Consider the following 144,179-nt stretch of genomic DNA (forward strand, 5'->3'; position numbering starts at 1 on the left):
TCTTCCCTCCCCATTCTTTATTTTACCCAAGAGTCAAGTCACTTAAATAGAATATAAGCAATAAATATGTCTGAAGGGAGTCTGAGTGGTGATTACAAGTGTGCCAAAAAAAAAAAAAAAAAAAGCATCAGTGTGTGCTGTATCAAGGACTTACATAATAAAAACAAAGGCTAAGGAACGAGTTTGTGTATTTTAAAAACATATTTGAATATTATAAAACCATATTTGAACATATAAACATATAAAAACATATTTGAATTTAAAATTCACAATGTTAAATGGAATCAAAATCCTGACTCAGATTAATTGGAAAACATTAAAACTACTGCAAAAAAATCTAATCTTACTACCCTTTTATAGTCAACTTCCTTAAAGTGGGATTTATACTCATTTCTTTTAAGTTAGTTTCTTATCAGAGATTTTGTCATACCTAGTGTTACCATAATTGCAGCTTATGATAGTGCCTCAGTAAAAGTTGAATGGGAGCCTAAGTTATACATTGTTAAATGTTAGTTTTATGAGTGTGGACTTGTGCTTCTGCCTGTGAAAGAGTAACCAGTACAGGACTTGCCATCCTTCCATGTACACTTGAAAAAAATATGTATTCTGTATTTTGGGGTGTAATTCTATCGTGTGTAGATCTGTAATATATAGTGTAGTTCTATAAACAGCAATTAGGTTAGGTTGGTTAATGTTATTGTTCAAATCTTCTGTCTTAACTCATTTTCTATCTACTTTTTCATTAATCACCAAGAGAAGAGGATTGAAATCTCTAGCTGTAAGTATGGATCTGCTCATTTCTCTTTCCAGTTCAGTCAGATTTTGCTTCGTATATTTTGTTCTGCTAGGTCATACACATTTAGGATGTTAGGCCTTCTTGATGAATTGGCTGCTTTATCATTATGAAATGTTCCTATGTCCCTGGTGATACTTCTTGTCTTAAGTCTACTTTATTGGATATTAAAATGCCCACTTCACCTTTCTTATGACTAGTGTGTGCTTGGTCATATTGTTTTCCATTCTTTTACCTTAATCCATCTGTTTATATTAAGGGGGGTCTCTTATAAAGAGCATAGGGTTGGGTCTTTCTTTTTTCATTCAGTGTGATAATCTTTATCCTTTTAAAGGATGTGTTTAGTTCATTTATATACAATGTAGTTATTAATATTTGTTTTCTATCTGTCTCATCTGTTCTTTGTTTCTTACTTCCTCTTTTCTGCCTTCTGTTGGATTGTTTTTTAGTATTCCATTTTATCTTCTCTACTGGCTTTTACCTAGTCTTTTATTTTTTAATGTCTTCTCCAAAGTTTGCAATACTTATCTTTGTTTTAATACTAGTGTCAGATAATGTTATACCAGGATACAAAATTAATATAGAGAAATCTGTTACATTTATATACAATAATAAAGTAGAAAGAGAAATTAAGAAAATAATTGTATTTATAATTGCGCCCAAAATAATAAAATACCTAGGAATAAATTTAACTAAGGAGGTAAAAGACAATACTCTGAAAACTATAAAACATTGTTGAAAGAACTTGAAGATGACACAAATGGAAAGATATTCTATGCTCCTGGATTGGAAGAACAAATATTGTTAAAATGTCCATACTACCCAAAGCAATCTATAGATTAATGAAATCGCTATCAAAATACCAACAATATTTTTCACAGAACTAGAACATATAATACTAAAATTTGTCTGGAACCACAAAAGGCCCCAAATAGCCAAAACAATCTTGAGAAAGAAGAATAAAGCTGGAGGTATCACAATCCCAGATTTCAAGATACACCACAAAGCTGTAATAATCAAAACAGTATGGTACTGGCACAAAAACAGACACAGATCAATAGAACATAATAAAGAGCTGAGAACTAAACCTATGATTACATGGTCAATTAATCTACAATGAAAGAGGCAAGAACATATAATGTGGAAAAGACAGCCTCTTTAACAAATGGTGCAGGGAAAACTAGACAACTACATGCAAAACAATAAAACTGGACCACTTTCTTACACCATACATAACGATAAATTCAAAATAGATTAAGTACTTAAATGTGAGACCTGAAATCAAAAAACTCCTGTAAGAAAACATAGGCAGTAATTTCTTTGACATTGGCTGTAGAAACATTTTTCTAGATATGTCCCCTCAGGCAAGGGAAACAAAAGAAAAATTAAACTATTGAGAATATACCAAAATAAAGACTTTTGCACAGCGAAGGAAACCATCAATAAAACAAAATAATCCAACACCAAAAAGACATAATCCAATTAAAAATGGGCAGAAGACATCTTTCAAAAGAACATACAGATGGCCAACAGACACATGAAAAGATGCTCAGCATCACTAATCATCAAGGAAATTCAAATCAAAATCACAGTGATCACAGTGAGATATCACGTTACACCTGTCAGAACGGCTAAATTAAAAAGACAAGAAATAAGAAGTGTTAGCAAGGATGTGGAGAAAAGGGAACACTCATGCACTGTTGGTGGGAATGCAAATTGTTGCAGTCACTGTGGAAAAGAGTATGGAGGTTCCTCAAAAAATTAAAAATAGAATTACCATATGATCTAGTAATTCTTCTACCAGGTATTTACCCAAAGAAAATGAAAACACTAATTTGAAAAGATACTTGCACCCCTATGTTTAATAAAGCATTATTTGCAATAGTCAAAGTATGGAAGCAACTCAAGTGTTAATAGATGAATGGATAAAGAAAGTGTGGTGTGTGTATGTGTATATTGAATATTACTCACCCATAAAAAAGAATGAGATTTTGCCATTTGCAACAACATTGATGGACCTAGAGGTACAAGTGAAATAAATCAGAGTAAGACAAACACTGTATGATTTAACTCATATGTAGAATTTAAGAAACAAAACAAATAAACAAACAAAAAGAGAAAAAGAGACAAACAAAAAAACAGACTCTTAAATACAGGAAACAAACTGATGGTTGCCAGAGGGGAGGTTGGTGGGGGAAGGGGTGAAATAGATAAAGGGGATTAAGAATACACTTATCCTGATGAGCACTCTATAATGATATATAGAATTGTTGAATCATTATATTGTACACCTGAAACTAATATAACACTGTATGTTAGTTATACTTCAATAAAAAATAGAAGTAATGTTATATGACTTTGTGTATAAGATCCTGTAATATTACAGTTCCACTTTCCCCAGTGATATGTGGATAAACTTTTAATAACCAGATCTTAAAGGTAAAAAAAGGGCCCTGATCTGCATCTTTTGCCAATTCCATGGAGCAAATACTTTTGCTGCAGATGATTTCATGCTACCAAAGTGATGTCAATGAATTCAGAGTTTAGAAGAGATATACACAGTTTTTGTGAGCCAGCATAAGCTTACTGCACTAATCCACTGATTTCCCTCTTTTATCTGTGTGCTCTTATTATCATGTTTTACTTCTACATACATTAGGAACTTGAGGGGCGCCTGGGTGGCGCAGTTGGTTAAGCGTCCAACTTCAGCCAGGTCATGATCTCGCGGTCCGTGAGTTTGAGCCCCGCGTTGGGCTCTGGGCTGATGGCTCAGAGCCTGGAGCCTGTTTCCGATTCTGTGTCTCCCTCTCTCTCTGCCCCTCCCCCGTTCATGCTCTGTCTCTCTCTGTCCCAAAAATAAATAAAAAACATTGAAAAAAAAAAAGAAACTTGACAATAATTTTTATCATATCAAGCATCAATTATCTTTTAATGAAAATTTTAAATGACAAAATATTTAATATTTATCCATATCTTTATTGTTTCTGGCTCTCTTCATACTTTTGTGTAGATTACAGACTCTAGGTGTTTTGTGGGCACATCTTTCTGGTATGCTTTCATTGTCCGTGGACATACAATTTTTTCTTATAATAACTTTATATGATATTTGACCATGGTACTTTCTGTTGTTCAATTTTAGGTGAGATTTGCTTCCCTGAACTTTTAAAATAAGACTATTTTTGGCAAAGCGTTTCTTACTTCACAGAGCTCCCTCTTCTGTCATTTTGTGCATTATTTAAAAACATAGTAGCTTGCTTTCTAGGGGCTTTTCGGTTTTATTCTTGTCTACTTTGATCTAGATTTTCTTGTTCCTTCATCCCTTTTGTCCCTTTTCTGTACAATTTTGATTCTACTTCTAGTTCCAGATTGCTCCGGATCTTTTGGGTCCTTCTTGGTAAAGGTATTTTCACATCTAGTCCTAGGTCATCTCCCTGCAGACTGTCCCCAGGAAGCCACCTGCATGCTCATCCTTTATGTTGGGCTTCCAGGAAGATTCCTAGAGTTTTACCTGCTACAAAGTCCTCAGGTTTTCTTGCCCAAAGCCTCAGGGACTATTGGCTCTGAGAGGCTTGAATTTCTACCGCCACTTTTCTCTACTGGAGAGCCAACCTTGCAGTCTTCAATGGCACAACCTTGAGGCAAGAGCCCAAAGACCATGGTCCAACAGAGACCTTTCGCTGACACTGGGGAAGAGCTGTCAAGTATCCTGCCCCTATTTTCTTTGAATTTTAAGAACTTGAAACGAAGACAGATAATTAATGTTTTACATTTCAATATATTTGGGCTACCAATGGACCACTTTCAGATTTAAAAAAACTTTTTTTATTCTTTATTTATTTTTGACACAGAGAGACAGTGAGACGGAGTGCAAGTGGGGGAGGAACAGAGAGAGAGGGAGATACAGAATCCAAAGCGGGATCCAGGCTCTGAGCTCTCAGTACAGAGCCAGATGCGGGGCTTAAACTTATGAATCGTGAGATTATGACCTGAGCCAAAGTCGGACGTTTAACCGACTGAGCCACCCAGGTGCCCCGGGCCTCTTTCAGATTTAATAAAGTCCTGGTACTTTCACCCCAGTAACACACACACACACACACACACACACACACACACACACACAAGACACACACACACTACTTGGTGTACAATTTTTGTGTATTCCGTAGGTCCAGTCCAGTGATTTTTCTGTGACCTCATGCCACTTTCCTCTGGGGGTGAAAATAGAGGCTAGTTAACCTGTTTTCAGGCAGATGCTACCCCATGGGGCTAATAAGTCTTACTAAATTGCACATATTTGCAAGTTGTACATATTTATGTAAAAGGCCTGTGAGAACATTTAGAACTAAAAGGGTAAAACCATTCAATTGTAGAAACCAACAGGTGACACCAATTGTCTATAGACCTGTATGGGCCAGAGGTTTATTTTGGAACAGCTGAGAAACCAGGTGGACTTTACTCTTCTTTTTCTATGGAGAGCAGGGACATCAAACAGTGGCATTCGCTGTGGAATAGTAGAGGGATCAGTGATCTGTTTGTTTTGCCCCAGGAGTACTAGACTATGCTCAGCTTTAACAGCCACTTTTCATGGGCCCACCTGAAGATCTCAGGACTTGGCTTCTCTTGGTGAAAGAGCAATGGGAAATGAAATCTCTAAATAACCTTGTTAGAAAATATGAGGGACACTCCAGAACAGTGAGTTACAGGATGATGAGGATACCTCAGGATGTTGAGTCCAAAGTAGGTTCTAGCTTTGCCTGCCCTGCTGGGCATTCTACCAAGTTATGTCCTCTGGCTGGGCCTCAGTTTTTCTCTCTGTAAAATGAGGTCATTGTACTAAATGGTCTCACAGGGTATGTTCTGCTGAAGGGCCCATCAGCAATAGACAAAGCTCTTGAGAAATTATGTAGGGTCACTTCACTGAGTCACTGAACATGCTGTTAGCACTTCATCCATACTAGGTGTTTTGTAAAAATGATAGTCATTGCCATGTACTTGCCAACACTTTAATAGCACTCTGAGTAATATTCAAAATGAGCCTAGAAGATAGGTATTCATATTCTTATTACTAATGAGAAAACAGAGTACAGGAATAGACAAGTAACTTGTCTAACATCATGTTGCTTTGTCTAACATCATGTAGCTTCTCTAAGTGGCCTATGATTTAAACCCAGGAATCTCTGACTCCAGTTTCATACTCATTTTATTCCACAGACTGCACATGATAATACTCAGTACCTGCCCTCAAGAATGGACAGGTAAATAAAAGGAGTGCACAGATAACTGATATACAGACAAAATAATGCTGCCAGGCTCTGTGTGGTGTATTGTCTATGATACGTTGTCTAGCACCTAGTGGTCAGCACACTTGTAGGATTCCCTGATGCAATGTGACCTGAGGGGCTGGGCTCACAGTGCTGCATACACAGAACTTAAAGGGGAAAGACACTGGTCATGACACAAATAAAAATAAGAAGGAGAATAATGGGCTGGCTATTGTTCTAGGTGATTTACTTTAATTGTTAATTTAGTTCTCATAACAAGCCCAGGAAGTAGGCATTATTATGCCCATTTTCTAGATGGGAAACTGAGGTACCGAGAGTTAAGTAACTTGACTAATTCACTGAATAACTGAAAGTCTTACTCTATAGAAGTGAATGTAAAGAAGTAAATGACAAAACCACACTAGCTTTAGTGGTGCTGTCCATCAGGAAGAACCAGGGCCATGTCCTTCTCTTGTCCTAATATTTGCATTTGTGAACATTTCTCATGTTTATTTCTATCATGATCTAATGCTACTTTTATTAACACTACATTCCTGCTTTGCACTGGGCAGATGATTTCCAAATACAAATCTGGGAATAAACTCTACTTCTGGGAACAAATTCCTATACCTAGGATCCTTCCCTTATTTTAAAATCCAGATTTCTTGACATTCTGGTGTCCTGGCCCACTTTATACCATGCTCTCTGAATTCCACAACCTTTCTTTCCCCTCTCTATAATCCAAGTTTGTGGTCAGGGAGAAGTCAATTGTCAGAAGGGACTCTGGAGTAGGGACTGAAGCAGCTTCCGTAACGTGTTGCCTGTTTCACAATTTTGCCTGAAAGCAGTTCTGCCATGGAGCTCTAAACTATGCCCCTGGCCCTGACCTCTAACCTTGTTCCCATCTTTGCCAAGCCTGTCCAGGTGTTCTGCAAATGGCATGCCAGAGAAGACCAGCTTCTACTGCATGACTACCTTTGATCAGTGACTTTTGTTCCTTTACACATAGCAGTTTCCAGAGTCTACTCAGCTCCAGGGTCAGTGGCCTCTGCACCTGTTGGCCTAGAGGTCGGGTACAGCTGGGTTAGGTTGAACATTATACTGACAAGGAAAGGGTTTTCTTAGGAGGTTCTTTTGCTTGCAGAATGGATATCTCTAGATTTTGAAATGAGGACAAATAGGCTGTTGTCTTTCCCAGTATATTGTAGAAGAATGACTGAGTTGAGAAAATAAGACCAGAGCTTTGTAACATTGAATGATGCTGACCGTCTCTCCTCAGTTATTCCTCATTCTGTACATCATCCTTCTCTCTGTTCTTCACAGCATACCAGGTGACTGTGGAGACAGATAAAAAGGTTTCCCTTTTACTCTTACTTTTTCCTACCTTGATCTCTTCCCTTCCCTTCCTTTCCCCCCCCCCTTTTATTCAGTTAAAAAACATGTATTTGCTCTCTACCTTTCTTGTTCTTGAGGTGGCTAGGGGCAGTGGAGCCTGAGAGACTTGGGCAAAGAGGCAGCTGGAGGTCAGGAGATTGATTATGTACAGAGGAAGTGAGCAAAGACCTAAAAATATTGAGAATATGGGGATTCAGGTTTCTCACTGTCAGAGAACAAAGCTGCACATATGGGGAGAAAGAAAACTAGGAGATTTGCTGTGATGTTCAACTGGAATTTGAAGAATTAGTATGAACTAATGTAGATGCATGTTATGAATGTGTGTGTCTATGTGTATGTGTGTATATTCTAGCTCTGTTGAAATATTCTAGTATCAATTTCTTTCCAAAGCAGTTATCACACCTAGCATCCAGATTTTGGTTCCTAAATACCATATTCTACTAAAGGATAAAGTTTCTTAGAGAAATTAAATTCCAGAAACAGAGATTCCAGAGGTGATGAAGGGAAAGTACAAAATAGGCCTGAACATCTCATTCTGCCAGAAAGTGAAATGCTTAAAAAATAATTGGGCTTAAAGCAGTGCTATCAACAATAGCCAAATTATGTAAAGAGCCCAAATGTCCATCAACTGATGAAAAAATAAAGATGTGGTGTGTACACACACACACACACACACACACACACACACACACAGAATGGAATATCACTCAGCAATCAAAAAGAATGAAATCTTGTCATTTGCAACAACGTGGATGGAACTAGAGTGTATTATGTTAAGTGAAATAAGTCAGTCAAAGAAAGAAAAATATCATATGATTTCACTCATATGTGGAATTTAAGAAACAAAACAGATGAACATAGGGGACGGGAAGGAAAAATAAGATAAAAACAGAGAGGGAGGCAAACCATAAGAAACTTAAATACAGAGAACAAACTGTGGGTTGCTGGTGAGTGGGGAGATGGGCTAAAAGGGTGATAGGCATTAGGGAGGGCACTTGTTGGGATGAGCACTGGGTGTAATATGCAACTGATGAATCACTGGGTTCTACTCCTGAAACCAATACCAATGTGTATGTTAACTAACTTGAAGTTAAATTAATTAATTAATTAATTAATGAAGCCTGTGAAATATACATAGGAGCAAACTTGAAGGGCCACCCAGTGGCCAAATTTACAATAATCTGAACACCAGAATAAGTAAGGAGGATGATTTTGGGAAGATGGCAGAGTAGGAAGCACCAGGAATTTGTCTCCCCACCCAGATAACTATTGTACTGGTAATATGTATTTGATGCAGTTACTTTGGAATTATGGAGGATACTGAAGGCTTCCAACATCTAAGAGAATTCTTGGAAGGAAGGTAAATTGCCATTAATTTCAGTTTTTAGCTTGGCAGTGACTACTCATTCCCCTCTTCCCACCCTACATCAGGCAGCATTGCACATATTTCAGGAGCACATATTTCAGCACACAGCTGTGGGATCCAGGGTTGGCAATAAGGATTCTGTCATGCAAATATTAGGTATCTGTGTTACGATCACTGACTGCTGCTTCTAAACATGAAGGTGCAGACACAAAGGAGGGAGGCCTTCATTATTGCACCACCCCTCATTATTGCAAGACTTCCCTCCTCAAGTTAACTTCCAAAGAATTTAATGAGCTAACACCTTTTTCCCCTTTCATATTTCTCTTTTTCTCCATTTTCAGACTCATACACTTAAGACTAGGACATTCAAAAGTGATGATATATTCTAGAGAAATTAGAAAGTTACTGCACAAACTGAGGGAAAGCAGGAGGAAAGAAGACCTGAAAAGACCTTAAGTTTTCACTTCAATCTCATCCTTGGTACAGAGATAGCCTACAGAAATAAAAAGCAAAACAGAAAAAAAACTGCAAACACTAGGAAGAAGGAGAATTTGATTTCCAGAGTTACTACATTATAGATTCAAATGTCCAGTTTTCAACAAAAAATCACAAGGCATACTATGAAACAGGAAAGTATGGCCTGTTCAAAGGAAAAAAATAAACCACAGAAACTGTCTTTGTAAAGGACCTGATAATGGATCTACTAGATAAAGACTTTAAAACAACTGTCCTAAAAATGTTCAAAGAACTAAAAGATGTGGAGCAAGTCAAGAAAACTATATAAACAAAATGGAAATATCAATAAAAAGACAGAAAACTTAAAAAGAAACAAAAAGAAATTCTGAAGCTAAAAAGTACAACTGAAATAAAAATTCACTAGAAGGGATTCAAAGGCATATTTGAACAGGCAGAAGAAAGAATCCGTGAACTGAAAGACAGGACAATGGAAGTTATTGATTTTGAGGAACAGGTAAAGAAAAAAAGATGGAAGAAAGTGAACAGAGCCTCAGGGACCTGCTGTAAGACATCAAAATGCAGAACAATATATGCATTGTGGGAGTCACAGAAGAAAGGGAGAAATGAGTAGAGAAAATATTTGAAGAAATAATGGCCAAATTTGATGAAAGACATAAATATCCAAGAAGTTCAAGTAGGGACCCATACCAAGACATAGTATAACCAAACTGTTAAAAGCCCAAGATAAAAAGAGAATCTTGAACACAGCAAGAGGTAAGTGCCTTGTCACATACAAGGGATCTTTGGTAAGATTACTAGCAGATTCATTTTCAAAAAGCTTGGAGGCTAGAAGGCAGTGGGTGGATATATTTAAAGTGCTAAAAGAAAAATATTTCAAATCAAGAATCCTATATCCAAAGCAAAACTGTTCTTCAAAAATGAAGGAGAAATTAAGACTTTCCCAGATAAACAAAACCTGGTGAATTTTGTTACCAGCAGACCTACAAAAATGCTAAATGGAGTCCCACAGGTTGAGATCAAAGGGCACTAGATGATAATATGAAATCTTTTTTTATTTTTTTAAAATTTGCATCCAAATTAGCATATAGTGAAACAATGATTTCAGAAGTAGATTCTTTAATGCTCCTTACCCATTTAACCCATTCCCCTCCTACAACCCCTCCAGTAACCCTCAGTTTGTTCTCCATATTTATGAGTCTCTTCTGTTTTGCCCCCTCCCTGTTTTTATATTATTTTTGTTTCCCTTCCCTTATGTTCATCTGTTTTGTCTCTTAAAGTCCTCATATGAGTGAAGTCATATGATTTTTGTCTTTCTCTGACTGACTAATTTCACTTAGCACAATAGCCTCCAGTTCCATCCATGTAGTAGCAAATGGCAAGATTTCACCCTTTTTGATTGCCAAGTAATACTCTATTGTATATATATACCACGTCTTTTTTTTCCATTCATCCATCGATGGACATTTGGGCTCTTTCCATACTTTGGCTATTGTTGATAGTGCTGCTATAAACATGGGGGTGCATGTGTCCCTTCAAAACAGCACACCTGTATCCTGTGGATAAAGGCCTAGTAGTGCAATTGCTGGGTCATAGGGTAGTTCTATTTTTAGTTTTTTGAGGAACCTCCATACTGTTTTCCAGAGTGGCTGCACCAGCTTGCATTCCCAGATAATATGAAATCTTATGGAGAAATAAATATCACAGTAAAGGAAAATAAGTGTGCAATTATAAAAGCTAGTATTTTATAACTTCCTACTTTGTTTTATACATATATAAATATACACACACATATACATATCAGAAGATAAATGTGGAAATAGAGGACTTGACCACATCATTAAACCATTATATGTATATAATATATGAAAGTAATGCATTAAAAAACCAATTATTTGTTTTTAGACACACAAGGTATAAAGATGTAATTTTATGACATCAACAACTGAAAGGGTTGGGTAATAAAGGTGTAAGAAAGCAGAGTTTTGTATGTTATTTAAGATTATATAAATTCAAATGAGTATTAAAACTTTAGGATGTTAAATGTAATCTCCATGACAACCACAAGGATAACAGCTATAGAATATACCAAGAAGGGAATTGAAATGTTTCACTACCAAAAAAATCAACTACACACAAAAGAAGATAGTAATGCAGGAAATGAGGGACAAAAAAAGCTATAAGGTATATAGAAAACAAATAATACGATGACAGAAGCAAGTCCTTCCTTATCACAGTAATTACTTTCAATGTAAATGGATTAAACTTTCCAGTCAAAAAACAAAAATTAGCAGAGTGTAATTAGCATAGTGTAATCCACTATACACTGGATAAGAGACTTACTTTGATCCAAAGACACAATCAGACTGAAACTGAAAGGATGGGAAAAGATATTCCAAAAGAGAGCAAGGATGGCTATAATAATATCAGATAAAATAGATTTTAAGTCAAAAACGTTTACAAGAGGCAAAAAGGACATTGTATATTAATAAAAAGTTCAATACAGCCAGAATATATAACAATAATAAACATTTACACACCTAACAACAGACCATCAAAATACATGAAGTAAAAATTGACAGACTTGAAGGGAGAAATAGATAGTTCTATAATGATAGTTGGAGAATTCAATACCACACTCTCACTAATGGACAGAACAACCAGACAGAAGGTAAGTGTGGAAACAGAGGACTTAAATCATTAAACCAAACAGACATTTACAGAACACTCTATCCAATAACACAGAGTACAATTTTTCAAGTGTGCATAGGACATTGTCCAGGACAGATCATGTTAAGCCACACAGTAGGTCTCAACAGATTTTAAAGACAGATATGATACAAAATATCTTCTCTGACCACAATAAGATGAAGTTAGAAACCAATAACAAAAGGAGAGGAGCCTGGGTGGTTCAGTCAGTTGAGACTCTGACTCTCGGTTTCAGCTCAGGTCATGATCTCACAGTTTGTGGGATCAAGCCCCATGTAAGGTTCCATGCTGGAGCCTGCTTGGGATTCTCACTCTCTCCCTGTCTCTCTGCCCCTCCCCCACTCATACTCACCCTCTCTTGCTCTCTCTCACTCCCTCTCTCTCAAAATAAATAAAACTTAAAAAAAAAAGAAACCAGTAATAAAAGGAAAACTGGAAAATTCACAAATTTGTGGAAGTTAAACAATACATTGTTAAACAACCAATTGATCAAAGAAAAAAATCACAGGTGAAATTGGAAAATACTTAGATATGAATGAAATGAAAATATAACACAACTTATGGGACACAGCAAAAGCAGTCCTAAGGGGAAATTTATACTATAAACACATTAAAAAAGATGAAAGATCTCAAATCAACAGCCTAATTTCACAACCTAAGGAACTAGAAAAAGAAAAACAAAGTAAACTCACCTGGTAAAAGAAAGGAAATAATAAAAACTAAGGTAGAAGTGAAAGAAATAGGCAATAGGATAGAAAAACTAGAGAAAATTGACCTTGGGAAAGATCAACAAAATTGACAAAAATTTATCTTAACTGACTAGGCAAAACAGAAGACTCAAATAACTAAAATTGAAATGAGAGCAAAGACATTACTGATTTTAGAGAAATAAGGATTATGAGATTACTGTGAACAATAGCATATCAACAAATTGGATAACCTTGATGAGATGGATAAGTTTCTATAAATATAAAACCTATCTAGACTATATCATGAAGAAATAGAACATCTGAATAGACTTTTATTTGGTAAGGAAATAGAGTCAGTATTCAAAAATCTCTCAATATAAAAAACCCCTGGACATGATGGTTTGATTGGTGAATTCTACCAAACATTTAAAGAACCAACACCAATCCTTCTTAAACTTTTCCAAAAAATTTAAAAAGAAGAAACACTTTCTAACTTACTCTGAGGCTTATTATATGATACTATATTTATTTTATGATACTAAATCCGGACAAGGACACTGCAGGAAAAGAAAACTACAGACAAATATCCCTATCAACATTGATTCAGAAACGCTCAACAAAACACTAGCAAACTGAATTCAGCAGCATTTTAAAAGGATTATACACCATGACCAAGAGAGATTTATTTCTAGGATGCAAAGATGGTTCTATATATGAAAAACAATTAATGTAATACATCACATTAACAGAATGAAAAATCCCACATGATCATCTAAATTGATGCAGAAAGGCATTTGACAAAATACAACAATTTTTCATGAAAAAAAAGCACTCAACAAACTAGGAATGGAAGGAAATTACTTCAGTGTATTAAAAGGCATATATGAAAAACCCCAAGGCAGAAATCATATTCAATGGTGAAAGACTGAAAGCTTTTCCTCTAAGATCAGGAACAAGGCAAGGAAGCTCACTTTCACCTCTTTTGTTCAACACAAAAGTTCCATTCAGAGCAAGTAGGCAAGAAATAACAATAAAGGCATCCAAATAGGAAAACATAAAATTATCTCTGTTGGCAGATGGTATGATCTTATATGTAGAACACCCTAATGATTCTACCAAAAATTTTTTGTTAGAACTAATTAACAAATTCGCCAAAGTAGCAGGACACAAAATCAACAAACAGAAATCAGTTGTTCATCTACATACTAACAACGAATAGTCCAAAAAGGAATTTAAGAAAAACAATTCCATTCATGATGGTATCACAGGATGCTTAGAAATGATCTTAACCAAAGAGGTGAAAGACTTGTACAATGAGAACTACAAAATACTGCTGAAAAAAGTTAAAGAAGACACAAATAAATGTGACGATATCCCATGTTTATGGAATAGAAGACTTCATATCACTATAATGTAAATACTACCCCAAACAATCTATAGATTAATTGCTATCAAAATGCCAACAACTTTTTTTTTCATAAATAGAAAAAAAAATCCCAAAATTCATAAGGAACCTCAAGTGATTCTGAATAGCTAAAATCTCTTGGCAGAACAAAGCTGGAGGACTCATACTTCCTGACTTTAAGACTTACCATATGTTACAGCTATCAAGAGTATGGCACTAGCATGAAGACAGACACATAGACCAATGGAATAGAATAGAGAGCCCAGAAATAAACACTTGCATACATGGTTAAATTATTTTCCACAAGGGGCTAAGGGCATTCAGTGGGTTAAAGAGTCTCTTCAACAAACTGTGCGGGGAAAACTGGATATAAACACGTGAAAGAATGAAGTTGGATTCTCATTCAATACCATATACAAAAATTAAGAATTATTCAAAGATCTAAACTTAAGACCTAAAAGTTAAAAACAAACAAACAAATAAAAAAACTCTTAGAAGAAAATATAGGGCAGAAGCTTTATGGCATTAGATTTGGCAATAATTTCTTGGATATGACATGAAGACACAGGCAACAAAAGCAAAAATACACAAGTTGAACTTTATGAGAAATAAAACTGTTGTGCATCAAAAGACACTATGAGCAGAGTGAAAGGCAACCCACAGAATGCAAGACCATATTTGCATATCAGATAATGGATAAGGAGTTAATATTAAAAATATAGAGAGAACTCCTGAAGCCCAACAACAGAAAAACAAACAACCAATTCAAAAATGGACAAATGACTTGAATAGACTTTTCTGAAAAGAAATTATAAAATGGCCAATAGGCATGTGAAAAGATACACACCACAAATCATTAGGGAAATGCAAATCAAATTTATAATGAGATACTATGTCATACCCACTGGAATGGCTACTATTTTTTAGAAAATACCCAGAAAGTAGTCAATGTTGGAGAGGATGTGGAGAAATTAGAGCCCTGTGCACTGTTAGTGGGAATGTACAGTCATTGTAGAAAACAGCATGGAGATTCCTCAAAAAAATTAAACATAGAATTACCATATCATCCATGGTGTTGGGAAAAATGGACAGCAACATGCAAAAGAAATGAAACTGGACCACTTTCGTACACCATACACAAAACTAAATTCAAAATGGATGAAAGACCTAAATGCAAGACTTGAAACCATAACCTAGAAGAGAACACAACCAGTAATCTCTTTGATGTTGGCCATAGCAACTTTTTTCTAGATATGTCTCCTGAGGCAAGGGAAACAAAAGCAGAAACAAACTACTGGGACTTCGTCAAAATAAAAACCTTCTGCAGAGCAAAGGAAACAGTCAACAAAACTAAAAGGCAACTTACGGAATGGGAGAATATATCTGCAAATCACATACTTGATAAAGGGTTAGTATTCAAAATATATAAAGAATTTATAAAACTCAACACCCCAAAACCAAATAATTCAGTTAAAACATAGGAAGAAGACATGAATAGATATTGTTTCAAAGAAGGCATACAGATGGCCAACAGACACATGAAAAGATTCTCAACATCACTGATTATCAGGGACACGCAACTCAAAACTGCAATGAGATATCACTTCTTACCTGTCAGAATGACTAAAATCAACAACAGGAAACAACAGGTGTTGGTGAGGATGTGGAGAAAGGATAACCCTCTTGCACTGTTGGTAGGAAGGCAAACTGGAACAGCCACTGTGGAAAACAGTATGGACCTTCCTCAAAAAGTTAAAAATAGAACTACCCTATGATCCAGCAATTGCACTAGTAGGTATTACCCAAAGTATACAAAAATACTAATTCTAAGGGATACAACACCCTGATGTTTATGGCAGCATTATCTACAATAGCCAAAATGTGGAAACAGCCCAAATGTCCATTGATTGATGAATGGATAAAGAAGATGGATAAAATCAAAACCACAATGAGATACCACCTTACACCTGTCAGAATGGCTAAAATTAACAACTCAGGAAACAACAGATGTTGGTGAGGAAGCAGAGAAAGGGGAACATTTTTGAACTGCTGGTGAGAATGCAAACTGGTGCAGCCACTCTTGGAAACAGTATGGAGGTTCCTCAAAAAATTAAAAATAGAACTACTCTATAACCCAGCAATTGCTCTACTAGATATTTATCCATAGGATACGAAAATGCTTATTCAAAGGGGCACATGCATCCCAGTGTTTATATATCAAGAGTATCAACAAAAGCCAAAGTATGGGAAGAGCCCAAATGTCAATTAACTGATGAATGGAAAAAGAAGATGTGGTATATGTATACACAATGGAATATTACTCAGCAATCAAAAAGAATGAAATCTTGTTATTTGCAGCAACGTGGATGAAAGCAGAGTGCATTATGCTAAGTGAAATAAGTCAGTCAGAGAAAGACAAATATCGTATGATTTCACTCATATGTGGAACTTAAGAAACAAAACAAATGAACATAGGGGATGGGAAGGAAAAATAAGATAAAAGCAGAGACGATGCAAACCATAAGAGAACTTAAATACAGAGAACTTGTTAGAATAAGCAGTAGGTGTTATATGTAAGTGATAGTGAATCACTGGATTCTATTCCTGAAACCAATACTACACTGTATGTTATCTAACTTGAATTTAAATAAAAAAAATTTTTAAAAGAAGATGTGGCATATATACATACTCAGCCAAAAAAAGAATGAAATCTTGTGATTTGCAATGACATGGATGGATCTAGAGAATATAATGCTGAGTAAAATAAGTCAGTCAGGGAAAGACAAATACCATATGATCTCACTCATATGTGGAATTTAAGAAATAAAATGAATGAGCAAAAGGGGAAAAAAGAGAGAGAGGCAAATCACCAAGAAACAGACTTTTTTTTTTTTTTTTTAGGAGAATGAGCATGAGAAGAGCAGAAGGAGGGAGAGGGAGACAGAGAGAATCTTAATCAGGCTCCACGCTCAGCCAGAGCTGGAGACAGAGCTCAATCCCATGACCCTGCGATCATAATATGAGCTGAAATCAAGAGTCGGATGCTCAACCAACTGAACCACCCAGTGCCCCCTCTTTTTTTAAAGATTTTATTTTTAAGTAATCTCTATCTCCAACATGGGGCTTGAACTCACAATCCTGAGATCAATAATTGCATGCTCCACCAACTGAGCCAGCCAGGCACCCTGCAACAGAGTCTTAACTATAGAGAACAAACTGCTGGTTAACAGAATGGAAGTTGATGAGGGGATGGGTAAAAAGGTGAAAGGGATTAAGGAGGGCACTTGCTGTTATGACCACCAGGTGTTGTATGGAAGTGTTGAATCACTATGTTGCATACCTGAAACTAATATTACACTGTATGTTAAGTAACTGAAATTTAAATAAAAACATTAAAAAGATTACCATGTGATCCAGAAATTCCACTTCTGACTACATACGTAGAAGAACTGAAAGCGAGGTCTTGAAGACATTTATACACCATGTTTATAGACATATTTTTTGCGATAGCTAAAGTGTGGAAGCAACCCAAGTGTTCACTGATAGATGAATGGATAAATATAGTACATACCTAGAATGAAATATTATTCAGCCTTAAAAAAAGAAGGAAACTCGACATTTGCTACAACTTGAACTGTGGACATTACGGTAAGTAGAGCAAGCCAATCACAAAAAGACAAATATTGTATGATTCCACTTAAATGCGGTAGAGTGGTCAAAATCATAGAGACAGAAAGTCTCTAAGGTGAGTGGTGGGGTTGGGGGTAGAGTGAAATGAGGAATTTTTACTTACTGGGTATAGAGTTTCAGTTTTGCAAGATAAAAGAAGCTCTAGAAATGGATAGTCACATCATACAACAATATGAATGAACAGGACGCTCAAAAATGGTTAATATGATAAATTGTATGTAGAGTTTATGTTGCCACAATAAAAAATTAAAAAAATGACAGCTAAGGATTATAACCCACTGAGAAAGACAGAACCCTGAGTCCATGCTGGTAAAAACAAATAAAAGAAAATAAATACTTGGAGAATGGGAAGCACTTGTATACTTTAGAATGCCAACCGATAAATGTACAAGGAATGATACAATCAGAAAATCACTATTTGGCAATCAGTACTTGATAATAACTGATCTAGTCAAGAATAATCAATGGATGCCAAAACAAGGGGGTGGAAATCTGGTGAGGAATAAAATATTAAATAGTCTCAATGCATCTTTGCACAAACTACTGATTAACTACAAAGGGAAATTTACAGTGTAGAAACCTGTCAGACACAACCTTAACCAAGCAAACAAAGTTAACAGAATTGATGATGAGACAAATCACTATCGTGCTCCTTCTAACACAATAATCTGTGAAGAAAATGACAGTTTTATTTTTTCCTTTTCAATTCTTCTACATATTATATCTTTTTTGTACCTGACTGCATTGGCAAGGTTCACAAGTAAAATGAATAGAAATGATAATACTAGACGTTCTGATCTTTTTCTTGATCTCAAAGGGAAAGCTTTTATTCACCATTTCACCACTGAGTATGATGATTTCATATATATACAAAACATCTCTTTTATGTATTTATATGTACACACACATACACAATCAGATTAAACACGTTTCCTAGGATAAGTTTACCAAGAGGTTTTAAAAAGTATGGTTGCTGAGTTTAACCAAATGCTGTTCCTGTACCAACTGGCATGATCATATAATTTTTCTCCTTTATTCTGTTAATGTGATCAATTATACTGATTGATTTTTCAAAAGATAACTTGCATTCTTGGAATAAATCTAACTTGGTAATGATTTAGTATTCTTTTTTAGATATTGCTGGGTTCAATTTGCTAATATTTTGTTCAGGATATTTGCATCTGTGTTCATAAAAGGTAGTTTTTAACTTTGTTATGATGTCCTTGATGGTTTTTGCTTTCAAACTATAATTACCAGCCTCAAAAATTAGTCAGGGAATGCTCCTTCTTTTTCTATTACCTGGAAAGTATGTGTAAGATTGTTATAATTCTTTTTAAGTGTTTGGTAGAATTCATTGGTGAAATTGTCTGGCCCTTGACTATTCATGAAAAGGATATTTTTATGGACTCCTGTGGGAAAAGAATGGAAGCCTGAAAATCTTCCCTTGTCCAGGGACTTTAGAGGGGTAGAAGTGAGAGACAGAGAGGTGGTGGTGTATGGCATTTCAAATGGCTTGACATTTTTCTAACATCAAGTGCCCTTGGTTCTCACCTCTTACCACATTCTACCTAAGCCAGTAGGTCTGTGGGACAGTCAGCCTATAAACATCAGTTCTCAGGCTGCCTGATCCCACCTTCCTGAAGACCGAGACTCAGGTTTTCAGAGGAGAAGCCCTGGTGTTGGGCAGAGAGCAATGAGGGGGGGAGGGAAAGAGGGACTAGTTCAACCAGACAGAAGTTCTTTGTTTGCTCTGCTTCTTTGTAAATGAGGCAACATTTGGAAACAACAAATATTGGTTCAGAGAGCCAATGCATTCCTGCCCATCCCTTTAGGTCAGCAACCCAACCCCCCTGCACGTACACACAAGTTCAGCTTTTTCTACAAGAGGGCCAATCTCACTGAAATTTAAGAGTTTTATTCAGTTTATGGTGGAAGATTTGGGTCATGACTTGGCTTGGTCTATAACTGGAAGCTCTCCTCATTCCCCACCCCCCACCCCCGGCACCTTTCTTATGCCCTTCCTTCCCTTCTTCCCTTCCTCTTCTGGATAAGTAAAGAGAAGATAAATATCCAGAAGGCAACTGTGGTCTAGAGAAGGCTGGGACTAAGATTTATGTTCAGGTCCCAGAGCTCTGTGAAGGAGGACCTGTCATTTTAGTGTAGTGTCCATATCTGAAAAGTGGGGAACTGATCTCATCTCTCAAGGTAGTTGGTCAAGATCACAAAGATCTTGACCCAGAACAGTTCCTGGAAAATGGAAGGACTGAAAATGTGATACTTTCCTTCCATCGGGGCAAAAAAAACCCAGTGCATGCCTGAGGTTCTGCGGTTGGGGCACTCAGACCTCTCCCAGGGGGACAAGCCCCTCTGCAAACTGAAGTGTGGGGTCATGTGTCTGTGGAGAAATGGCAGGGCTGGGAGCGCCCTGTCTGTTCCTCTCAGTGTGAGCCCAGATGAACCCCTTGGTCTCTGTATGTACCTGATGGGTATGTGTACTCTGGAATTAGATTGCTTGATTTTGCATCTGACTCACCAGTTGGTTTTGGACAATTTATTAACCCCTCAGGACCTCTTTCCTCATCTCATCTTTAAAATGGGGATTCTAGGGGTGCCTGGGTAGCTCAGTCAGTTGGGCATCCGACTCTTGATTTTGGCTCAGATCATGATCCCAGGGTCCAGGATCTAGCCCAGTGTTGGGCTCCATGCTCAGTGTGGAGATTCTCTCCGTCCCCTCTCTCTAAAATTAAAAAAATAAAAAACGAAATAAAATGGGGATTCTAGTGCACTCGCCAGAGGGTGCTCTCTCTGAGGGTCTCAGGCTTGGCTGTGGGCCTGTCCCTTGAGCTGCCTCAGGAAAGGCTCACTATCTCCTCTGGTATGAGAGTAAGTGCAGTAGGAACCCAGGCGTGAGAATCATGGTCCATCTGCCTTCCATACCCTCCACAGAGCTTCCCAGAGTTTATGGCTTATTCGGCATTGGGCAACTCCCCTTCCTACTTCTGGGCAGACCCTGCAATTTCACTGCAGGGTCCGTGAATGCGGGCATGCTTGCTCTGTACAGTCTTTTCCCAGCCAGCCCTTCCCCTTACTTTCTCCCTCCATCTTCATCTCTGTACCTCAATGTTTTCCACAGGAAGCCAGACCACCCCCTAATGCCTGTTGCAGAGGCAAGTCAGAATATGCCCCTCCCGCCATGATGCTGGGTTTTTCATAGCTTAAGCAGGAGGGCCCAGGATGGGCAGGGAAGGAGGGCAGCAGCAGTCATTCTTCCTCATTGGTGAGGTGGGTGTTTGGCCGGCTAGGCTTGTCTTATGTCTCCAATGTAAATGGAAAGTCCCTGCTATAGCAATGCTCTCTAAAGTGGGGTGTGTGTAACCACTTGTATATGAGACAATCTATTGGGGTGTGAGAGAAGGTAACCTAACTTCCAGTTATGTTCATTCTTAATGCAACAGATTAACAAATGAACATTCACTACTATTTTGTACGAAGATTGGCACTGTCTCCCACTGGTCTGTAGGCCAGGCAGACACATGTCTTGTAGAGCCTCTGAAGTGTCTTGAGGGAAGATCAGGAACACCTCACAAGGAGTGGGCTGTGAAAGGGGGTGCTGGGTGGTTGTAACCCTCTGACCTGGCCTTTGCTTTTGGCTTTTGTGGGGTTCCACATTTCGTGGTTTGCGTGTGCTCAGGAAATTGGATGCACACATTAGGTAATTTGGTTTAACTCACTAAACCTCATCAAATGCACAAGTGCCTTAAAAATATTTTTGTAAAGAAATTAGAATTAGATGATTTTGATAACACAAACACAATTGAACAAAAATAAAATGACAGTACTGATATCTTCTAGGCCTGCTGTAAATTAGTGTAGATAGAGCCCAAAACAACAATTATCTGATCAGACTGGAAAAGAATTAACTTTTAGAGAACCCTAAAATTATCCTGATGACTTTCAGGAGTACTGATATATATCTACTATCAGGAAACTTTCCATTTCCCTAAATGTATGATTTTGCCTTGAGGTATTACTCATTGTATACAAGGCACAATAAACAAAGGAACATTTTAAAATGAGTGTTTCATCTTTGTCTTACTACTTTATAAACTTCTATTGAAATGTGCACAATGTATTAGTTTAAAAAGTACATACACAGAATGTACAATCTCACTATTTTCCTGATAAGGATGTGCAACCAAAGCCAGTTGGAGACTACTTAGCTGGAGGCGGGCAGGGATGACCCAGAGCATTGAGACCAGGCCACATCCTCCCCTGGGTCCCTTGCTTTGTGCTCATGTGACACTTTGTTCTGAGTCTCAAGAGTCTTGGTCACATTCCTGGATAGCTTCCTATGGGAAAGCTCCCTATGTCTCCCCTGTGGCTCTGTTCCTAGGTCAAGGTGTCCAGCAGGTTGCATCATGGGAAGGTTTTCAGTCCAGGAGCCTTAGTTCAGCAGGGCACATGGGGAGAGAGCAGTTCCTCAGTTAGGATGGCCTTTGAAAGCCCAGGGGGCATGGTTTCTGGGGACACCTGGGAACAAGTGAAGGGTGTTGAACTTATCTTTGAGGTCAGCTTTATTCTCCTCTGACACCTTCTCTCAGGAAGGTCTTCGTTATTCTGTGTTTCTAGTCTGGATCTGGGGTAGTTCCTTTCCTCTATTATCTGTGGAATGAATACACAGGACTGGTGCAAGGCCAGCTTTGGTATCCTCAGATTCAGAAGCAGATCTACCCGCCCCCACCAACCCCCTTTCCGCTGCAGCTCTGCTCCTGGCACAGAGAGAGCGCGTATTAACAAAGGGTTGATTTTTCTTTAATTCCCTTACAATCAGCATTTTTGTGCTGGATACCATCCGTGCATCTTTCTAGAGCTCAGGAAATGAGGTGATCGGCCTGGGCAAGGAATGAAAGGGGCGGGATGAGGGGTGATTGGGCAAGCGGGCTGTGCAAACATTGGAGGTCAAAGATTCTGCTTGGCCCGCGGTGCGGGGGATAAAGCCGTGCGGAGGGCTGGGAGGCTGCGCAGAAGCCCATAGGTCTGTGCTCGCTGCTCCAAGCCACAGACTCAGGAAGATGAGGCTCGCCGTCCGCGCCCTGCTGGCCTGCGCGGTCCTGGGTGAGTGTTGGTGCAGGGGAGGCCCACATAGTTGTCAGCCCAGGTGCTCTTTTCACCCCGTACTCCAACATACCGCCCCCTGGGTTCCCTGAGCGTTTCCTTCGCTCTTCCCCACGGCACCCCTGCACCTGCTTCAGGACTGCCTCGAGTTCCCCTCTGTGCCTCTGCTGCCTTTTCGTGTCCCGCTGTGCTTTCTTGCTTCCATTCCTTGCTTTCCTCCTCCTCGTTGTCCAGTAAAACTTACAGTATTAGAATACAACAAATTAGAGCACTTACATCATGGTTTATCAGATCCCTTCTATGAGGCCGCCTGAGTCAAGTCTGAACTGCTGAACATGGTATTCAAGACCTCTGGGATCTGACCCCGCCCTTAACCTTGGCAGTCTGATGTCCCACAGGTGCTCCTGGCACTGATGATGTCCTGCTAAGAAGCAGGGCCACTGAAAGGTTTGGAGCATATTTGAAGCCAGGCTTCTTGTGTTCTCACCAGTGAGAAGGGCAGTACAGCCCCAGCCTGAGAGGGTCAGGTGAGGGTAAATGAGGCCATGGATCCAGGCACTAGCACATCCTTGGTGTGGGGCCTGCCAATGGATGGCCTCTGCCGATGCCCATCACCTCCTGAGATTGCTTGGTTCCCTTTGTCCTTTAACTTTCGTCTGCCACTCCGGTGCATTTGTTACACCTTTGGAGCCTCTGTGTTTAGTTATTTTATTTGTCTCTCCTGGAGAAGTTTACCATTGAGAATTGGCCCTGCATTACTTGCCTTGCCCCTGTGCACCCTCCCTTCCCCCCCCCCCCCCAAAAGCACCTCATAGGACTGTGCAAGGTAAATGCAGGACTCAGGACAAATTCCTGCCTATGAGACTGCAGGTGGGACAGTTTAGAGAGGGTTTGCCACTGAATCTTGATGCCTCCTGTGACTTCTCATGGGCACAGGTAGGGTAAAGTGTGGTTGGGGCAGTAACTTCCCTGTGGCCCCTCTTTATGCATTCTGGAGAACCGCTGCCCTCCCCCTTTCCTGCTTTGTGATTTGTGGATATTCATCAGCTTCCCTGAGTCAGCCTTCTGCTGCTGATCCACAGAAAGTAGAGATGACAGAGGGCTTTGGGAGTAGTGCAACCACATGATTTTAATAGCTACAGACATGGATGGCTTTAGCTTCTTCTAATGGCAGCCCAAAAGACTGATGAAGATTGAAGGAGGGGTCATTGGAAACAGAGAGAACCACTAAAGATGTGGAGTTCTAGTTATTCCTGGAACAGAGGATCATAGAAAAGTATCATAGACAAATTCATTATCTCATTAATCATTTGCCCCTACCTACTGGTGAAACAGATGGAAAATAACTCAGAATATCATCTTCTTTTGTTCCCTGGGTAGAGACCAAAGTCTGGAGACCTGGTATCTAGGCCAGTCTCAGCCACTAACAGGCTGGGTGACCTTGGCTAAAGCATCAGTTTCTGAGCCCAGTTCCATCATCTTTAAAAGATGGTAATTCCTCGTTGTATGTAAGTGATGAGTCATGGGAATCTACTCCCGAAGCCAAGAGCACACTGTATACATTGTATGTTAGCTAACTTGACAATAAATTATATTAAAAACATAAATAAACAAAAGATGCTAATTCCTACCTTGTTAGCTTCCCCAAACTGTAGTTTCAAGCCACTGCCTTCAAGTAGCTGAAAACGCCCTGTCACACCGATAAGGCTTATGTCCCGTGGCAGTCCCAGGATGGTGAGGCAAGGAGGCAGGGAGAACAGAGAGGAGTAGACAGTGGTCTCCACTTGAGAGCTGATGGTCAAGCCCACATCCCTCTGGCTAGCAGAGGGTGGTTAGCAGGTGACTAGGAGGACTCTAGCGTTCCTTTATCTTGTCCCCAGCCTCAGAAGGCAGCAGAATCTGTGCCCTGGGGTGTTAATGGGAGGAGTGGGAGGAGGACAGGATAGAGGGGATGGAGCCTTCAAGACCCTTCAGAGGGTGCTGCTGTCTCTCCCACTAGCACAGGGACCTCTGGCCTCTTTCTCCTAGGGCTGTGTCTGGCTGTCTCCCCTGAGAAAACTGTGAGATGGTGCACTGTCTCAAATCATGAAGCCAGTAAGTGCTCCAGTTTCAGCGAAAATATGAAAACGGTCCTTGAGACTGGTCCCTTTGTCAGCTGTGTGAAGAAAACCTCCTACCTTGAGTGCATCAGGGCCATTTCGGTAAGTCACTGTTGCCTAAAAAGGAGTGGGAGAAAATCTGTACTTTCCTTTCTCTTCTGTTATTTTGGAACAACTCTTTACCCACAGGTAGGAGGCTGGTGTGTGTGACAGTCAACCTCCAATGCTAATAAAAGCACTTCAGAAAGGGAAATTGGAGTGCTCACTTTTAAGGAGTCTTGAAACAAAATCCAATGCTCTGAAAAGGGGGAAATTTTGAGGCACTAAGTTCTCTAAATTCAGGGGAAAAACAAGAATGTTTGCTATCAAAATTATTATACGACATTGTTTTGGAAGTTCTTGACATATCACGGGAAGTTGAATGATGCTCCCAGGGAAGAGAAATACAGTGCGAACTTCAGATGGTTGCTGAACCCTTTGTTTTTCTAGATTTTCCTCAAACTCTTCATTCCTTTGTCTTTGTGCACATCTGAATGTGGGTCAGACCCTGTGCTGGGCAATGGGGCTGCAGTGGTGAATTGAAACACACATGGTCATTAGTCTTGAGCTTACAGTACAGTCAGGAGAAAAGAAAAACATGCAACACATAGACTATAATTTCAAATTGTGTGATGTACAATGAAGGGAAAGAGTAGAATGCTCTGACAGAGACTTTCAGAAGAAACTTGTTTTGGCCTGAGTATCAAGGATAATCTCCCTGAGAGGGAAGCAATGAGCTGAGACCCTAAGGATGAGAATGGGTTAGGCTGCTGGGTGCCATGGGTAGAATACACCAGGTGGTGAACAACAATTTGTGCAAAGAGCCTGAGACAGGAAAGATGGGCTTTTTGAAGCTGCTGTAGGGAAGTCAGGGTGACAGGAATAGAGCAAGCAGGAGACTAGAAGGAGTAATGAGATGGGAGATCAGCCAGATAGAGTATGATTCACTGAAGGAATCAATGATTTGATAAGAACAGCTGGTCTGCTGTGCGTGCGTGTGTGTTTTAATTGGATCTCAGTTGCAATCATAGTTTAATTCTAACCATTGAATTATGACATTTGTTCCATTTTAGTCCATGCATGCCCCTCTTTATTTTTAAATGTTAATAACATAATATTATCCACGAACCTAACACAGGTTCTCAAAACTTCATCACTGCCAATAGCTTACTTCTAGGGCTGCTGTGTGGTAGTACTGGATTTTATGCGAATGGCCCCACTTAGTGTAGTATATCCCACTGACCTTACTTAAAACCACCGATGTGTTTCTCCATCCTGAGCAAACTGAATCCTAAAACTTTCTTGCCTTTTATTTTCATTTTAAGATGTGTATAGGCATATATGAATCACGACACATTTTTGATTTGTGAAAAGTTTCCTAAACGTGACATTACTATGTGTTGTCTTCTCCTACTTGTTTTTTCCTCCTCGATATTATGCTAAGATTCACCCATATCATTGAATATAGCCATTGTTCATTCATTTTCAGAGCTCTACAATAGTCCATTATGTTAGTATACCACAATTTATTTTTTCTTTTCTGGTCATTAGGCATTTGGGCTATTTCCAGCTTTCTATTATTCTAATCAGGGAATGACAAATATTTTTATATAAATCTCTTGGGACACAAGTATCAAGTTTCTCTTGAATATGTGTGTGTGTGTGTGTGTGTGTGTGTGTGTGTGTGTGTGTGTATAGGAGCAGACTTGCTGTGCCGTGAGATATGAATTTGACTTTTTTTTTTTTTAATTTTTTTTTTCAACGTTTATTTATTTTTGGGACAGAGAGAGACAGAGCATGAACGGGGGAGGGGCAGAGAGAGAGGGAGACACAGAATCGGAAACAGGCTCCAGGCTCCGAGCCATCAGCCCAGAGCCCGACGCGGGGCTCGAACTCACGGACCGCGAGATAGTGACCTGGCTGAAGTCGGACGCTTAACCGACTGCGCCACCCAGGCGCCCCTGAATTTGACTTTTAAGACAATGTCAAACGTGTTTGATTTTTAAGCAAATTCAATGTTGTTTCTTTTTCTTTCTTTTTTCTTTTGGGGGTGTAGTTGACAATTAATGTGGTTATTTAAATTTCTACTCCCACCAGGAGTGTATGAGGGAATAATCCTATCATTCTTGGTGAATTTGGTATTTTATCATTATTTAATTATCTCTGGCAGTGCTTTTTGACTAAACTCTATTTTTTTAATATTAACATTCTACACCAACTTTCTTCTGCTCAGTAGTCTTCTTCTATAGCTTTTTGCATTCCTTTATTTTCAACTTTTTGTGTGCTTCTGTTTCAGGTGCATCTTTTGAAAACTGTTTATTGCTGGCTTTTGTTTATTAATGCATTCTGACAATCTCATTTATTTTATGTGGTAAACTAGGCCACTAATAATTGTTATTACTGGTAAATATGGACTTATTTCTGCCATATTACTTTTGATTTCTTAGTTCAGCCTTTCCTCATTTTCTGATTTTTCCTTTTCTGTTTTCAAATACTGAGTTCATACGTGTGTGTTCATTTGTGTTGTTTCCCCTTTTTTCCACTTTATTTATATTCTTTCATGATTTCCTTAAATTCGTACTATATACTTTTAGTTTACCAAAAGTTTATCGGAAGTAAGGTCCTCATCAGGATCTGGTCTTATCCCTTTCAGACAAATGAAGCAGATGCTGTGACATTGGATGCAGGTTTGGTGTTCGAGGCGGGCCTCCACCCCTACAACCTAAAGCCTGTAGTGGCAGAGTTCTATGAGTCACAAGATGGTAAGTTCTTCCTGAGGACCCAGGAGAGAGTTTGTTGCTCTTGTTCTCTCCTGGTAGATGCTGAGTTTGTCTTGTTCAGGCAGGTAATGGGGATTAAAGATGGATGAGCATTCCCCATTGGGTATCAGTGGGGAATGAGAGGTCTTATCAGCTGCTGAAGACACAACTCAAGGCCTTTGGGGCTTTGGGATGGTTGAGGACTGGTGCTCCTGACACTGACATTCTGGGCCAGGAGATGTGCTCCCTGGAGAAACAGAGAAGGCTGTGTACAACCTGACCTGAACCACTGGGGTTGAGAGCTACACAGAGGAGCCCTCCAAGAACCATAGGTGCCACAAACAGGGGAGAGACCACACTGGAGCCTATGCTCAGAGCCCCAACAGCCTTGCATCTCTTCTGAGAGCAACCAGCTGTCCCTGGGCCTGTGTCAGGGGACAGGAAGTACTTAGAATGAATGTGGTCCTTGTGCCACAACTCCAGTTTCCTGGTGGGCTTGGGTTGGTAGGTATAGGCAGACAGACACCCTGCAGGGCCATGGTAGGCAAAAGTATTTGGGCCACATGTGTATGTGGCCTTCTTGCCCCTGTGTTTGCCTGGAGGGTTATTACAAATGTTCTCTCTGTGGTGCCTTCTTTCCCCTGCAAGTCAAGGCAGGTTTTCCTGATCTCTCTCTCTTTATGACCCAACCCAACAGAAATGTGCCCTGTGGATTCCCTTTTTCTACTCAGGAGCCCAGCAGCAAGGAGCAATGTTTCCAACTGTTCCCCAGGCTAAAGGTCTTTCATTCACACTGTCCCTTTGCAGATAAAAAAACCCACTATTATGCTGTGGCTGTGGTGAAAAAGACCAGTGACTTCAATCTGGACCAGCTCCAAGGCAAGAAATCCTGCCACACAGGCCTTGGCAGGTCTGCTGGGTGGAACATCCCCATGGGCTTACTTTATTGGAAGTTGCCTGAGCCACGTGACTCTCTTCTGAGGGGTAAGTGGGCAAGAGGGTGAGTGCTATCAGGCAGGCCTACACAGGCCAAACTGGGGTTGCTCAGACACGATCAGGTGATCATGTGTGATGGGTTTTGGGGGTAGAGGTGGGAGGTATACCAACTTTAAGCTGGTCAGTTCTGCCACATCAGCAGTCCTTGGGAGGGGTCAGCTGTGTTTTTCTTCTCTGAGCTCTTAACATCCAACCAGCGGCTGTCCTGAGGAATGGGGGGGGGGGGAAGGGCATCAAGCCTGACAGAGGGCTTCAGTCAGGACCAAGTTTGCTCGGCCCTACTGTTCACTTCCCTGGGGTTCTTTCCTGTCTGTGGCGGTGTGTTTCCCATTCTGCTGGAGCTTTTCTGGTGGCCATCTGCTGGCCATGAACTTGGCCTGTACCTCTATATGGGGGTCTCCTATCTCTCAGATAGGATTCCTAGAGGAAACCTTTCTCTGAGATGTTCCAGTCTGACAGGCAGAGAGGGGAGCTGACAGCAACCTGAGACAGGCCTGGGTCAATGGCAGGCACAGGCCTAGTTCTTGGGGAGGGAAGTCGGAGGACAAAGGTTAACTTGTCCCTCTTGGAAAACCTTGATCTTGGTCAGTGAACACATATAATGGTGTGCTGGGACTGGGTGTACTGGTTTTCCTTTAGTCACTCTCTGTTCTCTCATGATCCTGGACTGGGAGCTGTGGCTCATGGTGTGTGGCCAGGGTGGCTCATGGCCTGTGTTACATGTCTTATGTTGAGCAGCAGCATCCAATTTCTTCATGGGCAGCTGTGTTCCCTGTGTGGATCGGACAACCTTCCCCCAACTGTGTCAACTGTGTGTGGGAAAAGACACAGAAAAGTGTGCCTGCTCCAACCATGAACCATACTTCGGCTACTCAGGTGCCTTCAAGTGAGTGAGACCAGCTGCTGTTCTATGATGGCCAAAGTGTCCAATGTCCTTAGGCTGTGAGACCCTACCTGGCCCACAGCAGAGCCCAGCCTGCAAAGAGGTGTCCAGGAGGCTTAATTTCTTCACAGTGACTCAGTGATTCAGCTGGGACTCTCCTCCAGGCCAGGCCAGTGCATACACCTTTCGTGTGATATCTGACAGGGAAGCACCTCTCCTGGAGTCCCTTTCTATCTCCCCAGAGCTTTTGATTTCTTAGTCCAGCCCAATGAACTTAGTCTAGCCCAATGAACCTGCCCAATGTGTCCTCTCACTGGGCTAAGCAGAGCCTAAGGGGCAGGCACATCCTTAGTGTCTGGACCATTCTTCTGTGACTGACCCTCTGTTTTCTATTGTAGCAGTGTCTTGTGTTCAATGCACTGGCCTCTCTCCTGTCTTCCCTCACTACCCCTGTGCAGACAGCTCAATGGCTGATTTTTTGCTACATCTTTTGCCTTGGTTATATCCTAAAATTTGATAGCCAGCCAAGGGCACATTTCCTCTCTTAGGAGACTTGATGTATTTATCTTCCATTTCAGAAATTTGAAAACTCTGTTCTATATTAAAATATTTTCAATGATTTTTTTTTTGCTGCTTTGGGAAACATTATGAGGGATTTCTAGTTCCTATAAATTCATCCTCCCATCTTAGTGGCATATCAGTGCCCCATGGCGCTTCCTCAGCTGTGGGTCTGCTCAGAGGCCTTCACCAGGCTCTGCCCTTGTCCCCAAGCTGGATGGTGTGATCAGACAGACCCTTAAGCCTGAGGAGAAGGGCCTACCCTGCAGTAATCCTTTTAATGTATTTCTTTCCCACAGGTGTCTGATGGATGACGCTGGGCAAGTGGCCTTTGTCAAGCACTCCACAGTACTGGGTAAATGACAGGAGAAGAATTTGCATATCTCCTCCAGGCTGTGGGATTTTTTTTTTTTTTCCTCCTTCTGCATTCCTCTTCATGGGCCATAGTTAGATATGAGCATACTGTGTTCCTACTTTATCATTGCTTGGGCTTCTACTTGTGCAGAGTTGTGTACATATGGGGTCCTCACCTGGACTCCTGGGCCTCTTTCCATAATTCAACCTCCTGGACACAGGAACCCTTCTTGCCGGTCAATGTTGCCACAGCAAAGGATTGGGGGCTCGTCTGGCTGACCTCGGCCTGAACTTGGCCCGCTGAGATGAGACCTGTTGTGGGTGTCAGGCAGTCACCCCTGCACTAGGCATCAGAAGCTTCCTTGCCTGTGACTGGTTGTGGGATCTTACGTCAGTTCTCTTATGTGCTCTGGCTTTCATTTGCTCTAGGCATCTCAGCTTGTACATGTTATGATTTATTGGGATTGCAAGGGATAGGGACAGAGACTACAGCTCATGGCTCTGTCCTGGCTACAGTTGGCTCATCCAGGCTTTCTTCCCATAGAGAACCTGCCAAACAAAGCTGACAGGGACCAGTATGAGCTGCTCTGTCGGGACAACTCCCGGAAGTCAGTGGATAGATATGAGGACTGCTACCTGGCCAGGGTTCCTTCCCACGCTGTTGTGGCCCGAAGTGTGGGGGGCAAGGAGGACTTGATCTGGGAGCTTCTCAACCAGGCCCAGGTACTGAATTCACTGTTCTCCCTCCTGCTTAGTGGTTCCTGATTGGATTTGGGACATTTTCCTACATTCCCTTCTGGCCACTATGGAATTCCTTGTTTTCAGGACATAGTGGGAACTGTGCCACATATTATCCACTTGTGTGAAAGTGCCCAGCAGGGACTCAGAGTCACACGGGGTCTAGTCCTGCATTACTGCTTAATTCTATTTCTTTCTATCTAAACCAGGACTTCTAGGCCAAGGGCAAACACCCCCTCCCCCATAAGGCCTTCCATGACATCCCCAGAAGGAAATGATCTCTTTCCCAATGTCCCTCAGCCTGACTACAAGGGTGCTACACATACAGCCAGCTTTATTTCCTTAGAGCAGCAGAATCCCAGCACTGAGCCAACCTCCTCTCATCAAGCCATTCCATCTATCAAGAGTTTAAGTGGTAATCACACAGGGTCAGCCTCTGAAGGAGATCCATTTCTTATACTCAGTGAGCTGTCAACCCAGCCAGGGGGATAGGCCACAGAAACATGTTGCATGACTGTAAGAGGGCTGGGGGTGGGGAAGTTGCTGGGTGGGAAAGAGCAGTCCTTTCTGCCCTCTCTCCTGGAATCTTGAAAATTTCATGGTTTTAATTTCATTTTCTGGGGGGTTTGTTTTTCTTCAGTCTCCTTTTGCAGCATTCCTTGTTGCTGCAGCCATTTACTATTGTCTTTTACTATATACAGGAACATTATGGCAAAGACAAATCTACAGCCTTCCAGCTCTTCAGCTCAACTTTGGGGAAGGACCTGCTGTTTAAGGACTCTGCCCAAGGGCTTTTAAGGATTCCCCCTAAAATGGACACCTGGCTGTACCTGGGATATGAGTATGTCACTGCTCTTCGGAATCTAAGGGAAGATATGCGTAAGTACTAGGGAAGGATCATGTGACCTTAGGAGCTAGAAAACCTGGTAAGGGAAGGGACCAGCAATAGACTCTTTCCAGGTACCAGAAGCCCACCCTGACATTTCTTTATCTGCCCAGCTTTGCCACCCAGTGTCAGACTGATGCTAAATGGTATTGGTCATCATGAGATGAGCCTGGATATCACCAAAAGGCATTGAAGGAAACTTATGCTTAAAATGATTTGGATTGATACTAGTATCATTTCCCTTGTATAAATCAGGGCCACCCTGCCTGGCCACTTTGTGAAACCAATTAGCCTGGCACAAAGTAAGGCAAAAAGAACAAAACTACTACAGACTTGTACATCTGCAGCCATATTATGATCAACATGTGCCATAATGAAGCTGGAGCTCTGGACGGGTTAATCCTGCTCCTGAACTTCCTTGGATCATTGTGGGGTTTGCTTGATCATTCTTTCATCCAACAGACATTTATTGATCATCTAGCCATAAACTGTGCTAGGTGCTGCGCATACAATGGTGAGACCAACATATATAAGATTCCGCTGCCATAAAACTTTCTCACCAGTGGAGAAGACAAATAATGAATAGTCACTCTACTGAATGATTGATTACAAATGATAGATTTGCTCAAAAGAAGGGAAAACAAACACAACAGAACAAAATATCATGGTCTGATGAGACCATGAAAACAAAGAAAAATAGATCCTGGAGCTGTGGGAAAGCTTCCCCGAGGAAGTGACTTGAACTGAACTTGAAAATTGAATAGATGTCCATTTATTCAGCAGACATTTATTGCACTGACCACAAGCCAGGCACTGCCTTTGAATAATGAGGGTGCCTTGGAGAATAAGACAGGCATAGCCCTTGCCCTGGCTGAGCTTATGTTTTCCTGCAGGGAACAGATAATAAACAATGAACAAATAAATAAGAACAACTCAGGATGTGCCTGTGTAGCTCAGTCGGTTAAGTGTCTGATTCTTGATTTTGGCTCAGGTCCTGATCTCATGGTCATGAGATCAAGCCCCACATTGGGCTTGGTGCTAACAGCATGGAGCCTGCTTGGGATTCTCCCTCTGTCTCTCTAAATAAATAAATAAATAAATAAATAAATAAATAAATAACTTAAAAAAATAAAGTATTAGAAAAAAAAAGGAACAACTCAGGTAGTTAAGTGCTATTTCAAAAAGAAGAAAAAAAACCAGGAAGAGCCTGACTGAAGTGATAGAGGGGTTGTGAGTGAAGTTGGCTTCTTAGAAGAAATTATCGTCTAAATGATACAACAAAGAGATTGTTACTGCCTTTGTTTTCTAAGGCTATTAATTCCTTGAATGGGATCTGTTTGTGTATTGCTGGCAAAATCCCAGCACTTTCATGAAGACAGTTAGCAGTATTCGTAGCCAGCAGGAACTTCTGAGGCCTCATCTAAATCTGGTTCTCTTCCTTATCCCCTAGGCTCTGATACCTCAAAGGATGAATGCAAGAAGGTGAAATGGTGTGCAATAAGTCACCATGAGAAGGCCAAGTGTGACACGTGGAGTGTAAACAGCGTAGGGAAAATAGAGTGTGAAACAGCCGAGTCTACCGAAGACTGTATTGCCATGATCGCGGTATGTCATTGCTGCCCCCACAGGGCAGCATCTCTACCACGGCTCTCTGCCTGTCCCTAAGGCTGAGTGAGTGTTCTTAGGAATGATATAAAAACCTGCATTCCCAGGAACCTTGCCCTCGTGTGTGGGAGCCCAGCCCCACAGGAGCTTCAGTACTTTTGATTTTATGGATCTGAAGGGCTCCTTAGGGTTCTGTTTCCTCCTGGTGTTAGGACACAGTGGAGGGCACTCTGAGCTGTGTCCGCTTATGGGAGGCTGGACCATGGTGTGGTGTGCCTGAGACCCATGGTGTGCCATGACAAGTGTGACAGGGCTGTCCTGATTGTGCAAGCAGGCAGAAGTTTAGCTTTGTCGATCACAAGAGCATCCCATGTCTGCTTTTGGAATTTTGAAAATCCTGAATGGTACAAAAAAGAAAATGAGAAGTACTTATAATCTTCTAACTCAGAGAAAATCCTGTTAAATGGGATCATATCATATTCACAATTCACTACACTTTTTTCTGATATCTAGTTAGCTTTTCCTATGCCACAAATCATTTTTTAGAAAACATGATCTTTTAATGTTGTAATCTATTTCATAGTGTGGATATGATGCAGTTTACTTAGCCATTTATCCATATTATCTATAATATCATTTAGTCTCTGTCTTTTTGCTGTTATGAATTATACTTGCATGTTTTACATTTTATGAATCATACATTTTACTGAGATAGTTTCCCATATATTTGATTACTCCTTTAGGGTATATTTTGAAAAAGTATATTGCCAGGCCCAATGGAAAGCTTGGCAATCTTGTGGAATTTAAGCATCTCTATAATTCAGGACTTATAAACCTGACAATTAGGTCGTTCAAGAATATTTTACTCATTCAGTAACACTTTGACTACACCAAGCACTGAAAGAGAATGCAACCGCATGGCCATGATTCAGGGCCGGAGCCCCATCAGGAGGCATTCTATGCCACAGACATGGCCTTGTGTCCCTGATGCCACTCATCTGTCTTACAAATAAGAACTTTGGTTTCCAGAAAGTTATTGTAGAAATGTCTGTAGGACAGTGCATCCTTATGAGAGGATAGGAGGACTCAATGTGGGTCTTTGCTCCTGGAAAAGCTAAGCAAGGCACCCCAAAATAATCATCAGTTCATCATGCTTTGGGTGAAAATGAGAGTACATTTTAATTTTCTGTGCTGGGTGTTCCTGACTGATAGATCCTCTGGGGGTCTGGTATAAGTACCTGCTATCTCCTGGGGCCTTCGTGGCCTGTACTGGGAAGGCTGCTTCAAGGAAACAGCTGGAAGGACAGGTAGGACAGGAGATAGCCTCGTCACCTGCTTTAATGTGCTGTGTCTTTGCAGAAAGGAGAGGCTGATGCCATGAGCTTGGATGGAGGCTTCATCTACATAGCAGGCCAGTGTGGTCTAGTGCCTGTCCTGGCAGAGAACTACAGTAAGTGTAGGGAGTGTCTCTCAGTGTTTTATTTCCTTTGGGCCAGTCAGAAGAGATGGGAAAATCATAGCCTGATTCACACCGCATTGGCCATAAAGCTCTTGCTTACTGAGCACCTCCTGCTTCCTAGGCTCTGGGCTCCCCCCCTCCCCATCTCTAATCCCCACAGTCATGGCAAAGGACAGAATCTTCTATCATACTTTCCACCAGGGGGATAGGAAGCTTCGCACTGGGAAGTTCCAGCTAAAAGTGACCTCTCTGCAGAGGACAGCTGGGATTCCTGGAAGGTCTTCTTGCTTCCCCAAATCACTTCTCCTGTAGTCCCAGTGCAGGGATTCAAGTATAGCCGGACCACTGTGGCCACAGGTCAAAACAGAGCAGGAAACTTGTAATGTACAATTTTTGGCTAACTTCCAGAGGCCAGTGAGTGAAAGTGAACTTGAATCATCCAGACAGCCTGGACTGTTTGGGAATGTGGTAACATATAGATTGTTTTCCTGGCTCTTTTTATTCTGAGCTGCACATAGAAATGGCATGACTTTCAATGAATAAATGTTTAATGATTTTTTCATTTTTTTCTTCTAGAAACTGAAGGCCCTGAGTGTAGCAACATGCCAGAGAAAGGTGAGTTGGGATTGGTACCTCAGGAATTTCATTCTTATTACTTTGGGGAAAGGGTAAGGTATATTTAAATTCAAATCAGAAGTAGGTAAGGCAATAAAAGAGACCAATTTTTAGACTACAAAAGAACCCTAGAAGGATGATAATTGATAATGATGGTTACTCTTTTAGACTTGCCATGACTTGCATGCAGGATTTCTCATTTAATCCTATTAAGTGGGTACTGTCATCCTTTAAGGATGCCATAAGAGGACCAACAGCTCATGCGGTTACAAGTTGTCTAGGCTCCTATATCCAGCAAGCAAATTTACACCCTCCTCACCACTCCCAACTCTTTGTATTACATGAGGCCTGGACAGTTTTAGATGAGAGTTAGCACCAGGAGTCTTGCTCATATGTGCCTGGCAGGCCTGAGCAGAGCGGCTCACAAGGGCATATGTCTAGGAGCATGAAATTACCCAGTCTCCCAGCCAGGCTGGGCCCAGGAACCCAGGCCGGTTTGGCTCTCAGTTAATGCTCTGGTGGGGGTGGGTCTAGAAAGATGGGATAGGAACAAGACTGGAAATCTTGTCAAGGTGATCACTGGGTCCCAGAGCTCCGGTGCTCAGATCTCTCCAGCCATTTTCCAGCCATTAGTGTGCAACTTTGTCCTTGTGACCTCCCCTGTTACAACCTCCCAGCCTCTCCCCCTCATTCTAGGAGCCAGACTCTTTAGCTGAAAATAGAAAGACCTGGTCTTACTCCACAGATAAGGCTTCTCTGTTTTCTGGTGTGAACAGTTGACTGAATTAACTAAATTGGAAGGTTGAAATCATGGGTTGATATTCTATTCACAGTTTTAGGAGTAGCCTGTATTTCCTGCTACAGATGGCAGCTGACTTGATTTTGAATTTCTACTTCACATATTTATTTTGGTGCCAACCTGTATTCTCCTCATGGCCAGAATATTCCCTGTAGTTTATTTGGTCATTTACTACTCTTTCCTAATTGTGACTGTATAAAATGTAAGAGTCACATGTGCTTTTCAGTATCCATTCCTCTGATACCCCACAGTGGAAGGTGAGTTGCTGGTTTATAACTTTACTAGTTTTATGCATTTAGGGAAGACTGGTATACCAACCATTGCTCTGATGATGATCTTTTCTTACTATTTTGTTTTTTAAGTTCAGAATAATCTCCATCTGACAGAATGACTGGTACTTCCTCTCAGTCTTGCTTTTTTGTTTTTTTAAATTAATTTATTTATTTTGAGAGAGAGAGAGAGAGAGAGATCATGAGTGGGGGGGGGGCAAAAAGAGAGAGAGGAAGAGAGAGAGAATCCCAAGCAGGCTCTGCACTGTGAGCACAGAGCCTGACACAGGGCTCAAACTCACGAACCTTGAGATCATGACCTGGGCCAAAATCAAGAGTCAGACACTTAAACGACTGAGCCACCCAGGCACCCCACGTTTTGTTTTTATAAGTAGGCTCCATGCCCAGTGTGGGGTTTGAACTCATAACCCTGAGATCAAGAGTTGCATTCTCTACTGAGCACACCAGGTGCTACATCTCAGTCAGTTATTGGGAAGACCCTTTCAAAGGCAGAAGGAATGATTCGGGATAATTTTGTTTCCATAGGGAAATGGCAGATTTTGATTGTAGATAGATACTCTGGAAGGTCTGGGGTTGTTAATACTTTCTTTTTTTGTGTCTTTCCTGTAGGGTATCTTGCTGTGGCTGTGGTTAAAAAATCAGCAGATGAATCCCTCACCTGGAACAATCTGAAAGGCAGGAAGTCCTGCCACACTGCAGTAGATAGAACTGCTGGCTGGAACATCCCCATGGGCCTGCTCTACAACAGGATCAACAGCTGTGAATTCGGTAAGTGAATCTTGAGAGGGTGCTGTGATCAGAGCCAGGCTGGAAAGAGGTATTCTGGAAAAAAGTGGTATGGTGCAAAATGCTGTGGCCCTGGTTTTATAATAGTAAAATTTGGTTAAAATGAACCTCAAGGAGATACCTAAAAGGGTTACTAGGGCTGGGGAGCTAAATAAGACTGGTTCTTTTTGGTTGCACATATGGCTTGAGTAAACATATGTTTATTTCTCTCTTTCGTTTAAAAAAAAAAAAAAAAAGAGGTAAGCAGTCCATGGCTGGCTGATATGGTCACTAGAAGCCCAGGCTCCTCTCTTTCTGTTCCACCATTGTGAGGACGGGGCCTCTGTCTTCAAGGTCAACCATGGTAGCCATCACATCCATGATTCAGGCAGCCTCAAGGAGCAAGGAATAAAGGGAGCTTGAAGTGTAATGCCACCTGCTGTCGCTTTATTAAAGGAGCTATCCAGGAAATCTAAATGAATTACTTCACGTAACTTCTTACTGTTCAAAACTCAGGCACACAGTCACTCTTAGCTGTAACAGAGGTTCGAGAATGTCCTCTTTTATTTGGGCATGTTCTGTCCCAAATAAAACTAGAACTTTGTTCAAAAATTAAAAATAGAACTACTATATGATCTAGCAATTTCACTTTTGGGTATTTGTCCAAAGGAAAACACTAACTCAAAAAATTATATACATCTCCACGTTCATTGCAGCAGTATTTATAACAGCCAAGATATGGAAACAGCCTAAGTGTCCACTGAAGAACGAATAAAATTTGAGATACACACACACACACACACACAAAACACTTTTATTCAACCATGAGAAAGGAAGAAATCTTGCCATTTGCAACAACATGGATGGAACTTGAAGTTGTTACACTAAGTGAAGTATTTTAGGTAGAGAAAGACAAATACTACATAATCTCACTTATATGTGGAATCTAAAAAAAACCCCAAGCTCATGGATATGGAAAACAGATTGATAGTTGCTAAAGGTGGGGGGTGGGGCAATGGGCAAAATGGGTGAAGGGGCAAAAGATACAAGCTTGTAGGTATAAACTAAATAAATCCTGGGAACGTAATGTACAGCATGGGGACTATAGTTAATAAAACTGTATTGCATTTTTCCAAGTTGTTAAGAAAGCAGATCTTAAAAGTTCTCATTACAAGAAAAAAAAATTTGTGACAACATACGGTGATGGATGTTAACTAGACTCATTGTGGGAATCATTTTGCAATGTATTGCTATAGCGAATCATGTTGCACACCTGAAACTAATGTAATGTTACATGTCATCTATCTCCCAATAAAAAACAATGGAGAAAAAATTAAAAGAAAAAAACCCAACTAGATCTTTGTTACTAAGGAATAAGGGGAAATGACTGTTGGGTGGACAGTACAATCCCTGCCACTGGGCTTTCTAGGTAATGTGAATGTGTGGAATCCTTGGATCTCTTTAAGGTCTTGGCAATCTCACTGAGGGGCTGCCCAGCTCTTAGGCCCTTTCAAAGCAGTGAAAACCAGTTTATTCTCTGTGTCCACTGAATATCTTCAGGTATGAGTTTAGTTCTACCCCTGAAAAATGTATATGTAAGTTAACCATAGACAAATATTTTCTAATGGTTATTTACATCAACTTTCTGAGTACTTCCTCCTTGACACCTCCAAATATGTGCAACTGCTTTAAAAGGAGAGGCCTCTGGGGCACCTGGGTGGCTCAGTCAGTTAAGCGTCCGACTTCGGCTCAGGTCATGGTCTTGTGGTCTGTGAGTTCGAGCCTGGCATCGGGCTCTGTGCTGACAGCTCACAGCCTGGAGCCTGTTTCAGATTCTGTGTCTCCCTCTCTCTCTGATCCTCCCCCATTCACGCTCTGTCTCTCTCTGTCTCAAAAATAAATAAACGTTAAAAAAAATTTTTTAAATAAAAATAAAGGAGAGTCCTCTGAAGACAGTTATGAACCAGACAAGTCCTGTGTGTAGGGACCGGGGATATTTCTGCACTGGGGTGTTCTCTGACAGCAGTTTGAGAGGAGGCAAAGTATGGCTGGGGTGATACCCAGAAAGCTTGGGCTCCCCACCAGCAAGGGCACTACCTCTGCTCTTCTGAACTTCCTGGCAGTTTCATAGCCATCAGAGAGCAGCTGAGCTGTGAGTAAAACCCCCAAGCTCTTAATTGAGTTTGGAGTTCTAAGTTCTATTAAAGTCTCTTCTAAAATATAGCAATGGAAGGAAAATCCTGAAAACAAGTGGCACATGCTCAGGGAGTGAGACCTTCAATTTTATCCCTTTTATGTCAATTTTCATGTCATTTCCTTCTCTTCTCTCTTTAGATAAATGATGACACTATCCACGTACCCATGGAATCCTCTCTACCTGACTTGTAATGCTCTACTGACATCTATTCCCAGCCTCAATTAAGTTTTCTTTTAAAGCCTGGACCCTGGCAGGTCCTGACTTGGTGGTGGGTCACAGAATGAATATGTTCCACTTATCCTGGGCCATACACACCTGTTATGTGTTAGATGAAAGCTACTCATATTGATTCAGTTAGGAAGAGCTGACTTTCTCTTGTCCTTCTACACAGATAAAATTTTCGAACAGAGCTGTGCCCCTGGATCTATGCGAAATTCCAGTCTCTGTGCTCTGTGTGTTGGCTCGGCAAAAACTCCAGGAAAGGAGTGTTTTCCCAATAGCCATGAGAGATACTATGGTTACACGGGGGCTTTCAGGTGAGTCTTTTAATCCTGACACAAATATAATGATAAACCCAGCCCTGACAAGATTGCTTTTTAGGAACTAAAGTGAGATTATTATGTTCCTGGCCTGTTAGTCTTGCATGTATTAGGATTCCACATTTAGCAACTCTATTAGAACCCTGTGTGAAGGAGCATCCAAGTGCCTCCAGAACACTATCTCTAGACCTGGCTCTCATAGCAAAGACTGACAGTACAATGCAGATTAGAAGTTCTCAACAGGGGGGCGATTTTCCCCTCAGGGGAAATTTGGCAGTGTCTGGAGATGTTTTTGATGATCAAATGGGGTTGGGGGAGGGTGCTACTGGCATCTAATTGGTAGAGGCTGCTAAACATCTTACACACACAGGAAAGCATCCTACAACAAAGAATTGTTTGGCTCAAGATGTCACAATTGCCAAGGTGAGGAAACACTGCCATAGTTGAATACAGGAGTCAGGAGTCTGGTTCATGCTTTTCTAGGCACCTCTGGGGAACCTATGGCCATACTCACCCGGCAATACATAAAAGTAACCTATAGGACTTCTACATTCCCAACTGCCAATTCTATTTCATGGGGTATTTGTTACTTATACAAAGATGCCTATGCACCTTTTGACCTTATTGCTTTTTAACTGTCTTATGATTCAGCCTTGTGTTAGTAGTTCATGAGTCCATCATCTGCACAATGATGGTGGTATTCTAACTGAACTTCTCAGTAGTGAAGGAGAAAAGAAAGGTTATCCTAATTCTCCAGTTAGAACCACCTGGTGAGTTAGTGTAACTACAATTCACAGTCCACAGATTCCCAATTTTTACAAAGTACAGTGTGAGTAAGGAATCACCGTATTGGGACACTGCCCCTCTAATATCTCTATTGATGCTAGGGAAGTGCTGTAGCTCTATTGAAGAAACTATGCCATAACTTAGCATTTAGTGTATGGAATTGAGATTAGATAACCACAAAGCTAATTGGAGGTTTTGTTTTCTTTTCTTTATTACTTACATTAGTAATCTGTAAGATTAGTGATAGAATGGGAGTCACAATTGCTGACATCAGATGGCTAGCCCTGGATCTATCAGGTGGCCCTCCTGAATGACAGATGTTGTCTCTCTGACCTTCTCTCTTCTCTTTCTCTCTGTCTGGCACTCTGCAGGTGTCTGGTTGAGAAGGGAGACGTGGCCTTTGTGAAAGACCAGACTGTCATGGAGAACACTGGGGGTATGTTCACATGCTCCTCTGTCCCCACAAATTGGGGTTTCTGGGTTCACTTATGGTCAGGATGCCTTTGTGGATGTGTATGTACTCTGTTAGACTCCAGAGCTCTGACCCTTGACCTGTTTTTTTCAGTGGAGAGAGAAGTGTTCACCTGGGTAGGCAGAATGGTAAGGACCATGAGGTTCTTCTAGTGGCCCTGAATTGGTGCAGGCATTGCCTTTCCCCTAAATACTTCAGTGCACACTTTGTAGGAATGAGGACATTTTCTTACATGCCTACATTATAATTACTGAGACCAGGAAATTGATATTAACATGCATTTAATATTTACCATGTTCACAGCCCATACTAAGATTTTGTGAATTATCCCCAAAAGGTCCTTTTTAACTATTTCCTATATTTCTGGATCCAATATATATAATGGTCCAATATATATATTCCAAATATATTCTAGGTCCACTGAAAAAAACCTAGAGACAATAGTACACCAGAGAGAATGAACACCAAGATCTTTACTTCTAGAACCATTCTCCAATAGCAGGAGCCAGGGACACTTGGAAAAATTGCTGATTCTAGGGCTGGGGCAGGAAAAATATAAGGTGAGCCTGGAACATCATGGTGAAAATTTTGGGATATATCAAAATATACAGGAGCCATTTTTAATGATCCCCACTGGCCAAATCTGGGACATTTTGAGCACTAGAAGAAATAATAATGGTAGTAAGATAATGACTTGTTCAATAAAATGGGAATATGGGATAATAATATCCTGATTAAGCAAATGAGGATAAAGGGAAACATCTTCCTTATTGTCGGACAAGAATAAATGGAGGAATACTGTAATTATACAGTTAAAAAAAACTATCATTTGGCCAACAGTATAGTAATAATTGTTTCAAGCAAGAATCATCAATGGGTACTAAAACTAGTGGGTGAATATTAGATGCCGTGACATTAAAAAACCTAACAAAAATTTTTTTAAAGTTAGTAAGAATGAGCACTTCACCTGCCCCCTCCTATCACTAACTGCTTAGAGAACCTGCTACAGTGCAGGTAAGTATTATCTCGCTTCCTTTCTCATGTCCCTTCACCCAATCCCAGATCATCCCAGCAACTCATCTAGAATGAACTAGTTTATCACCAACTCCTCTGAGAATCCTTCCAAGATGGCATGCCCCCATCCCACAACAGAATCTTCCATCCATATGACTAGTACATTGGGTTCATCTCATTCTGTAATAAACTGTGGCTACAGAAACTCTTTGAGCTCTTTTTTCCTTCTTTTATACCCCAACTATGGTAAGTGGCACAAAGAAGTTGCTAAGTACTTACTTGAAGGACTACTGTGTTGGCTAATTTTTCTTTCTTTTCTCCTATGACTTTTGCTTTTTCCTTTAAAGGCTGCCCTTTTTCCTATGACTTGAGTTTTACCCCTAGATTGGTTCTTTGTTACCCCTTGATTTTTAAATTTTTTTTCTTTGGTACTGTTCTGAGTGGGGTTTCTCTCTCTAGGTCTCACCTCTGCACCCTGCAATGACTCCAAAATCCTTACCCCCTGAGAAGAAGGTAGAGCAGAGGCCTCAACTGCCTTCTAAATAACACCCTGGAGTCTCTATTTGCCATGTGGTCATTTTTATATACAAAGTTCACTGGCACTGCAACCTCAACCGCTATGAGTCCAAACTTCTACTATTTCTTTCAAAATCCACTCCTCTTCTTAGCTTCTATCCCTTTTGAGGCCTTTATCGTCTGCCCTGACAGTTGGGCCTAGGTTAGTCTCCCAGTCAGTATGTATAACACAGGTTACATACCTAAAACCATGTCTCCTCCAGCCATCTCTCCCTAATGAATATGTTCTCACCAAGATGGTTCTCTGCTCATACAGCATTTAGAAATATAAATAGAAAATGTTACTATCTGCATCCGGAATTGTTGCTTTTGGTTTATGTGCTATTTTCCCGCTCCAATAAGACTGTATCTGACAGAGGGCGGACAACATAGTACTGAATAAATGCTTAAATTATGAAGTAGAACAGAATTGGTTTGGAGAGAATGATGGTGGGTTTCATTTGGAGGGAGCTGAGTTGAAGGGAATGGTAAGAAAGGGCAGGATAAATGTTAGAAGGTGAGCAAAGATGTGTGCAGTTACTCATGGGAGAGACACAGGCAATTTGGAGTTTTCTATTAAAACTGTAAATCTATATTTGGGGAGGGTAGGAAAAGAGGTATTTTTACTTTATAAATAATACACAGCTTTATGGTAGCTAATTCATGCATTAGTTGTTCAATTAAATAAAATTAAATGAAAATTAAATTAAGAAAAAGATTGCAACGCTGCCTTTTAGATGAGAAGTAAAAACTAGGAAAATATATTTGAGAAGTGCCTCAGGAGGAAGGAAACCTTGAAAATGGGTGAGATTTTCTTTTTTTTTCAGGGAAATTACAGAAACAATGAAGAAGCTGAGAACAGGATATGGACCTGTACGCACAGAAGCATGTGTGCATTTATTTTCATGTAGAACCAGTATGAGCACATCAGATTTAGAACACTGGTCCAGCTTGCAAAATGGCCCCAGGGGAAGTTCTTTTGCTTGCTGATGCCAGATTGTATTGCACAGAGGGCCACGTTCTTTCTGTGCTAGAGCAAGAAGTCCAGATGCTTTGGAATTTAGTAGAAATGAAGATGTTTTTGAACATCATTCACAGATATATTTCACTTTCTCCTGGTTGGGTGGGACAGGTTGGAAGGGACGGTCACTAGGAATTCTCGGTTGAGTGTTGAATCTGTTGAATCAGACTTATATACATGTGAGTATCTCTTCCTCTCCACATTACTGTGACCCCAGTGTGTGCACTTCTGCTGGCCAATGGCTCTAGGTCCTTCACATGTCAGTGGGTTGGTTATGTACCCTCAGTGAGGGTGCCTGACCAAAGCTATCAGCTGTGGCTGACCCACCTTCTCTGTCCCCAGGAAATAATACTGAAAATTGGGCTAAGGATCTGAAGATGAAAGACTTTATGCTGCTGTGTCCTGATGGCAGCAGGAAGGCTGTGACAGAGGCTGAAAAATGCTTCCTAGCCCATGCCCCGAATCACGCTGTGGTCTCACGGAAAGATATGGCAGCTTGTGTTAGCAAAACGTTACTTGAGCAGCAGGTATGGACAAGCCAGGGCCTGCCATTTTTTCTTCCTGGGTGTGTGTGGATTATTTGGGGGAGTTCAGTGTTAAGCACAGCCCTCACTCCAGCATTCTCTTTCTGGAAACTAGAATTGGGAGGCTGTCACTTGTGGAACTGGATCTCCCAGGCCCAGGTCTGCTTATATCTCCAGGTCACTGGAGATTAGTTCCCACGTGATCCACTGGCTCTGGGGTCCATGCATCTGCTTTCTTGCTCACCCTTGACTTTGCTCTATGGTACCATCATTTTCTCCTTGTATCCTTTTTGAAAATGAAGGAGAGTAATCTTGTGTCCTAGCCCTCACTGATAAAAGTCATGAAATGTGAACTGTATTTCTCTTGTTTAGAGAGACTGAGAACCATTTCAACAGCCAGAAACACAGGACCTCTATCCTCAGGCAGCTTGTCCTCTGGGAAGAACAAGCAACCCAGGGCCAGCCTTGTTGTGAGGGGGAGGGGGAGAGGCTGCCTGAGTATTCTAATCCTGAGAGTCCTCTACCCACAAACACCACTTTCCCCTCAACAATAGCTTCCTGCCTGCCATTAGTTTTCTTTAAAAAAAAAATTAAGATAGCATATTTTCATGAGCCCTCTTAAGGTAAATGATAATAATAATTAGCATTTAATGAACATTTCTTAGGTGCTAGATGGAATGTTAAACTTTTTGTAATCATCATTTCACTTATAATCCTACAAGGCCTAGAGTTAAGCCTCTTGCCCAAGATGGGATCAAAGATGCAGTCAAACATGAAATTTAACAACTACCTATACCACCCCTTGTTGTGCTCCGTTTAATATCTTCTTTGATAGTAATACTTGGAAGGAACATGTTTCTGTCCTCTCATTTCCTGGAAGCAGTCTCCAAGGCCATAGCCAATGAAGTGGGGAAGAGAGATCAGGGAAGTCAGGAGTGACTAGGTGGGTGGGAGGGACTTTCCAGAGGTGAGACTAGGATGCACCCCATAAAGGACATGGGGGCTCATGAAAACATGAAGCTGGGGCCAAAAATGGGTCGACGCCAGGCGAGACATATGGAAACATCCTGAGGCATCCTCTGCAGCTTCCCTTTCTTCCCCAGGGCTGGTTTCCAGCTTTCATCCCCCTGAAACCAATCCTTGTATTCTCAGCTATTCACTGCCACAGACCCTCATGTGTTTTCCCTCTATCTGACAGGAGATGTTTGGAAAAACTGAAAATGACTGCTCGAGCCAGTTCTGTATGTTCCACTCAGACACCAAGGACCTTCTGTTCAAGGATGACACAAAATGTTTGGCCAAACTTCCGGAAGGCACAACATATAAATCTTACTTAGGACCAGAGTATATCACAGCTGTTGCTAACCTGAGACAGTGCTCCACCTCAAGTGAGTAAGAGAAACAGCATGGGGAAAGATGCCAAGCAAACATGGGTGGGGTTCTAGGTGGTGAGTAGAAAAGGAGGAGTGGGCTGTGGCCCTCTGGGGATGACCAATAGACAAGACGAGATGATGAGAGAACACCGTAATCCCAGCGCGTGTGAAAGGCTTCTTGTATGGGCAGATGGTAAGGTGGACACAGGCTCAGGGCACTAAGGTAATGAACTGCCCAGACATGAAGAATTCCATGTTATTACTAGGGAAAGGAAGAGGTTGTATGTACCCAATGCTCATTGCTCTGCAGTAAACTCCTTTTTTAAAATTAAAAAAAAAAAAGTTTATTTACTGATTTTGAGTGAGTGAGAGAGAGAGAGAGAGAGAGTGAGAATCCCAAGCAGGATCCACATGCTGAGCCTGACACAAGGCTTGATCTCACGACTGTGAGATCATGACCTGAGCCAAAATCAAGAGTGGGATGCTTAACTGACTGAGCCATTCAGGCACCCCTACTAAACTCCTTTTTATATAGAGCTGAACTGTCCAATATAGCAGCCTCTAATTATTTATGGCTACTTAAATTTAAATTAATTAAAATTAAACAAAGTTAAAAATTTAGTTCCTCAGCTACACCAGCCACAATTCAAGCATTCAGTAGCTACATGTAGCAACAGACAGGTGAGCAAACAGAATATTTCCATCATCACAGAAAGTTCCCTTACACAGCACTGCTTTTGAGAGCTTGAACAATGACAATTTTTATAATTATAAAGTTGCTATACCTACTGCTCATTGAGAACACCAGTTTTCTAAGCCTCAAAATAACAATAAAACACACCTTTGCACTTTAACTATGCTGGACATCATTGAATCCCTTGAAATCATTCGGAAGAGGTGAGAGAATAACATGTGGATGGAGGGAGGTCATTCTTTAACTCCTGTGTGCATATAAGTGAGCCATGGTCCTTAAAATACTGATTCACAGGCTGTGGGGATACTGATTCGGCAAGTCTGTGCCAGCGTCCCATAGTTCCAACGTAAGGAACACGCTTACCCACAGCCACCGTTGTGAGCACCCAGGTTACATTTACCTAACCTATATCCTCCAGAAAAGGACAAAGTCTCGGTCTGCTATTCTTTGCTCCTTCCCCAGCCCCTGGCTTGGAAACTGGCATGTTCCAGGTACTTGTTATTAGTTCCTCACCTGACTAAGGAGGCCAGAGAGGACAGTCCCACCAGGCTCCTTCCAGCTACATGGATTTAGGTGTAGGAAACATGCCTATAAGACACAAGGTGCAGGATGACACAGGGCAGGGAACCCATGTTACCATCCTTAGTGCACAGTACTGCCCAGAAAGATACAGGAGCTGGGCGGGCAAGTGGAGAAGGCCACTGGGAGAATGGCCTAGTTCACCTGTAGACCCCTAGTGCGTCTGAGTGCTTTTGTCTCTCACTTAACTGCTCATTCACTCAACAAAAAATAAATATAAGTAGATTTTGACTGACCTACCTCTCTTCTCTGCTCCACAGAACTCCTGGAGGCCTGTACTTTCCACAAAGATTAAAATTCAAGAGGAGGAGCCACACCAGATGGAGATGGGAGCTCATGTGACCCATAAGCTTCCCTTTAGGTCTTTGTTTGGCTTCACAGTTTGGCAGTGGTGCCTCTGCAGAACATAAAATAAAAATTATTATGGTGTTATCTTTTAAAAACTTCATTCTTTTCTAAATGTTTGGCCTGGAAGAATTTTTTTTTTAAACACTACCTGACTAAATACATTTGCAACTGAGCACTTCCTTCAGAGCTCAAGTTCATCTGACATCTTCCACAGCTTTGATGTGGTACCACAGCCAAGTAGGAATTCTTTCTGAAAGGGGTCTGCATGGTCATTGTAACAGAATCAAGTGTAAGTGGCTGTGTGTGTGTTGGGGGGGGGGCAGGAAGGAGGATGCTGAGTGAGTTATTGAAATGGAGTGTTCAGTGGAGTACAGCTATTTTTGCCTTGAAAAAAATATAGAAGACTTATATATTTTTAAAAATTTTTAATGATTTTTATCAGGTACACTTGAGGTTCTGATTCTAACGGGCTGGAAAAGTGAATCACTGGAACATCTGAAAATTATCACTTAACCCTGATTCCCACAGTAGTCACTGACCTGTCTTCTCTCCTTCTTCTGAAAGGTGGAGGCTCACTCTTTCCATGCCTCTTATTAAAGGCTGAACACACAGAAATCAGTCTTCTGTTCCACTCACTTCCCTGCAGCTACCCTGGCCAATGTCATGGCCCATCTGCCATCTGTAAAAAACAATTTTAATTCTTTCATTCCTGAGTCTGTTTACTGCACTTGAATGGCTGACTGGTCACTCTTCCTGGGAACTCTCTCAAATTTCTCTGACATGGCAGCTCCCTGCTTTGGCTCCTACCCCTCTCTGTCCATTTGTGGTCTTACCGTGGGCTCATCCTGCCAGCCCTGAAATTGTAGGGAAATCTTCTTGGGCTTCTTTTCTTGATCCAATGCTCTTACTTTCTAGGCCCTCCCTACGCAATGTGAATGACTCTGGGGCACCTACATCTCTAACTATATTCCTGGCCCCTGCCTCCTGCATCCCCATACTCATACTTCCTCCTGCCTATGGATCTATACTACACAGTTCTCACAGCAATCAGAAGCCCAACAAATAGAAAACAGAGGGGATCATCTTGCCCCTTCCCTCTTCTGCTTCCCTAACTGTCCAACTGTCATTTCCATATATTTGACAACAGCTGAAGACATGGTCTTCTATCCACGTACAGGAGTCATAAACCAAGGAGTCAAATTTCAATTCACTGTTTTCTCTCACTCCATAGCCAATGCCAGCAGGTTCTGTTGATTTTGCCTTCTAAGTGACTTTCCAGTTTGCCCCTTTATTACTTCACTCCTACTACAGCCTCAATTTACACTTAGGGGTAGAACTGCAGATGGGGGATTTCTGGACACAATAGTTCATATCTCTAACAGGACGCTGGGTCCACTTTGCAGTTAGGACCTGATGTTGACCTTTTTACACACAGCTTTGAGCCTATCAGCACTCTGCCTTATTTGATATTCACCTAAACTCCACCCTTACCCTAAATCCTATAATAACTCTTTACATTTGTTTGGTGAAACAGTTCCTCTGGGGTCTTATTGCAATGAGGCAACAAAGCTAATTTTATCAACAATGTACTGTCTACCACAAGCCTGACACTGTTCTAGTGACTGTAAATGCAGCTATGCATATTGTAGTCTCTTAAAATGATTTCTGCTTATTTTGATTTATTCCTCTCTCTAGACTGCCTTATCAGTATAGATGTACAAAAAAATGAAGTAATGTTCACCAGATACTACAGGTATAAATCTGAAGTGATTTGTGGCTTTCTTCTTTGATCTTTCACTATTGCTTGAGTTTTTAATATGACAAACATGTCCTATTTTAATTCTTTTAGAAAAATCATCTAAGTGTTTTTTTTCCCCCCAAAGAAACAAAGTTAAAGAGATAAGCCAGAATACGGGAATCATACGATTGATGTCCCTGAGTCTGAGATCATTTCCAGTGTGCTTTGGAGCTATTGGGAATAGAACAGGGGGAAATGTGTCTGGAGAATGGGACATTTTAATTAATGGGAGAGAGGGAAAAATTGTCTATGTTTGTTTCACTAGAACTCTCTTCATTTGCTATTTGAGTAAAGGAGCAAAACACGGTCAGCAAGCAGCAGTCAGTATCTGCCTGTCCTTCCTCTGGGTTCATCTCCACACACCTCCTGGAAGCATGTGTTGACAGAGATGTGAGAGGACAGGAAACAGCAGATTCCCTCCTGCTCTCATTCACGAGAATGGCATTTCTTCTGCCTTTAACCAGGAAACATACTGGAAAAAAAAATCTGTGTCTTGTTAAACCATTCTTTCATCATTCCTAAATTTTACCACCAAGCACTTTTTCATTCACATAGCTCTGGCCAAAAATTCTTATACAGTTAGGACAGTTATGGTGAGTGTTCTCCTCTTCGGCCCTTCCTCCTTCCCTGCATTTTTAGCTCCTAACAGAGGAATCAATGGTTATTATAAAGGATGTGTGTGCGTGTGTGCATGCACTGGGTAGTGGATACAGAGCAGGGACCAGAACCATAAGAAAGAAAGAAAAAAGAGAATGTGGTAAAATTACTGCCAGTTCTGATAGTTTTAATTGATAGTTCTAATTTAAAATAAAGTAGTTGGTTTACTTTCTTTAGCCTCACATCCTAAACATCCTTTCTTAATCTGGAGTGACTATTGCCTACATTTATCAACGGAATGCCTGGAAAATGAATTGTACTATGTTAGAGCATATAGTTAAGCATAAAGGAGCCCAACTGCCTGGGCTTAATAGATAAGTTACTTAACCCCTGCCTCAGTTTGCCTCTGTAAAATTGGAATAATGGATCACTGTGAGGATTAAACAAATTAATACATTAAAATTATTTAAAACAATGCCTGGTACTAGCAAGCACTCATTAATGTTGACAATTGTCTTCATTAACCATCCTCTTCTCCATCTACCACAGTCTTGCTTCCATACCATGACCCTACCCCCCGACTTACCCCACTGTTTCCTCTGAGCTCACTTTTCATTCAAGCCCTCATCACAGGAGCCCCTCTGTTACAAGACATGCTGCTGACCACTTCCAGGATATGTTTTACTCCTTTGTCACTGACTCTTCCTTATTAGGCTTCTCTGCAAGTTCCTTTCTCCTCACTTTCCATTCTCTCCATGATTTTAATGACCACTTGTTTATGTTTGACACTAAGATGACAATATAGCACCTATTGCTGAAAATGTACATTTGTTTACTGGATCACCAGCTTAACATAAGATTTTAGAATTCTCAGATGTCACAGACTATGAGTCTGGACTTCTGTCTTGTCCAGCAAGAGAGTAAATGCAGAATTGAATATGAGAGAGGCTAATGTCTGAGAGGAGACAAGAGGCCTTAATAGGGGTTTCATCTCCGTATTTATTGAGCACTCAAGATCTTACACACGTGGTGAACGTGAAGAAAACAAGATCCTATACACGTGGTGAATGTGAAGAAAACGATCAGATAGTAATCATTAACTTGTTTGTGTAAGAAGCAAAGGGTCCGGGGGCGGGGGCAAGTGGAGTCTGTGATGAAGATACATTGGCACCAGATGGAAAGTAATTTCCTGCAGGTGATATAACAAATTGCTCATGATCCCATTACAGTATCTGGCTACCTAACTTCAGGCACTTTTGCCTCGTGGCGGGGGTTTTCCGCCCTAAGCTTTTTTCTAACCCATTTATGTAAGTAGAACCTATTTCCCCACGCTCAGAGGCATCCAAAACTCAATATATAGAAAACAGAGGCAATTTTCATTCTGGTTATGCCCTCAGTCCCGAAGCCCCTCTCTAATTCACTTTATGCACTCTGATCTTTCCAGTACCCCGCACCAACTGCTTCAGATGCAGTCCTGATAACTCTCCCTCTTGACTCATCATATCCAATGAATCACCACATTCTATATTTTCCTTCTACACATCTTTCAAATCTGTGGCTTCCTTCCCACATCTACCTCTGTTCTGGTTCAGACCCTGTGCATCTTTTGCCAAAACACTGAACAGCTCCCAGTTGGTCTCCCTGCCTCAGTCTCTCCTCTCTCAAATCACAATTGTCCACTTATCTGCCATTCATCTATGTTACCCCCAAATGACATTTCTCATTGCATTCTGGATAAAGTCTAGGCTGCTCAGCATAACACATTATCCCTTCAGGTCATTCCTGCCAACCTTTCCCGCTTCATCTCCTGCCACTTCTGCAGAAATGATACCAGCTTAATGACAGAATGCAAAGTGGCAGCCCCTAAGCTGACCACTTCTGGCCCCATAGGTGTTTTATTTAGGCGACAAGTGTTTTTTGTTTTTGTTTTTGGTTTTTTTTTGATGTTTTTCATGACTTGCTGAAATTTGAAAAATGGAGCATTTCCCTTTCTGGCTTCTCTGGAAAAACTGGAAGAACGGGCCACTTTGGTCCCACATACGTCTGCCTGGCAAAGTAGTGGCTGCCCGCTCTGGAGAGGAATGGCAGCTGTAGTTTTCAACAGCTCCACCCCACGCTCTGATTTTCCTAGTTGCTTCTCTCCGGGTAGAAATCTCAGTCACAGCCCTAGATTTACAGTACAGGTGCATTGAATTGCTCGTTTTCTTCAACATAAAGCTTTCTCCTTTTACACCTGCGGAAGCTAACTCCTCCCTCATGCTCAGTTCCCGTCACGTTGTTCCAGGAGCTTTTCTCTGAACCTAAGGTGGACTAAGCGTCCCTTTCTGTATTTCCATGTCGCACCGTACATCCTCTGTCAAATCCCATGCCATATTATAGTCAGTTGAAATGTTTGTGTAATGCTTGAGTTCCTCACAAGACTCACCTCACAAAGCGAGTGACTGGAAATCCTCAGTGCAGATTTCTTAAGCTATTCATTTTATTCATCCATCATTCCGTCAACAACTATGAAAAGGGTGGCGACATTTGACTCCTATCTTAAAAGATAAAAGTATCACTCGTGAAATACCGCTGGCTCGATGTAGTGTTCATGAGAACTGCAACTCCCATCAGGACTTTCGCGATCCCGGTCCCGAAAGGAGGAAATGCAACTTAGGAACTACCACTCCCGTGATCCTCCGCTCCGGCCGCCTGCGCAGAGCCCAGGGCCACGTTGCTTTCGCGGCGCTGGAGACACGCATCTCAGCCATGGCTTCCGCGGAGTCGCGGCGGATGGGGAATGGCGGCAGTGTCGGGGGCGCCTTCCAACCCTACTTAGACTCCTTGCGGCAGGAGCTACAGCAGAGGGACCCGACGCTGCTGTCAATCGTGGTGGCGCTTCTCGCAGTGCTGCTGACGCTGGGTAAAGAGGTGGCCGGTGGTTTTGGCGGGTTCACGGCGGGCGGGGTCCCGGCTTGGACTCGGCTTGTGCAGATCGCCGACGCCCGGAGGCGAAGGCGTTTGAGGGGCATCTGTAGAGGGAGACTAACTTCTTACACCAACCTGCCCTGTTACCTGAAGCAGCGGGAGTACTGCGTTAAAGAGGATTTCCCGCTACCCTTGGACGTCTTGGTCCTTGGGTGCACGGGTTACTCTTTCTTCATCGGCCCCTGTTATGCCTGAGCGCGTGGTCCTTACCCCCACCGCCTCTTCCTTTTTTTGCTCTTATTACCAAGACTCTCGGGCTCTTTATTCCAAGTTTGTGCCCTGGGAACTGAGAATATATGGTAAGACAAGATTGCACTTGAGGAGTCCACAGTCGGGATGGGGGTGTAGACACAGGAAGGTTGGCAGTTGATAGTGGCTGGCACTCGGTGGAGTCCCTGGACGGTGTTAAATAGGTTACACGTTAGAAGCCTGGGGGCACAACATCCCACTTTTATGGGAATCCAAGAACCGAGAAGTCTGTTTACACAACTCAGGCCTTCCCACTGTTAACAACAACAAAAACGATTGTAATGGTGGTAAAAATACAATAAAAACTGAGATCCAGCTGAATGAGGTGTTCTGTGGTAGACTTCTGTTAATTTCCCTACCCCAACCGTACAGGCGTACTAGTGATACTACAAGGCATAACTTCGGTTGTTTTTCTCTGTTCCACAGTGTTCTGGAAGTTCATCCGCAGCAGAAGGAGCAGTCAAAGAGCTGTTCTTCTTGTTGGCCTGTGTGACTCTGGGAAAACATTGCTCTTTGTCAGAGTAAATGCTTTGATTTACCTCTCTCCTAAACTTGATAGAAAATTTTAGGCCATCCTAATATTCTTGTGAAAGGAAAGGAGGCTGATGCTGATAACTGGGGAGTTAATTCTTGACTCACTTGAAAAGACTTGAAAAACTTGCTAAGACTCTTGAAAAACTCATAAACTGAATTTTTTTTCACCATTTCTGTTTTCTTGCACTTGCCAGATACTGACATTTAGTCCTTATCCCATTTAAGGGTTTTATGTAACCCTTCTCTTGTGGTGGCCAAGGATGCCAGAAAAGGTGGAAAGATTAAAGACAGTGATGTCTGTAGGGTGTATAATTTGTTGTGTAACAAACTTTTCTGAGAACTTGTCAAGGAAGGTTTTTAAAAGATTGATTCTTTGACATATTGGACTACTTAGCCATCTTTTCACGAGTATTTAATCTTTTTAGTATTTTAAACCGTTTTTTGTTACAGAGCATAGCAGAGGTTTTCTTCTTATTCTTCCTTTTGAGAGGATAAATTATTTCCTTTCTACTACAGAAATACAATTTGCAATCATTTGTGATGATTAAAAATATTTATGGAATGTTGGTAAATTTGGCCACTAACCATTTGAAACTAGTTTCCCCCACCCCCATCCTTTCATTGTGGAGAGGGGAATGAAGATGCAATTAATTAGATTTTTCTATAAGGAAAAAACAATATAGTCCTTTTCAGTTGTTGCAAGCAATACTCATTTATTTGACCTGACCCATTAGAGAGTTACAACAAAATTATTTTCTTTATATTTGCTATTTATATATTTACTCTGATCTCCCTCATATTGTTGTTTGTTTTTTTAACAGTTGTTAACTGGCCTTTATAGAGACACTCAGACATCGATCACTGACAGCTCTGCTCTGTACAGAGTCAACAATACCAGGGTAAGGGTTTCCTAGAATGTTGGAAGTCTGACAATTTTACTTTACTTTGGTCTGTCAGGAAAGGACATTTGTAGGATGAATTAGTCTGAGGGTGTAGGTACCATTCATATCTTATTTTTATAGATAAGTAGAGTCCATGTAACACATTCTGCTCTCTGTCATCCAAGCAGCAGATTTAATCATACCATCCCCTGCTTTGTACCTCATGCACACTGATGTTACATCACATTTTACTAGTTTTTGTTTCTTGTCTTTCCAACTTTACCATGAGTTCTTAAGGGTGAGCATTAAGCCTTTTCATTTATATTTTGAATAGGTAATATATGTAATGGGACCAAATTTCAAAAGGTTAAAAAGAATATTCGGTTTGGGACACCTGGGTGGCCCGTTCGGTTGAGCGTCTGGCATCAGCTCAGGTCATAGTCTTGCAGTTCCTGAGTTCAAGCCCTGCATTAATCTCTCTGCTGTCAGCATGGAGCCCACTTTGGGTCTTCTGTCTCCCTCTCTCTCTGCCCCTCCCCCACATGTTCTCTTGCTCTCCTTCTTTCTGTGTCTTTCTCTCTCTCTCTCTCAAATAAACAAAAAAAAGAATATTAGATGAAAAGTAATTTTGCCTTTCCCATCCCTACTAGGTCTTCTCTTTAGAGGTAATAACTTACCATTTTTCTGTGTACCCTTCAGATGGTCTATGTATATGCAGATATATCTGTGTACCCTTTAATTTTCTCTTAAAGATTTTATTTCTAAGCAGCCTTTTTTTTTTTCCCATTTATTTATTTTTGAAAGAGAGAGAAACAGAGTGCGAGCAGGAGAGGGGCAGAGAGAGAGGGTGACACAGACTCCAAAGCAGGCTCCAGGCTCTTAGGTGTCAGCACACAGCCTGATGCAGGGCTCGAACCAGCAAACCATGAGATCATGACCTAAGCTGAAGGTGGGCTCTTGACCGACTCAGAGACTCAGGCGCCCCTTTAAGCAATCTTTGTATCCAACCTGGGACTCGAACTCAGTACCGTGATCAAGAGTTACACGCTCCATCAACTGAGCCAGCCAGGCACCTCAATTTTTTTTTCTTTTTTTTCTAACTATTTATTATTTTTGAGAGTGTGTGTGTGTGTGTGTGTGAGCGAGGGAAGGGTACAGGGAGAGAGACAGAGGATCTGAAGCAGGCTCTGTGCTGACAGCAGAGAGACTGATGCAGGGCTCAAACTCACAAACTATGAGATGATGACCTGAGCCAAAGTCGGATGCTTAACTGACTGAGCCACCTGGTGCCCCTTTTTTTCTTTTTAATAGTCTGTTCTGCCCACTGTTTTTTGTTTTGTTTTGTTTGTTTTTGTTTTTTTTTTTTTAAACAATATGATGTGGTTGCGTTGTTTTGTTTTTCTCCCTCATTTGTACACATAGTCTGCCTGGTTGATTTGTGAGTATTTGGCTGTACCATTCAATTAAGTTCTAATTTAGTAAGAGCTCTATTAATGAACAGTTTGTTATAATCTTTATTTTACAATATTGCAATGGCTACCTTAGTATATATGAGTATATTTCAAAAATACCAGTAAGGAATCATGAGAAGGACTTTTTGTGTATCTGTGGAGCCCCAGAATGTGGAAAATGACTGCCAAGTCGATTGTAATGCATAGGTATTTGGTGAGTGGAGGAAAGGCTAGGTGGCTGGTTGGAGGGGTAGATGTATAGATCGATGAATTAAAGTGGTTATCTTAGAGACCTTTTCTGCTTTTTTGGTGCCTCCAGAATTAAACATTGTAAACAAAGATAAAGAAACATTCTTTTAAATGTCTTACAGGTATTTTTTGCATTTTTCAATAACAGCACTCTTTCTAGCCCAGTCATTTTTAAACTCCCAAGATTTTAGGTTTTGAAAGTTTAGGTTTGGGAGATCTTTAATTCTTGGGGCACTTGGGCCAGATTTTTTTAAGTGGGATATCCCAGGGTATACTTTAAACCTGTGCTTTTCCAATAGAATAGCCATTGGCCATGTGTGACTATTGAGCACCTCAAATGTGACTAGTCCAAATTGAGGGCTGTTGTAAGTGTAAAGTATACACCAGATCTTGAACTTGGCATGAGAAAAAAAAAAAAGTAAAATGGCAACAATTTCTTGAGTTTTTTACTTGTTAAAAAGATATTTTAGATATATTGGGTTAAAATATTTATTAAATTAAATTTACTATATCTTTTTTTTTACTTTTTTAATATAGCTTTTGGAAAACTTAACATTACATATGAGGCCTGCATATTTTTATTTGAAAATGTAGAACATTCCTGCCTTCTTTTTCAATCCTTCTCTCCACACCCCCCCCACCCCAGTATGTTTTAGATCTAGTCCCTCTCTCAGTGTATCATTAATATTCTTTCTGAATTGCTTATAGTGGTGTAGTGCTGATTATGAAATGTGGTAGTGGGTCCCAACCTGAGGTCCCTAGACTCTTAACAGAATTTTTTTTTTTTTTTTTTTAAGCTAGCACACATATTTTACCCATAAAAGACTACACAAAGTGACAGGTCATAATCCAGCTGTAATCATGTCAGATCTGTGCATGATACTGACTCCCTCCTGCTGAACAGTGGTTAAGGCTGGCTGTGGATAAGGTAGAACATCGGAGAAAGGTTCCATGGGCCTGATAAGTGTATCAGGATTATACCAGAGAGTCTATGAGCAAGGCCATATCCATATTGAACCTGAGCTCAAGAATGAAGACCTGGAATGAATAGCCCTTAAATGGGTGCTTAATGAGTCGACTCAGGAGGGACACAACCCCCCCTGTTTCTGTGATTGACACAAAATATTGACATTTGGAACAAATAAATGGTGTGTCTTGTCAACAAATATTTAAAAATTAAATTATAGTGGGAATGTAAAGGAATGTTTTGTTGTTACGAAGATTGGGGATCCCTGTAATGGTAACATGCTGTAGTAAAGTGTAGGTCTCCTATTACTTTATTTACTTTGTTAGAATTTACTATTCTTTTCACATGTTTTTGTTTTTATTCATACTGGTGTATTTCTCCAGCCTCAGATGACTCCCTCCCACTTCCATGACTCCCTCACAGGGTCAGGTTTCTTAGGTACCCTTGGAGCATTTATCAAAGTTGTAATTTTACATTTATATATAATTTTGCATTGTGTTGATCTTTCTTTTTTTAGAGTTTATTTATTTTGAGAGCGCATGCGCACGAGAGTGCCTGAGCACTTGAGTGGGGGAGGGGCAGGGAGAGAGAGAATCTCAAGCAGGCTCCAAGCTGTTAGCACAGAGCCCAACGTGGGGCTCAGTCTCCCAAACCAAGAGATCATGACCTCAGCTGAAATTAAGAGTCAGACCCTTAACAGACTGATCTACCCAGGCACCCCGTGTTGATCTTTTATTATATATTATATTATAAACCCTGTTGGAACAGGGATAATGTCTGTTTTTGCTCCCTGTTAAATCCCTGGAGCCTCTACTAATGATTTATAAACAGAAGATGCTTTATGAACTTTTGTTTGATTCATTAATTATGGTGAACCTTTTTTTGTTCATTAATGAATTGGACACTGTTCTGGTACTTGAAATCTGATATGAAAAGTTTATGTTATGAATGTGAATCAGGACCACAATATTCATTTAATGTTATTGCTGTCATCCTTAGGGTGCTAGCCTGACCTTGATTGATCTCCCTGGCCATGAGAGCTTGAGACTTCAATTCTTAGAGCGTTTTAAGGCTTCAGCCAGGTAAGTAGGATTTAGAGTGAACTTGCCTGAATCTGTATATCAAGGTCACCCATATTTGCTCTGGTGGTATTCAGGAGGCAGCCTGGTGCCCTGCCAAGGAAAGCATAGACCCTGGGGTCAACCATTTCTGGTTTGCAAGCCCACCTTTACTAGTTTTTATGAGGATTGTATGAGATGATGTTTGAAAGTGTTTCTCAAGAGTGTTCAGAAAGTGTTAACACTTACCATGTTAATAAAATTTTCATTTCCTTTGAGGACAAATGGTAATTACATGTAGAGCTATTAAAATCTGAAAAAGGAATTTTAAAGCTAGGTGAAATCCTAGAAGTTATTTAAATCCAACATTATATATTTCTGTTCTTAAATTACCCAAATTTAATGTCTCAAAAGTACAGAACAATATTTTCTTATTTCTTTTAGTATTGTCCTAGTGTTACTCTTATTTCCTGAAATTCTTGTGCTGTAGTTGAAGATGCTTTATTCTTGTTTTGTCTCTCACAGTGGTGAAAACTTACGAGGGAAATATACCACATTTCATTGATTTTTTTTTTTTAATACCACATTTCATTGATTTTAAGACATTTTATTATCTATGAAATTAGAATGAATGCTTTTTATGGTTGTTTGTGTCATAGTTTAATTGGCAGTATTTTTCTCTTTCTTAGTTGTACCTGAAATAAGAATGTGTCTTTTAATTGAGGAATCTTAGGTTTGATGGAATGTGATAGTTATTTCTTTCATTATTTATGAAGATGTCTTGACTTTTATTTTGTTGTTTCTTCCTTGCCCACAAGATGGTGATGATGAGCAGTCTATCATGGATGAGACTGTTGTGTGAATTTTTTAAAAAATAAACTTTTTTAGAGCAGTTTTTGGTTCAGAGCAAAATTGAGCAACAGATGTAGAGATTTCCCGTATTACATCCCCCTGCCCCTGAGCCAGCATATGCACAGCCTTCCCTGTTATAAGCACCCTCCACCAGAATGTTCATTTGTTACAATTGATGAAGCTACACTGACACATCGTAATCATTCTGAGTCTGTGTGTTTTTTTTTTTTTCCAACGTTTTTTATTTATTTTTGGGACAGAGAGAGACAGAGCATGAACGGGGGAGGGGCAGAGAGAGAGGGAGACACAGAATCGGAAACAGGCTCCAGGCTCTGAGCCATCAGCCCAGAGCCCGACGCGGGGCTCGAACTCACGGACCGCGAGACCGTGACCTGGCTGAAGTCGGACGCTTAACCGACTGCGCCACCCAGGCGCCCCTGTGTGTTTTTTTTTAATGTTTATTTTTGTGAGAGACAGGGAGAGAGTGAGTGAGCGAACGAGCGAGCGAGAGAGGGGCAGGGAGAGAAGGAGACACAGAATCTGAAGCAGGCTCCAGGCTCTGAGCTGTCAGCACAGAGCCTGATTCTGGACTCGAACCTACGGACTGTGAGATCATGACCTGAGCTAAAGTCAGACATTTAACCGACTGAGCCACTCAGGTGCCCGTGAGTCTGTGTTTTGCATTAGGATTCACTCTTGGTGTACATTCTACAGATTTGAACAAATGTGTAATGACGTGTATTCACCATTGACAGTATCATACATTTTCACCATCCTAAAAATCCTCCGTGTTATGCTAATTCATCCCTCTCTGTCCACTAATCCCTGAAAACTACTCATCTTTTTTATAGTTCCCATAGCTTTGCCTTTTCTAGAGTGTCATATAATTGGAATCATACAGTATGTAGACTTTCAGGGTGGCTTCTTTTACTTACTAATATATATTCACGTTGCTTCCATATTTTTTCATTGTGTGATAGTTCATTTCTTATTAATGCTGAATAGTATGTCATTGTCTGGATGTAAACAGTTTATTTATCCTTTCACCTGCCTAACGACTTCTTGGTTGGTATAAAAATCGCGTGTAGGTTTTTGTGTGGACATTAGTTTTTGGGTGAATATCAAGGAGTGCAATTGAAGAATTATATGGTAAGAGTATGTTTAGCTTTGCGAGAAATTGCCAAACTGTCTTCCAAAGTGGCTGCACCATTTTGCATTCTCACCAGCGATAAACGAGAGTTCCTGTTGCTCTTCATCCTGACCAGCCTTTAGTGTTGTCAGTGTTATAGATTTTAGCTGTTCTAATACATAGGTAGTAATACCTAACTGCTTTAGGTTGCATTTCCATGAAGACGTTGATATGATGTGGAACATCTTTTCATGTATTTATTTGCTCTCTATAAATCTTGTTTGGGGAGGTGTCTATAAAAGTTCCTTGACCTATTTTTAAATGGAGTTATATGAGTTTTTTATATATTTTGGATAACAGTCCTTTATCAGATCTATCTTTTGCAAATACTTCCTACCAGTCTGTGGCTCATTCTTCTGATGCTGACGTTTGTAGAGCAGAAATTTGTATCTTTCAATAAAAGATCAGTTTATTGATCTTTTTTCATGGATTGTGCCTTTAGGGTTGTATCTAGAAAATCATTGCCAGACTCAAGATATCTTGATTTTCTCCCGTGTTCTCTCTGAGGAGTTTTGTGCTTTTGTGGTTTACACTTAGGTATGTGATCCATTTTGAGCTAATTTTTCTGAAAAGTATACAGCCTATATTTATTCATTGTATGTATTCATATTTTTGCATGTGGGTGTTTAGCTGTTCAGCATCATTTGTTGAAAAGATTATCTTTGTTTTGTTGTACAGATCTTACTTGACTTATAATAGGATTATATTCTGATAAACCCATAGTAAATTGAAAATGCATCTAATACACCTACCGAATGTCATAGCTTAGCCTAGCCTGCCTTAAATGTGTTCAGAACACCTAGATTAGCCTACAGTTCATCAAAATCATCTAACACAAAGTCTATAATAAAAGTGTTGAAAATCTTAATGTAACTTGTTGAAATCTGTAGTAAAAGTGAAAAACAGACTGGTTCTGTGTATTGATTATTTACCTTTGCAGTCGAGTGCCTGACTGGGAGCTGTGGCTCGTTGCTGCTGCCCGGTATCACAAGAGATTGTTCTGCATATTGCCAGCCCAGGAAAAGATTAAAATTCAAAATTTGGAGTCTGGTTTTTACTGAATGCGTATTGTTTTCACACCTTTGTAAAGTAAAAAAAAATGTTGTAAGCTGAACCATTGTAAGTCAGGGACCATCTGTATTGCCCTTGACTATATTAATGGACTTCGTTCTTTTGATCTCTGTTTTCATCAGGACCTGCTGTCTTGGTTAACTAAAGCTTTATAGTAAGTTGGGCAGAGTCAGTCCTCTAGCTTTGTTCTTCATTATTATGTTCGCTATTCTGGGTCTTCTGCCTCTCCATATAAACTGTAGAATGTGTCAGTATCCACGGAATAAGTTGCTGAGGTTTTGATTGGATTTAATTGTATCTATAGATTGAGTTGGGAAGAAGAGACATTTTGAAACTGTTTAGTCTTCCTATCCATGATTGTGGAATGTCTCTGTTTATCTAGTTACACTTTGATTCTGTTGATCGGTTTTATAGTTTTCCTGATACAGATCTTGACATATTTTATTAGACTTATACCAAAGATTCATTTGCGGGGGGGGGGGGGGTGGATGATAATGGTATTGTGTTTTTAATATTTTGTTGTTATGATTGTTGTTTTTTTTTTTTTTTACTGCTTTAGGATATGAAAGCCTCTCTCTAGAAAGGATTCATATTTCCTCTTGTTGGGAGCCCTAGGGGTTCATGGAGTCTGGCCCATTTTTTTTTTTTTTTCTCAATTAGCCTTTTTATTTAAAAAAATTTTTTTTTTCAACGTTTATTTATTTTTGGGACAGAGAGAGACAGAGCATGAACGGGGGAGGGGCAGAGAGAGAGGGAGACACAGAATCGGAAACAGGCTCCAGGCTCTGAGCCATCAGCCCAGAGCCCGACGCGGGGCTCGAACCCACGGACCGTGAGATCGTGACCTGGCTGAAGTCGGACGCTTAACCGACTGCGCCACCCAGGCGCCCCTAGCCTTTTTATTTTAAAGAAAGGCTGGGGGGGGGGCATTTCTGCCTCCATTGTATGGTTCTTGCCCCATTTGTTTCTTGACATTTTGCTTCTCATATACTGTTACTCATATGAAAGAAGCTAATATTTGATAAGTATTAACTTTCTAGAAGATAATTTTTTATAGTTATTTTTAAATTTATATCCACATTAGTTAGCATATAGTGCAACAATGATTTCAGGAGTAGCTTCCTTAATGCCCCTTACCCATTTAGCCCATCCCCTTTCCACAACCCCTCCAGCAACCCTCTGTTTGTTCTCTATATTTAAGAGTCTCTTATGTTTTGTCCCTCTCCCTGTTTTTATGTTATTTGTGCTTCCCTTCCCTTACATTCATCTGTTTTGTATCTTAAATTCCTCATGAGTGAAGTCATATATTTGTCTTTCTCTGACTAATTTCACTTAGCATAATACTCTCTAGTTCCAGCCACTTTGTTGCAAGTGGCAAGATTTCATTCTTTTTGATTGCTGAGTAATATTCCATCCTATATATATATATATATATATATATATATATATATATATATATACCGCATCTTCTTTATCCATTCCTCAATGGACATTTGGGCTTTTTCCATACTTTGACTATTGTTGATATTGCTTCTGTAAACATTGGGGTACATGTGCCCCTTCGAAACAGCACACCTGTATCCTTTGGATAAATACCTAATAGTGCAATTGCTGGGTCGTAGAGTAGTTCTATTTTTAATTTTTTTAAGGAACCTCCATACTGTTTTCCAGAGTGGCTGCACCAGTTTGCATTCCCACCAGCAGTGCAAAAGAGATCCTCTTTCTCCACATTCTTGCCAACATCTGTCATTGCCTGGGTTGTTAATGTTAGCCATTCTGACAGGTGTGAGGTGGTATCTCACTGTGGTTTGGATTTGTATTTCCCTGATGATGAGTGATGTTGAGCCTTTTTTCATGTGTCAGTTGGCCATCTGGATATCTTCTTTGGAGAAGTGTCTATTCATGTCTTCTGCCCATTTCTTCACTGGATTATTTGTTTTTTTGGGTGTTGAGTTTGATAAGTTCTTCGTAGATTTTGGATACTAACCCTTTATCTGATACATTGTTTGCAAATATCTTCTCCCATTCTGTCGGTTGCCTTTTAGTTTTGCTGATTGTTTCCTTCGCTGTGCAGAAGTTTTTTTATTTTGATGAGGTCCCAATAGTTCATTTTTGCTTTTGATTCCCTAGCCTCTGGGAGGTGTTGAGTAGGAAGTTGCTGCGGCTGAGGTCAAAGAGGTTTTTGCCTGCTTTCTCCTCTAGGATTTTGATGGCTTCCTATCTTACGTTTAGGTCTTTCATCCATTTTGAGTTTATTTTTGTGTCTGGTGTAAGAAAGTGGTCCAGGTTCATTTTTCTGCATGTCACTGTCCAGTTTTCCCAGCACCATTTGCTGAAGAGACTGTCTTTATTCCATTGGATATTCTTTCTTGCTTTGTCAAAGATGAGTTGGCCATACACTTGTGGGTCCATTTCTGGGTAGTCCTGTTCCGTTGATCTGAGTGTCTCTTATTGTGCCAGTAGTGTACTGTCTTGATGATTACAGCTTTGTAATACAGCTTGATGTCCGGGATTGTGATGCCTCCAGCTTCGGGTTTTGTTTTGTTTTGTTTTTTGTTTTTATTTTAACATTTATTTTTTTTTGAGACAGAGAGAGACAGAGCATGAGCAGGGGAGGGGCAGAGAGAGAGGGAGATACAGAATCTGAAACAGGCTCCAGGCTCTGAGCTGCCAGCACAGAGCCCGACGCGGGGCTCGAACTCACGAGCTGCGAGATCATGACCTGAGCCGTAGTCGGACGCTCAACCGACTGAGCCACCCAGGCGCCCCGAGTTTCGGTTTTCTTTTTCAAGATTGCTTTGGCTATTCAGGGTCTTTTCTGGTTCTGTACAGATTTTAGGATTCTTTGTTGTAGCTCTGAAGAATGCTGGTGTTATTTTGATAGGGATTGCATTGAATTGCATTGTAGATTGCTTTGGGTAGTGTTGACATTTTAACAATATTCTTCCTATCTGGGAGCATGGAATATTTTTCCTTTTTTGTGTGTGTCTTCTTCAATTTCTTTCACAAGCCTTCTATAGTTTTCAGTGTATAGATTTTTCACCTCTTTGGTGAAATTTATCCTGAGGTATTTTATGGTTTTTGGTGCATTTGTAAATGGGATCGATTCCTTGATTTCTCTTTCTGTTGTTTCATTATTGGTGTATAGGAATGCAACCAATTTCTCTGCATTGATTTTATATCCTGCGACTTTGCTCAATTCATGGGTCAGTTCTAGCAGTTTTTTGGTGGAATCTTTGGGTTTTCCACAAGAATATCATGTCATCTGCGAAGAGTGAAAGTTTAACCTCCTCCTGACCAATTTGGATGCCTTTTATTTCTTTGTGTTGTCTGATTGCTGAGGCTAAGACTTCCAATACTGTGTTGAATAACAGTGGCGAGAATGGACATCCCTGTTATGTTCCTGACCTTAGGGGGAAAGCTCTCAGTTTTTCCCCCCATTGAGGATGATATTAGTGTTGGGTTGTTCATATATGGCTTTTATGATCTTGAGGTATGATCCTTCTATCCCTACTTTCTTGAGGGTTTTTATCAAGAAAGGATGCTGTATTCTGTCAAATGCTTTCTCTGTATCTATTGAGAGGATCATATGCTTCTCATTTCTTTTATTGATGTGATGTATCACATTGATTGTCTTGCAGATATTGAACCAGCCCTGACGCCCAGGTGTAAATTCCACTTGGGGTCGTGGTGAATAATTCTTTTCATGTATTGTTGGATCCAGTTCGCTAGTATCTTGTTGAGGATTTTTGCATCCATGTTCATTAGGGAAATTGGTCTGTAGCTCTCCTTTTTAGTGGGGTCTTTGGTTTTGGAATCAAAGTAATGCTGGCTTCATAGAAAGAGTTTGGAAGTTTTCTTTCCATTTCTATTTTTTGGAACAGCTTCAAGAGAATAGGTGTTAACTCTTCTTTAAATGTTTGGTAGAGGGGTGCCTGGGTGGCTCAGTTGGTTGAGCGACCAACTGTGGCTCAGGTCATGATCTCACAGTTTGTGAGTTTGAGCCCTGCATCGGGCTCTGTGCTGACAGCTCAGAGCCTGCTTCTGATTCTGTGTCTCCTCTCTCTCTCTGCCCCTTCCCCACTCATGCTCTGTCTCTCTCTGTCTCAGAAATAAATAAACATTAAAAAAAAAAAATGGTAGAATTCCTCTGGAAAGCCATCTGGCCCTGGACTCTTGTTTTTTGGGGGATTTTTTATTACTAATTCTATTTCTTTACTGGTTATGGGTCTGTTTAAATTTTCTATTTCTGACTGTTTCAGTTTTGGTAGTTTATATATTTCTAGGAATTTGTCCATTTCTTCCAGATTGCCCATTTTATTGGTGTATAATTGCTTGTAATATTCTCTTATTGTTTGTATTTCTGCTGTGTTGGTTGTGATCTCTCCTTTTTCACTCTTGCTTTTATTTATTTGGGTCCTTTCCTTTTTCTTTTTGATAAAACTGGCTAGGGTTTATCAATATTGTTAATTCTTTCAAAGAACCAGCTTCTGGTTTCCTTGATCTGTTTGGTTTTTTTTTTTTTTTTTTTTTTTTGGTTTCCATGGCATTGATTTCTGCTCTAATCTTTATTATTTCCTGTCATCTGCTGGTTTTGGGTTTTATTTGCTGTGCTTTTTCCAGCTCTTCAAGGTGTAAGGTTAGGTTGTGTATCTGAGACCTTTCTTCCTTCTTTAGGAAGGCCTGGATTGCTATATACTCCCCTCTTATGACTGCCTTTGCTGCATCCCAGAGGTTTGGGGCTGTGGTGTTATCATTTTCATTGGCTTCCATGTACTTTTTAATTTCCCCTTTAACTTCTTGGTTACCCCATTCATTCTTTAGTAAGATGGTCTTTAGTCTCCAAGTTTTGTTATCTTTCCACATTTTTTCTTGTGGTTGATTTTGAGTTTCACAGCGTTGTGGTCTGAAATATGCATAGTATGATCTCAATCTTTTTGTACTTGTTGAGGGCTGATTTGTGACCCCATATGTGATCTATTCTGGAGAATGTTCCATGTGCATTGGAGAAGAATGTGTATTCCGCTGCTTTAGGATGAAATGTTCTGAATATATCTGTTAAGTCCATCTGGTCCAATGTGTCATTCAAAGCCATTGTTTCCTTGTTGATTTTCTGTTTAGTTGATCTGACCATTGTTGTAAATGGGGTGTTGAAGTCCCCTACTATTATGGTATTATTATCAATGAGTTTCTTTATGTTTGTGATTAGTTGATTTATATATTTAGGTGTTTCATGTTTGGAACATAAACGTTTACAATTGTTACATCTTCTTGGTGAATAGACCCCTTAATTATGATATAAAGACCTTCTTCATCTCTTGTTACAGTCTTTATTTTAAAGTCTAGATTGTTTGATGTAAGTATTGCTAGTCCAGCTTTCTTTTGGCGACCATTAGCATGATAGATGGTTCTTCATCCCCTTACTTTCAGTCTGAAGGTGTCTTTAGGTCTAAAGTGGGTCTCTTATAAACAGCATATAGATGGATCTCGTTTTCTTATCTACTCTGTCTTTTGATTGGAGCATTTAGACAATTGACATTTAGAGTGAGTACTGAAAGGTATGAATTTATTGCCATTATGTTGCCTGTAGAGTTGGAGTTTCTGGTGTGTTTTCTGGCCCTTTCTAGTCTTTGTTGCTTTGGGTCTATTTTTTTTTCCTCTTTTCTCCCTTCAGAAAGTCCCCCTTAAAATTTCTTGCAGGGCTGGTTTAGTGCTCATGAACTCCTTTCTTTAATTTTTGTTTGGGAAACTTTTTATCGCTCCTTCTATTTTGAATGACAGCTTTGCTGGATAAAGAATTCTTGCCTGCGTATTTTTCCAGTTCAGTACATTGAATATATCCTGCCACTCCTTGTAGCTGCCAAATTTCTGTGGATAGGTCTGCTGCAAACCTGATCTGTCTTCCCTTGTAGGTTAAGGACTTTTTTTCCCTTGCTGCTTTCATGATTCTCTCCTTGCCTGAGTATTTTGTGAATTTGACTATGATATGCCTTGTTGATGGTCTGTTTTTATTGAATCTAATGGGAGTCCTCTGTGCTTCCTGGATTTTGATGTCTGTGTCTTTCCCCAGGTTAGGAAAGTTTTCTACTATGATTTGCTCACATAACCCTTCTACCCCTTTTTCTCTCACTTCATCTTCTGGGACTCATATGATTCTGATGTTGTTCCTTTTAAATGAGTCACTGATTTCTGTAATTCTTCAATCATGCTCTTTTGACTTAGTCTCCTTCTTTTTTTCTGCTTCACTGTTCTCCATAGGTTTGTCCTCTGTGTCGTTGATTCACTGCTCTGGTTCATCCATCCTTGCCACCATGGCAACCATTCGAGATTGCAGCTCAGTTATAGCATTTTTTATATCATCCTGACTGGTTTTGCTTCTTTTATCTCCACAGAAAGGGATTCTAACCTATTTTCGACCCCAGCCAGTATTCTTATGATCATGATTCTGCATTCTGGTTCAGACATCTTGCTTGTATCTGTGTTGATTAAGTCCCTGGCTGTCATTTCTTACTGTTCTTTCTTTTGGGGTGAATTCCTTCATTTTGTCATTTTGAAGGAAGAAAAGGAATTAATAAAAATTAAAAAATATAAAAATTAAAAACAACACAAAAATATCAAAGGATACTAGATGCTATATCTGTTTTGGTCTGGTTGTTGAAAGGAGCTTGGTATATTAGAGAAAAAAGACAAAGATTAAAAAGAAAACATTTGAAAAAATGAACACAATAAAATAGAATACAATAAAATGATGGAAGGAAAATAGAATTTTAAAAATTTACCAAAAAGTCAAAACTATAGTAAACAAAAGAAAAAATCTTTTCAATAAAAACATAAAATAAAAATAAATATTTTCTCTTTCTGTATTTAAGAATAAGAAAACAAAAAGAAAAAAAATTGAATAGATGGATCAGTGAAGAAAATACAATTGAAATTACATTGGTTTCCCCTAGAAGTCAAACAAGGAAGCACTTTATAGTCTGTAAACTAAGCATGCAGAGACTTGTGGTGGTCCTCCTGAGGGCAGTTGGCCCAGTTGGATGGGGCCTAGTGTAACAACTCCATTCTCCACTAGGTGGTGCTGCTTAGCTTACTGGGGTAGATTGTTGTGGTGCATGTAGGCATGTATGTGCATGCGTGGGAGGAGTGAAAATGGCATCATCCAGCTACTCAGTCTGTAGTATCAGAACTCTGTTCTCTCCCCGACCATCAGTTAAGCCTCCCTCCTTTGTCTCTGGCTGCTGTGCACTTCCCGTGTTTACACTGTCCGTGACCAAACTGTCAGGCTTCTAGGCGGCACCTTCCTCCTGAGCTTTATCTAAGGTGGGCTGTGTTTCCCAATCCCTCACTTTTGAGGGACTGCAGCTTTGACCCGTTCTGTCTGGGGAGGGTCTCATTGAGCAATGGCCGGGTGCCTGCCCACCCCCAGGAACTTTCGGGAGACCGTGCTGCTGCCGGATGCCCAGAGACTGTGGCTGGGTGCCATCCCGCCCCAGAAGAAGTTCGTGTGATCATCTAGCAGCAGAGTTTCAGGGATTATGGTAAATCACAACACACATTTGGCACCAGATTTTCCCCTTTATGCCCTTGTCCCAACACCAATGAATATGGTTATTCTCTGGGGTCTGCTGGGACCTTTGCCTGTGGGGAGGCCACGCAGCCTCTACCAAATGTCCTCCCAGGAGGGGAACTGCCTCTCCACATGTGGCCCGAGGATCCCTTGGACCTCACTCTCTGCTCCTGGGGATTCACTCTTCCCACCGGAGCACTGCTAGGTATTGAGCTGTGGAGTTTCAGACTCTGTGCTCTCCCTGTCTTAATGGAATTTAACCCTCCTCTTTTCTCCTTTCTCCCTTCTTTGTTCAGTCCCTCGCAGACTCTTCCTTTTCTCCCCAACTGCTTTTGTGGGGGGGGGGTGCTTTTCCATAGTCTCCCCCTGTCCCTGTCCTCTCTCCACAAGCAAAAACAGCTCCCTGCCTTCTGTGGCTTCTCTCTCCTCCAGTTCACCTCTCTGTGCCGTGTACCTGCTGAGTTCTGTGGTTCAGGTTGTGCAGATTGTTGTGTTAATCCTCAAATCAGTTTTCTAGGTGTGCAAGATGGTTGTGTTGATCTGGCTACATTTCAGGGACAAGACACACACAAAAAACTTTCATGTTGTTCTGCCATCTTGGCCCCACCTTCTGGGGGCCTCCCTCTTTCTGCTTGAGAATCTTACACCATGACAGAATGTAAATTCATACCCCTGCTGTGTGAGGCTCAAGATACCTGATACTTCAATTCCTCCTGGATTATTTTCCCACATCAGACTCCACTAGACTGCTTTTAAGTTCTAGGCTTTGTGCTAGGTGTTCACTTCCAGCTCCCCAACTGCATTCTGGCCATTGCTCTTTTCCAGCTACACCTGAGTATTCAAACCCTGGTCCCTACAGTCTATTATCTGTTATTTTTCCTGAACTGCTTTGCTTAAGCTTTGATACCTCTTTATTTCTAGCACATGAGAATTCTCACTGTTGCTGCCTTAGGTTGGGCCCTACTTGGTCACTTTGCTTCTAGTTTGATTACCCTCTTACATGTATCTGTCTTCCATTAAGCACCAATATTCTTTGTAATGGAAGAGCATAAATTTTGTAGCTCAGTGTGTCTTTCCCCTTTGCTACCTGGTTTCCTCCCTCCCCTTTCCTACCTTCAGTTCTCTAGGCCATGCTGTTCCACTCCTTTGTGCTCTGCACGCACTACTTTGCAGACTATCTGTGTCCCAGTTTTGTGTCTGGCTAAAATTCAGCTCTGCTATTAATGTCTTCATATATATATGTATATATATGTATAGGTATATATGTATGTATATATATATGCACATACGTGTGTATACATAAGCGTGTATATGTGTATATATGTACGTATACATATGTATTATATTAACGTATGTATATTAGAGCACATGCACGCACAGGGGAGATCGGTGTGGGGGGGTTGGAATCCTAAGCAGGCTCCACACTGTCAGTGTGTTAACCAACATTGGGCTCAGTCTCACAAATTGTGAGATAATGACCTGAGCCAAGACTGAGTCTGATGCTTAACTGACTGGGCCACCCAGGCACTGATCTTTTTAGATCAGTCATTGATACATAGTAACACTTGGTAGTCCTTTGTTTTGTTTTTGGGTTTTTTTTTTTTTGCATTTTTATACAACTCGATAAAAAATAGTATTTCAAGCTGTACAGTCACCAGAAGTACACAGTTATCAAAAAAGCACACACTTCACTTGGCGTCTCCTCAGCAGTCCTTTGTTAAGTATTTGTGTGGTGTGATTACATGTGTGCATATCTGCATGTGAGTCTGTTGTGTGTTATTCATTAGCATTGAACTGGCTGAGGTTAAGGATATGATTTTTCAACACACTGCTGCACTGTTGCATGCTCACATGCTGCTTTTTCTTTCTCCCCCTCCAGGGCTGTTGTGTTTGTTGTGGATAGTGCAGCCTTCCAACGAGAGGTGAAGGATGTGGCAGAATTTCTCTATCAAGTTCTCATTGACAGTATGAGTTTGAAGAACACACCGTCATTCTTAATCGCCTGCAATAAGCAAGGTGCCATCATGTTTTCCAGCAATCATAATTGAGATTTTTGTGGGATTGCTACTAACAGTTAATACATTTATCTATGATTGTTATTATTGAGAAAGAGAGCTAATTGTTAATGGACTACGAAGAATTTTAAATCTTAAAATTGTTTATACATCTGCATTTTCATTAGTTTTACCATACAAAGGAGTGACTATGATCAGTTTTTCTTCGATACAGTGTTTTGCATTTTTTTTAAATTATAAATCATTTTACTTTATTTACCAAGCTGTTTTGTCAGATTGACAATATGTCATCTCACACACAGTTGTGGAGGGCCAGAGGGGGAGTCTCTCCTTTCAAACAAGTTTACCTTCCAGCACATTTCATCAAGGGGAGTTTGCAGAAGTTGTTTTTCTTTAACCTCATAGCCATTAAAAACTTTTCATCATACCAAGTAAAACTAGGCTTCAGTTTCATTACCTCTAAAATAAGATAAACTAGTTGATTTTATGGTCCTCTTTCAAATTAAAATTCTGATTCTATGAAGAGCCCATTGCATTTCTCAGAAGTGATCAGGTAGTAATAACCTTAATGATGTCTAATCAGGAATCGGTCTTAGAATCATTACCTGACCTCTCTGTTTTTTCTCTTCAGTATAAAGAGAGAAAGTAATATTTATTTGGGTTCTGCTATGTGCCAAACCAGTGTTTATCTCTTACCAAGGTGCACTTGAGTAACATACCATCTTAGTATCAGCTGGAAATATGCTTAGTTTACTTTTATATGACAGGGTTTTTCTGTTAGAGTGAAGGCTCTTGTTACAATAAAAAACTGGTAGGTGTTCTTTCTGTTACACTGGCTGGACTTCTGTACATATTAATTTAAAAGGTCTGTAAGATGTAGAAAACTTTCAGGAAAGAACTAGTCAATTTTAGGGTCACAAGCTTAATACATTTGTAAGCATTTTTGTAGGAAAACCCATGCATGCAAATACAAAGCTTATTACTTTGATAGTGGAGCTACTAATGGTAAAAAGCTCTTTTAAAAAACTAAAGGGAAAAGAAACTTACTGGTTTAAATAGGAATTTTCCATATGTGCAAGAAGTTTTGGGAAGAGACCCTTTCTGGTTTAAACTATAACAGTGTCTTTATTTCTGTACAGACATTACAATGGCAAAATCTGCAAAATTAATTCAGCAGCAGCTTGAGAAAGAACTGTAAGTATGAATAAGTCATATTGGTTAATGTAGATCTTAACTCTTAGGAAATACAGATATATTGCTTAAAGTCTGGTTGTATATGATTATCATAGTCTGATAAATAGTGTGAAATATATTTGTTAAATGACAAAATTAATGGAATTTTAAAAAGCCTCAATGGGATGTTCATGGATACTTTAAAAATTCATGGATAGGGGCACCTGGGTGGCTCAGTCGGTTAAGCAGCCGACTTCGGCTCAGGTCATGATCTCGCGGTCCGTGAGTTCAAGCCCCGCGTCGGGCTCTGTGCTGACAGCTCAGAGCCTGGAGCCTGTTTCAGATTCTGTGTCTCCCTCTCTCTGACCCTCCCCTGTTCATGCTCTGTCTCTGTCTCAAAAATAGATAAACGTTAAAAAAAAAAAAAAAATTCATGGATAGAAGATCTCAGCTTTTTTGAGGCTATAAATTCAGTGTATTTTCCCACTGTTTCTAGTTCATTTATAGTAGTTATGAAAGGTTTTAGAAACTACAGACTTTGAAAGCCATGGAAATTTTTGTTGTTGGAGTAAGAAAGGAGCACTTTGGAAGAATTTAAACATCTATGATACTATATTTTATAGCTTATTTTATTGTTTTCAAGCTACATGACATTATTTAGCTTGATTTTAATGTTTAAACATTTGTAAATTGAGCTGTAACCTTTTGAATTTTAAGGAATCTAACATATCTGTACTCTGCCACTTTGTAAGAGCTAGCTTACCTAGGAGATAACATCAACCTTATAATGAAGTAAGTTTGTTTTCTTATTGCTGTGTATAAGGACTTTTTTTTTCAAATGTTTATTTTTTTTTATTTTGAGAGAGAGCTGTGGAGGGGCAGAGAGAGAATCCCAAGCAGGCTTCACACTATCAGTGCAGGGCCCAACGCAGGGCTTGATTCCCATGGTTCGTGAGGACATGACCTGAGCTGAGATTAAGAGTTGGACACCCGGACGCCTGGGTGGCTCAGTCGGTTGGGCATCCAACTTCAGCTGAGGTCATGATCTCACGGTCCGTGAGTTCGAGCCCCGCGTCGGGCTCTGTGCTGACAGCTCGGAGCCTGGAGCCTCTTCAGATTCTGTCTGTCTCACTCTCTCTCTCTCTCTCTCTCTCTCTCTCTCAATCTCTCTCTCTGCCCCTCCCCCCTCACACTCTGTCTCTCTCAACAATAAATAAACATTAAAAAAAATTAAAAACAAAAAGAGTTGGACACCCAACCAACTGAGCCACCCAGGCGCCCCAGGATTTTCTTTTATTAAAGAAAAGAACCTGATGAGGAAAAATTGCATAAATTCAACTTTGAGCACATTTTTTCCCACTAGGATTTACTTACTACTCCTTTATTCATTTAACAGGCACCTATAATTCATCTAGTATATGGTAAGCCCTGCATTTAGAATGTAGCTACAGGGGGAAATACAATGTGGTTCCTGTACTCAGGAGCTTAGGGTTGACAAATTCCTGCTCAGGATATGCAAACAAGGAATAGTTTTACATTTATTTATGTATTTATGTATGTGTGTATGTATGTATGGGTTTTTTTGTTTGTTTTTTTTTTTTTTAGTTTTATATTTTTAAAGGACAGGTAAAAAAAAAATAATAAGAAAAGTAGAAAAATATGTGACAGAGACTAAATTTCACCTACAAGCCCAAAACATTTAATTTATGGCTCTTGACAGAAAAATTTTACCAGGCCTAGTCTGCCATTTTCTGTGGTTTCTTTCTTTCTTTTTTTTTTTTTCTTTTAGTTGAGAATGATATATTTAATTCCATATGCTTTAAACTTCTTAAAATATAAAGAGTAAAGTTAGCTCTTCAATCAGATTTATCAAAGATGCCATTTATCAAAGATATTCAAGTTGAATATCAAGAGATTTTTTTAAACCCCTTAATGGAGGTGTAAATGATACTTAGAAAGCTGTGCATATTTAATATATACAACTCAGTGCATTTGGGGATAAATATCCACCTTTGATACCATCACCACCATTGAGGCCATCAAAATATCCATTACTTCCCAGTTTCCTCCTGCTCCCTTAAGTGTGTGTGTGTGAGAGGAGAGATTCATGAGAATACTTAAGATACCCTATTAGCAGATTTTAAGTGTACAAGGTAGTATTGTTAGCCATAGATACTATCCTGTATAGTAGATCTCTAGCATATGCTTGTTTGTGTAACTGTAACTTTATAACCTTTGACCTAATGGTCAAAGGCTCCCCATTTCTCCCTCCCCCACCCCTGGTAACTGCCATTCTACTCTGCTTCTTTGTGTTTGATTTAGATTCCACATATAAATGTGATCATACAGTATTTGTCTTACTGTGCCTGTGTCTGCTCTTTCACTTAGCATAATGTCCTCTAGGTTCATCCATGTTGTTCTAAGTAGTAGGATTTCCTTCTTTTTCAGGGCTGGATAATATTCCACACTATGTATGTTCCACATTTTATTTGTCCCTTCATCCTTTGTTTCTTCTGTTTCTGTGAAAAATTCCATTGGAGTGTCAATAGGGATTGCATTGAATCTATAGACGGCTTTGCATAGTATAACCATTTTAACAGTATTATTCCAATCCAGAAACAAGGGACATCTTTTCCTTTACTCATGTCTTCACTTTCTTTCATGAATGTCTTACAATTTTCAGTGTATAGATCTTTCACCTACTTCATTACATTTGTGCCTAAGTATTTTATTTTTGATGCTATTGTAAATAGGATTGTTAATTCTTAATTTCTCTCATAGTTTGTTAGTAATACATAGAAACATAACTGATTGTTGTGTATCAATTTTGTTATCCTGTAACTTTATTGAATTTGTTTAGTAGTTCTGCTTTTTAGTGGTCTTTAGGGATTTATGTATATAAGATTAAGTCATCTGTGAACAGTGATAATTTTACTTCTTCTTTTCTGATTTGCATGCTTTTTATTTCTTTCTTTGCCTAATTACTCTGTCTAGGACTTCCAGTGCTATGCTGAATAGAAGTGGTGAGAGTGAGCATCCTTGCCTTTTCCTGATCTTAGAGGAAAAGCTTTCAGCTTTTCACCGTTGAGTATTTTCTGTGGGCTTGTCATATATGACCCTTATTATTTTGAACTACATTCCTGCTCTGCCTATTGTTGAGTTTTGATCATGAAAGGATGTTGATTTTTGTCGAATGATTTTTCTGTATCTATTGAGATGATTATATGATTCTTATCCTTCATCCTTTTACAGTGGTGTATCACCTTTATTGATATGTTGAACTTTTCATCTTGAGTAAATCCCATTTGATCATAGTGTACAATCCATTTAACGTATGTACTGTTGAATTTGGTTTTCCAGTATTTTGCTGAGGAATGTTGCATCTATGTTCATTAGGGATGTTGGCCTATACTCTTCTTGTAGTGTCCTTCTCTTGCTTTGATATCAGGGTAATGCTGGCCTTATAAAATGAGTTTGGAAGTGTTACTTCCTCTTTAATTAGGAGATTTGAGAAGAATTAGTATTGATTCTTCTTTAAATGTTTGGTAGAGGGGTGCCTGGGTGGCTCAATGTTTTAAGCATCCTACTTTGGCCCAGGTCATAATCTCACAGTTTGTGAGTTTAAGACCTGCATCAGGTGAGCTTGAGCCCTGCTCCAGGGCTTTGCACTCTCTCTCCCTCTCTCTTTCTGTCCCTTGCTCACTTGCATTCTATCTCTCAAAAAAAAAAAAAAAAAAAAATTTAATTAAAAAAAAAAGTTTGGTAGAATTCACTAGTGAAACCATCTTGTTTTGGGCTTTTCTTTATTGGTGGCTTTTAATTACTGATTCAGTCTCCTTACTCATTATCCGTCTGTTCCAATTTTCTGTTTTTTCATGATTAGGCTTTGGTGTGTTTTTTGTTTCTTGGAATTTATCCATTTCTTCTAGGTGTCTAATTTGTTGATAGTGTCTTATCCTTTGTATTTCTGTGGTGTAAGTTAGCCCTTTCATTTCTGATTTTATTAATTTTAGTCTTCTTTCTTTTCCTCCTCACTAAGGGATTGTCAGTTTTATTTTTCAAAAAACCAGCTCATAGTTTTATTGATATTTTCTATTGTTCTCTAGTCTATATTTCATTTCTTTATGCTCTGATGTCTATTTTTTCTTTCCTTCTGCTAAGTTTGTGGTAGTTTGTTCTTTTTTCTAGTTCCCGGAGGTGTCAAGTTAGGTTGTTTTTCTGAGATCTTTCTTTTTTCTTAGAGTAGATGTTTATTGCTACAAATTTCCCTCTTAGAACTGCCTTTGCTGCATCCTGTAAGTTTTGGTGTGTTGGGCTTCCATTTTTATTTGTGTAAATATTGTTTTATTTGCCTTGACTTCTTAGTTCTTCAGAAACATGTTATTTACTCCCCACAAACTGGTGAATTTTAAAATTTTCCTTCTATTACTGATTTCTAGGTTCATACCATTGTGGTCAGAAAGATACTTGATGTGATTTCAGTCTTAAATTTGTTGACTTGTTTTATGGCCTAACATGTTATCTATCCTGGAGACTGTTCTGTGTAAACTTAAAAAGAATGCATTCTTGGGGCACCAGAGTGGCTCATTCAATTAAGCATCTGACTTCGGCTCAGGTCATGATCTTGCAGTGAGTTCGGGCCCCATGTTGGGCTCTGTGCTGACAGCTCAGAGCCTGGAACCTGCTCCAGATTCTGTGTCTCCCTCTCTCTCTGACTCTCCTGCTCGTTTTCTGTCTCTCTCTCTCTCTCAAAAGTAAATAAACATTAAAAAAAAAAAAGAATGCGCTCTTGCAGTTGTTGGATGGAATGTTCTATATTTGTTAGTTATATTTGTGTTTAGTCTTGTTCACATACTTTGTTTTCTTACTCATTCTGTGTCTGGATTATCTGTTCATTGTTGGAAATGTGGGATTAAAGTCCCCTGCTATCATTGTGTTGATATCTATTTCTCCCTTTAGTTCTGTTAATCTGCTTTATGTATTTAGATTCTCTGATGTTAGGTGCATATATGGTTACAATTATTATATCCTCTTGATGAACTTATGCCTTTATATAATGACCTTCTTTGTCTCTTGTGACAATTTTTGACTTAAAAGTCTGTTTTGTTGAAATAAGTCTAGCCAGCCCTGCTCTGTTTTGGTTACCATTTGCGTGGAATATCTATCTCTATCCCTTCATGTAGAACCTTAAATCTGGTGTGTCTCTCGTGGAGATAGAACATAGTTCAATCTTGTTTTTTAATCCATTCATCCACTCTGTTTTAAGAATTTAAGTCATTTACATTTAAAGTAATTACTGATAGGTAAGGATTTACTCTGTTTTGTTTTGTTTTATAATTCCTTTGTCCCTTTCTTCTCTTTATAATTTAATTATTTGTTTGTGGTGCTTTATTTTGTGCATCTACTATAATCAGATTGACAAAAGTCAGAGACAGAGAATTTTGAAAGCTGCAAGAGAAGCCAGTTGTCACAAACAAGGGAAACCCTGTAAGACTAGACTTCTTAGTCTTAGCATATACTTTATGTGCCAGTAGAGTAAAATCATATATTCAGAGTGCTGAAAGAAGAAAAATGCCACCAAGAATATTATACCCAGCAAAGCTGTCCATCAGACATGAAGGAGAGAGAAAAAATTTCTCTTCATGTTTAATTTGTTGGGGGTTCTTTGGGCTTAATGGATCTGGATGTTCATTTCCCTTTCTAGATTTGGGTTTTGTTGTTGTTGTTGTTTTATTTCTTTGAATAAGATTTCTGTTTCTTTGTCTTTCTCTGCTCCTTTTGGGACTACCATAATGCATGTACTTCGTTTATTTAATGATGTCTTATAAGTTATATAGGCTTTTTTTTTTTTTTTTAATGTTTGCTTCTTTTTGCAAGAGACACAGAGTGTGAGTGGGAGAGGGGCAAGAGAGTGAGGGAGACGTAGAATCCGAAGCAGGCTCCAGGCTCTGAGCTGTCAGCACAGAGCCCAAGGTGGGACTCGAACTCACCAACTGTGAGATCATGACCTGAGCTGAAGTCTACGCTTAACTGACTAAGCCACCCAGGTGCCCCTATATAGGCTCTCTTTACTCTTTTTTTTTTTTTTTCTTTTTGTTCTTCTCACTAGGTAACTTCAAATTCCTGATTTTAAGCTCCTCTGATTCTTTCTTCTGCTTTGGCAAGTCTGCTGTTAAAGATCTCTGAATTTTTCACCTTAGTCATTGTGTTATTTAGCTCCAGAATATCATAAAAAAGTTTCATGGTTTCTTTTTGTTGAACTTTATTTTTTTAAGTAGGCTTCATGCTTAATGTGGGGCTTGAACACCCCACCCTGAGATCAAGAGTCACATGCTTTACTGACTGAGCCAGCCACATGCCCTGAACTTCTCATTTTTATTCATATATTGTTTTTCTCATTTTATTGAGTTGTCTTTTTCTTTTATAGCTCAATGAACTTTCAAAGGATTATTTTGAATTCTTTGTCAGTTAGTAGATCTCCGTTTCTTTAAGGTTAGTTATTGGTACTTTATTTTGTTCCTTTGGTGGGCTTGCTGCTGGAGCCCTTGGGCAGGTTGGCCTGGCTCCTAGATCCGTGGGTAGGTGGGCCTACTGCCTGGGTCCACGGAAGCGGGCCTGGCACCAGGGTCCACTCAGGCAGGCTCGAACCTGAATCTCTCCTGTCTTGCCAGGTGCCTGGGTCTCCTGGGGCAGGCCTTGTGCTGGGGTCCATTGGGGTGTTCCTGGAGCTTGGGTCCATATGCGTGGGCTGGGGCCATGAGGGTCAGCCTGGTGCTGGGTTTTCTGGGATAGTGAGTGCTCACTTCACTGTCCTTCCCCCAAGTGAAGCATATCTCTCCATGCTTGCAGGAGAAGTAATGTGGGTAATGTGAAGCTGTCCTTCCTACTCTCTTCAGTACATCTTTTTTTATTTCTGTATAATACCCAGGTCCTGTGATCTTTGACCTGGATCCCTTATCTCTCATGCATAGGTGGTTATTCAGATTGATGGTTCTGTGACAAGACTTGTGCTGGAAATTGCTATTCTGCCCTCTTGCTGATGTCACTGTTAGTGGTTTCTGTCCCTTCTGAAATTGCACGTTTTTCATCTCTTCCCTTACTCTTGATGCTCTCTCTTGAGACTGTAAATTGTTTATTGTTAGACTAAGAAAATTGGAACAGTTTATTTTTTCTAGAAACTCTGTTGCAATTGTTGGGAATTGGGGGAAGAAGTGATCATATTTGTGTATCCCATTTTTTTTTTTTCTATTTAGCAGTATAGTCCCAAGTCTTCCTGTGTTCAAAGTACATATTTTCCTTGGTCCATTTGCTTTTTACTCTAAAGAGCCATATAAAAGCAATACAGAAGAAAATGCATTACAAGGTAACTTAGCAAAATGTTAAAAGTTAGGAAGGTTAATATCAGTTAAATTAGGAGCCTGATTTTATTTTACTTTTAAAGTTTATTTATTTCTGTTAGTAATCTCTACTCCTAATGTGAGGCTTGACCTCATGACCCCAAGATCAAGAGTCATATGCTCTTCCAACTGAGCCAGCGGGGCATCCCAGGAGTCTAACTTTAGATTAATCCTGTGTTTGTGAGAATTAGGCCCTATCAGCTTTGAAGCATTTCATAGTCTCCTGAATAACAAGGTTAACTATGTTCATGTGGCTTTATGGCAAGAGCTGAGTACATATTTAATGTTTGGCCTTTTTTCCTTTTTAAGTCTTTTTTTTTTTTTTTAATTTATTTATTTATGTACTTGAGAGATAGAGACAGCATGAGCAGGGAAGGGGCAGAGAGAGAGGGAGGGAGAGAAAATCCCAAGCAGGCTCCATGCTTTCAGCACAGAGCCCAGTGTGGGGCTCAAACCCACAAAACCATGAGATTGTGACCTAAGCCAAAATTAAGTGTTGGATGCTTAACTGACTGAGCCACCCAGCCTCCCCTAAGGTTTTTGGTTTTTTTTTTTTACTGTAAAATATCTTACATATAAAGGGATAGATATGACACATATATTGACTTTAAAGAATATTAAAATGAATACCCATGGACCCACCACCTTGCTTAGAAGGTCCTAGGGGTTTCTCCCCAAAAGTTTTTCTTCCTTTCCATCAAGAGGTAAGTAATATCTTGAATTTTGTATTAATTGTTTCTTAAAAATAGTTTTTTCATGTGTGTCTTTTTCTAAGCAAGGTATTGTTTAGTTTTTCTTGGAGATTCTTCACTAATTTTCATGCAGCCTTACAGCTTCAAGAAATGCTTTTTGTTAAGAAAGCACTTTGGGGAGCATGTATTCCTCTGCTTCTGGATAGCAGAAAGTGTGGGAGAAGTAGACAAATGAGCATTGCTATGCACTCTTTTTGGGGGCCAGCAGGTGGCAGTAAGACAACTTAAATTGGGAAGGTTTTAGTGGGTAAAGAGGTTGGAGAATAGTGATTGGGCCCAAACTGGATATGAGAATTTGGAGTTTGTGGATTTCTAAGCTCTGTATCCACATAGACTTGTGATAAATGTAAATGTAATTTCAGAGACTTAAGTTATTATAACATTTACAACGTGTATTTAAAAAATGTGTTCAGGGCACCTGGGTGGCACAGTCATTTGAGTGTCCGACTCTTGATTTTCTGCAGATATATAAAGGGGGCACTGGTATGACCTGGGGATGTTACTGACCTACTCTTTATCAAGCGAAGTCAGGCCGGACCCACATCTCTCCTAGCTGAGAACGGTATATGAATGCAAAGAGTTATTCAACAGTCTTAATAGTGTAATTGACAGGTTTATGATTAAGTATTTAAATGAATACTGAAATATTTAGGAATGAATGTGGTTTTCTAAAGGCCTTTAATCACTATATAAAAGTTACTCTCTCCTTCCTGACTCATTTTTCTTTTGTGTCACAGCAACACTTTACGAGTCACCCGTTCTGCTGCCCCCAGCACACTGGACAATTCCAGCACTGCCCCTGTTCAGCTGGGAAAGAAAGGCAAAGAATTTGAGTTCTCACAGTTGCCCCTCAAAGTGGAGTTCCTGGAGTGCAGTGCCAAGGGCGGAAGAGGGGACGCTGGCTCTGCTGACATCCGGGACCTGGAGAAATGGCTGGCTAAAATCGCCTGAGGGGCAGAGCTAAAGTGCAGGACAGTTGAACTTGTATGTGTGTGGAAAAGGGTGTGGTAGCCTTGAGTTGATAAAGAAGGGGTACAGAATGTAATAAGAAACATTTTCTTGTTCTGGAAACAAATTACTGTTGAAAGTAACTTGGAATTTTTGTTTTTAAGTTTAGTTCTCCCTCATTGCTTTCTTTTATTTGTGTGCTTCCCTTTGTTAAGGTGTTGTCCCTTTAACATAAGCTTGATGTAAGGTTAGGAGGGTATTATGAGAATATGATTATCATCTGAAAATTTCTTATCCTCTGCCTCTGTGCTTTAGTCCCTTTTGCTGAAAACAAACCCTGTCTGTGTATGGAACTAGTTGATTTCCATTTGTCCTTGGCTGGTTCACGGTCAATACATCATCTGGTCCTTTGTGAATTCTCAGATGTGTGGGTGTAGTTACAAGGTGGTCTCCTGACGTGTGAAGACAGGTAGAAAACAGCAAGGCTGTGTTGACAGCGGGTCTGTTTTTCATCAGCTTGGTGACTTGTCCACACTCCAGCCTCATAACACTTAGGTTTCAAAAACATGCCCTGAACCCTTGGAGTCATTCCCAGATGACAGAACTGTAAATGCTAAATCCCCAATGCCAAGGGCCTCGTGTGTTCTGGTGGTTTCCCTTAATTGAGGAGTCTGTGGAGATTTAGAAACTGTTGTGGTTTTCTGGATGGCCGAGGGCTCCTGGATGTGTTCGTGTGCTGTTTGGCCCCTGTTTTGTACTCCTAGCTAGAATGCAGTGGAACACATAGGAATGATAAAAGTTCTCCATAGTTTTAACCAGCAGTGAATATACACTTTAAAAAAGAAAAGTCAGCCTCTTCAAAGTGATGCTCTTTGTTGTTGTCTTCTTGAATGTTGGCTTTTTAAATGGCTTTTATAAATTATTAATGCATTTCTTGGCAAATAAAATAACCTGTCTGGCTCAAAGCAAGGAAATGGAACGGTATGGTGAGTACAAATGGGAGCATGTGTTAGGAAGGGTGCAGGCCTGGTTCCACATCTCCAGGGCCTGCAGATTGCAGCGTACACAGGAACAAACAGCTGTCCCTACTTCACACACTCAGGGACAAGCTCGGCCAAAGCTTCAGATGAGATCAGGGTGGCTGTGGCTAAGTGAGAAGGTAATCCGAGAAGAGTGTGGTCAGAGCATGATGGGGGTGTGGGTGCTCGGAAAGCACGCAGCACGGGCACCCACCCTGGCTCTGAGGGGTCAGGGGGAGTCTGTATAAACACGGAGCCAATAACGTCCGAGTGCGGGAGGTCCCCGCATGTGCTACAGCCCAAGCCTCTGGCTGCCGTCACGTCTTCCTTTGAGTGATTCTAGCTCCGCGTGAGACTACAGCTCCCCTCTGCCCTCAACCCTGTTTCCTACACCTCGCTGCTCGCATATGGAGTAAGTGCAGGCTGACACGGGGAAGACCTTGGACCTTGACCCTGGTAGAGTTATTATCCTAAAGCCTCAGTGCTGCTAGTGTTCTTTCTGTCCTTTGGATTCTTGGTTTTTGTCCTTATTAGCTAGCAGTGATTTAAGGAAATAGGTAAGAGTAACGAAGCAGAAATCAAAAAGGGTTGTGATAAATGTGACATGTTCACATAATCACAGGTGCTTGTGTGAATAAAAATCAATGGCCTGATGCTTCTGTTAAGAGGCATGTAATCTCTCAGTTTTGCTTTTTTGTTTTTTTCTGGTTAATAAATTGTTATACTTTATTGGAGGAGGCAATATACCAAAAAAGTGACAAGGGGAGCAAGGTTGAGTTGTCTTCAAGGCTGAAAGATGATCTTCCGAAGAAGTAATGTCGTACCTCAAACACTGATTCTCAGATGCTGGTGTGCGTCTGAACTATCCGTGCTGCTTGTTAGCCCTTCTGAGGATCCTGGTCCTAAACTTTCAATTCAGCGGCAGATCTGGTGTGGTGTCAGGAATCCGTGTACTTAGTATATGCTTTACCAGGTACGTGGGCTCTTAGGAACACCCTCAGAAGTCCTCTGCCCTGGAGTATCACATGCACCTTCAGTAGGTTTTGTTTTTAAGTCTTTGGGCCATGAGCCCTGTTTAGTTCTTCTAACAGGATGAAGTAAGCACTCATCCTGCTTCCTACTCCTGTGCTACAGTCATTCCACTCTTGTGCATTTTGGGCCAGGATGAGACCACGAGGGGACTTCCCTCGGGTGCTGGGTAGGAGTTTTGATAGGTCACATGTGTTCTCTCCTCTGTTGGTATCCTCTTGTGGCCCTGCAGCCATTTCTTCATGAGGTGGGAGGCAAGTGTGGCCAGAGTGGAAAGAGATGTCAATCACGGGGGCTGGCAGACAAGGCACAACTGTATGTCACAGATGAGACAGTCATGGCTTGAAAGAGCTCCTTCTTGGGAACATAGCAGTGTCTGAGCCACTGGGTGTGTATGGGCACTGAGACCTGCCCCCAGGCTGGCTACCACCTGATATGAATGATCCTGTTCCTTGATGAGGGAGAGGTGCAGGCCGCGGGAGATGCCATTGTAGGGGGGTGGCTGCGATGAATACGCCCTGGGCCCGCCATTGCTTCTGGCATGCAGTCTTCCACAAGGTATGGGGCACACTACAGACTGGGGGCTCTGGGGACTGGCCATCCTGTTCTTGATCCCAGCTCTTTTTTCAAGCCCTTTTCCAAGGGGGCCCCTCCACTGCCAGGCACCTGCCAGTTTGCTGGGGTCCTAGCCAACAACAGCTGTTGTTAGCGGGGAGTGCCTGGGTTTGCCACTTCTCTCTTCCCACGGTCTCTGTCTCGGCACCTCCTGGGATCCCAATGTCCCCCTGTGGTCCTGTTAATGTGCGAGGTGCTGACGTTCTGTTGACTTAAGATTATGTTTGAACTGAAATACGTGTTTTTGTTTGTGGTATTTTTGGTATATTTGTGTGTATCAGTATACTTACTTTGGTAGTTTTTCATTTGAGATTAGCAAAGGATTACCAAAGCTCCTTTCTCCACTCTTGCTCACTGGACACCAATACAGCTACAGTGATAAGGAAGGCCACCTTGAGCAGCATCCCTCAGTGCCATGTGGGGCACTTTAGACAGGTCGTTCACCAGCGCTCTGTAATCTTCCCATTGGTGTCTGGGGAGCCCCAGCTGTGCTCTCTTCACCTGGCAAGGGGAGGGGTGCCGGACGGCCGTGCGGGTAAATGCTGTGTCCTCCTCAGGGAGATTATTCCTTCCCCTTGCTGTCTCAAGTCCTGTCACCCTGAGCACTATAATCCTGGGAAATGGCTTCTGGTCTTAGAACAGCTGGACTCTGGCTTTCATCTGGTGTGTGCACTTCGGCTGTCATCAGGCCTCTGCCCCTTGACATCCCCTGTACCTCGTCTACCTCACATTTTATATCTGGCAGCCAGGAAAGTTAGGCTTAGTGGGCAGAGACATCTATTTCCTGTCCCTCCTAATTTAGAGGTACCTTCCCTGAGGTGGCAGATTAGAGGATATTCCAGAAACTTTAGAACTTTTGAAGGGAAGAGATATGTAGTGAAATTGAACTCGAACAAGAATGAGACCTGGTACTCTAGGAATCCCAGCATTCTCGGACTGGGGCAGTTCTATGCCTGATCTTGGCCTTTGTGTCCTCTTTGGATTGGTCCCACAACTGTCCTGGCCTTCAAGGCATCTTTTAGTCTGGAGATGACTGAGCCCTGAAGGGGCCTCTCAAGGATATTCTCTACTTAGTGCAGGAGGAGTGGGAGGTTGTTTGTGGCTGCTTGGTGTCACCTCAAGAATGATTATGGTTCACCTTAAATTCTTTTTTTTTTTTTTTTTAATTTTTTAATGTTTATTTTTGAGAGAGAGACAGAGCATGAGCAGGGGAGGAGCAGATAGAGAGGGAGACACAGAATCCGAAGCAGGCTCCAGGCTCTGAGGTGTCAGCACAGAGCCGAAAGCAGGGCTCCAACTCACAGACCGTGAGATCATGTCCTGGGCCGAAGTCAGCCGCTCAACCAACTGAGCCACCCAGGCGCCCCACCTTAAATTCTTTAAATGGCTTTCTGGAAATGATCAGAAGGAAGAGAGATTCAGTCCCCGTACCCACCCTTCAAACCCCCAGCCATGGTAAGTGGAGACCAGGGGTGACACACCCCTGAGTCTCAGTGCTGCCTGGGACTTTCCCTTCCATCAGTCTTTAGGGAGAGTGGAGATCATGGAAATGAGTGTGGCTTTAACCTCATCAGTGTGCCTTGCTTTTCCCCCTTCCAAGTATGTGGAGGACCCAGGTCAAGAGGAGGAAGAAGCAGTGGGCTTTGGGTGGTGGGCCCAGCGCCCAGAGAGGAGAAGAGGGTCTTTGTGGAGCAGGCACTTGAAGAAATCTGTTTTTGCACCCCACACCCCATATATGACTGCACCACTTAGAAACATCAGACAGGAGGTTTTGTGTTGAGAATCAGGACAGTTTATTGTTTGATCAACATGCTGAATCTTCCACATTTTACACAGTTTTATGTAAAGTCAATGTGGCCACTTACGCCTGCTGAGCCAGTAAAAGATGGAAACGCCACCCTCTGTGCTCCTCGTGGCCAACCACTTTTAAGGAGATGGGGGAGGGAAAGTGAGGGGACAAGTCGACACACCATGCGATGCTGGCTAGCCTTCCGTGTATGGAGCCTTCCCACTGGAAGGAAGCTCCCAAACCCCACTGTGAGGAGAAACCATGCCCTGCGGGGAGCGTCAGCCACGTAGGGCTCTGGAGCAGAGTTTACACATGAGAGCCCAACGTTTTGGAACACCTAAATAGTTCATCTCAAACAAAAATTCAAAGGGTGCCCTGGTCTGCAGGCGCCCATGACGATCAGAACGTACTTGGAGACCAGGCCTTGTTGGCAATGGAGGAGCGTGAAATGTATGTGCATTCTTTCCCAGCTTGCTCGGATACGCTGGACAGAACCTTACACGCTAACCGGAGAAGAGCTGGTCTGAGGAGCCCCCATGCACAGCAGCCCTTCCCGTGCAAGTGCACACGTTTGTACACACAAGTTGGCGATGAAGAATGGAGACACCTTGGCCCTGACTGCTTCTGACTTGCTGGGTGATCACGAGCAAGTCGCCCTCTCGCCTCTGTCTCCCTGCCTGTGAGGCAGGAAGGGTGCCTGTGAGACCGCTGCCTCATGCTGCTGTTGCTGGGTGGCAACGCCTCCCATGCCTGGGGAGAGGTAGTCTGGAGACTAGAGAGCACACGGCCCTGCTTGGTCGCTGCACAAAGACATACTTCTGTTAGGTCACCCCTCACGTGGCTCAGAGCGGACTCCGTCCTTGGCTACCTGTTCTCACTTCCTGACATCCTCACCTGCCTTCTGCCGTGTGAAGGAATGAGGCTGCTCTACCTGCAGGACACCGAAGCCAGCGGTGCCATTCTGTCACACCTGGTACTTGAGGGCAGGGACGCCCAGCACCGCCTTGCCATCAGGAGGACAGAGCTGTTGCACTCAAGATATGTCTGTACACTTAGCTGCTGACATTTGAATCCTGGTTTCTGTTGCCTGAGACACTTGAACTGATCTGGCCACTGCTCCTCAGACCCAGGAGTGTTTCAGGATGTTTGAGGGTGCCTACGGGAAGAGAGTGGGGACAGTGATGGCAGAGAGGCCTCTTGACCCAAAGAGACTTGCTCACAATCACCCAGCTTGCTAACCTTGGACTACACACTCAAGCTGCTGATGTCACACCTTCATTTCTGGCATGTGTGTACATCTATAAATATGCTCTCTGCTTCCTGCATCTCATGCTCTTTTCAGATGTCTGTGGAATAGGAGCTTTACTGCCAGCTTTTCTTTGAGACCCCCAAATTAAAAGAAAAAAAGGGGGCCTGAACACAATGACCCTAGCTGTCTCCCAGGTGAGGGCTAGTCCTCAGGGAGAAGGACTGAACGACGGCTTTGCCTCGTGCTGGCCCATCTGGATTTAGGATGTAACACTCACTAGGGATGCAGAGGCAATTTCATCACCTCTTCTTCAAGGGAATCTGGCCATTTGATGATTGAACCTTAACTCCAAGTCAAGATACCATCTACAGGCAAGAGAATGGTGATGGCACCTGCTCAAAACTAGAGCCAAGGAACCAACCCACGTCTGTGTGAGAGATCTGGCTGCCCCAAGAGACCAGAGAGTGAGGTGTGGAAACCAGGCCTGAGGGAGGGAGCGTCATGGGATGGCATGGCACCACTAAGATGGGAGGACAAGAGGAGACAACTGCCCCTGCCTCAGAAGCCACAGGGCTAGGGAGAGCCTGGACTCGAGAGAGGACCCCGTGTATGTGTGAGGAAGGCACGGCTCATTGAGGCCACATCAAGCCAAATGACATCTACTGCATCTCTTACTGCTCCTAGGCTGTGATGGAAAGAAAAAATGTTCGTGATGCCTTAAACTGTGTGTGCGCACTTGAGAAGGTAACTGAGTTTCTACTCTGTTTTTACAGTAATATTTAAGAAAAGCTACTCTTTAGTACCAAGAAAATTATAATCCACCATACATTCATTCACTGGGACCCAGTGCAGATCCCAGCAAATGGGGCTGTCCCAGAGGCCACAAACAATGGCCCTCACTGCCAACCAGGCCAGCTGCTGTAATGTGGACTCCTAGAAATTCTCACGAGGTAAGTAAGCACTCTGTTGTTCCAACAAGCACCACTTGGGGGTGTGCCACGGTGGGGGGGTACTGGCCCACATGGGCGTGCACACCTGTGCATATAAGTATAGAGAGATACGGTGCACATATTCCCATGGCTGTTTTTGCCTGTAGTTTAACACATCTATGCATTAGTTTATTGATGGCAAGACAATCACAAGTTTTTTGACAATATTAAGTATTTCTTATTTCAACACGTTGCAGTACTTCTGAATTTCCAAAACTGTTATCACAATGCAAGTTCCAACTTGAGAGCAGGAAAAACAAGAATATACATTGAGCACATGTATCTCTGTGAGAATGTGTGGAAGGTGTATACACAAGTCTATCTCTATATATAATTATGTACACACATATAAAAACTAAACACATGACATCGGAATTACGTTCATACATCGGTCTTTGCCTACTAGAAGAGCTCAATGTGAATCCTGCTTCCTCTTTTCTTCACCTGAAGATCAATTCCTCTCTAAAGATCAGCTCTGACATACAGTCTCCTTAAACTGAAAGTGTGTGGCAGGCCCACGAGACAAATATCAGTGAGTCCTGCCAGGCTCTACTCCACTTAATTCGGCTGCCATTTTGGATTAGTTTCTGAGAAGTTCTAATGCAACAACTTTAGAGTTCTCCTTTGTGGAGGTGCACCTCCTACCGCTTCCAGATGGTCCTTTAGCTCACCTAGGACGTGCGCACAGCAGTGGAGGCAGAGTCAATGCCAGCCTCAAGGGTAGGGTTTACCAAGTGGGGACAGAGTTTCTGCCTACTGCCTGGCTCTGTGCAGGTGCAGGTTCAGTAAGTGTGGGTCTATTTGGAATGCTGGCCAAATGGGGTTACATTACTTAGAATTCTCTTAAGAGATTTTACAGGTTCTCAGGATTAAGCCCTTCTCAGAAAAGAGTCAAAATGGCAAGGACGGCGCTCTGGGCAGCCTTCTAGAGACCCCGCCTCAGCAGTACCCTCAGGCAACCAGAGTGCTGCTACGATAGCCACAAAGGTAAGTGCACAAAGATTACACCTGCATTATGCCAGTGGGGCAGAAATGTATCAGGTCAGCTTTTCCAGAACGGCACTCAATAGTATCAGCAACCGAGGATCTGCAAATGCATCTTCAAGGTGGCGGTACCGCAGTCCACCCTCCCTTCCCCAATCACAGACAAATACTGTGTGATACAGGCTCTAGCTTCCCAGACGTCCAAAGAGGAAGGCTTCAGGGTGGCACACACTGAGTTTCTCTTTGCCTTTCCCTTAGATTCAACCCACACTTGTGGGCTGAATGATGGGAAGGTTGGTTAGAACATTTCAGAACCACACACGGTGCCCCAAGGCTATAAACCACACATGGACACAAGCCCACGGTTGCCGACAGCACCTCATCCTTCCTTCCGATGACCTCTTGATCTGCCAATAACTGAGTGGACCACAGAGCACACAGGTTGCCTGTGGCAAGTGCCTTCCACCCCCTTCAGGGCTTTTCAGAGAGGGGAGGGGAGAGGCAGGAGTAATTCCAGTGAGGCCTGCTGCCGGGCTCCCTGCTGTCCACAGGGTCTTAATTTCACCTCGGGGCCATGGCTAATGTCCCACTCTGGCCACGGAAGAAGGACAGAGTTAAAAGTTGCCTCTTCAGAGGCTGTTTTGTTCAGTGTTTGATTTAACCAGGTAGGGCCTGTTTGGTAGGGTCTGGGATTGGAGCCTAATTAAGTTGCCCAGTTAATTGTTGGAATTTATTGGGCTGGGATGGGAGGAGGGCAGAGGTGATTAACGGTTCAAAGAGGACAGGAAGGAGGAGGTGTGTGGAAAAGGTTCTCTGTAAGTTTACAAATATACAAAAACAAAAAGCACATCTTTTAAATAAAAATGACTACATTTTTATCTGGCAAAAAGTTGTATACACATGATTTTAAATTTTTTTTAAATTTTAACAGTTTTTGGCAATCTTAATAAAGTACAATATATTACAACCAAACCAAAAAATAGTTGTTTAAGTAACAGCTGTTAAGAGTGACGTGATCCCTGATGCCCAGCCTCCCTCCCCACCCCACCCTACTCCTAGAGACAGAGAGAAAAGAAAAATCCTCCCATCTTGATAAGCTCATTTCCCACCCCCCTTAGGAAGCTAACCAATAGGAAGCAACACAACAAGCGAGTAGTGTCAAAGGAAGCTGGCAGGTCAGGCTGCATTAGCAGGAGCAGCCGCCCTCACTGGCTGGGGGTTCCTGGGGTTTGTCCAGCTTGATGTCGATCACTGCAGGGAGCTGCGCTAAGGAAGATGACTCACAGAGAAGCTACCACCCTGGCTCATGTCCCTGTGCATCCCTCAGCTGCCCCACGCAGATCCTCTGTCTTTCCACAAACACCTAGGGACTTGGCTCTCTGCTTGGCCTGGGGAGGGAGGATGCAGGGTCACCAGTTCCCACCCCTCTTCTTCATACAACTCCTCACCCCTACCCACCTGAAGCAAAGCTCATTTGGGCTGTGGGATGACTGTAAACACAAGCAAGAGAGGCCCTTTCTCAGAAGCCTTCCTGGTGACCAGTGCCTCAGCCTTGTTTACCTATCGATCCCACCCTATAGATGTGCATTGGAGGTGGATAGCCCGCTGGCCAGGCATGGATTCCATCTCTTAGCACGGGGCTAAGTGTGCCTCGCTCTAGTCCCTCGCAGCAACACTGACCCCTCAGGCTCTAGTCAGAGCCTGTCACTTAGACTCTGAGGATGCTGCCGGGGGAAGCCACTTCCCCGGGGCAGGGCTCGGCACAGCCCCCTCTCCAGCCCTTCCCACGGGTGCCCGGGGGCTGTGGGCTGGAGGAGCACTGATCAGAACCACCAGAGGAATGGGTTCAAGATGCACAGCCAGGCTGCCACTCCTCCCACACTGGCCTGATCACCGCACAGAAGGCCTCTTCCCGGGCAGTGCTTTGAGGCCTGCTGCAGGTGTCCCGGGATGTTTCTGTGGCACCTGCTTAAGGACTAGGGGAGGGACTCTTTTGGCTTTAAGTACTATAAAGAGCCATGCTTCTTCTAAAGGTCACATTTTCTCTCCTTGCCACTTTTTGACCATGGCGTATATTTTGAGTATTCATTTATCTCTGATTTTTCCTACACCTCAGTTTTCTTATGTGTGTGTACGCAAATACGTTTTTATTTTGTTTATCTTGTGTATATACGCATGAACACTTTTTTTTTTTGTAACATGGCAGAGTATGTATAAATAACTGCCTTCCTTCCCACTGGGAAAAATCAAGACTACCTCTCTGCATCTCAATTTCAGCTTCTGAGTGTCACCTGAGGTTTGGGGTAGACCGTGCAAGCGGCACGCGGACCTTGTCCCACAGAGCAGTGGACACTATGGGCCTGTGCAGGGCTGGGCCGAGGAAGCAGGCAGGACGTGGTAGGAAGTGTGTCAGGTAGAGCAGGTTGAACCATGTTCTGGATGTACACGGCCTTCCTGCGCAGCAGACACTCTACTTGTATCCATGAAATACAAAGTGATGTTCACTGTAAACATGGGCAGAGTTACTATTTTTCACTCCCCGCCCTACACTGTCACTCACATCCCTGTGTTACCCAATCCCCCACTGCTTTACAAGTAGAAGCTTAGGCTGTTAGAGCTGGATGAGGTGTTCAAGCCCTTGGAGTTCAGCCCTGTCCTGGCACAGAGGAGGCCCCACATCATACTCACCAGCAGAGAAGGATGGGCTGGAGACGAGGCGAGGCTCTCCCACTGCTCTAAAATACTAAGTGCATACATCAATGGATAAATGGATTCTCCAGCATCTTTCACTCACTTACCACTTATCAAAGGAAAAGGATACTCCCTTCTTTGCTTTTCTCCTGGACATTCTCCATTCCAGGCAGAGCTGACGCCACACGTCGGAAGAGCTGGAGAGAGGGGGAGATGCAGCATGAAACCCATCCCTCCTGTCCCCACAGCTACGTCTCTACCCTCTTGCCTCTTCTTGTCCTGACCCCGGGCCTTGCTTTCCTGTCTGTCCTGCTAACTGTGCCCTGGAGGGCAGGGGCTGCACCTAACCTCTCTCCCTTGCCCATAGCACCTGTCACAGGTCTGGGCCCTGGCAGGCCTGTCACCCAGGCAGGCTGGCCATGGGTCACCAGGAGCTGTGTATCAGTCATGGTGACTGTGAGGGATCTACCCCAGTGCAGAAAATAATCTAGGCCCTTAGGTGGGCTCCTGTCCCACTGGCCATGTGGGGCACCAACTTTTAACCTGCCCTCAAGACAAATGACCCTCTCCTCAGGGGGTTCTAGGAGTCCACAGGCATCGAGGCAGAAGGGTACCGGGAGCCAGGGCCGCACAGTCACATCGGAAAGAGAATTCTGAGAGAAGAGCACACAGGAGTGAGACTGTGACATTGTGGGTTTGGGTGTGGGTGTTAGTGTGATGTGTATGCTGTATGTGGAGGCATATGTGTGAAGTGTGTGAGGGAATGTCTGTAGGGCGTGTGCACATGTGGGGCTTCTGTGTAAGTCTGCGTAAGTGCACAGGGAGAACTGTGTGTGTGTGGTGTGTACGCCCGTGTGCATGCATGTGTGCACATGGGGATGAGTGCGTGGGGATGTCAGGTGCGGCAGCATGGGGATGAGTGCATGGGGATGTCAGGTGCGGCAGGCATGGAACCTAGGAGGTGACAAGCACAAAGCAGAAGTTTAAGGCACCGGAAGATTCTGAACACCCCCTTCTCCTCCACCACATACACCAACTCCGGAGACTCAAGTGAGATAAGGTAGGTCTTGTTCATGGTCTCACCCTAGAGCCCAGCTCTATGAGAGCACCAGGTTGGTGGCAGGGCCAACAGTGGTGAGGACCCGAGTGGGGAAGTCACTGGTGGGCCTGGCGGCATATGGGACCCTCTGGGCAGGCCGCAGAGGAGGCCCCAAGTCGGGCAGGAAGAAGTGAGCGAGGGTGCTAAGGGCCCGGTCGCTCCTCTGGAGCTTTCCTTCATGGCCTTCCCCAGGCAGCCCTGCTCTGCCTGTCAAAATGGTCACAGCCTCTGCCACCAGCCAAACTGGCAGCTAGAAGGAACCTCCTGGGGTGCCGTGTGGGGTCTCTGAGAGCAGAAATAATCAGGCTTAGAGTCCAGGAGTCTGCACTGCATGAAGACTCCTGAACCAAATGGGGTTTGGACAGACCACATTTAACTCCTGCTTAGACCATCATCTGGGTTCCAGAGCATGGTAAGATAACAGAGGCATCAGCATCTCCCTGCGCCTGATCCCTGGGGCAGAAGCTACCCGCCTTATGGACTGCTGCCTGTGGTTTCTCCGCCACCCATGACTTCCCATCAGGGCCACACACAGCAGCAGCTCAGTGCCTCCTACATGCTCCAGGGACAGGCAGCCCCTGCTCCAGGAGATGCCACAGCAGTGCTGGGAAGGGCATGGGCGTGAACAGAGCCATGACGAGGGCACTCCGGGCACCATCCATGTCGGGTGAACCGTCACCGCATCCAGACCAGCTGCTGCATGGACAGCCTGATGTAGCGCTCCCAGGCACTGCATCAGGGGGTGGGGGGGGGCAGGGTGGAAGTGACACCCTTGCGGAGCCATGCTCTTCACTGAGCCCACTCCCTATGCCGCAGCACCCCTCCTGTTGCACCCGCGCTCACGGGTTACCCTTGTCTGCAACACTCTCCTTCCTCACCTCTTCAAGCCCTCTCTTCCTTGAAGGCAGGGGCTCCTAACCTTTCCTGAACCAAAGACCCCTCTGGCAGTCTGCTGAAGCCTATGGGCTCCTTGTAAGTGTGTGACATCAGTTCTACAGGAGTTTAAAAATGAACTGAAATACACTTATAAAATCTCTAAAGACAAGTTTGTTACACAGCAGCGAATCTGCTTCCCCACGAGCATGTTAAACAGCAAGAGCTGGCAGCAGGTCCCGTAGTAACCCCTTGAACTGCAGTGGCAATGTGGGGAAAGGCCGAGGGACCCGTCACACCGCAAGGTGACAAGAACAGGGCTGGGATGTCTACGGTGATGAAGTCACAGGCACTGCCCCCATCACGGAGTCCTGTTGCCTGCATTCATTGCTGAAGGAAAGGCTGAAGAGCAGTCAGAGGTCAGTGAAGACGGAGGGGTAGCTTTTTCCCACCCAAGTCCGCTGACCTGCTGATTCCCACCGGTGGACTCCTTGGGGGTCTGGGGACCTAGGGAGCCCCCTGCTGCGAGGCGAGTAACCCCCACTATGGCTTCTCTGATGGGCTCAATTTCCCAGGCCTCGCTTCCTGCAAGCTCCAACCGCACCATGGGCGGACTCCTTTCTCCAAGCCCACCCGGCCCTGCACAGCCCCGAGCACTTGCCGAGCACGAGGCCATGAACCCCAAAATACTGGTTGAACTGAATTTCCTGTACCCCCTTCCCAAATGAGGTAAGATGCCAGGGAAATGCTGCTCCTCTCACCTGGAAGTTGGTGGCTGGACACACAGCATGTTACAGGGGCCCCGCAACTGGCTGCCTGAATAGTGGCTAATGATGACGTACTGCAGACACCCTCCCCCGGAGAGCGAGCACTCTTTCCCTCTCGTGTGCCTTCCCAGCTCTGAAGGTTGTCAGCTTGTTTCCCATTAGGTGGGGTTTATAGTGCCCAGGCTGCCTGCCCCAGCCTGGTCACCAGCCCCTCAGGCCCACAAGTGATATGGCCCGGCTGGCTGGACTCAGCGCCAGGCGCATCCTACCTGCTTCACATTGTAGCCAGTCTTGGCGCTGGTCTCGATGAACATGACGCTCAGTTCTTTGGCGCGCTGCTCCCCCTCCTCGATGGTTATCTGCCTGCGAGTGAGGGGAGGGGGGGAAATGAGCCCCCGGTAGAGGCAGAGGGAGCAGCCTGAGATGAGGAGGGCCTGGCCCACTAGTCAGCCCTGGGGACAGGGCTCCGATCCAGGGCCCCCGTCCAGCACGAAGGGCACAGGGCACGGCCGGACACCAGCTCTCCCCTTCTCCTTCCACAGTGCCTTCCCTCTCAGCAGCAGGCCCTGCAGCGGGCAGTGGGCCTTCCCATACCTGCCCGACCCCCAAGGGTCCACCATCCCGTGCAGCCACATCTAGAAAGCACTTTGAGCCACATATCGCCTCTTGGGTGGTGTCAACAGTCCCCGTTCCACAGGAGGACAGTGAGGTTAGAAGTGACTGCCTCAACCTCATACGTAGGGCTTACTTAACAACAGACCTGTGCTTTGAACCTCATTCCCCTTACGTCAAGGACAGGACCCCAATAACGCAGGCTCTGAGTCAGATAATTCTGTAGATGGTCAGAGCACACTTCATGAAGCTCATAGTCCAGGACCCGTTGCTTTATCTGACTGAGTCAGGTCCCATGAGATAAGTGGACGAATGCACATAGGTGGCACCTAAGTCAGCCCTGTCTGTGCACTGGAGGCGGCCACGGAGCAGCCTCTTTGGAGGAAGTGTCCCACCCAACCAGACACAGCAACAGACAGGAAATTCTGCATGTTCACACCTGGGGACCAGAACCCTCACACCAGCGCAGGCATCTCATGGGCAGAGACAAAGCACAAGCAGAAGCCCACAGAGGCCTGAGGGACTGCTGTCTGCAGCTGTGTTGTGGCCACGGCCAGGCCCCAGACCACTCCGTGCAGACGTCCCTCAGAGCAGTGTCTCTACTGGCAGTGCAAGGTGGGGCTTCAGAGCTGAGACACTGTGGGGCAAGGGTCTACCAGTTGCTCTTGGAGCCTCCAGTGCCCCAGGTGCACGGGGACAGATCAGAAGCACAGACTGGCAACTCACGCGATCCCGGAACTCCTTGTCCAGGAGGAGCTGCGGAGCAGTGGAGGGTGGGCCGGGCCCGCCAGCACCCTGCACCTTGCACCTCATACCTACCTCTTGTCTGCCAGGTCCGTCTTGTTGCCCACCAGCATGATGATGACATCGCTGCCCCTCTCTGTCCTGACGTCATCAATCCACTTCGAGGTCTGCTGGAAGGAGTTGAGATCTGGAGGCGGAGTGGGGACACAACAGAGTGAGAGCCAGCCCAAGCGGGGCGAGGGGGAAGGTGGGAAGGGGCAGCAGGAAGGACGGGGACTGTGCATCCTCATACCCAGACCACTGGGTCTGGGCCTTCCAGGCTGGGGACCCATGTGTCTGTGGAGTTGCTGCCTCTGGGCCCTGCAGAGACCCCCATGTGGCTGACCCACTCCCTGGAAGACACCCTGTTGGAAGGTCACTGTCATAATGTGCTACACGGACTAGTGGTTTTAGGGGCCCACCTGAGAATCAGAACTGACTTTGGGGGCTCAGAAGAGCATGAGAAATGGGTACACTGGACTTGGCTGAGTTTGGAAGCGTGTGTGTTGGCAGGGGGACCATAGGAGCCCCTGGGGAGGAAGGCCCTACCTAGTGGCTTCCCACTGAGGGGAGCTCAGGTTGGCTCGGGAAAGGCCAGATTTCCAAAGAGAACCCTCAGGATCTGTGAGCAGGAGGGGGAAGGCGGCCCCAGGAGAGACAAGAGCAATGAGAGATAAGTCCGCTTCAGGGCAGCCCTTTCCTCAGTCAGAAGACGTGGGGAGTAGTTGCAGGGTGATGTCCACCCCTCGGCGGCGCACACATCTGAGGGGCTGAGGGGAGGCAGCCTATCTCGGGAAGCCTCGGTTTACCCCAGCCTGCTCTCTCCCCTGCTCCCGTCAGGCTGCACAAACCCAGGCTGAAGGCCCCATCTCTCACCCGTATTCAGGGTAGGTGGGGAGCCTGTAGTCAGGGAGGGATGGAAAGAGGGGCCGGGCGGAGCCAGGGACCGCGGACTCGACTCGAAGCAGTGGGACGCACACGTTTCCCCACGTGATCTCAGTGCTGTGGGTGGCGCCCAGGGTGCCCTCCCGCCACCGGCGCGACCACAGCACAAGGGCTCACCGAGTGTGTTCTGCTGCACCCGCCCGGGCAGCTGCAGCTCTGCACCTGCCCTGGGCCCCCCGGGACGGGCCTCCCTCGGGGCTGTGCAGTTGCTCTCAAGAACAGCTGTTCTGGCTACGAGAGCTGCGCTGTGTGAGAAGTGCTCTCCCAACTCCACTTGGCCTCTCCTTCCAGCAGACCCAGTGAGGAGCTGGGATGCCAGCTGGTAAAACCATGGCTGCCAGGTCAGACTGGCCCAAAGACCAGTGTCTGCTCCCATCCTGTCACACACACACACACACACACACACACACACACACACACACAGAGAAGTCACTCCACAAGGGTCTTTCTGGCTGTCAGGGCCAAGGAGGGCAGGTGGGAGTAGGGCCAGCCTCCTGAGCATCTCTGCTCAGTTCTACATAGAGGCCCCTGCTCTGAGCAGGGCCAGCTCAGTCCTGTACACAGGAGAGTCGGGGGAGGTGGACACATGCTGGTGTTGGAAGGCAACTCACCGCACCACTAAGGACCTGTCTTCTTGCAGTCAGTAGACAAGCACACACGTGGGCATACACATGCATGTGTGCTCATGTGTGAGCGCACACACACACACACACACACACACACACAGGCCCTGGAGCCCCTGTGAGCCACACTCCCTCTGCCCCCAGGACCCACACTCACTTGTGATGTCATACACCACCACGGCCACCGTGGAGTCTCGGATGTAGCTGGGGATCAGGCTGCGGAACCTCTCCTGGCCGGCCGTGTCCCAGAGCTGCAGCCGCACCTGTCACAAGGGGTGGGACCGTGGACAAGGGGTTCAGTGCCGTCTTCACGGTGGGGTGGGGGCTGGGGGAGGCCCTGGTTCTGTGACACCGGCACTGCCAACTCTGGGGCAGGCGTGGGCTCTCTCAGTGGTGCCCGGTGACGGGCTCCGAGGCAGGCCCTCCCTAGCCTTCTAGTTCTAAAGTCTGGCACTCACCGTACGATCCTCCAAGTACATAGTTTTTGACAAGAAGTCAATCCCAATGGTTGCCTGTTAGAGAAAAGCAAAGAAAGGTTAAAATTCAAAGGTGTCAGGTAAGGGCAAAAGCCCAGTGATCCAGGCGGTGACAGCCAGCAAAAGAGGGGATACCCATGCCAAGCCTAAGGCGGGTCCTGCTCTGCTGTCTCTGCCCCCACCCCCGCACTCGACAGTGAGCCCAGTGGTCCCTCTCAGAGGAAGCGGCTTGGTGCCAAGTAAGAATGAGGACGGGTCTTCAGGAAGTGACAAAAGTGTTTGCGCAGGGGACGACAGAGCCAGGTGAGAAGCCTTCCCCAGGATCAAGGCCACTGGCAGGCGTATCTCCTGCCCTCCTTGGGTGGGGGCCTCGAGGAGCAAGAGCTGAGTGGTCTCCCTGCCAAAGCCCGCTCGGCCTCACCTGCCTCCCACTCTCACAGCCTCCCCTTGAGGCTCCTGGAACTCAGGCACCCAGGCTTGGGTTCATCACTGCCCCCAGCAGGCAGGAGTGGAGTGGGCGCAGGGCGACTTGCTGCTGTGTGGTCAGCTGGCTTTCCTCAGGGGCATCACAAACCACCCCGAACAGCATGTCCTGGGGAAACCACGCTGACTCTTTTCTACCTAAACCAACACATTAGGAGCCAACCGTCCCCAGTACACCTATGCCACACCTATGCCCTCTCTTTCCTGGCACTGGGGAGAGGCGGTTGGGCAGGGTGCAGTCAGCCTTGTGGCCAGATGGCCGGGACCCATCACTCACTTGCTGTGTGGCCTTGGGCAGGCCATCCAACCTCTCTGAGCTCACCTGAATCTACGATAGGAGCTATGATAGCATCTATGATAGGAGCTAAGAAGTTGTCCGTGAAAATGGAGATGTCACTGCTATGTAGTTAACAATAATGAAGACTCAGACACAGCCTGAATGTCCAGGGCACTGATTAAGTACAGTGTGGTACATGCATGTGATTAGAATCCTTGGCAGTCATTTAAAATCAGATTCTTGAAAATATTTAAGGATTTGAGGAAATGGTCAAGTGAAAAAAAGCAGGTTGTAAACATCATGTCTATAGAATCGTATGATCCCAATTTGATGAACTGAAATAGAGACATAAGTATTTTTCATATTTTCTTAGATACTAAAATTAAGGGACTACAGTAAAGCCTTAATAATTCCAGTATGAGTAACAACATTGCGGGTAATTTTTTTTTTGCTTCCTTTGTTATACTTTATTTTCTACACTTTCTACAATCAACATGTAATAGTTCTAAAGGCAGAAATAGAGTATTTTGAAACAAAAATAAAGATTAAAAATTAAGCTTAATTGTATGGGAAGCTGTGCAGTGACTTCTGATTACAAAGACCACAACCCAGGGAAGCCCAAGGAAACAGAACCCATGTCTGCAGGTCCCAGGTGGTCTGCAAGCATGCCAGGTACCTGTACATTCAGACCTCCGACTCAATTCTACAGAGAAGTTAAAGTGGCTGCATCCCCATGGAAGGCTGCTTTAATGCAAAGCTGTGGAGTGTTGAGGAATCTTACAATTCTAGAACATGGGTGCTAGCCACACACCTTAGACATACCCCAATTCAATCCAAACCCAAATTTAATTTGAAGATGAAAGACCAGGGCACACCTGGTGTGACTTTACTAGTCATGGGTGAAGCTGGAAGGGTCAGCACTAAAACACTGGTATCACTTGGGTTCTTTCTACCTCAGCTTGGCACACCTTTCCTACATGGTGTAGTCACTGGGGAACAAGTCTGGAATTGACAAGTGGCTTATGGACCCAGCCATGTTCCTTAAGTCACACAACATCCACTAAATGATCTACATTAGAGTGACAGTCCTTGTCTTCTGATACCCTTAAGGAGAAATGTGCCGACCACATGGAAATCTCTCACTTCATCAGTGCTCCATTGGCTCTCCAGGGAGTGCCAGGTTCCTTCTGTAAAGTGACCCTTGAGCTAAAACCCAGGTACATGACCTTGGATTGGTGGCTATCCTCCCATATGCAGTCTCCCTTATTTTTTTCTTTTTAATGTTTATTTTTGAGAGCGAGAGGGGGAGGAACAGAGAGAGAGAGAGAGAGACAGAGAGAGAGAGACAGAATCCAAAGCAGGCTCCAGGCCCTGAGCTATCAGCACAGAGCCCAATGCAGGGCTCAAACTCATGAACTGTGAGCTCATGACCTGAGCCAAAGTCAGATGCTTAACTGATTGAGCCACCCAGGCTCTCCTACAGTCTCCCTTTCTAGTAGTAGAACTCTAGATGTGTACACGGATTCATGGCTACCCCCAAATAAAGATGGTATTTCCCAGCTTCCTTTGCAGGTGGGGAGCTAAATTCTGGTCAACGGGATATGAAGGTGATGGATGCATCTTCCGGGATGGGTCCTTCCTGGGGGTGGGGGTGGGGCGGTAGGCTGACATGCCCACAGCTGCCCTCCTTCCTCTTCTGGTGGCTTGGAACGAAGGTGGGTGGTGTTGAGTCATATTGGCCCATCCAGATGAAGGTGACAGAGTAGTGATGACAGACCAACAAGATGGAGGAAGCCTGAGTCCCTGACCCAGAGTAGCCACCTCAATAGCCCTAGACTGCTTACACCCAGACTACTGTGTGAGAGAGAAAAGAACTTCTACTTTGCTTAAGCTACTGTTATCTTAGGTTTCTTTTAACACTAACAATAGCCTAACCAACAGAGCAAAGAACCATGGGGAAACATACCCCTCAAAGGTAGGCAGCATGGATGTGATGGTGATATTCTTGATTATGGTGTAACAATGACAACTCCAATTTACCTCATGTGGGAACAAGGCACTTCTGCTTCCATGAAGGACTGAAAAGTCACCAGATGACATGACAAGAATTGTGCCATTTGGATCAAGCCTTGGTAAAGCTCAACTCAGTGGCCTCCACAATCATAAACACCCACTATTGGACAGCCACATACTTTATCTCCAATCACCCCTCACAAAAGCCTGACCACATCAGTGGTACTGAGGAAATGAAGTCTGGAAGAAGCCAACTTCCTACCTCTTCAGCTCTCTCCCGCCTTTAGTCCCACTCTCATAGTTCTTCCACAGCAGAGAAATATCTGGTTCCTTAAGTGACCACTCTGTCCCCACCAAGCCAGGCTACTGAGCCACAGCAGATCCTCCAACAGCTGTACAGATTCTTGCCAAAGCACAAACACTGTCCCTGGGAATGACTGAACTATCAGCTCTGCCCAAAAATATATTCCTATGTTTTATTTCCAATAATAGCTGAGTAGTTTTTATCAAATGAACCATTCCACAGATAACTATTATAAACTGTGGAAAAATACAAGTAATTTTTAAGCACTGAAGAGTGATCAAAAGTAGGCATAAAATGGGAGGGGTTACAATCTTCGAAGGAAGGAAAGAGAACAAAGTGAGATCCTACATTTCATCAAGTTTTCCCCTGAGGTAACTGCCTAGTTATATAAGTTATAAGGACTTGGGAAACATTTCAGGCTTTCCATGGGAAACCCAGAAAGGCTGGCTTTGGAAGAAAGGGTATCATCTCAGGACTAAGGGTCACGCCAGAGGACTAAGGGAAAAACCCAAAGAGACCTGTCTTAACAAAATTTAAACATGGTAAGTAACCCCTACTCCCATTCCCCCCAAAAGATGAGCTCTCCATAATTTGATTGCCTATTAAAATAAAACTCAACACTCTTCAGAGGAAGGTAACACAATCCAAGAATCTCCTACAACTTATTACAGGTATACTTCATTTTACCATGCTTTACCTTATTATACTTTGCAGATAACTGTTTTTTACAAATTGAAGGTCTATGGCAATTCTATGTAGACCAAGGATATTGGAGCCAATTTTCCAACATTTGCTCACTTTGTATCTCTGTGTCATATTTTAATAATTCTCATATTGCAAAATTTTCATTATTATATTTTTATGGTGATCTATGATCAGTGATCTTTGGTGTTACTATTGTAATTGTTTTGGAGTGCCATGAACTGCATGCATATAAGACAGTGAACTTAATAAATGTTGTGTGTATTCTCTGGCTATTCCACAGACTGGCCACTCTTCCATCTCTCTCCCTCTCCTCAGGCCTCCCTGACACAATGATATTGAAATCAGGCCAATTAATAGCCCTACGGTGCCCTCTAAGTGTTTATGTGAAAGGAAGAGTCACATATCTCTCACTTAAAAACTTTTTGTTTTTACATTTATTCATTTATGAGAGACAGAAAGAGACAGAGCACAAGTGGGGAGGGGCAGAGAGGGAGACACAGAATCTGAAGCAGGCTCCAGGCTCCAAGCTATCAGCACAGAGACCGACGGGGGGCTCGAACCCACAAACCGGGAGATCATGACCCGGGCCAAAGTCGGACGCTCAACTGACTGAGCCACCCAGGCACCCCACATATCTCTTACTTCAAATCAAAACCTAGAAGTGATTAAGCTTAGTGAGGAAGGTATGTCAAAAGTTGACACAGGCCAAAAGCTAGGCCTCCGGCACCAAACAGCCAAGTTGTGAATGCAAAGAAGTTCTTGAAGGAAATTAGAAGTGCTGCTCCAGTGAACATATGGACAATAAGAAAATGAAACAGCCTTACTGCCAATATGGAGGAAGTCTGAGTGGTCTGAATAGAAGATCAAACCAACCACAACGTTCTCTTAAGCCAAAGCCTAGTCCAGAGCAAGGCCCAGACTCTCTTCAATTCTACGAGGGCTGAGAGAGGGAGGAAGCTGCAGAGAAAAAGCTGGAAGCCAGCAGAGGTTGGTTCATGAGGTCTAGGGAAAGCAGCTGTCTCCATAACCTAAAAGTGCAAGGTGAAGCAGCAGGTGCTGATAGAGAAGCTGCAGCAAGTGACCCAGGAGATCTGAGATCATTAATGAAGGTGGCTGCAATCAACAACACATTTTCAATGTAGACAAAAGAGCTGTATGTTGGAAGAAGATGGCATCTAGGACTTCCATAACTAGAGAGGAGAAGTCAATGCCTGGCTTCAAAGCTCCAAAAGACATGCTGACTCGGTTAGGGACCAATGCAACTAGTGACTTTAAGTTGAAGCCAGCGCTCATTTACCATTCCAAAAATCCTAGGATCCTGAAGAACTTTGCTAAATCTACTCTGCCTGTGCTCTGTAAATGGAACAACAAAGCCTGGATGACAGCACATCTGTTCACAACATGGTTTACTGAATATTTTAAGTCCACTGTTGACACCTACTGCTCAGAAAAAAGGATCCTTTCAAAATATTACCACTACTCATTGACAATGCATCTGGTTATCCAAGAGTTCTCATAGAGATGTACAAGGAAATTAATGCCGTTTTTGTGCCTGCTAACACAGCATCCATCCTGCAGCCCAAGGATCAAGTTGTAATTCTGACTTGTAAGTCTTATTATCTTATTTAAGAAATACATTTTGTAAGGGTATAGCCACCATAGACAGTGATTCTTCTGATGGATCTGGGCAAAGTAAATCGAAACCTTCTGCAAAGTATTCACTATTCTAGATGCAATTAATGACATTTGTCATTCAGAAGAGGTCAAAACGTAAGTATTAACGAGGAGTTTGGAAGCTGGTTCCAGCACTCATGGATGACGTTGAGGGGTGCAAGACTTCAGTGGAGGAGGGAACTGCTGATGTGGTGCAAACAGCGAGAGAACTGGAAGTGGAGCCTGAAGATGGGACTGACTTGCTGCACTCGGGATAAAACTTGAACGGATGAGGACTTGCTTCTTATGATAGCAAAGAAAGTGTTTCCTTGAGATGGAATCTATTCCTGGTGATGCCGGGAAGACTGTTGAAATGAAAACAAAGGATTTGGAAAATCACATATACTTAGTTGATGAAGCAGAGGCCGAGTTCGAGGGGATTGACTCCACTTTTGAAAGAAGCTCTACTGTGGGTAAAATACTATCAAACAGCATCACATGCTACAGACAAATCATTTGTGAAAGGAAGAGTCAACCAATGTGGCAGACTTCATTGTTGTCTTATTTTATTTTATTTTTTTTTTAATTTTTTTTTTCAACGTTTATTTATTTTTGGGACAGAGAGAGACAGAGCATGAACGGGGGAGGGGCAGAGAGAGAGGGAGACACAGAATCGGAAACAGGCTCCAGGCTCTGAGCCATCAGCCCAGAGCCTGACGCGGGGCTCGAACTCCCGGACCGCGAGATCGTGACCTGGCTGAAGTCGGACGCCTAACCGACTGCGCCACCCAGGCGCCCCCATTGTTGTCTTATTTTAAGAAATTGCCACAGTCATCCCCAGCTTCAGCAACCACCACTATGATTAGTCAGCAGCCACCAACGTTGAGGCAAGACCCTCCACCAGCAAGATTACAACCTGCTGAAAGCTCAGATGATGGTTAGCATTTTATAGCAATAAAGGTTTTTAAACTAAGATATCTACATTATTTTTTTAGAAATAATGTTATTATACACTAATAGACTACAATATAATATAAATATAACTTTTATGTGAACTGGGAAAGCAAAAAAATAATTTCTTTTTTTAATGTTTATTTTTGAGAGAGACAGAGGGAGAGAGAGAGAGAGAGAGGCAGAGAGAGAGGAAAACACAGAATCCGAAGCAGGCTCCAGGCTCTGAGCTGTCAGCACAGAACCCAACGTGGGGCTCTAGCTCATGAACTGCAAGATCATGACCTAAGCCAAGGTCAGACGCTCAACCGACTGAGCCCCCAGGTGCCCCAAATTTGATTCATTTATTACAATATTCACTCTATTTCAGTGGCCTGGAACCAAACCTGCAGGGACTCTAAGGTATGCCTGTATTCACAATGTCCACTATACAATAAAAAGGTTTTAGACATGTGAAGAAGCAGGAAGTTCAAGCCATAATCAAGAAAACAGACCCCCTAAATGAGCCAGATGTTTGAATAGCAGAGAATAACTTCAAAATCATTGTTATAAATATGTTAAACATATAAAGGGAAAGACGAATGATGAATTTGAAGAGATACATGGAAATTCTAAAAACAAAAACCAAAAATCTTAACACTACAAAATACAATACCTGGAATGCACTGGATTTGTACAACAGCAGCTAGAACACTGCAAAAGAAAGGTCAGTGAACTTGAGAGGACAAAATAAACTGTTCAAATTGGAGCACAGAGAAAAAACATACAATAAAAATGAATACAGTCTCCAGAACTTCTAGAACAATATCAAGTGCTCTGTTAACATGCAATTTGGTGTCTCAAAAAGAGAGCAGACAGAATCAGCAAAGACATTTTTGAAAAATTAATAGCCAGACTTTTCTGCAACTTGATTAGAAACATCAACCTATGGTACCAAGAAGCTCAGTAAACCTAAAACATGAAAAATACAAAGAAAACCACACGTAAGCATGTCATAGTCAAACTGCCAGAACCAAAGATACACAGAAAACTTTGATAGTAGCCAGAGAATGGGAAGACACGTTGAACACAAGGGAATAATGGCAAAAATGATGGCCGATTTCTCCTCAGAAACAATGGAGGACAGAAGACAACGGAAAAGCATCTTTCAAGGAAACAGCATCACCACCACCATCACGTTGGCCTAAAATTCAATAGCCAGTGAAACTTTTGCTCAAAAATGAAGGCAAATCATTTTCAAATAAGGGGAAGCTGTGATAATTTGTCACCATTGGGCCCTAATTATAAGAAATGTTTTAGGCTAAAGGGAACTTTTACAGAAAGAAATTTGAATCTTTAAAGAATATAAGAGCACCAAAAATGGTAAATCTATGGGTAAATATAAAAACATGTGACTTGCTTTTGCCTCCTATTTGCATCCATATCAGCAATAGTTCATAACATTCTCCCCTGTTTTTCCATCCTCAGTGTGGCTCCCTCTCAGAAAATGGTCTCAAATCTTACTTTACAACATTAGGTATAAACTACTTCAATTCCTTGCATTTAACCCTTAATACAACAACACTGGTAAGCACTGTAACAATGACTAAACATGACTACTTATCATGAGCCAGCTATTGTACAGAGTGCTTACATGCCTTACTTAATTTAATCCTGATATCTATGTTATGAGTTATGGTCTTTAGTATTTGTATGTCACTGCTAAGAAAACTGAGTAAAAGGGACGCCTGGGTGGCTCAGTCGGTTAAGCATCCGACTTTGGATCAGGTTATAATCTCACAGTTCGTGAGTTCAAGCCCCATATCGTGCTCACAGCTAGGAGCCTGGAGCTTGCTTCAGATTCTGTATCTCCCTCTCTTTCTTCCCCTCCCTGACTTGTGCTCTCTCTCTCAAAAAAATAAATAAACATTAAAAAAAATTTTTAATAAGAAAACTGAGTAGAAGAGATGTTAAGTTACTTGCCCAGTGTCAACAGCTGGAAGAAGCAGAGCCAGAATTGAAAAGGTTATTTGCAAAGTTGTCTACAAGTGTCCAGCTTTATCCCCACATCCCTCTGGGCTCTGCATGTTTGCTCTTCCTGTTCAAAGCAAGCTTCTGCAGATCCCTGGTTCCTGGCCCCCTCCTCCCAGGTGATGCTCTCTCAGCCATCTCCTTTCCGTATTTTCAACCTTCCATACTCTACTCCTTCCTTTTATCCAAGAAGCATTCTCAAAATTCTCATGTCCCTGTTGCTAAGTGGCTCCCTAGCCATCTGGCATTCTCTCAGCTCTCTTCAAATGGTAGGCTTACTGGAAAAGGACCCCAAACCCAGTCTCCACTTTCTCTCCTCCCACCTCCTACTTGACTAGGGTGGTCTGCTTTCTGCCCTCCGCCCACTGAAAGTACACTTGCTACCATTGCCAGGTGCCATTTCATCTCCAAATTGTAAGGACGCTCTTTTTTTTTTTTTAAGTTTGTTTGTTGTTTGTTTGTTTGTTTATTCATTCAGAGAGAGTAAGCAAGCATAAACAGGAAAGAAACAGAAAGAGAGAGAGAGAGAGAGAGAGAGAGAGAGAGAGAGAGAGAATCCCAAGCAGGCTCCATGCTCAAACTGACCAACTATGAGATCATGACCTGAGCCAAAATCAAGAGTCAGACACTCAACCAACTGAGCCACCCAGACGCCCCTCTAAATTATAAGGACACTGTTGAGCCAATCCCCAATTGATGCACTTGACCCTGATGACCAATCTTCTTCCTGGACACCCTTTCTTCCTTTGCTTTTCATGACACGACTTGTTTCTGGCTTCCCTGCCTCTCTAACTGCTGTTCCTTACTGAACTCTTGCAGGAACTTCTTCCTTTCCCTGTTCCTAAAATGCTGGTGTTCCCTGCTTGTGTCAGGGCACCTCATTATTCTCACACCTTCAAATAGGATGTGCCGACAGCTTTCCAATGTACATCCCAGGCCTTACTTTTGTCCTGAGCCCCAGATCCAGGTATCCATTTTACTGTTTACTAGACATCTCACTGGACACGGTGTGTCCCACACGGAGCCCATCATATCCCTCCAAACCAGCTTCTATTTTCCTCCCTCCACGAAAGGCAACTCCACCACTCCAGTGCCAAAGCCTCTGGAAGCCCTCCCGATTCCCTGCTCTTCACCTGCTCTCTTGTCCACTCCCTCACATCAGAAGAATCCTCAAGCTGATGACTTTGCCCCCTGAGCATTTAGCCTCTCCATTCTTACCACCCCCACCAGCACTGCCCCAGTACAGACCTCCAACTTCTTTTATCTGAATAACCTCAACCGTTTCCTGACTGACCTCACTGCCTTTCAGGCTCTCCCCTTATAACTAGTCTTTCATCCAGCACCAGGCTCTTTCTAAAACATAAATCTGACCACTTCACTCCCCCACTGTCCCTAGGAGATAGTCCAATCACTTCAGCTTGGCTTACAAACTGTTCAGGGCCTGCCCCTCACTTTCTCTGGTCTCATTTCCCTTATGTCCAGCTTTTACTTAATCCTTTAGTAGTAATCCTCTGGTCAAGACACCACACACACAAAGTCACTCTGTGTATCTGTGCCTTATCTAATGTTGTTCCTTCCTTTGGAATGCTCTTCCATGTGGTTCAAACCTATTCAGATTCAGTTCCCCTGTAAGTCATGTTCTGCAAGTCATCTTCTGAGCCCTCAGGTTGGCCTCAAGGGCCCCTCATTTAACAGTTTCTGTATGGAACTGGAAAGATCTCATACCCATCAGTCTCTCCAACTGGCCAGTGATTCAGTGATTTTTCAACATGCAGTGCACGGACGACTTGCTTTACAGCCACATCAGGAGCTTGTTAAACATGCAGATTCCTGAGCCCCCACTCAGACACACAGAATCACAATCTCTGGGGTGTCGCTCAGGGAATCAGAATTCCAGACAAGCCTACAGATAACTCATTTGTGCAGTGAAGTTTGCAAACAACCTCCTAGACTCTGAGCTTGTGCTGTAATCAGTCTGAGGAGGCTGTGGCATCCAGAAGGAGAGGCAGATTCCCTACCTGGTGTGACAGACAGAGGGAGACGCCCATGTATACAGAAGGTGCTATTCATGAGAAACTAAGGGTCACTCGGAAACCAAGGCCACACACGTGACCTGTGTGGCAGAAGCGGGATTCGAACCCAAGTCTCCCTTACTACAAAGTCTCTACTTGGACTACTCAGCTGTGCTCCCTCTGCTTCCTGAAATCCCTTCATTTCTCAAGCTGTCACTGTGCCCTGAAGCTGTCATTGGGTTTGCGTGGGGGTCAGATCCTGTCTGGCTTCCTATTGTCAGACTCTTACGGTCATTAGCCATAATAGCTCAGCAGAGCCCACTTAAGAGGAACTTCATTTGCATTTTAACAAGGACAACAAAAGTCAGCTCTCTAAGGATGGAGCAAAAACAAGAACTTTTCAGATGGCTTTGGCTGGGCCTTGGTTACCAGGAAATTTCTAGTTCCTTGGCATCATCTATTTTCCCAGACATGAGGCACAAGCAGTTGGCCCCACAGCACTGCCAGCTGGAGCCCATCTCTCTCAGGCCAGATCTGCAAGGAGAAGTTAGATATGGTCTTCCCTGGGCAGTCCCTTTCTGGAAAATGCTGTAAGTAATTAATACTCATTCACTTCCACATCCTCAAATGCCTAGTATGTGTTAGTCACTGAGCAGAACAAGCCCTTGTCCCTGCCCATGAGGAGCTGGTCCCTCCCCTGGAATGCTCTTCCACATGGTTAATGCCTAGTCAGAGTTTCAGATTCAGCCCTGAACTTCCAACCTTGTAGAGGAGCTAAGATTATCATACAGAAGTATGGTTTTTGATGGATGGAAAAGACAAGAATAGTGAGAAGGACTCTAAGAGGAGGGGAACCCTGTTTCTAATTGATTTCTTGCAAGCCCTCCAGTGAATACTAACTTCCCAGCAGGTGGAAATGGGGGTGTAGTGGAGGATGGGAAGTGTGAGGAAAAAAGCCCAGATGGAGGGAATGGGAGAGTTTGGATTTCCTTTTTTTTTTTATTTTTTTTTTTTTTATTTTTTTTTAATTTTAGAGAGAGAAAGAGGGAGAATGCTTGTGTGGGAAAGTGACAGAGGAAGAGAGAGAGAAAGAATCTTAAGCAGGTTCCACACTCAGCACAGAGCTCCACACGGGGCTCGATCCCATGACCCTGGAATCATGACCTGAGCTGAAATAAACTGTTGGATGCTCAACTGACTGAGTCACCCAGGTGCCCCAGTTCTGATTTCCTTAACAGCAGAGTCCCTATCAGACCAACCTCTTGCAGATTACTATTATGAACTCTTAACAAAATAAAACAACTATCTGAAAGCACTGGAAAGTAACCAAAAGCAGGCAGAAACTGGAGGGATGTCAACTTTTAAAAAATGGAACAGCCCTGAGTGAGGTTCCCGTTTTTATGACTGAGGGCAGCCTTGGCTGGAGATCAGGGGTGCCTAAAATTTGGCAAGAAACCCACAGTCTTCCTGTCTGAGAAATAAGTCAGATCCCAAAGCTACCACAATAGCCAGAAAGTGTGAAAAATCCTAAACGTGAGATAGCTACAGGAAGGGCACCCCAAATTCTACAAATAAAAGCTTCCCAAATCTCTGACCGACCCAAGCAGGTGACCAGGAGGGAAGGGCAGGTTTCTGCCAAGCAGACTACCTAAAACTGAAAACCAAAGCAAACCAAACCAACGAACCTGAAAAGAACTTTAATTTGCTGCTGACCACAGGGAACAGAACAGAGAATCTGGATCCAACCAATACTCTTCCAAAGGGACAAAGAGAATTCACAGTCTTAATCACAATGTGTGGGATAAACCTTAAATCGCTCAGCATATGAAGTAAAAGCCATACTCAAGAAAAAAAAAAAAGGGAGACCAACCTTGAGGTGACCCAGACACTGAAAGTAGCAAGCAGTTTAATATAATATATGATATGATATATGGTATGATATAATATAGCATAATAATGCTCAAATATATAAAGAAAAATATGCTCATAATGAAGGCACAGATTTAAAAAATCTCAGCAGAGAAAGAGAAACTAGAAAGAAGAACCAAACTTAGAACGGAAATTTTTAAATCACTGACGGGCTTAACAAAAGATGAAACAGCAAATCTGAAAACACATCAACAGAAATTATCTGACAGGATAATATGGGGACACCAAGCAAAAAGAACAATTAGCCACCCAGGCAGGACACCCCCTCCCACAAAAGGCCCCAGAAACCTCAGGGACTCCCTGGTACCTGCCACAACCCACTCTCCCTCTTGAAGGCCAGCACGTGTCACAAAGGTGTGTGTGTGTGTGTGTGTGTGTGTGTGTGTGTGTGTGTGTTGATGGGAACATGTGTATGACTGTGTGGGGTGGACCCATGGACAAGTGAAGACATACACACGTGATGCAGCTACGTATTCATTTGCACGTACAAGTATGTGTATGTGGGTAGGAGTGGGTGTACTATGCTTGTGTGGGTGAGTGTGGGGTAGGGAGATAAAGCCCAGATCCATGATATGCACATAGCTCTGGTCATGCCAGAAGGCTAAGAGGCTGAGGTGACCAGGAGGGAAGGGCAGGTTTCTGCCAGCAAACGTAGGCTTCCTTCAATGTCTCCCGATGCTGACCATGGTCAGTCCCAGAAGATTTGGCATGCCACTAGCAGAGTGCCCTACCATCACCAAATGGACCTGGATGGTCATGTGTTGTTTTCAGTGACCTCTGCCAGTGCTTTGGCAAGGTCTGAGTACTCTGATGGGTTCCAAAGAACAATGGATAGGGAGCTTCTCCTCTCTAAAATGGGGATAATCATAGCTTCCTTCAAAGACTGCAGATCACAGGAGTTAGACCACATGAAGGTACCCTGTATAAACAAAAATGAGGACTGACCAACTGACTGGGGGATTTTCAAGAGAAACTGTAGAAACCCACCCCATAGAAGACCCTCCAACATGTTTCTCAGACTGGTTATGTGAAACACATCCCCATGAAGCAATCTACAGGATAAAGGTAAACTATAATCAAGTGTTTCTGAGAAAGGCTGCATGTTCTAGCTCCTAGTGGAGAGCCAGAAAACATACTGGCACAGTAAAGGCTCTGAGAAGTCCTGCACTAAAGAAACATGAATAATTTCATGGAACCCAATGTTCCCAAGCCTCCTTGCTCTAGGAAACTTTGTGTTTATAATCCCTGTTAACATCCCTTATTAATAAACTAGTGTTCCAGGGCTTCAGGAAAGGTTAACTGAGTTCTAAAGGAGACCACATCCCTCTTCTAGCTTGTCATGAAGTCTGAGTCAAAGTACTCATTCTCTTGTACTTCATTTCCTTTTACAAGTAAATTTATTCTTGCCTGTAACTACATCATAGGAATGTAAAGAGGATATCAAGACACATGAGCGGCAGACTTGACTTTGGGGGCCCTCTGGCCAGTCCATGATCCCCATGATACCCCCCCTGCTCCTAAGTTGTGCTGCACAAGCCTCCTGTACTGCCTGATGCCCCTCTACACTCTACAGGAGGCCAGGCTGCACTCTACACTCTGCTATTTATTCCTTTAATAATGTGCTTACAAACAGCACTGCTTATGAAAAATGGCAGGCATTTCATTTTATGCAAACTCTGAGGAATCTTAACAAACACAGACTTCCCAGCCACATCCACATTCATCTTCTTCGGAAGGTGGTATTACACAGTGTCAACAGGGGCTCAGACACAAAGCACAGACTGACAGTACATTACACGCCTCCCTCTGCACAAAAGAGCCATTGGCCCATTGGATCCCCAAAGAAGATGTTTCCTGAGGCACTTGTTGAAATTTTTTTTGCTATGTGCATTTATTATGAAATACAATTTTGCATCCATCCACATTCTGACAAGACACAGTAATAAAGTCTGCAGTGGAAATTTGCATGGTGATTTGCATAAATTGACTCAAGACTCTTCTCGGGAAGAGAAATCACGAAAAGGAGTGTATGTGTGCCTTTTACTAGCCTTGGCCAGGCCTCGGCCCATGGCTGGGGAAGCATCCATAAGTGGCAGAAAGCAGCTGGGCATGACAAGCCCTTGACAATGGAGCTGCTGTTTGTGGTGCTCTGCACCAACCATCAGATGAGAGTAGAGGGTAGACTCATGCAAATTAGCATGCAAATGAGGTTGGCAAAACTTAAGGATTCAGGCTGGCAAGTGGGCGCTGTGGGGGAAGGAGGCGGTAGCCTCTGGAAAACATGCTGGGCAGGGTCTGTCCCTGCCAGCAGCTTGGCAATGAGCTCTAGGGGAGGGGATGCTGACTCGGGAGGCCACAGTGCAGGTACCTGGGTGCTTTTAGTACTTCAGCCTCAAAGTCTACACAGTCCTGGTGGCCACTTCCCTCCCAGTGGAGAGTGGCTTGGGCTTGCCACCACCCAGTTTAAATATCTATCCATTGCTTTTTTATCTCCTGTGGTCTGGAACATCAAGCAAACAGTATGTACCTTGCAACTTTAAATAAGGGGTTAAATTTCATCAAAATCAGTCAATCCCTTCAAAAGCCATGCAGAGGCCCATAGATATGTGGCCTGATGCTCCCTGGGAGGCTTCCTGAAGGGCCTTGAAAGGATCCAAGTACGAAAGGCCTCTTCTTAACAGGGTGAAAGATGCCCCAAGTGGTGGACTTTTGAGGGTGTCTAAGAGCCATTGAGGGGAATCCTACAAAGTGAACAGGACAGACTACGGACATCTGGGGACAGAGAACCACATCATGAGTCCCTGTAAACTTATGAAACATAGCAGATGCTGCTGATGGACTCACCCACTACCCACTGACCACCTCTTACTCCCTTGTTTGCCTGAAAACTGTAAAAGTGAAATTCTGCTTTCCCAGCCTCTCCAGAGGCTAAGGGTGATCATCGGGTGACCCAATTCTAGCCACAGTCTGCTGGAGGGGAGGGGAGGGGATTCTAGGGAAGCTCTTGCTTTCTTTTTCTGCCTTGAATGCAGAAGTGATGTCTGGAGCAGCAACAGCCAGCCTGCCTGCAGATAAGAACCCACACACCAGAAGGAGGAACAGAGCGAGAGCAAGAGCCTGGGAGCCGACAGCATCACTGTGCAGCTGTGCCACCTGAAGTCCCACCGTGACTGCTTGCACCTGGAAAACCTCAACCCTTCTTCTGAAGCCACCACTTGTCAGCCTTCTGTACCAGAAGGTGACCACACTGCTAATTCGTACATGCTTCACAAAGGAGAGGGAGAAGAGGGCAGAGGAGAGGAGGGAGGGAATGAAAAGATGTTAGCACAAGGGCAAGTCTGCCCCCAGTCCAGAACCAGATAATTTCCAGAGGAAGCACCTGGATGAATGCTGGTGCCCCAGTGGGTCTCTGAGGGCAGGGGCGTCTTGCCAAGCTACCTGGCATTCAGGGGGATTTTACTACGGAAGACCGTCACCTCACAGGTTGGCCACAGAGCTTGATGTCTGCAAAGATTGAACTCCACTCTATTAATGTAATAAAATCATCGTGTTGCTGGAGTTACATGAGGACTAAAGTTCAGTCTTCTGCTAGAAGCACAGCGTCATCTGGCGGAGCTGGCTAGCACTGCCCAGGTGCAAACGCAGGGGTGGTTGGGAGGCCCACAGTTTCCAGCCGGACGCTTTGGTAGCACACTCTTGTTAGCTCCATTCCATCACTATCGACCGAGCTAGTGGCAGGTTGTTGTCTTCCAGGTTTTATCCTGTTCTGCTTCTCTCTATAGTATATCCTAATGCACATCTATGTCAACAGTATTTTTGGCCAATGATTTTCCATCATCTAGACTTTAAGACCGAGGTGAGCTATGGTCTAAATACAAATCAACCTCATTCTTACTGCTAAAATTTGAGGCAACTGGTCTAGGTGATATAGGGGTTAAGTCCTACCCAAATAATTTCCAGGTTAAAAGAAAATGCAACTGGGATGCTGGCCCAGGGTCTGTAATCTAAGTGACAGGCCTGGGATTTGAACCCAGGCCTCCTCTGCATGTAGCATCATTTTGAAAGAGAAAGAGAGCTGAGATAGAACGGAACATGCTGAATCCTTTCTCCTTGGTGTGTGACCTCACTCTGACCCCCTCTACCAGGGGCAGAAGAGCCTATCCCTGTCTCCCCCGGCTGCCACACAGAGACATGTGGCATCTTAGATTCTATGGAAAAGGGCCCCTCCTTCTGGTCCTCCACCTCCTTCCCACACTCCAACCCAGAAGACTCATTAGTTCTTAGAGCTTCAGGAATCCCGATTTTGTGCAACCAGTCGAGGGTCTACCCCATGTAACAGTTCCAAACACCTTCACTTGGCTGTTCCATCATTACTTCCCACTTGACTCTTCATTTTGTGTGTGTGTTGATGACACTGATAGTCTTCCAGGGTGTCTGGACAGAAACCCAGGGCCCACTCAGGCCTCTCCCTCCTCTGTACCCCACAGATCCACTCTGTTCACTCATCCTTTCCACTGCCCTATGGTGTCTCTGTCCTAGGCCCAGGCCCTTCACTCACTTCCCACACAGCCCTGCATAAATGCTCAGTGACGCTCCTCCCTCCCCTGCCCTGCCCTTCCACACACAGCTGCATCCAGGTCTGTGTGCGCCCCGCCTACAGCCGTCACCCCTGCCCCAACGCAGTGCTCCACCTGTGTCTCCTGCAAACGGATGCCTTTGATCCCATCAGTACCCACAGAAGGAACCCTCAACAGCCCTGTGTTTCCTGCCCCATGAGACCAAGCCCCTCTGAGCATCCAGGGCCTTCCAGTGCCAACCCTCTGGGCCCACTTATCCACAAGGTATGGCAGGCTCAGAGCCTGGAGCCTGTGGTACTTTCAGGGAGCCATGAAAATATTTTCTAACTTTTAAATTTTAATGTCTTTTAAAATCAAGAGAAAAACGAACATAATAATAATAAATATATAATAATGAATCTAGTCTGGATTATGTACAACACTTGCAAAATATAATTTCATATATATATACATTACATACATACACACATACATACATATATATAATGAAGGAAGGAGCAGAGTACCCAGGAAGGCAAAAGGGGAAAGACCCATGAACATCAAAATGCAGCCTGCCAATAATCCATCCAAAGGCCCCACGCTTACCCTCCACTGCAACAAGCAGACCCCCCCCCCCCCACCACACACATGCAGTGCTGGACGTTACACTCTGGACTTCCAGAGTGTCATCCTTCCTCTGTGTCACCATCCCTCCCTCCAGTGCAGCTACAGTTAAATCCTCCCGTCCTCTCCTCCAGGAAGCCTTTGGTGCCCACTGATCACTACCTTGTCTGATGGTTCTGAGGCCCAAGGCCAGAAGGACTGGTCCCCAGTGGGATCAGAGTGGGAGATGCCGTAGTGGGTTGAAGAATGTCCCCGCCCCCGACCAAATTCATATCCACCTGGAACTTCAGAATGTGACCTTATTTGGAAATAGGGTCTTTGCAAGATGAAAACTCATCCTGCATTTAGGGTAGGTCCCTAAGTCTAATGACTGGGGTCCCTACAAGAAGAGGAGAGGACACACAGAGACCCCGAGAGGAGAAGGCCACATGAAGATGAAGGCAGAGACTGGGGCTATGCAGCCCCACGGTGAGGAGGTGAGAGGACGAGGAGGTGCAGCCCCAGGGTGAGGAGGTGAAGGGACGAGGAGGAGAGGAGCCCTGCCACCACCAGGAGCCAGGGGATGTAAGGAAGGATTTTCTCCCAGAGCCCTTAGAGGGAGCATGGCTCTGCCACATCTGGATCCTAGACTTCTGGCCTTCAGAATTGTGAGAGAATAAATTCTGTTGTTTAAAACTGCTTGTTTGTGATAATTTGCTATGGCAGCCCCAGGAAATGAATTCAGAGCCCAGAGGGGAGACGAAAGCCTCAGGGCAGAGTGGCCAGGAATGACAGTGCCATCTGGTCTGGTCACTGAGGGGGTAAGCGTTCCTCGGGGCAACCCCTTGGCCTGTGCTGGCACAGTGGACACAGCTGTTCTGTTCCTTCCCCCAGGGGCTCCATGGGATCCCGGGAGTGACCCAGGACAGGCAAACTGCCCAATATTTCAGAAATGGCCCTCCACTCCCGAAGCAGCTGAGTAAGCTCCAGCAGGTCCGGGTCCTCTCCCAGGAGCAGCCCAGTAGGTCAGCGGTCTCCTAACTTGTGCTGTGGTGGGAGATCTAGGGACGGGCCACTGGCTCCGGCCTCGGCTAGACGTTCATCTCAATCACCTCAGAGAATTAAAAGAATGCTACTGCCTGAGCCAGCTTGTGAAACTCCAGGCCATCTCCCCAGTAGGTGATGCTAATGTACGGCCAAGACAGGGGGCCCATCAGGGTCCTCAAGGGACCTCACGCCAGCCCCTCAGGGCCTCAGGCTTGTTCAGCCCCAGACCAAGGAAGGGCTCACTGCCACCCAGGATGAGATTGAACCCCTCTGCCCTCCATGCCCCAGCTGAGGGCAGGGCCAGATTCTGCAGCCAGACTGTTTTCTCCTATTGTCCCTCCAACACAGATGAGGTACTTGACAAACATCTGTTGTCAGAATGAGTGAATGGGGGAAGGGAAGGGATGAGACACAGAGCCAGAGGCAGGCAAAAGGATGGGAGGGAGGGACGATTCTGTCCTGGGAACTGAGTGTCTCAGCTAATGGTGGGGGCGGATGGAGAGGATGTTTGGGGGGGGGGTTGGCAGGGAGTGGTCAGGGACAACCAACATTCCCCAGGGCCCTTGAGGATCTTGTCTACTTCCCAAATGTCTCTGCCACCATGTTAAGAAAAACAAAATAAACAGTACCATTTCTCCCTCTCTTTCTCCAGAGAGTTCATTAAAATGGCCTGTGTATGCACAGAATTGGATCCCTGGCCTCCCAGCCTAATTACCATTTTAAAGAGCACTGGGAAAGACATTCTATCTCCTGCAATAACAAAGTCAAAAAAGCTCACCATCCGGAAGGTCTTGCTTCCCTTTGGGCTTTCTCCCCTGCTCACCAAGACATCTGGCCTCTGTGGCCTCTCGGCACGATGGGGTCCGAAAACCAAGCCCTTTCCAAGCCAATTTGGTACCAGTAGGTACTTGACACCAGCTATGGCCAGGCCTTGTGTGGGCCTACAAATGCAGCGGCGGATCTGAGGGATCCTGGCTCCTCAGACTCAGAGCCCGTCCAAGGAGCCAGAGCACATAGGCGGTGAGCTAAAGGAGTCCTGAGGACAACGTCCTAGGGTGGAGGGGGCAGTGGTACAGAACACAGGGAAGGCCCCACCTGCAGAGCAAACATGTGCTCTGAGTCTCAATGAGTCAGAAGAATTTTTCATAGCAGAGAAGAGGAAAGGGAAGGTCATTCCAGCAGAGGTGACACCATGAGCCCAAGTGTGGAGGCATGCCTGTCGCCTAGGTGGGGAGCAGCTAGCAGAGAGGCCTGCTGGACCATAGGATGTAGGGCTAGCAATAAGCAATACAAAAGGACCCTGGAGACGAAGGAGGAGATTCCAAGAAACTCAAAGGACAGGAGACTTTGATCCATGCCCATGAGAATCACTCTTCACTGCACAGGCCCTGGGGCCGTATCTGCTGCCACCTACTGCCAAGCACAGTAGCCAGCCCAAAGTCCCATTGTTTTCAATGGGACACCAATAAGAGGCATTATAAATAACTCAGTATTTTTCAAAAATCAATCAAAATAGTATCTGTGAGATTATTCATATCACACACACACACACACACACACACACACACACACACGAATACCAAGTCAGACTTCAGAACTGAAGTCTGTTAGAACTGTAATCTCAAACAAAGACTAATATGGTAGAACTCCCTTATGGGGAGGAGGTCTCTGGCAAGCCTGCAGTAGTACAAAGCCCTGGCCTGGAAAGCACACAGCGAAGACAAAGTGTGGCCAAGATATTTCATAGCCCGTGCCCAGGGTTGTGCAGAGTGCTCAGGGCCCCTCTCCCAGGGCCTCATCTTCTCACCCTTCAATCAACTCTTCCCAAGGCCATTGGTTATCTGGTATTTCACACACAGGAGAGAAAAAGACAGGGAATTAGAGGAGGCAGAGAGAGGGGCTGTATTTGAGGCAAAGACGATGATTGGTCCTGAGGGAGGAAGACAGACTACAGAGCAGACACGGAACTGTAATCCACAGTTAGCTATACTCTGCATCCTCTGTAAATCCAGGGAAGGGGGGCCTCTTAGCATAGCACTCCCCAGTTTGTTCTATAAGTGCTTGTCCTCTGAGGACTCAGGAACAAAAGGATTCTGTGATCAAATACGTGCGGAAGATCCTGTACACTATATTCCTGTTAGCAAATCAAAACTATACACTGATGTAGTAAAAGCCCTGAGAAGCCCTGCAGTAGAAAAGTTGACTGAATTCTGTTTACCAGTGCTCCTTAACTTTGTACAAGCACTGACCTTCCCTCCCTACCTTTTCTTCTCAAGTAACACCAGCTAATAATCTCTTGGAACTAGTATCTTACAGAACCCACTGGTTTAGAGGAATATTTGTCTCTTTGTCAAGGAAGAAAGTACCTTTTTTTTTCCTTAAAAAATATTTGAAATGACTGAAGTTGGTGCCTTTTGTGAAAAGCTACAGTTGCAAGGGAAATTCATTTCATTTGCACAAACCTCGTGACTCACCAGTAATGCCAGGACAATGAAATGTTACTTACCCCCCCAGGAGCTCAGTCTTTGGGCCACCTGTGGCCATCTCTAGGCCACCAGTTGACTTCAGCCCACCCTCTAGAGACAGGAGCCAAGAGGTCACTCTGTCTGTCTCTTGTCCTCATACAGCAGTACAAGCCCATCACACCAGCCTCTCCAAGAAGGAATTGCCTCAGCAACCATGTGTGTGCACATGCATGTGCATAAGTGTCCAGCAAACATAACCATGCTCGAGAAACAAGTTATCCTACTGCTTTCAGTTTCATCTCCCTCATTTTACATCTTGCCTACCCATCCTCCTCTACATGATGACCCTCCAAGTAACCACACTCTATAATGGTTTAGACCTGCCCACCGGGAGCAAGAGAACAGAGACTGAAATGTGTCCTCTCTGTTTTTAGAAAATGTTTCCTTTACCAAGGTTTGGATTTTCAGAAGGGCTCAGGGTCTTTACTGGGCTGGGGCTTGTGCACAAGTAGGAAGCTCCTCCAAGGCAAGATGGATGCCCAGGGGACCCAGGACCATGCTGCTCTTGGCCAGCATTAGCAAGCCCTGGAGAGAGGCCAGCATAGTCTCTAGGTTTCTGTCATGGCTGCGGACATGGTGGGGGAGGCAGGGGAACCCAGGACCTCACCTGGTACGTGTTGTCGAAGCTGTCGTACATGAACCGTGTGATCAGAGACGTCTTCCCGACTGCAAAACAACAAGAAGAAAGGGGTTCAGCTGTGGCATGCAAACTAGAATCCTCCAAACACATATCATGTGAAAAAAACAAATAAGGAAACAAAAAAGCCTAGAGGAAGGATGAAATTCAGAAACAGAAGCAGGAGCCAGAGCCTCGGAGATGGACCCTAAGGTGAGGTGGCCAAGTCTACACTGGGTAGGTTATAGGGGAATACTTGCCAGCACCAAGCAAGAGGCCTCCCCAGTCTGGAGAATTCTCACCACCCGCATCCAGGTCTTCCCTGACCCCCAAGAGCGCAAGTGAGGCAAGAAGCATATAGAAGAATCAGAGCAAGTATGTGCATAAGACAAGATGCTCCTCTTGCATGGGCCCATGGTCACCTGGAAATACTGCCTTGCCATTGGCCACAGGCTGGGAGGGAGGCATACTCTTTTTTCCCTATTCACTCAGCCTGGGACTAGTAAGGAGGTGGCTTTCCAAGGAACCAGGGAGCAGGGGAAGTAAATGGGCTATCCCCCAGTGTCTCTCAAGGGCAGGACTATTTTTTTGTAGTGTGTGCCTGACAGTCTATCTCCTCACAGAATGTTTAGCATCATTGGATCTTACCAGGTAAATGCTGACGGGACCGCCTTCCATATTTGCAAATGCCCTCTAAGGGGCAGTAAACCCCAAACAAGAGCCACCTACCAGTATGGCTGAGAGAACCCAGGCCATCTCTTGGGAATTCCACAAATGCTAATTTCCCAAACTGTGTGGGGTTTGGCTTCTGACCTAACCCTGTGCAGGTCCCCTGGGGCCTGGCAGTGGCACAAATGCCTATCGCAGGCAGCATTTCTAATTATCTGGGAGGGGAGGAAGGGTGACGAAGGAACAACTGTTGGGTCAGGCCCAGCATGGAGTGCTTGTCTACACTGTCCCATCAAGTCTCCGCCATGGGCCTGGGAATCTCCAAGGGGGACCGGCCCAGCTGAGCTTGGCTCAGAGGCCCTCCTGCTCTGGACTGCTAGACACAGGCAACCCTGATAGGGAAAGCAAAAGAGCCAGCACCTGAAGGATGCCCTCTCCCTGACTCTTGCCTCTCCCTGACTCTTGGACGGGATGTCCACAAAGCTGGGCCTGCTGGGGTGGCTGGTCACTGCCCAGATGGAGCAAGGCAGCCCTACTTGGCTCCTCTGAGAAGGGTCCTTCTCTGGTTTTGAAGCCTTAGTCATACACCACAGAAGAGATGAGCAACCACCTTCCAAACAGCCAACATTTGTAAGGGAAAGGCCACCATCTTCTAGCCAGGAAGGACATCTGACACACTGTTTGGGGCAAACTGGGATGGCCCCATCTTTGACTCAGAACTGATTAGCTGAATTCCAATCCTAGCTGGGCTGCTGTTTGGCCCTGTCATTTTGAGGTGGTCACCATTCCTCTGGACCTCAGTTCTGCATTTTAAAATGGGTATAATAACCTCAAAGACTTCAAAGGGCAGTGGTAAGAATTAAATAAAAGTGCCAGCCAGGCATACAGGAAATGCTTAAAAGTAGAAGCAGACAGCAGGCAACTGAGATATTGAGACAATTTCCGGAATATCAGATTAAAAAAATACTACCACGGCTACTGGATTGACCTTGCCCATCGTGTCTCTTCATTTGGCCATTTCTGATTTGGATCCTTTGTAATAGAATTATAAGTAGAACACACTCCTGAGTTCTGTGAGTTGTTGTGGTAAATTATGGAACCTGAGGAGGGTCATGAGGGCCCCTCGAATTTGCAGCCTGTTGATCAGAAGTGTGGTGTCCTGGGGGAGTCCACTCGTGGTGGCATCTCAAGTGTGGGGCAGTCTCGTTGGGGGCATGCCCTTAAACCAGGGGTCTGATGCCAGCTTGGCCTGGTAGTGCCAGGTCCTGTACGAGCTGGCATCAGAATAGCCACATGTCTATTCTGAACCTCTCTGGGGTGAGCAGTAACACACCCACAATCTCTTCTAATCTTACTTGACAACTGTTAGGTATTAATCTGTTAAGTGCTTTCCAATTGCATTAAATCTCCCCTTAACTTTCACATGTAGGCGAGAAGTGGAGGCTTCCCCCATGGAAAGCCCTGGCTGCAAAATACTAAGGGGACCACAGAGTGAAACCCTGAGCCAGCAAGAGGCAGATGAAATCAAAGAGAACGAAGACAACGCAGCATCCTCCTTTTCCAAGAGACGGTGGAAAGTTACTGCCTCCTCTGGAAGACGGGGATCTGGGGCTCCCTGGCTAGTGACTTCCCTAGGTAGTGACACATCCCATCTCACACCTGGGGGCGGGGAGGGGAGAGCATCAGAGAGCAGGGTGGAGAGAAGGCAGGAAGATACAGTTCTCTTCCTGCAAGGGGTATTTCCCCCGGGGCAGCTGAGCACACAGGGAAGAGGCTGTGGAATAGCAAAAAGCAACTAGCGACACAGGAGGTCCTCGGAGGGGCTGAGAACTTAGAAATCCCTTCAAGGGCTTCGAATGCCAAGCCACCCCATCCCCAGACAATAGCCACTGGCAGTGGATTAGAACTGGCTCGCAGGGTGACTTCCAGGTGGAGGAAAGCCCCAAGACAACAATTTATTGGGGCTGTGCAGGAGGAATGTTTAGGTGTGGGGTCCTGCCGGTCTTTCTGAGTGTTCCCACAACAACCATGATAGCATGTGCCTCCTGTATCTACTGAGTGTGTTCCAGGCCCATGCCAGGAGCTGTGCCAGGTACAGATTTCCCTGATAACAGTGAGTGAACAAGAGAGACCAGACCCCTACCTACCTCAAGTTTTCAGGAGTTCTGTGCTTGCAGCAACCCTGCACGAAGCCCTTAACACGGTTTGGCGGGGGGGGGGGGGGGGGGCTCAACTTTGAAACAGGTGCTCACATCATCCTCATTTTACACAAGGGGAAATGAATTGACAGCCATTTGCTGTCAGGGTCAGACCGAGTGGGACCAGGCTGAGGTAGTCTGACCAGGGAATGAGCTCCTATTCCTGACCCTTCTCAGCATCTTGGGGTCACAATGGGTCTCAGGATTTTTCCAGGTCATTGCTGCCACCACTATGGATGTCATGGAACTCTGGAAATGGCCCCACCAAGCCCTTTTCCTTGGGACCAGACAGAAGTGGGGAGGGGGGGGCTTTTCTGCACTGAGGCCGTGTTTGACCCAATCTGGAAGGTCAGAAACTGGGAAGTAAGGGGCACAAGGAGGGGATCAGAATGTGAGGGTGAGCGGGCATGAACACCTAGGCCCAGCACCCCAACTGAGGCCTGGACTGAATGAGAGGTTCATTACTGATTTGCTGCAAAGGGGAATAATTTCTTACTATTCCTCTAGGTCTGCCTTTCTCATTTCTCAGAGCAGAAGCTCCCCCACCCTTCCCTGCCTCAGAGCTTCCCCAAGACCACCCATACTCTGTCCACGGGTGCCAGGATAACGTGGCTCAGATCCTCCACAACTGCCCTGGGTGGAAGGTATGGGAACCTGCGAATGGACAGCTTGCACCACCCACCTCCTTGGCCATCCTGTTCTCTCAGTCTCCCCATGAAGGATGGCAAGACGGCTGCAGCCATCACCTGACAGGGCACTACCACTGGGCCAAAGCCGGGGGCGGCCTGAGAGGGGCAGCAGCATTGTGCATCCGACCAGCTCCTGCTCTCCACCGGCCCCTATGGCCTCTGGGAACTGCCCTTGCCTCGCAGCTCTGTTCTCAAGGTCACACTGCCCCATATGCCTTCTGACTGCAGCTCTTGGACACCACTGCAGCAGCAGAGCTTTTTCTGAGGACAAAGATTCAGCTCCACTGGCAGGATTCTATTAAATAAGCAGGTGTATTGTTACTGAGCTCTTCTCTCTGCTCAGGGCTCAGCAACATCTTCTGGTAGTTTAGTCCCATGTGATTAAGCAGGGAGATGCATTTTCAATCTTTCAACCAAATGAGGGTGAGGAAATTCATTACTGAGCATTTGCCAGAGGCTTTAGAAAGAAGGAAACCCTATTACTAGGCTTCTACTTGGTGCCAGACAAGAAATGGGTGCTTAACTTGGGTTCGCTCATTTTATCCTCATTCCAATCCAACGAGTGAGCTATTGTCACCAAGGTCATAGAGCTGGCAGCACTAGAGCTGGCATACAGACCCAGATCTGACACCACAGTCATGTCTCATGTGCAACACTGTACATGAGACACTGCAGGAGATCACAAAAGGCAGGGAGGGGCCCAGGTGGCTGGGCAGTCGGGGAGACCACAAGGAGGAGGCAGGGCATTCATTCAGCTGTGGAAGGGTGAGGGTGAGACAGAGTGGGTGTTCCAGGTGGAGGGAACAGTGTGAACAAAGGCACAGAGGCAGAGACAGAAAGCTCATGACAAGGGGCTGGAGGCAATAAGCCAGGTTACCAGGGGGAGTGGAGGTGTGTCCAGGAGCCATGGGGTAGATACATTCAGAGCCTCTACATCTGAGCTTTGTCACAGAGAAAATGGAGCCCAAATAGTGTGTGAGGAGAGGGGTAAGTGTTCAAGGAAGTTCAAGAACCCACTGCCTGTTCAAGGAAGTTCCATGTGGCCAGTGGGTTGATTTAAACCAAAATCCATCTCTGGGGCCAGCTACGGAGGGAGGGAGCGAAGGGAAGGCAGAGACAGGCAAGGCCAGAAGGGCAGGGAACACACCAAGGAGCATGGATTCTCTCCCAAGGGTGGTGGCCATTCCTGAAGGGTCTTAAGTAGACAGGTGGGGGAAGCAAGTGTGGCACTTCCTAACTTCCATGATGGCCCACCACATATTCCCCATCCCACATGCTCTTTTTACCATGTACTACTGATGCTCTGTGTAGGGGCGAAGCCAGGTGAGCCTGTGACTATGGCAGAAATGTCCGTGTGACTCTCAAGGCTAGGTTAGGAAAGGTGGCACAGCTTCTGTCTGGAGCGCTTCCCCTCCCTCACACTCTGAAAGCTGTCTCTTCGGCCCAGCCGCCATGCTGTGTGGAAACCCACGGCAGCCCACATGAGGGAGGACCACACAGACACCCACCTGACAGCAGCAGACCTGTGGGTGAGTGAGCCTTCCAATGACTCCAGCCCTCACCCTTGGAGCCAGCCACTGATGCCCAGTGAAACAGAAACACAGTTTCCCTGCCAGGATCTGCCCAAACCATAGTTTCCTGAGCAAAGTAAACATTCACATTTCATATGCCACTAAGTCTTGGGGTGGTTTGTTATACCAAGTATGTTATACCCCATACTTGGGGTGGTATGTTATACCTTGTTATACCAAGGTGGCAGTAGGCCACCTTGGCAGGCTACCCACCTCTTTGAAGGCAAGAGATCTGTGCTTTAGGAAGAAAAATTATGCTGCTTTGGGCAGAACGGCTCACAGGGGCCAGACCAGGGGCAGCAGTCCAGTGACGGACAGCAGATCTCAGTTAAAACAGAGGCAGTGACACTGGAGAGAAACAGAGCTGGGGGTGGCAGGATCTAGTGACTGGTCAGATGCAGAGGAGAGCCCCGGATACCTCCCTGCCACCTGGCTTTGTGACCAGCAGATGATGGAGCCATTCCTTAACCCTAAGCAAACTGGATGAGGAGCAAACACCAAGTAAGTAAAAATCACCTGGATTCAGGTCATCCATAAAAGCGGTCTTTAAAACTGTCAGGCCAAAGCACAGATATCGGCACTAAATTCAGCAAGGAAACCATTAAAAAAGAACTAATACTAATTTTTCAATCCCATGATTATCTAAGCTTATTTTTCATTATTGCCGTGATCATTAAACAGTGATTTTCTTACCTGAGTGTGATTGCTGGCCCATGAGTTTTGCAAGCCTATCTAGATGAGCTCAGTCCCATACACCCTGGAAATTCCACCAGTGCAGTGTAGACTGGATGCTGGCCCTTCACAATTAGCTACCAGCACCCACTTGGACCTCACTCCACCAGCCAGCCTCCCATGGGCTGCAGTCCCCATCTCAGTGGCTGATCCAAATAAATAGCTTTTTGTACATTTGGGTGGCTTCTAGATAGCTGCAGAGGCCTCTCTATGCAGTCAACAAACACCCACTGGGGGCTTACTCTATGCCAGGCCCGTGCCGGGCACAGAATTCACAGCGAGAAAACAGATGAACCCCTGCTTTTCCCAGCAGCTTTGCTCCAGTGGTGGAGCCATTCAGGTGCAGATACCTAAAGTACGAAGTAACCTGGGAGGGGCTACTGAGAGCTGAGGAAAAGGCAAGGCCGCTCTGCTGGAGAATTGCAGTGGTCTCCTAAAGGAGGTGGCCATTTGGGCTGGGTCTTGATTGATGGGGACGAGGCATCAGGGGGAACAGAGTCCCCACGGGAGGGACTGGATGGAGCGAGAGACGTGAGCATAGAGCTGCCACGTGAAGCCAAAGTCTCCCAGGGCTCTGGGGTCAGTGCCTATGAGAACTCCTGGGTTTGGCTTGTGCCCAGGCTGAATGATAGTTGAGTGGGCCATAAGCCCCCAGACTCTTGGTCTAACACTGTCTTCCTCCATGAAGGACCCCTCTCCTCCCTGTCATGTCCATGGTAGATGTGGGTGTGGTGGAGAGATTCCGTGAGGGCCAGAAATGGGGCAGAACATGAGGCAGAGCAAAAGAAATTAGCTGGAGAATTTGGAAGGTCTGGAAAGACCTGGCAGAGCATGAACCACCCCCACGGTAGCCTTCTCGCGAATTAAGCCAGAACCTTGGCCCATAATCTTTTCTAGGCCACACATTCACATTTACCGCCCACACCAGCTACAGGACACTGCTGGACAGACAGTGGGGTTCTGCCTGATCTTCCCTGGGTTCACAGAGCTAGGCCCAGAGTGGGAGGCAGGAAAGACCTGGAAGAAGCCCCTGCCATTTCTAGGCCACCCTGGCAGACCCATCTCTTTGATACCTGTGTTTTTAGGACAGCAGTCCCCACACCAGGGAAAGGGCTTCTGCATCCTTGGCTCACTGCCAGGCCCAGGTCAGAGACTGTCTGCAGCTGTCTGTCAGAAGTGGTCCTCGGGCTTGAAAAGGCAAATCTGCATCCCCAAGGCTGAGGCCAATAATAACCTGTTCCTAGGGTGGGCCCAGCTGACTCAGATATTCTGTCAGCTGAGTTTCCAGAACACAAGTGGGGAAAGCTGTATGAATGCTGGGAAGGGCCTGACTGCTAAAGGGCGCAGTCCTTGCCCTGCAGCTAGGAAGGAGGCAAGGCCATCTGGGCCACTGTCCCTGCTCTGCAGGGGCCTGGGGAGAGGACTCCACTATTCCCTTGAATCCCCCTGCCCATAAGGTCCCCCATTTTGTCCTGACCATGGGATGCACAGCTCCTGGGCCCTATGGTGATGAGAGGAACTGGTGAGACACCAGTTACATCTGTCTGATCCTTGTTTCCTTCTGTGCTATTTTTACAAAACAGAAAAGCCTGGTCTATCCTTCCTGCAAGGTTGACAAGCCTGGAGGGCTGGGGACCAGGCTTCCCACTCCACACCCGATCCTGCACCCTGTGTTCACAAAGGCAGCTCCAGACCAGGGCTTTGCCAGCTCCTACTGGAGCCCTGAGGGGCCAGCTGGCTCACTGTAGGCTAAATGAGGAAACGTGAAAAATCCCATTTCAAACCGTCCCCCCAAAGACTCAGACAGTAATTAAGAAATATGCAAAGCTCTTCATTGGACACTTTAATTAAGTGTGTTAATTCCCTCTGACAAAGGATGCTCAGCCACCTGGGCCTCACTGAGGGACCCAGGGAAGACAGACAGAGGAGGGAGGGGGAATTGGGAGGAGGGGTCGGCAGGACAATGCTAGGGGCTGGTCTGGCTGAAGCCCTTCCTCATGCTCCAGTTGGGAACCTGACCTGTTCCTGACCCTCTTACTTTCCCCACTGTCCTCCACCCATCCCTATCCCCTCTGTGCAAACCCAGTGATCTTAGGGAAGTCTGCTCTGAGTCAGGGGCCACAGGGTGTCATCCACTGCCTCCCTCCCCTACCAACATACATCTCAGCTCTGCCACTCAGTAGACTAAGAGGTCACTATTCCAATGAGGTCGGGCTAGATGGTTTTGAAGGCCTGCTTCTACTTTGGAGCTGGTGACAAATGCTTACCAAGCCTGAAATACAGCTGGATGAAAGCACTAACATGGGCTCCTTTCCTGCTTGGCCAGAATCCCTCTGGCCCTTGGGCTTTGCCAACCTTCAAACATTTCATCCCATCCCCACAACCACCCCCAAGTGGCCTGGAGCCCTGAGAGCCCAAAATGGGGCTGTGCTCTGGCTGTCTACTCTGTAAGGAGGGGCAAGGGGCCCTGGAGCCAGTGAGGGTGCGCTGGCATGGAGGGAGAGTCTGTGCTGTCTGGCATGTGACTGGTTACATACAAGGAGTACCTGCATTTATGACAGCTGGGGTTAACCACCCCCCCACCTTTTTTCCTCCCAAAGGATTACTGGTTACTTTTGAAAATATAACTGTTTAATATTAGGATATCATAGCTATGTATCAATAGCAATACTGAATAGCCTCCCAATCTTTTTGAATACCCCTCCTATGTTTGAGGAGGTCCAAAGCCATCCCCCCCCCAGTATAGGAGCCTCTCTTGCAGCCATGTTATAGACATATGACCTAGGCTCTCCCATTGGACCCTCACATGAGACTCCACCAAAAATGACCAACATGAATCTAGGGGGGGCTGGGACCCCCTCTGGGTCTGCATACAGAGGTAGCCCTGATGTGGGTTTGAGCAAGAGCTCTTGCCCATATCCAGCACAGGAACCGGGTCTCCCCCTGGACCAGTCCTGGTGTGACTCAGGCTGGTGCTCTGGGCCTAGCTCTCTGACCCTCCCAGAGACTCTGAACTTCCCAATCATTGCTCTAATACATTTACTGTTGGCTTTGCTCAAATCAGCTGGATAGTGAGAGCAGATGTCTCTTGTTTCTAACTAAGAATTCTGAGAGAGATATAAGGCAAAAAATAAGTAAGCTAAAAAGAGAAGGCTGGAGTAAAGAGTTTGTTTACAGAAATACATCTTATGATATCTTACCCCAGCCAGGAAGTGAGACTAAGAAATTATCTGAGCTCCCTGGCAGTCAAAGCAAAAACAAGCAAGCAAACAAAACAACAACAACAACAAAAAACAAACCAAAAAACAAAAAACACCCAAAACCAAAACCAAAATCATGACCAACTGTAAGATTCACAGCACTCACGAGAGAAAACAAACTAGTTGCTAATACTGAGCTTTTTTAAGAATAAAAAATGTTCATTGATTTAGAGAGAAAGCATATACACAATAGAGGGAGGGGCAGAGGGAGAGAATCTCAAGCAGGCTCCACGCTGCTCCACATTGGCAGAGACCAATGTGAGGCTCGATTCCATGAACTGTGAGATCATGACCTGAGCCAAAATCAAGAATCTGATGCTTAACTGACTGAGCCACCCAGGCACCCCAATACTGAGCTTTTTATAAGAGCTGGGCAGCATAAAGTTCTTGAAAAGAGTCTGGAGGGCAGAAATCATGAGGCAGAAATTTACATACTTATATAATCAACTGGATGACCATCACTGATGAAAATCAAAGATGCTAACCAGCCCCAATAACACCCCCTACCCAAGTCACCGTTCATAGTCATGGGTCCAGACCAGTGTTTCCTACAAATAAATGATTAAATGAAAAACCAAGGTCCAGGACTTAAGCTTATGATCAAGATGGAATAACAGGGACCAGATTTATACTCTCACTTGAAACAACTAAAATGCATACAAAATATATGAAACAATGATTTTCAAGACACTGTATAGTAAGCAATAAAGGACAGTAAACCCTAAGAGACACAAAACAAAGTATGTGAACCCCACAACTCAAATTGTTGCTCTGAGGATATTCTGGGCCATAGCACATGGAGGGTGGAGCCAGGTGGACTCCCTGAGTTGAGGAGACAGTGCTTAGAGTCCAGAGAAAACAATGCAGCTAGAGTTCACAGGACACAGTGCTGGAGAGGAGGAAGACACACACACACACACACACACACACACACACACACACACACACACTGAGAGAGAGGGAGAGAGGGAACTCCAGAACATTCTCAGTATTCAGCTGATGATGCATCAGCAAACGTGTGTAAGGAAACTACCAAGACTAGGGAAAGAGCCACCCATATGGATTAAAGGAAACTGTTTGGCATCCACACAGACCTGGGGATAGTGCCTGTTCCTACCAGTCAGAGTAGAAAGCCTCATCATTTGTGGGACACTGGGCTGTGCCTCAGTAGTGGGCAATAATTAGCCCCACTCTAGTGAGCGCCACTCCAATCCCAGTTAACAAATCTTAAGGATATTTATAGGAACACAAAAACTATCCAATACATACCATGCAAAACTCACAATATCTAGCATTCAAGAAAAAAATTACCAGGCATGCAAAGAACACCTCCAGAGTGGGTGGTAATTAGCACCAGACTAAGCACCACTTCAGTCCCAGCTAACAAATCTTAAGAATACTTAAAGGAATACGAAAACTATCCAACACACAACATGGCAAAATTCAAAATGTCTACCACCCAATAAAAAATAACTAGACATGCAAAGAACCAATAAAATAGATCCTTAATGAGGAGGAAAAAAAACAATGAAAATCAGCCCCAAACTGACACAGTTTGACAAATCAGCAAAGACATTAAAGAATTTTTATAACTCCATTTCATATGTTCAAAAAGTTAAACAGAGATGTGGAAGACATTTAAAAAGACATAAATCAAACTTCTGGATACACCGGATGGGATTAACAAGAGATTAATCCCAGATTAACTGCAGAAGAAAAGATCAATGAATTTAAAGACACAGTGATATTTAAAATGAAACAAAGAGAAAAAAAGAGAATAGAAATAAATGATTGGAAGCCCAGTGAGCTGTGGAATGATGTCAAGTGGACTAACATATATGTAATTAAAGTCCTCAAAGGACTGGTTGCGTGGGAGTGGTGACAGGGAAAAATATTTGAAGAAATAATCACTAAAAATATTTGAAACTTGAATGAAACTTTAAACACACATATCCAAAAAGTTCAATGAATCCCAGGCAAAGGAAACATAAAAGAAACCAAGGCACATCATAACCCATTTGCACAGAATCAGTGATAGAGAATCACAAAAGCAGCCAGGGAAAAAAGACACATTATGTACATAGAAACAAAGATAAAAAGACAGCAATTTCTCCTCAGAAACAATGCAAGCAGGAAGACAATGGAGCAAAATCCATAAAGTACTATTAACCTAAAACTCGAGGTTAATAACTTCCAGATATGTATTGTCAAAAACAAAGATGAAATAAAGACTTTTTCAAACATTCAAACGCTGATAGATTTCATCACCAACAGATTCTCACAATGAGAAATGTTAAAGGAAGTCCTCAGGAAAAAGTGAAATGACACCAGATGGAATTGTGGATCTACACAAAGGAATGATGAACACAACAAATGATTAATAACGGTGAAATATGTAATATTTCTTTCATATTATTTAAAAATGTTTGGGGTGCCTGGCTGGCTAGTTGGTAGAGCATGCAATTCTTGATTTTTGGGTTGTATGTTCAAGCCCCATGTTGGGGCTTAAAAATATCATCTTTGAAAAACATCTTTAAAAGATCATTGGCTTTGTAAATAAAAATAACAACAGTAGGTTGGATCACAGACCTAACAAAACATGGAAGAAAAGAGTTTTTGTTACCTTGTCAGAAACATGCAAACTGTAAGAAAATGAAGTGACATTTTTGAAGTACTAAAAGAAAAATGTTGTCAACACAGAATTCTATACCTAGCAAAAGTCTTTTTAAAAAGGTGAGGGATGCCTGGGTGGTTCAGTCAGTTAAGTGTCTGACTCTTGATTTCAGTTTAGTTCATGATCTCACAGTTGGTGAGATTGAGCCCCTCACTGGGCTCTGCACTGACAGCTTGGAATCTGCTTGGGATTCTTTGTCTCCCTCTCTCTCTGCCCCTCTCCCGCTTATGTACATGTGCTCTCTCTCTCTCCCTCTCTCAAAACAAACATTTAGAAATATTTAAAAATAAATAAATAAAAATAAAAATGAAGGTGAAAAAAGGAATCAAATGCCAAAACAATTCACTGCTAGCAGACCCACAACACAAGGAAGAAAGTTCTTTGGGCAGAGGAGGACACCTGCACACTCATGCGTACATGCACTTAAAAATCTGAGAGATCTGGATTTTAATCCTGGCTCTGTCACTTATTTGCTTGGGTTAGTTACTATCCTCTCTGAGGCTTAGCTTCCTCATATGTATAATGTGGGCAGAAATGCCTACCCTCATCTCTCATATTATGAATTCTACGAGAGCAGTAAAAAGTTAACATTCTGGGTGAAGGACACACATGGGAAGACTTTGTACTATTCTTGCAACTTTTCTAAAGGCCTAAAATTATGTCAAAATAAAAAGTTAAAGAAAAAAATATGGTGATTTTTTAAAAATTATGCACATACACACACACACCCATGACTCTCAGATTCCTGGCACATTCAGCAAATGGCTTGTTCTGATTTATTAAACATTCTGGTCCACATGATGCTTTCCTAAGAAACCAGAATGTAAGTGTATTTGGCATCAACTTAGTCTTCTACAGAACCAGAACCTAGCTGGGAAGCTGCTGTGAACCCTTCTAACCATGGGCCAGGAGGCTGAGCAATCCTGGACAGATCAGCTCAGTGGGCAGAGCCCATGTGTAACCACCACATGTGCACGTGCACCGAGAGGCATGCAAATACATATACAGAGACACACACACACATGGTCCATCCAGCAGGTGCCATGGTCAATCCAGCATGGTCAATCCTGCAGTGTGTGTGGGAACTCTCCAATCCCCCTGGCGACTTAGCTGTGAAACTAAAAACCTTGTCAAGACAGCATCTGCAGGACCTCTTGACAACCACCTGAGACCTGACCATACAGTTTGTGTGGACTGCAGAGCTGGTCCTGACCACAACTAGTGCACCTGCTGTCAGGACCTTCTCTGCCTCACTGATGCATCTCAAACACTCCTATCAGCTTCAAAAAGGTGCAGGGTCTCCCCTCCAGGTCCCAACGGCAGCACCAGTACCTGCTAGCTTTGAGTGCCAGCTACAGCCCCCACACAGCACACACAGTTACCCTCTGGCATGGCTTCCCTGGAGAGCCAGGGTGGGGTAGGCAGAACAGCCTGAAACTCAGCCTAACTCCATTCAGACCCTACACAGGCCAGTCATGTCCACATGCCCGAGCAGCAGCACAGGTGCTATGAAGAATGAATTCATAGTGAGGATATGTATGTTTGTTTGAGAGGAGAGAGCACATGCTAAATTCCCACCAGCAGCTGATTTTTTGACAAGGCTGGTGTTAATGCAATTTGGTAGTTTATTTAACTGATAGGAACTCTTGGCCCATCCACAGCATGGAGTTTGGCAAAGTAGTATGCATGCTCATGTTTATCCTTTCTTCCTGAAGCATATTGCTGGTGTTGTTGATGGTAAAAGCCTCACTAACAGGGAAAGAAGGGTGGGGTAGTGAGAACGGGCAGGCAGTGCTGAGAGGCATGGCGTGTGTTTCACAGGTTGTCAGCTGAGGACTAATGAGAGTGGTCCTGTGACAATGGACCCCCAGCACCCATCCATGACGGCACTGCTATGGTCTGGCCAAGAGAGCAACCTTGTTTAGGCAGATGGAAGGTGGCAGTTCAGAGTGCAGGCTAATGTAGGCAGGGAACCTTCCTGGATCTCCAGCCCCCTTGAGAAGCCCCTGGGCTGGACATCCACAGGTGTGGTCTCTGAGGTCTCCATGAGCATAGGGAACTGTTCTTGGCACTCCCATTGGCCATGGCTTCTTCTCTCCTGTGTATACTCTCACACAGCCTGCCCACTGCTGCTCGCCTTGTTGCTTTGACAAGGGGGCAACCAGGCACAATCCCAGCCCCTGCACCTCTAGAGCCAGCTGTAGGCGGAAGACTGGACATGCAGACTCCCCCTTATGTCAAAAGAAAGAAGCCTCCTCCTACTCTCAGGAGGTGACTCAAGGTCACCTGCTCACAATTCACTTGGGGAGCGGGGATGGCTTCCTGGTGAAGTTGAGAGATGGGGATCATTGTTATGGAGGTAGAGAAGGCTTCTAGATATCCAGGACCCTAGGCCTGGGAGTGGGCACAGGACCACCCAGCAGGTAGAGGTGCACTGTGTCTCCAGCCCTTGTGAATCAGGGACAACTGCTGGCCAGGCACTGGGGTGGCCAGAGGGCCAGGCTGGACGGAGGGAACAGCGGGACCTGAGTCAATACTGAGGTCTGCCCTCTGGACTTGGACGCCTGGGGACCAGGACAAGGAGATGGTAGCCAGGCTCACCCAGTCCCCATCCCACAAGCTCTGGTTCCCTAAGAAGCCCTCTCAAAAGCTGCACCAGAAGTGGCATGAGTCATCAAGGATTCTAGATTTAATCTTGCTCAAGTCCCTCACTGAGCTGAGGAGATGTGAGGTCAGAGAAGGGGGCTACCTGCCCAGAATCACAGAGCACCAGGGTCATGGTCAGACAGGATCTCTCCTGGTTCACAGTCAGATCTCCACTTCAGAGGTTTCTCTGAGCCCATAAGGCTTTCCAAAGTGTGCTCAGGACAAGGAGATCCAGCCTCCTAAAGTCCCAGTAGAAACACGCAACACAGGAAGTGCCAAGGAGCAGCACAGAGTAAACTGCACTAAAGCACAAAAGCCTGGGTTCTAGAAGGAATACAGATCTGAGTGGCCGCAAAATACCAAGTCATGGCAAAAAAGCAGCTAGATAAAAGTCTGATCCAGTCCTGACATGTGACATGATGCAGCATGTGACAGGAAAACTGGGGGCCCAGGGAGCAAGAGGGCTTGTTCAAGGCCACATGAAGAAAGAGCAAGAGCAGAGCAGGAAACAGGACCCCACTCCCAGGGGCCTCCCTCTTATCTGCTTTGGGTGGCCTCAGACAGCTGCTTAACCTGGGGCAGGTCCTGGCCCCTTCCTAGATGCTCTAACTCCTTGTCTGCAAAACAAAGGCATCGCTAAGGTGTCTCCTCCCTGGAAAATCTTCACCCCATCTGTATTAGTTATTGGTTATTGTGTAATAAACACCACAACCTTAGCGGCTTAAAGTAACACACACTGATTATCTTCTGTGGGCAGGAGTCTGGGCATGGTTTAGCTGGGTCCTCTGCTCAGGGACTCACAAGGTTGTAATCACGGTATCAGCAAGGCTACACTTCCTTCTGGGGCTTGGCATCCTCTTCCAAGCTCCTGTGATTGTTGACAGAATTCAGTTCCTTGTGGCTTGTTCCAATTTGGTGGGGCTGCCAGCCAGAGGCCACTCTTATTTCCTAGAGGCCACCCATAGTTCTCTGCCACATGACCCCTCACAGGGCTTCTCACACATGGCAGCTCATGTCTTCAAGGCCAGCAAGAGGGGTCTTCTGCAGAAATAACCATGGGAGGGACACCCATCACCTCTGCCATACCATACTGGCCAGAGGCAAGCCTCAGTTTCCATGTGCATTCAAGGGGAGTGCTATGCAAGGGCATGACTCATTCGGCGTCACCTGAGGTCGCATCTGCCGCACTCACATTTACACGTTCCTAAGAGACACCACCTCTACTCTTCACTCAGTCTCTGCTTCCTCTCCTATAGTGGTGAGGTGGCTTGGTCACCTGCAGCAGAATCTCATGGGTCTCTCTGCCTCAAGGCAGAAGCTAAAAGATGGCCTGGGACAGAGGCTGGGGGGAATGGGGGCAAAGCCGGGCCCCTGTTGTGTCGACTACATCGTGCATTTGCACACTGCTCTGCACAGTTCTTGCACATCACATCCAGCCCTCCCCAAGCTGAGGTGGATGGACGAGCTCTCCAGACCAGAACGCTGGCTGAGTGGCCCTTTTGCTGCATGATGGAGGCAGGAGAGAGCTGGGCTCTGCCCTCTTCTGACATAAATGCGAGAGAACCAAGGTGGGAGGTTAGCTGGGCACTTTTTCAGGACTGTATTATCTTCCGATCTGGGCAGCAGCCGCAGTGCTTTGGCTGGATGTGGGGGAGGGGAGGGGAGACTTAACTGGAATCAGAGAACTGCTGGATCCTGGTGCTACAGGTATTCAATCATAAAAATTGACTAATTTGGGAGGAGCCTTTTTTCTCCCTAAAAAGAAACCTTCTCAGAGGTGCTCTCTACTCAGAGAAGAGCAGAACTAAACAAATATCTCCTGGTCCCAAGACTTGACCCTACTCACAGCCGCCCGAGCTGGGAACTGCAGGGTCCCAGTGGGGCAGAGCCAACCTGACTCTGGGAGGGAGGGACAAAACTGCGTCTGCTTCTTGAAGCCCAGCACTGGAGCACTGGTGCTGCTGAACATCCTCTCTCATCCCCCAGGACAAGGTAAGAGCCTTTCTCTCCACTCCGGCTCTACCTGGCTGGCGGTCCTCAACCCTCCTCACAGCAGCAGCCACAGCCCTGGTTCCTCACCTTGTCCTCGACCCCTCACTCCTGTACCCAGCACACACCAGTGCCTCCACGGGAACCTCCAGCCCTTCATTCTATTTGGACAGAACCTGGGATGCACGGCACTGCCACCCAGAGCTGCAAACCACCCTGGTTTTCCCAAGGCACCAGTGCTGGCCCACAAGCCCTGTGACTGGCACACCTAGGTCCATCTGTGTCTGGTGAGAGCACGTCCCTTCCCCATCTCAGCACTTCCATGGCTCTCCCTTCCCCGTTCTGTCCTCCTAGCCCTCTCCCTTCACTGGATGGGGAAACAAGAAACACTTGTTCTAAATGCTTCACTTAATCTCTTCTGCACAGTGTTTACTCCCTGCTCATCAACAGGGTCAGAACAGAACATTTTCTCCACGTCTCTCCAAAGTAGCACACAATCCTCAGTGGGACCTGTCTCTCGTGTGGAGGCCACCATCACAGCTCTTCAGTCCTGAACCAGGGATGGGTCTCTTGGTCCTGCCTCTGCCCCAGGGGTAGGGGCAATGGAGGAACCAGAAGGGGTTCAAATGGTCAAAGCTGCATTGAGCTGCTTGTGGCCAGCTTCGGGGTCTATTTTTCTCCAGGCCAGCAACTCCAGGCAATGGTGACACCTCTGCTGAGCACCAAGCAAGGGGACGGGTCTCCTTACCCACTGTGACCTCAGACGATTAATCTGGCACTGCTCAGAGGGGCCATGGGCAGTGACTAAAATGTGCCTGATTACTGACAATTAGGATATTCTTCACTCACTAGCCACACTGACAAAGGAATACCCAGCTGGGTGCTTACTAACGTGCATGGGCACTGCCTGAGCAGAAGACAGGAGGGACAGGGAGCAGGGGTCACCAGGGCTTTGCAGGGTGAGGTTTCAGTCCTTGAGAACAGACCATGAGCTGACCCACGGGCGGGGGACTGCATCAACTAACCTGAACAGGCTGCCCTCTCTGATCTAGGGCTGGGTTCAGGATGGCAGTCCCCTGCCTCTACCCTGGCTCCCTGGCTCTTGCCATTCACTTTTTGTGCAGCCACTTGAGGTTGGGTTTCTGTCTCCAAGTCAGGGAGAGGGGCTCTCCCTTATATAATGCTGCCCTCCCTCAAGTTTTCACAGGCCCCTAAGCTTATTGGGGAGCTAGAATTCATCAAAGAGCAAGGGAATCCATGGGAGAAAGCAAAGACAGCGGGTCAAGCATCTGTTGGAAAAGGAACCCAGAAAGGGAAGGAGTGATAAGAGGCCGCACAAAGGACCAGGGGAGCTCACGCACCCAATGACCAGAGAGGCAGGCAAGTTCACATACCCAAAGACCAGGAGGCTAGGGGTACAGTTATCTAATAACCAACCTGAGCAGGTGGCAGAGGGGAAGAGTCTGGAAGGGCAGCCAGCAGCCCTGGAGCACCCCTTTGGCGGACAGAAGCAGTCAGGGGACCCAGGGCATTGTGGAGGCAGGAAGGACAGAGGAGTTCAAGGAGGCCAGTTTGGGTACATCTGAGTACAGTGTGGCCTTGTAGAGAAGGACAGGAGCCCCTCCCCTACAACCCTTCATTGCCCCAAAGTTTTCACCACATAGAGAAAGAACCAATAAAATCTATGTACCCAGAGGTCTAAATCTCAGAGCTGGAAGCTCAGGCTCACAAACCCTCCTCTGTGTTCCATTCTCTGACTGTTCCCTGCATGGCCTGGCTCAGGCTGCCTGCATCTCTTGCCTCCAATCAGGCCATATTCATCTTTGTCTTCTAATCCATGAGCATGTCCCTCCTTGGTCAAAACCACCCGGGGGTCCCCACTGCCTGCAGGGAAGACACAGACCCTGTGTGTAGAAGCAAGATTCTCTGAGGCCTGAACCTGCCCACTTCTCCAGGTTCAATGATTTTTTCTAACTATGCTCACGACCTCACCTCCCACACCTACGCCAGAGTCCAGTCACCTTGAACTACACCCAATTCCCCCAGAAGCTCCAAGCCCCTCCCAGCCCCCAACCTTGGCATAGTTGGGCCCTCTGCTCAAGATGCCTCCCTTGTGTGCCTATGAATTCCCTCTCACTATGCAAAACCTCCTCTGGGAAGCCTTCCCTGACTCCCCCAGCAGACCACACCCACAGCCTTGCTTGTGTGCTTTAATAGTCACATTAACACTGGCTGAGATTTATCACCTGCCTACCTCACCAAGCACTGTTCTAATCACAACATGGCAAAGCCTCAGCCCCTGTGGTCTACCCAGGCTGCACTCCTTGTCCTTGGGGAAGTTACAGAGCCGTGAAGATGAGGTGCTCTTCCTGGGAGCAGCTGTGGGGGCCCAGCAGAGCAAGGCTAGGTGAATCTGTCCCAATTCTGCTGGGACGGGCAGTGGAAAAATGCCAACCAGGGAGTCAGAGGCCTGGGAGTTCCTCCCAGTTAGCAGTAACCGTTCTGGGTCCTGCAGTCTGTGCTAAAGCCTTTCCTTCTTCGAGACGCACTTTCTTTGTTTATAAAACGGGTACACAGCTCCACTCATCAGATCACAAGGATGTAGGCTATGCAGCTCACTACACAAGAGGACCAATGGGTGATTCTCAAAACCTCCACCCTACTTCTCTCTCATTCATCTATAAAAGGGGGGATTGCTGTCACTGTTTCATTAACAAAATTACCTATCACTTGAGCATTCACCGTGCGCCATGTACTGATGTATTAGATCTTCATGCAACCTCAACAAGGTAGGGATTGCCCTGCTGTCTGATGAGAAAAATGAGCACAGGGTGGTCCTGTTATATCCCAGCACCACCCAGAGAGTGAGAAGTGGGGCTGGGGCAGAAGTGCAGGGCTTAGGAGCACCAGTAAGTGATGGTGCTGGAGCAGGAGCTGGGGCTGGTCTGGTGGGGTGACTGCACACCCCTGTTGGTGCCAGCCCTTTCCCAGCCCTCTCTGCTTACCACACACACCCACCTGGCTGCAGAAAGAAGTATCCTGGAGTAGGGGTACCTGGGAGCTGTCACCTGTTCTGCTGTCCTCACCAAAGGTCCTCGGTATGGAGTAACTGCCCGCCAGCAGGGAGGGCAGGATAGCCCCATCCCGATTGCCTGGCAACCTGAGTCAAACACACCGTCAGAAGAGAGGAGCCACAGCGCCCTGGGGGCACACCAGGGAAGAGGGCCAAGAATGCCTCCCAGAAAAAGAGGTAGCAGACTGGAGAGGACTCTGCACTGGGGCTGTCCAGGGGAGTTTGGGGGGATATAATTAGCAGAGGCCCTGATTACATGCCTTCATCTCTGCAGTTCCTCTGACCTCTCTAGCCAGCAGTGCAATCTCCAGGCTGAGAGTGTTACTGGCTTGGCATCATACCCTGAGCTAGCTGTGAATTACAGGACCAGAGTTAGAGATCCATCAGCCTAAGTGGTCATCCATCCAGCAGCTTCTGAGGATATACTGAGAAAGCCAGAGAACACCGTGGGCTTATCCAACCACAGAGGCTGCTGGTGGTTGACTCCAAACAGAATCAGGATCTCTGGGCCCTGATATCTCCAGGCCTGAAGGGAGGATGAGGCCAAGAGAAGGGTTACCCCAGAGCAGGTGGGAACCAGCCACTTAGTTTGATTGGTTCTTCCCTTCCTAGGATTTAGTTCTCAGCTAGAACCCAGATGACATCTTGTTCATGGTGTGCAGGACTGACTTGGGAAGGCTTTAACTGCCCCACATCCTCTCCAACCAACTCCCTTCAAACCACCCCAAATAAGCAGTTCATTCTATGTAAGAATGCAGTGTCTGATATGCAATCCAGCTCAATCAGATTGGAGAGACTGCTTGCTTCTTAGAGCTATCCCCCTGCCCTCCTCTCTGTTCAGGGCCCCAGTGCCCTCTCACCAGCCTAAGGGAATCAAAGACCTCCTCCCACCCACCCCCATGTTGTGATCCATTCCTCAGCAAAGAGCTTGGCACATGATTCCCAAGGAGACATTTATGGCAGACCTCTTGTCTATAAGGCCTCAGTGTTCTGTCCTCTTTTCCCTACAACAGGGCCTGAACCTGCCTTTGAGGCATGAGGTGTAACAGATCACTATGTGCTTCTCATAGTGACCTGGGTTCATGGACTATGGGTTCAAGGACTGGGTTCACACTAGCAGTAAGTCTGTGGCCATGACCTGCTCTCCCTGAACCCCTGTCTCCTGACATGCAAAACAGGGAGAATTTCACATCTATCACAGGATGCCGGAAAGAAGAGTGCCCTGTGTGGAGCCTAGGGCATAGAGTGTATTCTTAAATGCCATCTGAGGTTAACTGGAGGAAGAACACGGAAACCCAGGAAGGTTAGCTCCATTTCCCATCATCCTCTCCAAACCCTTAGAATAAAGAATCCTTCCTAGGTGTACATGTGACTGAGCCATTCCCCAGCTGAGGATCCTCCACCAGCTCCCCACTTCCCTCAGAATAAAGCCCCAGCTCATGGCCAGCCTCTGTGACCTGCCCTCATACCTCATCTCCAGCCACAGGGGAAGCTGGGTGAGCTGGTTAACCTAATGCTGGAAGTCCCTTTCTCTGGGGGAAATCCCACTAAGGCATCATGCCCTTTCCCAAACTGTCCATCCAGCTCTTGGAAGAAAGCTGTGATTTCTATCACAGAACGCACACAACTGAAGTCTTCCTTCTTCCCTGGCCCACTACCCACAGCAACTATGGGGCATCAGGTGGCCAGTGTTCTAATGCATTTCCTGGAAGTAACCTTTGCTTTTAAGGCTTTTTTCTGCCCTCAGGAGCAGGATATCATCTGTTTTTTCCTGGACCCTGCCCTGTCCCTTGGGTAGGCCCCCACCTGGGAACAGGTGGTGCCTGGCCCAGAACACGTGATTGAGTCACCTGGGCTCCCACTGGTCTTGTTACCAAGAGACCAGAATAAATCTGTTTTCTACTAAAAATAAATCACTTCACCAAAATGACAAAGTACTCATAGCAGTGAACGTTTACTTTTAAAACAAGATCCCACTTAGTTTAGGACAAAAGTTATGAAAATAAAAAGGAAAGCTGGAAATTTCAAGCCCTAAGATACAATAAAGACCCCTAGGAGTTTATAGGTGTTATGAATCTTTCTCCTCTCCTTCTGAGTCCCAAGCAGCAGAGACTGGCCTATGCCTCAGCGCCCTCAGGCCTTGCCTGGGGCGCCATTTCCTGGGGCCTGTCTTTTTGGCTCTAACAAAGCTGCCCATCTCAACGTGAGTCTGATACTTCTCCCTGGCAACCTCCCCTATCTTCTCTTCTCTGTGCTGAGAAATGGAAAAGGATGATAGTGGACAGTTGAGAAAATGCCCAGCACAGTTTTTCTAGCAGTTCACCTCTGATGTCTATGGATTTTGCTTTTTACCCTAATCTTTTCTCACCTTGATCAATGGTTCTGCCCAATAATTTCTTTAAGTCATTACATTAAGATCAGGCAGCACTGCACATTCAATGGTTCATTCATTCAGCAACAGCGGAAGACACAGAGTGTAAAGGACAGAGAGACTTCACAGCCTAGATGGGACACAGATGGTACCACCCTCAGATTTGCCCCCAAGGAGTTTGCAAGGTCAAAGTAACACCTACCAAGTTAAATATTCATTGGCTGAGTTTATGGATGTTACAAGTAAAAAAGGACAATGAGATTATTTTGTTGTATCTTAGTGGGATTCATTATAATTTGGGGGCTGCAAATGATAATGGGATCACAAAAAAGACGGTACTATTACATCTGCATAGCCAGAACATAATCTAACGGTCTCATTTCTCTCTTCTGGTTAGTTCTCTTGTCTCTGACCCTTAGCATGGAGGGTGCCACGTTTGTCTTCTACCAAGTACAGGTTAATTCTCATCATGGCGTCTCATCTGATTTTCTCATCTCATGCACACCTCTTTAAACAAATAAAGCCAACATTCTGGGCCCACATCCAAGGTACCCCGCCATCATTCCAGACACTGAGGAAAGGAAGGAAAAAGTGGGAGGAGCAAAAACAAGACCCAGAAACTGAGGAACAGAGCAACTGGATTTATGTCCAATCTCGCAGTGAGCTCTGGCAACATCCCATTTGGGCATATCCCTTCCTTCCCACCTCTGGTGGCCTTACTGCTTTCTCTTATTTCTTTAGAGAAGGTGGTGGGGATAAAAGTCCCTTGAGAATTTCACCTTCTGTGAGATGTACTATGGGTTGGGCACAACCAAGGCTAAAGGCTTCAACCCAGTGTGAAAGATTTTTAAGTGTTTCTGGTAAAAATCTCCTAGCTTGAGAAAGCAGCAGGTGTTAGGATGAAGAATCCTGCTTCAAACTGCCTTGACTCCCCTCACTTTTAATCTACTGATGGACCATCAGTAAATATCAAACAGTGAGGATAATCTCATCATTTTTAAATCCAGATATTTAATGAGCAAAAGTCTCCTGCAGATGGGGAGAAGGGGAAAGGAACTAAGATCTAGTCCTCTCAGGTGCTTAAATTCACGTTTGAGGGGCTTAAAATTCAGTTAGGGGTTTTGTTTCTTAAAACGCTAATAAACATTTAAAAATCCAGAATAACTGAGACAACAGACAGGTCATGGGGCAACATGTGATAGTTTTTTAAAAATGCTCAGAAAGAAACCAAAGCTACTCCATGGTGAGCGCCCAGGTGGGCTGGGCACAGCAGAGGGAGGGGATCTGGGAGGTGTTGGGAAGGAGACATCGGGATGGGCTTCAGATACAATCCCCAGGCCAACAAAGGGCGCCCTATGTGGTTATGGGTGGTGTGTGGTGGGAGGGCAGGGGTCAGGCTGAGCCAGGCCTTGGGAGGGGCGGGGGGAGCCCTCCAGGCAGTGGAGGGGCACTGAAGACTCCTTAACCCAGAGGAATGGGATGACAGTCGGGGATAACTCCTCCTCAGCACTGGCAAGCCAGACACCCTCATCCTCTTGCTCCCCACCCCCACACACTTCTTCTCCACAGCAGGGAGAACAGACAAAGCTCCCTCGAGAGGGTGGGCCCCTCGCAAGACCTACTCCCTGTACTCAGCCCACCAAAGGAGCACCAGCCAGTTGCCTATAGAAGCATCTCCTCCTCTGAAGCCTTAGAAGCCATCTCTGACACCTGCCGACAAAGGTGGGTGGGACGCCGTGCTGTGTGCTTCCATAGCAGCTGTTCTCTTGTCTTCGCTTGCACAGACCTTTACTGTAATTATATCCACAAATGTCTGAAGTCCCCAGTGGACCATAAGTTCCGGGAAGCAGGGATACACTCAAAGGCCTGAGTAAATAAATAAATGGATGATGGAAGGAGGAAAGGAGAGAGTGATGGGTGGGGGTGGGGAGAGGGATGAGTGAACAAATGACTAAATGGCCAAAGCTGTGTGCACAGTCACTGTGTTGTATACTCTGAGAATGCCATTCCCATCATGCTCACTGTGATGGCACCTCCAGAGCACAACTGCCAGGGACAAGGAGAAGGCAGGTCAGAGAGAGAAGCTGTCCTGCTGGCCTCAGCCTGGGAACACAGACCCAACTTGTGGTGTCCCTCAATCTTCCTGCTTTGGCAGGAGGAGTCAAAGGGAAGGGAGATCAGAAGAGGCTAGAACACCCAACAGGCATATCCCACATCCCTAGTCCCCACCACACACCCAGATGCACTGAAGGAAGCCTAAACCCCCACAGAATGCCGTCTGAACTTAGGAGGAAGGCATGTGTCCCCCAGGCCCCCTCTCTTTCCTAAGACACCTGCTCATGCCTCTCTTCTCTGGATGTCACCAAAAGTCGCAGTTGAGATTAGTGTGCCTCGCCCTCCACCCCATCCCCTGCCACTGCCATCAGCACAAGGGCATGGCCAAAAGGCCCAGAGAGAGCCATCTGAACACCAGCAGCATTGCACAGCCTTCCTACTGCAAAGAATCTACTCATTCTAGATC

At 44.2% G+C, this 144,179-nt stretch overlaps 3 protein-coding genes and 1 long non-coding RNA gene across 5 annotated transcripts in view; 3 read left to right on the forward strand and 1 right to left on the reverse strand.

Annotated features, from left to right (window-relative positions):
• The first annotated feature begins 22,854 nt into the window (after window positions 1-22,854).
• LOC124526747 (serotransferrin-like) lies at window positions 22,855-47,791 on the forward strand. Its single transcript, XM_047099882.1, has 17 exons — window positions 22,855-22,897; window positions 24,926-25,098; window positions 27,689-27,797; window positions 28,602-28,778; window positions 29,529-29,676; window positions 30,531-30,586; window positions 31,130-31,308; window positions 32,025-32,202; window positions 33,660-33,814; window positions 35,174-35,264; window positions 35,850-35,888; window positions 37,587-37,745; window positions 40,331-40,475; window positions 41,636-41,700; window positions 44,669-44,853; window positions 46,049-46,238; window positions 47,757-47,791. Exons 1-17 carry the CDS (start codon window positions 22,855-22,857, stop codon window positions 47,789-47,791), a joined length of 2,127 nt encoding a protein of 708 aa, XP_046955838.1.
• Window positions 47,792-52,953: 5,162 nt separating this feature from the next.
• SRPRB (SRP receptor subunit beta) lies at window positions 52,954-83,261 on the forward strand. The gene is made up of 7 exons (XM_047099883.1): window positions 52,954-53,141; window positions 53,882-53,976; window positions 54,811-54,888; window positions 58,537-58,619; window positions 71,154-71,290; window positions 72,429-72,483; window positions 81,349-83,261. Exons 1-7 carry the CDS (start codon window positions 52,988-52,990, stop codon window positions 81,560-81,562), a joined length of 816 nt encoding a protein of 271 aa, XP_046955839.1. The 5' UTR covers window positions 52,954-52,987; the 3' UTR covers window positions 81,563-83,261.
• A 6,877-nt stretch (window positions 83,262-90,138) lies between these two features.
• RAB6B (RAB6B, member RAS oncogene family) overlaps window positions 90,139-144,179 on the reverse strand; it is a 57,216-nt gene continuing 3,175 nt past the window's right edge. The window contains exons 2-8 of one of the 2 annotated variants that reach the window (XM_047100080.1): window positions 119,778-119,836; window positions 98,085-98,138; window positions 97,784-97,889; window positions 96,095-96,206; window positions 94,933-95,026; window positions 92,055-92,121; window positions 90,139-90,484 (exon numbers count right to left, since the gene is read on the reverse strand). In XM_047100080.1, the coding sequence (XP_046956036.1) occupies window positions 90,420-90,484; window positions 92,055-92,121; window positions 94,933-95,026; window positions 96,095-96,206; window positions 97,784-97,889; window positions 98,085-98,138; window positions 119,778-119,836 (557 nt within the window). In that variant the 3' untranslated portion in view covers window positions 90,139-90,419. The remainder of the gene's footprint in view (window positions 90,485-92,054; window positions 92,122-94,932; window positions 95,027-96,094; window positions 96,207-97,783; window positions 97,890-98,084; window positions 98,139-119,777; window positions 119,837-144,179) is intronic. The other variant, XM_047100081.1, reaches the window with a different exon arrangement.
• Window positions 92,753-96,240, forward strand: LOC124526884 (uncharacterized). Its single transcript, XR_006965760.1, has 3 exons — window positions 92,753-92,984; window positions 94,472-94,625; window positions 96,109-96,240. It is a non-coding gene; the product is annotated as an uncharacterized LOC124526884 (long non-coding RNA).

The sequence above is a fragment of the Lynx rufus genome, unplaced genomic scaffold, assembly GCF_022079265.1.
Source record: "Lynx rufus isolate CCGP_SWC_20201006 ecotype Redwood Valley unplaced genomic scaffold, mLynRuf1.p SCAF_5, whole genome shotgun sequence".
Lineage (NCBI taxonomy): Eukaryota > Metazoa > Chordata > Mammalia > Carnivora > Felidae > Lynx > Lynx rufus.

Excerpts from the sequence above, each read along its gene's own strand:
- LOC124526747 (XM_047099882.1), top strand. The coding sequence starts at position 22,855 with ATGAGGCTCGCCGTCCGCGCCCTGCTGGCCTGCGCGGTCCTGG. Across the intron at positions 33,815-35,173 it reads ACTGTATTGCCATGATCGCG|AAAGGAGAGGCTGATGCCAT; the intron begins GTATGTCATTGC and ends GTGTCTTTGCAG. Across the intron at positions 37,746-40,330 it reads GATCAACAGCTGTGAATTCG|ATAAAATTTTCGAACAGAGC; the intron begins GTAAGTGAATCT and ends CCTTCTACACAG.
- SRPRB (XM_047099883.1), top strand. The coding sequence starts at position 52,988 with ATGGCTTCCGCGGAGTCGCGGCGGATGGGGAATGGCGGCAGTGTCGGG. Across the intron at positions 53,142-53,881 it reads CGCAGTGCTGCTGACGCTGG|TGTTCTGGAAGTTCATCCGC; the intron begins GTAAAGAGGTGG and ends TCTGTTCCACAG. Across the intron at positions 58,620-71,153 it reads CGTTTTAAGGCTTCAGCCAG|GGCTGTTGTGTTTGTTGTGG; the intron begins GTAAGTAGGATT and ends CTCCCCCTCCAG.